Source organism: Eptesicus fuscus, chromosome 8, assembly GCF_027574615.1.
Source record: "Eptesicus fuscus isolate TK198812 chromosome 8, DD_ASM_mEF_20220401, whole genome shotgun sequence".
NCBI classification, from domain to species: Eukaryota; Metazoa; Chordata; class Mammalia; order Chiroptera; family Vespertilionidae; genus Eptesicus; species Eptesicus fuscus.
In genome coordinates this window covers 81,652,777-81,769,524 of record NC_072480.1, presented here as the reverse complement: position 1 = coordinate 81,769,524, position 116,748 = coordinate 81,652,777, and the positions used below count along the sequence as shown (strand labels likewise).

The window sequence follows — 116,748 nt, the reverse complement described above, 5'->3', positions numbered from 1 at the left end:
CCCACACCCCAGCAATCCCTGCTTTTCCTCTTCTTGGGCTCCCTCATTCCCACTGCCCTCTCCTCCCCTCCCCCCCCCCCCCCACACACATAAGCACTTGGTGGTAAGAGGCAAGATCTAGCCCTTCTGCCTTGGCCTTTGCCCCCTCTTTGGCCAAGTGACATGCACGCCCGCTGGGCAAGGTCACAGCAGAGGAGGAGGGTCTGAGCCTCCTTAGGCTGCGGCTGTGTCCTGCAGGGGCTGGGGTAGGGCTGTGAGAGTGGTGAGAGCCTGTTTCCAGGCTGACCCATCTGGTCAGGGGCCAAGGGAAGCCAAGTCTCATACCCCAGAGAGATGAACCAAGTTCAATCCAAAACATGGAGCGCCAGACACCTCTGGTCCAGCCCAGCCGGCAGGTCACTGAAAGCCCCAGAAGCTAGGGGTGCAGGCTGGATGAGCGGGAGGGAGGGAGGTTTTTTGGGGGAAAGTGATGATGGTGGGCTTGAAGGTCTGAGATGGGTTGTGGAGAGGGACGGGGGCGAGAAGGAGTCTAGGTTCTGGGCAGGTGCAGGGGACACGCGGGGCCTGAAGCCGGCTTGCCCACTCTCGCGCCCAGGAGGGCACCGGCCTGGCTGCGTATCGGGAGGCGCTAGGGCCTCGCGGACGAGCTGGCGAGGGGAGGGCGCCCCCTCGGGAAGGCGGGCGGGGTCTGGCGACGGCGGGAGCAGCGCCGCGCAGAGTTGCCTCCATCCATGGCACGAAGCGGCGGCGGCGGCGGCGGCGGCAGCAGGATCCCGGCGCGATCCGTTAGGTCCCAGCCCAGCGCTGAGAGAGCAGGCGACGCGGAGGGGCCCGGGAGCCCCGCGCTGAGACTCCGGCCGCGCCGCGCAGGGCCGCCCGCTCTGCGCTGACAGCCGCGCCCGCGTCCACCCCGCCGGGGCGCGCGCCGGACATGCCCCCGGGGTGCGGCGGCGGGGACCCCCGGGCTTGCCTCCGCCCAGGGCCCCCTGCCCCGCCCTTGGGCGCCCCGGGCCCCTGCTGAACACGCCTCCCGTACGCCCGGGTCCCTCCGGCCCGCGCGCAGCCCGGCCCCAGTGCTGTCGGTCCCCGCGGGGCTATGGGCTGATGGGCGCCGTGGGATGCAGGATGCGGAGGGCGCCCGCGCGCCTGCTGCTGCCGCTGCTGCCGTGGCTGCTGCTCCTGGCACCCGAGACCCGGGGTGCGCCCGGCTGCCCCGTCCCCATCCGCAGCTGCAAGTGCTCCGGGGAGCGGCCCAAGGGGCTAAGCGGCGGCGCCCCCAACCCGGCGCGCAGGAGGGTGGTGTGCGGCGGCGGGGACCTCCCGGAGCCTCCCGAGCCCGGCCTCCTGCCTAACGGCACCGTTACCCTGTGAGTACCCTACTCGGCCGGCCCGCCCGAGCCGACGGCAGGACGAATGGGGACTTGACGGGAGGGACGGGAAGAGGGGGCCTGGGGCGCCACCGCCACTTCAGACCTCTGGGACCGGCGGCGTGCAGGCGCCGAGAAGGCAGACTCGGAGAACTGGAGGAGAGGTTAGGGCTCCAGAGGTGTGGACGGGAGGGGGGCCTCCAGGGGCCGGCGCGACCCAGAGAGAGGGACCGCGGGCGCCCGCTCACCTGCACAGGTGAAGGGCAGTGCACGCTGGCGGGACGCCCACGCCCCTCGAGTTTCCAGCCTGGGCTTGTGTTGCGAACTTCGGGGGCCTGAGGTGGGTGGGAAGGCGGGGGGGGGGGGGGGGGAGGGACGGAGAAATCTCTGGAAAGGTCGACGCCCGCGGCGCAGTAGGTGGCTGTGGTCGTTACCACCGTGGACGCGTCCCTGGTCGGACGGGAGGAGACTCCCGGGTTGACCCGGCGGGCCAGGCTCCTCCAGTGGGGGGCGCTCCATACGCTCCCCGAGTCTGGCAGCCCGGCTTCCAGCCGGTTGATCTCCTTAGGGCCGGCGGGAGGGTAGCTCGGAAAAGTCTGTCCTTGGGGTGCAGGCGCCTGTGGTCTGAACGAGACCCCGGCGTCCCGATTCCTCTGGGACCCCTCTCCCGCCGCGCGCATCTGGGAAACGAGTTCTGCGCTGCGTCCTGCCTCCCTCTCTCTCCCATCCCTCCCCTGAATAGGATACCGCCTCAGGCTCTTTCTCGATGGACTTTTTAGAGCAAAGATTTCTAAGAAAGAAACCTGGCCGAGGAGGTTCCTTCCTCCCCAGCCTCCTTCCGTCATCCCGGTTCCCTTCCCAGGCAGAGACTTATTAAGCCCTCACGTTGCTGGCCACCCGACCCCAACCCTACCCGACGGGGCGTCCGAAGTCCCCGCCACCGCAGGAGAGTTAGCGACCCCTCCCCACCCCAGCGATTTCCTGCGCGGACCACGTGCTCGGAGCTCCACGCACGCCCTGTGGGGTGGAGGGTCGGGCCCTCGCGGCGGCCCTTTCCTTTCCCTTTCCTGTCCTGGATCCAGCCTGCGAGCCGCTTCCCCTTCCCTGTCCTCCTGACCCCAGTGGCGACCGTTTCCCCTACGCCCCTTGCCCGAGTCGGGGCTGGCTCACAATCCACCCGATTGTGTCCAGAACAATACAGTAACGCCTCTGGTTGGGTGAGTTCAGAGGCTGCCCGCTTCCTGACAGAACAGGACTGGTCAGCCTCTGACGTTGGCTGCCTGGCCTGCATTTTCTCCCGCTGGGGCGTGTGTGTGTGTGTGTGTGTGTGTGTGTACACGCGCATTGGGGAGGTGGAGGCAGTATGCCTGTTCTCTCCCACGTCCCAGCAGCTCAGAGATGTGGCCTTGGCCTGAGAAGGCAGCCGTGGCTGCTCCTTCCAGGTCCTGCTGCGTGTCCACCAGTGTTGAAGGGTCCAGACAGGCCTGACATTCCCCAGCCCACTCAGTTCTGGAGGAGAAAAAATGCTTGCTGTGTGGAGTAGCTGGGCCATGACAATTCAGTTCCGAGAGGGGTACGTGTGTCTACACCGGGTCTTGTGGCTGTGCTCACACACCGGGGAAGGAGGCTGTCTGTTGGGATTAGGGAACCCGAAGGTACTGAAGGCAGAACGAAGGGGGAGAACATGAAAAGGTGGCTTGGCAGTACACATCTTAGAATGATTTGGCAGCTAATCCTTTCCAGCCGTGGCTGATTCCCACCGACGCCACTCCAAGGTGAGCGCAGGGCCAGCTCTGGGTGAGAATATATTGTGACAGGGTGGCAGCAGACACAACTGCCAGCTCATCTTCCCAAACCACCCCCACAGGAAGGGCCCCTTTCATCCTAGGCCACTGACCTCGCTGGTTTAAGATACCTTCCAAAGGAATCGCCCCCTGAGCCTGGCTGGACATCCCCACAGGGAGAACAGACGGGGCAGGCCAGAGAAGACCCTGAGCGCCCCCGGCCCATCCGCCTGGAGTGGGACCGAACCACAGCCGGGGACATATTTCTTAGGTTCTTCCTCCCACCCCCCACATAATCCTGATCCTGACTGCTGCCCACCTCCCACCCACCCACCCCCACTCTCCGCCCCACCATGCCGGCTCCTAAAGGAAAAAGAAGCCACGTTCTTCAGTAGAAGCGGGGCGGGATTCTCTTCCCTTGGCTCAGTCCCTCCAGCACCCCCATCCCTACCCCAGCATGCATCTTGAGGGAAGAAGGAAGAGAGGCCTGAAAAGGGGCTGCCGCCTCAGCCTGGCAGCAACAGCAAGAGGCTAAGAACACGAAAACCTCCTCCACGCCCTCCCAAACTCCTCCTCCCTGCTCTTTTTCATTTTCCACACCAATTTCCCCTTTCACCTTTTTGCCTGTCACCTGGTGCAAACAACAGGACTTGAGCCAATCGTTTTTTGCAGTGGCTTTATCCTCCCTCCTCCTCCCCTGCTTTCGTCCCGAGTGGCCACCAGATCCCAGACCCTCCACACACCACCCTGCTGAAAGGTCCTCAGGGGAAGTGGGACGCCACCTTGGGAAGCCCAGCAGGCACTGGGTGCTGGGGCCGTTCAGGCCCAGAAAGTGCTAGAGAAGGTGTCTGTGGGCAAAGACCCTCCCTCAGAGAAGGCCTGAGAGCAGCTCAAAGGCTATTTCCCTCACGAAAACCCTTCCACCTCCACCCTATTATCTCAGCTTCTGCCTTCTGTTTTCATAGACTACATGCCCCCTCCTCCCCCTTCACTTCCCCTCCCCCCTCTAATGGATTTTCATTCGCAGTTTTCCAGGCAAGCACAACTCTTGGCTTCCTTCCTGATCCATCTGTCCCACCCCATCCCACCCCCAGTCTCGAGGCCCAGCCCGCAGGACAGCTGTGGGCACTTATGCTCCTGTCCTTTATGGGGGACTGTCCCAAAGGGGTGGCTTATTCAGGGAGGACGTGGGTGTGGGAGGGAGATGCAGACCACCGTGAGCCTCCCACCCACCCCTGGGCAGCAGCTGATGGGCCTGTTCTCTGGTTCTCAGCTCTGGCAGTTAGAGTGAGGGGGAGGGGGCATTCCAAGGAATTCCAGGGAAGGACTGATAACAGAGAACTGCCCAAGGAAATCTCCTAGGAGGACATCCCAGGACATCGGAGCAGCGCCACAGAGGATACCAGCCCGTGTCATAAATTCCTAGACCGTTTGCACTGAAAAGGGCCTTGGAGATCAGCGAGTCCAGGCCTCGCTAACAGTCACCCGCTGGCTCTCAGCAGCTTCAGGACTGGTCACGTTCTCCTAGCGGTCTTCTCGGTCAGGGACTCCCTGTTCACCTGGCTAGACTTGAGACCCAACAGACACAAAAGCTGCTTTAAAAAACCCTGTTCCTTCCCAGCAGGACCCAGGCCCTTTTGACCTGGGAGCATTCCAAGGCTGGGTGGGGAGGGAGCCAGACATGGGACAGGTCACTCAAATTCTCCCAGAGCCAACAAACCCTCATCCATTCAGCCTCCCAGGTTAGGGGAATGTGTGTGTGTGTGGGGGGGGGGTGCCCACCACATAGGGGAGGGGGCATTTGTCACACAGATGTGCCTAGCCATGTCTGGGTCCCTTTGCTCTGAGTTTGGTGGTCTTCAGAAGCACCATGGGGGGAGGGGCGGCCCCTTCACTTCGCTCCAGCCTCAGGGAAGTGGTTCTTGAGCACCAGTCTCCCTCTGGACCTCCAGCTCTGGACTAGGCTTCCCCTCAGTGCCCCTCACCCCAGCCACCAGGATCCAGTTAGGATAGTTTGGGGCAAAGTGTGCCAACTGCCATGCAACATAGCCTGAGGGGAGTGGAATGATGCTGGCTGGAGGGGCGGGCCCAGACCAGCTTCCCCACCCCCTTCTCCTCCAGCCTCTTTCCCCCATATGGTTCTCATAAGGTCTGGGCTCAGAGACAGCAGCCAGAGGAAGTGGCTGTGTACAGAGAGCTTTTGTGAGGGGAGGAGGGGGGGAGGGGGAGAGAGTGAAGAGAAAGAAGGAAAGAAAAGAGGGAGAAGCAGAAGTGGGAGGAGGCCAGGACACTCCAACACACTCCCTTACCCTCCAGTGGTGCAAGGTCTCAGCTGCAACACCCCATGTGGGGTTTGGGACCCAGCCCATCTGAAATGAGGGCCCCAGAGGAAGTCTTAAGTCCCTGACTCTTCCCACCCTCCTGCTAGAGGAGCTGGAAGTCTTGGGATCCCTTGCCCTTAGGGTTCCCCCACCCGTGCAGGATGTCAGGGTCCATGGTCCCATCTCAGGGCGAGCACTGGGCAGAGAACAGAGCCCTCTGGGGTTCACTGGTTGAGTCCTCGTGGCACCAAAGAGACTAGGAAGCCATGAGCTGAGCTCCAAAGACAACACGTATAATTCAGCCCCCAGTGGGTCCAGGACCCAGAATGGATTATTTGGCCTGAATTATTCAGAACCAGGGCACGAACCCAGCCATTCCTGATCCCCTAGGAATCCCTTTCTGCTGGCTACCATGGATCATCCCTCAGTGTTGGGGTGGGGGCAGCAATCCCTCGCTTTAGGGGTGAGTCTGAGAATTTCCCCAAAGACAAAGGCAAACCAATGTAATTTGAACCTAACCAGAAATTGACCCTTAAATTTGGGGTCATGTTTTTAATGGGAGAGAGTGTTTCTAAGTTTATGCCACATGGGAGTCATTGGGATAAGAACCCTTTCCTGGAGGAGAAAACGTTCCAGCCACCTCTGAGTCGATCCCTGGCCTTCCAGTCAATGGGCTTTCCTCACCAAAGCCCAGAGAGGGGAGGGGAGTTCCCCAATGCCACACAGCCTCGACCTTGGACCCTTCATTCCCTCATCATCCTGAGGTAGAGACTGACTGCCCTGTGCCTCCTTGGGATCTGACTGAGAGCAGGGGAGGAGAGAGGAGGGAAATGGCCCTGGGCTGAGGAGCCAGAAGGAAAATCCGGTATCTGCAAGGAAGGGGCTGCTCAGAGGGGCTGTTTATTTTCATTCCCCCAGCCCAGCCGCTCTGTTCTATTTAGAGCTCAGACACTGACAGGACAAGGCTGCCTCCTCCCCTTCCTCCCTCCTTGGGCGGCGGGGGGGGGGGGGGGGGGGGGGGGCCGGGGGGGCATCCTTCCCAAACTCCAGAACATTCCTTTGTTTTTAGGACTGGGTGACAGGGGTGGGAGAGCAGAGAAACTGGAGTTAGCTAACCTGGGCAGCCTCCCAGGACCCATCTTTCCAGGCCCTGGGAGTGGGGAGAGGCAGATGGGGGAGCAAAGGGTGTGTAAGATGGATGGGGCCAGGTGAGGGGCAGGGGAGCCAATCTGTCACAGAGGAGCCAGGAATGGGGGAGAGGGAGCAGCCTGAGGAGGGAGTTCCAGCCTGAACTTGAGGGGCCAGACATCTCCCAGCTGGGAAGGGAAGGCTGAGCGCCCCCTCCCCCCAGGGCCCTATGCCTGCTGGGAACTGTGTAGTGAGGCAGAAACCCTAGACTTCAGGCTCCCAGAGTCGCCATGTCCAGGACGGGAAAGGCCATCAAACACTAGAAGGGGTGCGAGTCTTCAGTAGAGACCCATCTTTTGCAGAGAAGAAAGCCCCAAGAGAGGGGCTAGCCTGCCCAACGTCACAAAGCTCCTAGCCAGACCCCAGGGCTCCTGGCCCAGTCAGCCTTTCCCCACACTGACCAATGAGATGGCATCCCTGGGGACAGCAGGGGCGATATGCTAAGGATTTGGGAGCCAGGAAAAGGGGGCTCCCACCCCCAAGGATAGCCTAACAAGTAACAGTGTACTTAGGAGACCACTGTCATCACTCGGAGTGTTTGAAATCAGACTCACCCAGGAAAAGTGGGACCAGGTTCTCTAAAGCATTCCTCCCAGTGTTTGCTCTCCCTCTCCCCCTCAGCTTCTGGACTATTCACCCGCTATGGTGGTCCAGAAGAGCTGTACTTGGAGCCGGGTTAGCTCCTAGCTCCGAAGTGAGTGCTGGCAAGACTGACCTGGGATGGGAGTCAGGGGAAAGGTAGGAGGAAATTGCCTCCTGACTTGGGGAAAACCAGGGTTCAGCATGAACTGTCTATTGACTACCCCACCTTCCCTGGACCCCTGTCCCTCCAGACACCCATCCATTCACTCAGCCAGTGCCTGCGGTGTGCCCAGCCCCAGGCCAGGAGGTGAGACACCTGCTCTCTGCCCTCAGGGCCTTGAGTCTTGTTGTGGAGACTGGATACAGACACTCAAAGCAAGACAAAATCAGGGCCTCAGGGCTCCCAAGGAAAACTTCTGGGGTGGAAAGACGAGAGATGATTTATACTTATGTATAAACAACTGATAACAGATTGATCCTTTCAAGTTTACTTACATTTAAAAAGAAACTCACTTTCTTTACTCAAAATCTTGGCTCCCTGGTGGTGAGATTTTGGGCCATGTTTGGAGGAAGTGTTGAAGATGGATTGGAGTAATTTCCCAGCTTCCTCAAATCAGATGCACACAAACATTCCAGACACATCTCCTGTCTGACACATCCCCCTTCACCTTCCCTGCATGGAAGAGTGTAGACACCCTGTCTCATTTATGCTCTTCATTCACTGAAGTTCTAGTGTGTTGCACAGGGCTGAGCACACAGTTGGTGTTAGTGTAAGTTTGAAGAACACATGAATGAATGCCTAGGTGTGAATGATCACAGCTAGGGTGCTGGGGTCCCCAAAATCCCCATCAAAGCACACTGGCCACCTACCACAAACACCTGCTCACCAAGACAGGGTGCCTTGTAGAGAGGAGGGGTTAGAGAAAAGGAGACAAGAAAGCCCCATTCATAGAAGCCATTTCCAGACTGTTTTCTCTCTTGACCTTGACCTCAGGCCCTGCCTGGACAGCCCAGCTTCAAAGCAGAAGCCAGAGGCTGTCTCAGGACATGACCCCGTAAACCTTGGGGAAGGAAGGCCCTACCTGACTCTCCTGCTAACAAGTAGGGGTTCAGGGCTGACTGGACAGACTTCCAGCCAAGGGACAGGATCGTGGAAAGGAGAGGCGTGTTGATGTCCTCTCCAGCATTTATGTCCCCTGCAGTCAGGCTGAGTGGACACGAAAGGCCGCCTTTAGCCTGAGGGTGGGCGCCAAAGCAGAGCCTGTGGGCCAGAGGCAGTCTCACTTTTGGAGAACCTACTGTCCTATCACCCACATCCATGTGCTCCCCCATCCTTCATGACACATAACCATTACTGCTAATTGACAGAGTGTGATATTTGGTAGTCATTTAGTTAATTAAGCATTTATTAATTTCAATTTTGTAGCATTTATATTTCAGAGGCAGTGATTTTTTTTTTTTAAGGTTTTAGACATCTCTGTGAGCCCTGGAATTGCTCGAAGGCCCTGGGCACTGTACCTGCAGGAGAGGCTGAGAGTGTAGCATCACTTTGATGCTCAGGGTAGATTATGGGCCTCAGGCCATGTTGGTGTCAGCAAGCGGACCACCTTCCTTCCCTCGCTGTGGTCTCCCTAAGACACTGCCAAGGTGCCAGCGGCAGGTGTGGGAGATGGGGCCTTCACAGCCCAGAAGGCCTTGGTGATGGCCTAAATTCCAGGCTCAGACTCTAGAGAGCATAGACCCAGTGTCCAGACCTGCGGTCCTTGCATCTCTGTGTTGGGTGGGGTGTCTTACATGTATGACTAGTCCCTGCACATGGGAGAACCATTTGGTTCAGGCAACTGCTGGCCCCACGCTCTACAGAGTAGTGCCCACATGACCTCTACAGGGTCATCTTTGATGTCAGGCCGGGATCTGGTGAGTTCCTGTGGCTTCCCAGAGGCCACAGGGCCTCCCTGTAGACGCCAGCCACTCGCTCTCTTGGCCTCTAGCCTCATTAGTGGTAACTCTGCTTGCTTCTGTTCCCTAAAATAGGACCCTAGCTGGGAGACAGCTCTGAAATGGACTCGGCATGCCCCCTCTCCTTGGCCAGATTTCAGACTCTGGGGTAGAGAACAGGGGACTCCAGGGACTGGCTGCCTCCCTGTGAAAATTTGATGTTGATTGGTAGATGGGGGGAGGGAAGGTAGGAAGGAAGAAGCTGAAGATGCTGGGCGTGCCCTAGGCCTGTGAGGTGGGGCTAGTGGTTGGGAGGGAAATCCACCTGGCTGGCTCCCAGTGCTGTTGCAGGGCCAGCGGCTGGTGCAGGCCCAGGAAATGTCTGTCTGGTAGTTGGGGGAAGGGGGTTGTTAAATGGGGCCAAGTCTGGCACTGTGTCTGCAACACTAGAAAGAACCGTGGGACTGAGGCTCCCCCTTCCCTGCCCGATGGTTGGGACCACCCTGCCTGTCTTCCTCCCATGAGACAGCCTAGTGTGGTAGGAACATTTCTCTCCCCATTGGGCGAGGCTGTGTGTGTGTGTGTGTTTTCATCTACCCCACTAACAGCCCTGTAACTGCCAGTTTCCTACCTGCCCACAGCAACGCCAGACCCAAATCACTGGCCTCTCCTCCCTCACCAGACTCCCATGGGCACCTCCGGAGAAATAAACCGACAAGCATAATTGAGGCCATTCTCCGGAGAATCTGGGTCTAAAGTAAAATTTCCTCAGCCCTGTCTAGGTTGTTAAGGCCAGAAGATCCAATTCTGGGTGTTTGGGGACTTGAATCATGCAGATGTCTGCCTGAAGTCTGTCCAAGGGCTGGAAATGCGGCAGGAGGGGCCCATTGGAGAAGGATGAAGTGCTGTGTGCTGGTGGCCCTGCTTCTGTGAGTGGCTTAGAGAGTGGGAGGTCAGGAACATGTTCTCTGCAATGGGGAAAAAACACCTCATTTCAAGAGGTTGGACTTTGCACCCGGCTAGCCACGCTGGAAGCATGGCTGCAGCTGACCCCTACCCCATTCTGCCCTCTCCTCCCCAGCACAACAGAGGCTGCCTCAGAGAGTATGCAGGGCCCTGGCCTGCAGGGGCTCTTGATTCAGGGTGGAGAGGGTTGGAATGCAAGAGATGAGCTGTTCTGGACAAGAGGCTGGTCCTCACCTGCCTCAGGGGCTGGTCCCTGACCCTTTGCTCTGCTCCCATGCCACCCAGACATGCACACACCACCCCAGTTGCCTCAGTATCTCATGCAATCCAGACTTCCTCCTGGGGAGGTGCTGGCCACAGGGAGACTAGATAAGGGTTAAAGCCACTAGTCACAGGTGGCCCCTGAGCACTTGTGATGTGGCTGATCTTAATTGAGATGTGTTGGAGGAGGAGCATACATACCAGATTCTGAAGACTTATTACCAAAAAAAAAAAAAAGGAAAATATCTCAGTAACTTTGTATATTAATTACATGTTGAAATGATAACATATGAGTTAGGTGAATATGAAAATTTAATATTTTTATTTAATTTTTAAACTTTAAAAAATGTGGCTAGAAAAACATTTGAAATTACATATGCTGCTTGCATTGTACTTCTATTGGTGAGCTCTAAGTTAAAGAATTTGGAGTTCAATGTTGAAAACCAAAAAGTCTGGAGAATGTGGGATATTTTCCCCTCAACACCATCTCTAGATGTGTCTCTAGACCAGTTCTCAAATTAGGATCCCAGGTTTTAATCTCAGGGATCTGGGAGTTGGAGAATTTTTAAATATAGTAATGTGTTTTCAATTCAATGATCTTTTAAAAATGCTTTTGCAGATGATTTTCAATTAGAAGGCATTTTCATAGGATAAGGTTTTCATGTCTAAAGTCAGTGTTCCTCAAATTGGAATCCTCAGACATTTCACAGGAAATAAGATACTTTTCCCTCCCTTTGACAGGTCCATACTCAACCCAAGTTTGGGAAATCATGTTCTCAGGCCTCCGGATTCGTAGATGGCACTGTGATCATCTGGCAGCTCTGTTCCTCTATCTTTTCCTACTTCCCACCTCTCCTCTTTGCCCCCCACCCCCATCAGCATCCCCATCCTCTTCCTTTCCCAGGAACCCAGGGAAGGGGCAGTCCCTGGGAGAGACCCCTGGCGTTGAGGGGAGGCTAAAGGGGATGCCCTTTTTCCACCTTCTTCCTGACATTTCAGGACCCCTCCCTGATTTTCCTAAGGATACTGTGGGGCCTTCTTGCCTTCTCTAACTTTTGATGCAACCTCTGAAGCTCACACTTGGGGTGTATGAAGGGAATGAGGTGGGGAAGAGGCAGGCTTTTACTCTCATTCATTCATTGGTGGATTCTTGTATATGCCCTGACCAGGGATTGAATCGAAACCTTGGCGTATCAGGATTAACACTCTAATCAACTGAGCTACCCAACCAGATTCAAGGCAAGCTTTAATTTAAAAGTCACACCATCAAGAACCAGTCACTCACCCTAGCCCCATTAGGGCCTGAATGAGACCATTAGAGGCACTAAGAACTGACAAGACTATTTATGTTTTATGAGCACCACCTGTAATGTGAAAAAAAAAGCTATCTATCTTAATCCATAAAATGAGAAGAAAAGGGTTCATGAAAGTTCTAATTGCTCATATAGTGACTACTGTGATGTACTTTTGGAAATATCAAGATAACGTTATATGTGTGTGTGAAGCAGTTTGGAAACCCAGCATCACACACGCCCCTTTCTCCCCGCACCCCTCCCCCCTCCCCCGCCCGCCTCTCCCCCGCCCCACGCCAAACTCCTCCCCACAGTCACCCTTCAGGCCCTACTGAGAAATGCCACTGTTGGAGGGACCGTTAGGTGTTAGGTGGTTAGGTGTTAGGTGGGGCCTAGAAGGACAGGAAGGATCTATTTGGAGAGGGATGGAGGGAGAAAGGAGATGAGGGCTCCACCCCTTCCCACTGACCCAGAACCCTTCCACTCTTGCCTCCATGCTGGCCATTGTCTGTTCTCCAGAGCCTCTTGGAGTAGGTGGGATGTCAGATGTCTGGGGTCCTCTCACTGCCCTGTTGATATAGTCACCCACCCGCTCCCAGTGAGCTTTGGGGCAGAACTCTTTGACAGCCCCTCTCATGCCTGGACCCAGCCCCTGCCCGCTCCCTTACTATCCAGCTCCGAGGCTGCCCACTCAAGAGAAGTCCCGAGGCCTCTACCTCTGGCCTTCCCAGGTCCAGACGGAGCAAAGAAGGCAAACCCTTTGCCTCAGCCCAAGGCAGGCAAGAGTTGAGGTTGAGAGGCTCATTAAAGCGTTTAATAAGCAATTAACTCAAGGGATGAGCCCTTTGGCTGGTCTGGAACTCCCTCCTCCCAGCGGGGTGCCTGGCAGAGAAAGGCTGAGTGGGTGGGCGGAGTGGGTTCACACAGTTGGCCGGGCCTCTTTCCCCCTCCCCTAAGTACAAATGAATAAATAAACAGAGCTGGGGCGGGCAGAAAGGCTGAGGCCTCGGGGGAGCCCAGGGCTCTATCCGTTTTCTGTTAAGGCTGCAGACAGGTTTAGGGAGGCAAGGGCACTCAGGTCCTCCAAGTTGGGGCCTTTTCAGGGCTGGTAGCGTCCCCTTCAGGTGAGATCCTCAGCTCACAGAGAAAGTGCTGGAGACCCCAAGAAGGGGCAGCTCTTCCCATCTGCCTCCACTCCACCTGCAGGAGCCCTGACCCAATCCAGGTCATTCCCTCACCTCTGTCCTCAGGATATTGGGCTTAGGGCTTGGGCTAGACAGAGCTGTGGAGGGCTGGAAGGGGGCGCTATGGGCTGAACGCGGAGGTTCCAAGATATAAAGGAGCATTGCAACTTCACATCTATTCACCTACCCATGTGCATACAGAGCCCTAAGTCAGACCCAGGCCGTAGGGGGACCCAGGGCAGGTGAAATGCCTGGTTTGGGGCTCGCTGTTGAGCAGTCTGCCTGAACCATTTGCTGGCTCCTCCCTATGGTCTCCTGGAGCTGGTGGTGGTCTGCTGCCTTGCACAACTTTAGGTGGTGCCATTTACACAGAATGCAATGTGGCTGTAATTGTGAAATGGGCTCCCCACTCCATCCACACTTTCCAGCTTATAACAGCACATTCTCCTATCTGTGTTCTCCCTCTGCCTTCAGGCTCTTGAGCAACAACAAGATCACTGGGCTCCGGAATGGATCCTTCCTGGGACTGTCCCTGCTGGAGAAGTTGTAAGTGCTGGGGCGAGGTGGGGTGGAAGTGGGGCATTATGGTCATGGGCAAGAGCTTAGTTCAGGAAGGATGAGGAATGCTGGTTGCTAAGGGACCCCACAACCTAGGACCTGCTGGCCAAGAGTCAGACCCACTGGGGCCCTGCCCAGGACTTGACTCCCAGGTGAAAGGCAGAGAGGGTTGGTCTGAGAGAGAGACCAGCTCCTTCACCCGTGACAGCAGAAAGTAGAGAAACCTCGCTGGTCTAGGCAGGGAGGAGCTATGGGAAGCTCATTAATGCTCTTTAATAAACAATCAGCTACGAGGGCTGAGCTTCTTAGTTGTCCAGAAGCCTCTGCCCCCTCCCAGCTGGGGGCCCAGCATAAAGAAAGGGCTGAGGCAGGATTTAGTGTGACTGGGACCTCTTTCCCCCTTCCCTAAAAACAAATCAACAAACAAAGCCCTGAGGGGCCAGATCCCTGGGCCCAGGGTGGGGATAGCGGTCACATCCAAATCTCCATGTACCCACACCCCTCCTCCCTAGTTTAGAGCTGCAGCCTCCATCTGTCCATCCACCCTACAGACCCAGGCGAGCTGGGGTTGGACTCAGGAGGGCCCTGCTAGCCCACAAGAAACTTCTTTCCAGAGTTGGGGACTTGACCTCATCATGGGCAAGTCACTTAACCCACCAAATGAGGGGATTGAACCAACCCCTCTGTCAGCTTCCTGTTGAGTTGGCATGCTCCAGGATCTGGGTCCTGTCTCCACAAAAGACCTGGCCTCCCATCCTACTTGGAGACTGAGTCCTCCTTCCATCTGCCCCTCCTCAAACCCCCTCTCTCCCATCTCTGCTCCCTCCCTTCTGGGCATTTCCAAGTCCTCCAACAGAGCCCCTGCCCCCTCTAGTACCATTTTGCCTAAAAGGCTTGGATCAATGCCATGGAGGATACAAAAGAATAAGGCAGCAAAGACCCAAAGAGATGACAATCTAGTGGAGACCACAGACAATGCCACACATGTATTAGAATTAAGTAGGATGGGGTTTGTGTACGTCAAGTCCAAAAGAAGGATCAGTGAAGTTCAAGGGGAATAGAGGTGCAGTATCTACGTGACAAGGAGTTTAGATCTTTAACCAGGACAACAACCTTATGAGGTTGTCTCTATTACCCCCACCTCACAGGGGAAGGGAAAGCCTCTCCTCCAAACCCCCTCCCCACGCAGTGAGGAAAGCTTGATTAGTGGTTTGGTTAGTGGGGGTGGGGAGGCAGAGCATGTTCTGTCTGATCTGGGCCATTCTAGGCGTGGGAGGGGGTCTTGGGATGTTGACCTTAGCGTCAACACAGCTCTGTGACCATCTGATCATCTGCTCTGCAGCTCACAGACAGGGTGGTCCAGGCAAGGAGAAAGAGCTGCCACCATCTGTTATTTAATGTCTCCTTGGGCACCAACAAACAGGGCAGGTTTTATCTTCCCTGCGCAGTTAGCATTTGGGAGTCCGATTCCACCGCTCAGCCCAGGCACAGTCTTAGAGGGCTGACTGGCAGGAAACCAGACTCTCCTTCCAGGATCTTTGGGAGGAAGACAAACCGCAGCTGCCTCTCCAGCCCTTTGCTTCGCTCCACCAGGGCCAGTCCCCGCCCGGAGACGTTCTCCCTTCTCTTAGCACAAGCAAGCACCGCTCTGAGCCTTTCATGCCTCACTGACATCTTCCCATCTTTACCCTTTCGGTTTATCAATCAGACCCACTGGGTCTGCCCCCTCCTCATCCTTCAATCTCATGAGGATAGAGCTTCTGATGAAGATGAAAAGATGGCCTTTTTCTTCCCACCCATGTCAGCATACTGGATCAGATGCCTCTCCTCAGCACTGTGACTCTGGTCACCACACAGCAGGTGCATGCAAAGCACGGGAGGCAATCAGAGAAAAGTGGGAGAATAGTCCAGGAACAATGACTAAATCCGGAGTCATCTGAGGTGGAAGGGCTGCTGGGCATGAGGAAGGGCCCACAGGGCCCGAGTTTGAGCCCCTGCTCTGTTAGGAATCATTCTAGTCATTCACTCTAGAGAACTTTATTGAGCCCCTTTTATTTATTTTCCTAGGGGCCCAGTGCACAAATTTGTGCGCTTTGAAAGGAACTGTGGGCTGCAAGGCTGTGGTAGGCACAGGGGCGGGTCTCAGCCCATCCTCTGCGCCCCCCCCCCGCCCGGCCCCTCCCACCACCTCTTCCTCCCCCCTATCCCCTGTGTGCCCGCACTCCACTCCCGCTCGCACCTGCCGACAGCACGGAGCAATTGGGGTCAGCACCAACAGTGAGTGCAAGCGAGCCTGGTACCATCAGCGGGTGTGAGTGGTGGCTCTGGCGCCAGCTGCAGGTGCAAGCGGGGTCAGCACTGACAGAGGATGTGAGCAATGGCTCCAGCACTGGCAGTGGGTGTGAAAGGCAGTTGCTGGCCCTGATCGCCCCTCAGGAGCAGGGGGATGTAGAGAAGCCCTGAGGGGTGATTGGGGCCAGCAGTTGCAGCTTGCACCCATTGACAGTGCAGAGTGATCAGGGCCAGCGCCGGAAACCTGCAGCGGATGCAAGTGGGGCGGCGCTGAGAGCAGGTGCAAGCACTGGGTGGGACTGTGGCACATGGGAGCAAAGAATTTTCAGTAACCACCAGAGGCTCGCCCCAATGACAGCGACTGGCGCCCCACCTTGGTCTGATGCCCCCGCTCACCTGCTCCACCATCCCGCTGTGGCCACCTGCCATGTTTTGCGCATGCCCCCTGGTGGTCAGCCCACATCATAGGGACCGGTTGTTGGGTTGTTCCAGTTGTCCCGCCATTCGGTCTATTTGCATATTAGCCTTTTATTATATAAGATTGTTCATTTATATATCACAAATCTCCCTTATGTTTGTGCAAAGCTCTGTTCTAGGCATTGGGAGTGAACACAATAGGCCAAGTGCCTGCCCTCATTGAATTTACCCCCTCTTGATGGGACCCAGAAAATAGCAAATAAATGTATATTATGTCAGGAGACAATAAGTGCTACAAAGAAAAATGAATCAGGGTAAGGAGGATAGAAAGCAATGGGGGGGGGGGGAATGCTGTTTTATGTAGTGAGGTCAAGAAAGGCCTTGCTGACTGAGCCTGAGACTCAAGGGATGGGGGAATCAGAAAAATCAGAAGGCTAGAGAGAGCAGCAGTTGGCAAGGCCCTCGGGTCCAGAATATGCCTGGTGAGTCTGAGGAACAGAAGGGCATTGTGACTGGGAATTGGTCAGAGATGAGGTCAGAGAGATGCAGGGGTGGGCGCCAGGTTTGGGGCCTCAGTTTCATCATCTCTGAAAAGGGGGGCGGTGGAGATAGGGTGATTTGTAAGGTGCATTATGGATTTAAAATTCTATGATCCTGCGTGTGTGTGTGTGTGTGTGTGTGTGTGTGTGTGAGAGAGAGAGAGAGAGAGAGAGGGATCCACAAGTGAAGGAAAAGATCACAGAGCAAAGTGATGTGGCCGGTTATTCCAAAGGAGGGGAGACTCTGTGCCGAAGGATGGAGAGGCAGTGCAGGGGCTGGAGGACCCAGGGTCTCCATCCTGGTTGATCTTGACTGTATCCGTCGGGATTCTCCAGAGAAACAGAATCAGTCGGAGATGCGTATATGTGTGTGTGTATATCTTTATAAAACCTATAAAGAAATTTTAAGGAAATGGCTCACATGATATGAGGGCTGGCAAGTCCAAAACCTGTAGGGCAAACCCACAGGCTGGTAAGTCAGGCAGGAGTTGATGGTATAGTCTTGAGACAGAATTTCTTTCCAGCTTTTGCTATTAAGGCCTTCCACTGATTGGATGAGGCCCACCACATTATCAAAGGTAATCTCCTTTATTTAAAGCCAGCCGATGTGGTTACCATCTACAAAATGCCTACACAACACCTTCAGATTAGTGTTTTGATTAAGTTACCGGGTCCTGCAGCCTGGCCTCGTGGACACATATTAGTAAAACTAATCATCGCAAACACTATCCCACTATCTCAGAGATGGGAGAGGGCCTGGGCCCCCGCTGCTAGAGACGCTAATTCATCAGGTTGGAAGGGGCCTGGGAATTTCTTACAAGGTACGCAGGCGATTCTCATGCTCTTCTGGGGTTGGGAACCAGTGGGCCAGATGACCCGTAGACTGTGGGCCTATTCATCACAAACGAGACGCCGTGGCCTGGCGTGCAGTTGGTGCCAGGAAACACTGATCTCTCTGTCCTGTCAGGCTGAGACGTCCAGGCTTGGGCAGCCGAGCCCGTGGCAGCCTCACATCCCACAGCCCATAGCAGCAAGTCCTGTAGGAGGGTCGGGGCCTCGACTAATAACTGAAGTGGTAGGTCTGGGCTGCTCCAGAAAATGCTGGCAGTGCCTCCCTGTGCGAGGGCTCCTCTGCCTCTGAGAATGGGTCCAGTGTAAGCGTGTGGGGGGAATAGGCCAGCCTGGTCCCTGTTTCTCAATGCAGGACCCTGAGGCGGGGGAGGGGACAGAAAGGGCGAGGAGTGGGAATGTGCCAGCGTTGATCCCATGGGAGTACCCATGCTCCAGAGAAGTTGGGGGCGAGGGTGAGGGTGAGGATGCAGGGGACACACCTTTATCAGCCAGGCAGGACAGACAAGAAAACCTGGAAGAGGGACCAGCAGAGGCAGTTCATGGTCAGCCCAAGGAGTGTATAGAAGGGCCCAGACATGGGTGAGGCCCCCCTCTCTGGATTGGGGGGCATGGGCCAGCCTGTTTGTTGCCCAGAGGAAGGATTTCTGGCATGGGGGTGGGCAGGCTATGAAAGGGCCCAGAGCTTTCCTCTGGGATTGAATCATGCCTTTGCCATTCACCGTTTGGGTGCCTCGGGTTCCTCACCTGGAAAATGGGGCAATGCATGTTCCCCTGACAGGGATGTCATGGGAATGCGTTCCTCTAGGGAGAGAGCCGGGGACAGCAGGGACTTTCAGGCAGTAAATGGCAGTTCCCTTCTCCTCGGAAGGGTTCCAAGTTATGAGATGTTATACGCCCCCTCATTGCGTGGGATTGTCCAGAGCTCCCAGCCTGCCGCAGGCAGTCACGTAGATGAAATGGAGGTGCTGAAAGGACTAGGGCTGGCCCATTCCTCCGGAGCCTCGCCTCTCTGCCCAGAACCCCCACCCTGCGCAGTCAAAGGGGAGCAAGCCACTGCGCGGCTTCCAGGGCTCCGAGGGCGCCCCAATCACAGTGAGAGCCCGGGACCAAGTGGGCCACAGGGCACACAGCCCCGGAAGAGGCCGCGAGAGCGAGGCTGGCGTGCCAGCGAGTGGCTGCGTGGACACCGCCCCCAGAGGCTGTGCGCTCGGAGGGAGGGCCCGGGGCGGGGAGCCCGCGCAGCCCCAGGATGATTTGTCATTGCCTAATGAGATTAATAAGCCCGGGGGGCTGGTATGCAGGGGGATGGGGTTCTCATTAGAAGCAGATGGTCATGGGAATGGTGGCAAGTGGGGTCTGGGGGTGGAGCGCCGCTCACCCGCCAGGTGGTTTCCATTAATCTGTAGGCGGGGCCGGGGGGCGCGGTCCCTCCTCCCCTTCCCACCCCCCTGACTTGGGGAGGAATGCGGCGGAGAGCTGCTCTAGGCTCAGGCTAACGGGTTCAGGGACAGCCCTCCCCGCTTGCTGTTGTAGCTCCATGTCTGGCACAGGGTATGTGCTCAATAAATACCTGTTGGATGATATCAGAGATGAGAGGGGCCTGGGGCTTGGGGGTAGGAGGGAGGCTAGGACCACCTTGGCTTTCCTCCCGGCCACCAGAACCTCTCCCTCTCCCCCGCCCCCCCAAACAGCCCCTATACCTACGGGGCTGTTTTAACCCCCGTCTCGGCCAGGCCCCGCTTTCTAGTGAACCCTGGAAGTCCTGGAGGGCTCGGGGAAAGCTGCTCTGCAGCCTCCGAACCAATAATTTGGTTTTCAAACCCACAAGCAGGGAGGTCTGCAGGGGCCAGAGGGAGCCAACTTTGCCGCCCCACCCTGTCCAAACGTGGTGCGCGCACGCACGCACGCACACACGTACACAAACATACAAACATACACACGCACACTGTTATACAAATTCACGCTCAATCTCTTTTGACAGTTTTAGTGAGATATAATTTACATACCATAAAGTTTGTCCCGTTAGAGCATTCAATCCAATGGTTTTTAGTGTATTTACACAGTTGTGCAATCATCATCATAATCTAATTTTAGAACATTTTCATCATCCCCAAACCTTGAATCATTAGCAGTCACTCCCTATTTTCCTAGCCCTAAGCAACCACTAATCTACTTTCTGTCTCTCTAGATTTGCCTATTCTGGACATTTCATATAAATGGGATTGTGTGGTCTTTTGTAACTGGATTTTTTTCACTTAGCATAATGTTTTCAAGGCTCATTCATACGATAGCATGTATCAGCACTTCATTCCTTTTTATGATCAAATAATATTTCTTGTGTGCCTATAGCACATTTTTGTTTATTCATTTATCAGTTGATGGACATTTGAGGTTTTTCCACTTCTGGGCTTATTGTGAATAATGCTACTATGAACATTCCTGTCCAGGTTTTGTGTGTGGATGTATGTTCACTTCTCTGGAATATCCACCTAGGAGTGGAATTGCTGGGTCACATGGTTACTCTAACTGTCCTACCGTTTTCCAAAGTGGCTGCACCATTTACACTCCTAGCAATAATGTACAAGCGCTCCAATCTTTCCACATTTTCATCACCACTTGCAGTTGTCTGTCTTTTTTAAAATATATTTTTATTTATTTCGGAGAGGAAGGGAGAAGGAGAGAAAGAAACATCAGTGATGAGAATCATTGATCAGCTGCCGCCTGCATGCTCCCTACTGGGGATCGAGCCCATAACCCAGGCATGTGCCCTGATAGGGAATTGAACCATGACCTCCTAGTTCATAGTTTGACACTCAACCACTGAGACACTCTGGCCAGGCTTGTCTGTCTTTTTTATTGGATGTGAAGTGGCATCTCATTGTGGTTTTGATTTGCATTTTCCTAATGACTAACAGTGTTGAGCACCTTTTCATGCATTAATTGGTCATTTGTAAATCATCTTTGAAGAAATGTCTATTCAAATCCTTTGCCCATTTTTTCATCTGGGTTGTCTTTATAACTGAGCTGTAAGAGTTCTTTATAAATTCTGGATAGAAGTCCCTTATCAAGCATATGATTTATGGAAATATTTTCTCTCATTCCATAGGTCATCTTTCACTTTATTTTTAAAAATATATTTTTATTGATTTCAGAGAGGAAGAGAGAGGGAGAGAGAACTAGAAACATCAATGATGAGAGAGCATCATTGATCAGCTGCCTCCTGCATGCCCCCTACTGGGGATCGAGCCCGCAACCCAGACATGTGCCCTTCAGAATAGAACCTGGGGCCCTTCAGTCCACAGGTTGGCACTCTATCCACTGAGCCAAACCAGCTAGGGCACCTTTTACTTTCTTAATTGTGTCCTTTAAGAGCAAAAGTTTTAATTTTTTATTAAATCCAACTTCTCCATCTGCTGTTTTGTTGCTTGTGCTCACACGTTCACTCTTACACACTCAGCTCCCTGAGTTTCTATCTCCCCCAGAAGGGTATAGGATATGATTTGCTCCCAGAACCACCCCCTTCACACACACACACACGCACACACTTTTGCCATGGGTGGGGTGTCCTACTACTCCATATTGACATAGATACAGTGAGAGGCGTGTGCTGAGTCAAGGGAGCCTGGTCTGGGTTGGGCAAGTGGTTTGGGGGAGGGGAGGCTCCATCCGTACCCTGCACCTCCTCCAGGTTCCAAGACCACAGCTCTGTGGAAGCAGAGGGCAGAGAGGGACAGGAGATGCCACATCACAGAAACATCTGTGCATCCTCATGACCTCATCGAAGAAATGAAGGGATCAGATTAGACAACCCAGAGCAGGGGTTCCTCACAGCCCCTGAAATCATATGCACAATGTTGGGTGTATGCATTTTTCTGGGGCGGGAGTCCATAGCCATCATCACATTTTCAAAAGGATGTGCTTAGCAATTACGGTGCAGAACCACCGACCTACGAGGGCCTCATAGGTCTGAAGAAATTACCCAAGTTCTATCGTAGTGTCCCTTCCTGCTGCTGGGGAGGGCACCGCCCCGGAGCTGCTTAGGGACCAGGGACCAGATCCCCTGGGGCAGTCAGAGCTCAGCCCAAGCCTGTGCCCTTCAGGAGAGGACCCAGGACTACTGGTCTGGGCGAGCAGGCCAGCTCCCAAGGGGCTGCCTTGGTCGCCCAGGAAGCCACTCTTCGGGTGGGAGGCAAGCGGGAAGGAGTGCCAACCCTTGGTGGAAGCGCCCCTTTCGGTAGCCCCGGCCTGGCCGGGCTGCAGGAAGTCCAGGGCAGGAAAGCGCTGGGGCCAGCGGCCGCCTTGCTCCCATCTGCAGAGCATCAGTGGGGCAGGCGGGTGGAGGTTCTGGAGGAGAGGAGGGCCGGGCCGGAGGAAATGAGAATAAACACAAGCGAGCTGGAGGGAAGGAGCGGGGGGCTGCAGCCTCAGCCCCTTGGCAGCCCATGAAGGGAAGTGACACAATGAGGAATGTGTTTCCCTCTGCCGTCCCCCGCACGGGGGTGGGATACGGAGCCCTGAGAATGGCCAGACCCCAACGGGGGCCAGGGGGCACACGCTGGACTAGCATCGGAGGGGGGCGGGGTGAGGGCGAGGGTCTGGGCAGCAAAAGGGGGCTGACAGGCAGGAAGGACAACCCTGGGTCCTCTCCAGTCTCCACGCCGCAGGGTGTTCCAGGGTCTGCGTGCTTGCACGTTCCCTGCGAGTGCCCGGCCTGGGGCACCTCCCAGCACGCCTGCGTATGGAAGCCATCCCTCTGGGAAGCTGACCCCTTCTGGTGGCTTTCCCCTCTCTCCCAAGGGACTCAGGGTTAGGGAGGCTGGCTGAGCCCTTGGTATGAGAGGAAGCTGGGGTATGAGGACCCCTGGCCATGATGTTTCATTTCTCTGTGTGTGTGTGTGTGTGTGTGTGTGTGTGTGTGTGTGTGTGTGTGTTTACGTCCCCAACTCAGACTGTCAGTGCGAAAACAGGCCCCCTGGTGGGAGGGCACCTCCCCATCCTGGACACCCATTTCCTCTCCTCCCAGCAGGGAGCTGGCTCAGTTAACCCCCTCCTGCCCGCGGTCCAGAGCTGTCCCTGAGGCTTTGGCAGGAGCGTCTGTCCCACATTCTGGGCTGGAGAGTGGCAGGGGCTCCACTATCTTCCATGCCGGCTGTGCCCTGCTGGAGCTCAGCCCTGAGTGGTACTTCCCTTGCCACCTTCCCTCAGTTCCTCAGAGACCCTGGGGGGAGGCGGGCACAGGACTGAGCAAACCTCCGCTCTGAGGGGCCAGGCCAGGTGATTTATAGCCTTGCCTTGGAGTCCGGGACCCTGAGACCAGGTCAGCATCCATGCAGTCATCAATCCGCTGCCTGACCTATTTCCTCACTTGTCAGCTGGAGAGATTCGCAGGATAGCCATAAAATACCTCCCGACAGCCAGGCAGAGGGAGATTTCATCTTTGTAGAGCAATTTGTAACACCCATTTTCAAATGATTCTCACAGCCGCCCCATGAGATACTCAGGGCAGCTCAGAGGTGGAACCAGGGCCTCCCAACTCCGAGCCCAGTGCCCGCACTTCTTGTTCACATGCTCCGCTTCCTGCTTCCTCCTCTGAGGCCCTGGCATCCCTCTCCTGGCATCTACATCCTCTCTCGTCTTCCTGACCAAGTACCCCTTGTGCCGGGCAGGAGGCCGCAGAGGCCTGTTTGAGGGGCAGGGGCCTTCATCCAGCTTCCCCGCCAGTGCTAAGGAGTGCCGGGATTTAGGAGGAAACTGAGTCCCAGCACTTCCTGTGACAGTGAGGCTACCAGGCCCCAGGGGAGCGAGGAGGGGGGGGGCGCGTTGGGCAGAGCCGGAGAGGTATGAGGGCCTCCCCACTTTCCTCCCACAGGGACCTGAGGAATAATGTCATCAGCACCGTGCAGCCCGGTGCCTTCCTGGGCCTGGGGGAGCTGAAGCGCTTGTAAGTGGCATGTCCTGCCCCCACACCACCCAGCCCTCCCGTTATCCCTGCAGAGAAGGTCCATGGATCCCATGAGCCACACCCCTCCTACTCACCCACCATCCCTTCTTCTCACCCACCCCTAGCGGCCCCCTCCCCACACAGCATACTGGCTGGGGGCAAACATTTGAACCCCCAACCTCATCTCCTTCTTCACTCTGTTCCCACACAAGCCACACTTGTGTGTCCCTCACAAGCGGCTCTGTGTGCAGCCATGTGGCCTGCTGAGGTCGTGTGTGTATCTTTCTAGAGATCTCTCCAACAACCGGATTGGCTGTCTCACCTCTGAGACTTTCCAAGGCCTCCCCAGGCTTCTCCGACTGTGAGTGAGGGGCGAGGGGAGAGGGAAGGCTCGCCCCAAAGGACGGTTTGGGAGGAGGAAGGTAGCTCCAAACCTTACAGGTCCCTGCATGCGCTTCACTCCCTCCCCCTCCTCCCTCTGGCGCCAGGAGACCCTAAGATCGCCTCACTGTTCCCTGTCCCCTGCAGAAACATATCTGGAAACATCTTCTCCAGTCTGCAACCTGGGGTCTTTGATGAGCTGCCAGCCCTTAAGCTTGTGTGAGTATCTTTTCCCAGCCCAAGGACTCAGACCCCGCTTTGTTCCTCTGCCCTGGAGGGAGACACCTAGGCATCTGACCACAGTGGCCAGCCTCATGAGTAGGCGGGACAGACAGTGGCCTTGCCATGATTGCTGGGATGGAGCACACGTACCCACGTTTGCCCCCTCCAGCTCAGTCCCTTCCCGGGGCTCCATCCCCACTCCGGGAGCCCACACTCCTCTGCTCCACTCCCCACTCTGCAGGGACTTCGGCACCGAGTTCCTGACTTGCGACTGCCGCCTGCGCTGGCTGCCGTCCTGGGCCCGCAATCGCTCCCTGCAGCTGTCCGAGCGCACGCTCTGTGCCTACCCCAGTGCCCTCCACGCCCAGGCCCTGGGTGGCCTCCAGGAGGCCCAGCTGCGCTGCGGTGAGCAAACCCTCACCCTGCACACCTGCCTGGGACCCTGCCCACCCCTCGGGCCCGGGGTCCCTCCTGAAGGGCCTGGCCGCCTCCAGCCCCTCAGCATGAAGTGTTCCTGGGTGGTGGGCAGGCTCTCCCCGGCATCCTCTCCCTCCGATCCCACTGGGGGTCGCCTTCCATCAGCTTTTCTCAACTTCCCTCGGGCCTGCTGCTCTATGTTTTCTTCTGGGGTGACGTGTGCTGTGGAAACGAGCACTTTTACTAGTTTGTTCTAAACCTTCCTGCCCCTCGCCTGTGCTCCTGCCCCTGGAGGCCTCCTCCTGCCCCCTCCTCCTCCCCCAGGGCCCAGACAGAGGAGGCCCGGCCCGGCCCCTCCTGGACTCTCCCACACTGTGCACTCAGGCCCCACCGCTCTCTCCTCCCACAGAGGGGGCCCTGGAGCTACACACGCACTACCTCATCCCATCCCGACGCCAAGTGGTGTTCCAGGGTGACCGCCTGCCCTTCCAGTGCTCCGCCAGCTACCTGGGCAACGACACCCGCATCCGCTGGTACCACAACCGGGCCCCCGTGGACAGCGATGAGCAGGCGGGCATCCTCCTGGCCGAGAGCCTCATCCACGACTGCACCATCATCACCAGGTACAGGCCCCGCTGCCCCTTCCCAGCCACAGCACCCATGCCCCACCCCCCAGAGAGCCGTGCCCACAACGTTCCTGGGAGTGTGCCGCCTGTGTCAGAGTGCGTGCGTGTGCGTGTTCACGGAAGGCCAGGGCTAAGTCAATGGTCCAGATAAGGGATAGAAAGTAATTGCCTAATAGAGAAAATGATTATATCTGACCTTTCTTTAGAGCTTTTACGGAGTATGCTGTAATGGCTCTCACCTGTGTTATCAGACTCAGTCTCTCCAATCGCCTTGTAAGACAGCTATTAACTCCACGATAAAGATGGGGAAAGTGAAGCTCAGAAAAGCATTGTCACAAGGCCAATCAGAATGAAGGGAGTATGTCCTTGTATCCCTCACTCAGTTGAAGAATAAACAACTTGAAGCTCATCCTACACACCCTGGGGCAGGGCGCCTGTGGGTGGCCAGGCCAGGGGCGTTTAGGGGGGTGGCGTGGCCCCTGAGCACCTCACCAAGCCGGCCCTGCCCCCCTGCTTGCAGTGAGCTGACCCTGTCTCACATCGGCGTGGGCGCCTCAGGCGAATGGGAGTGCACCGTGTCCACGGTCCAGGGCAACGCCAGCAAGAAGGTGGAGATTGTGGTGCTGGAGATCTCTGCCTCCTACTGCCCAGCCGAGCGTGTCGCCAACAACCGAGGGGACTTCAGGTTCGGTGTGCTCAGCTGCCCCAGAGACCCAATGGCTTCCGACCCAGCCCCCCACCCCACCCCAACTCCTGCATCTAAGACCACAGGTCTCCCTTCCACTCTACGTTGGAGAACACACTCCCTTTAGTCATTCAGCGCCTAGTCCTGCTGCTATATTCAGAGACCTCATCTTTTGACTATAACCATCTGAAATGTGTGGTGCAGAACAGAAAGGTTTTTATTTGCTTCTTTACATTAATAGTTTACAAAGCTCGCCCACTTGAATATCACATTTAATATCCCAATGGGTCTCTCAGTTAGGAAGGAGGTATGATTCTCCCCATTGTACAGCTGAGAATACTGAGGCCCAGAAAGGGTCAGTGACTTGAACTTGGAACTCAAGTCCAGCCTCCATAGCACCAATCACAGCACTAGCAGTACAAATACAGTTAGAAAGTGGAGCTTGGGAACCCCTTGAAGGCCAGCCCCAAACCTCTCTTCTGGATCCTTTCCTCAAAGGGTCTGGCATCACAGTTCTAAGGGGAGGGGAGGAGCCCTTGCCTTGAGGGGCCTGGGTCATTGGCAATTCCTGCCTCTGCCCCCAGGTGGCCTCGAACTCTAGCTGGCATCACAGCCTACCAATCCTGCCTGCAGTATCCCTTCACCTCGGTGCCTCTGAGCGGGGGCACTCCGGGTACCCAGGCCTCCCGCCTGTGTGACCGAGCTGGCCGCTGGGAGCCAGGGGACTACTCCCACTGTCTGTACACCAACGACATTACGCGGGTGCTCTACACCTTCGTGCTGGTGAGGCCAGGACAGGGGGTGGTGGGCACCCCATCCGCTCTGGTTTCAGGGACTGGGCGGGGAGAGGCCTCACAACTGCTCCTCTGCTCCCTGGGTGTGCACCGTGAGGGGCTCTTGCTCTTCTCCAGCTCTCTTTCTTCCAGGGGATTCAGACCCCCAAGGCCACACTCAGAAAGTGCAAGCCACCCCAGCATCTTCATCCCCCAACACAGCAAGGGCAGCCTTAAGGGGGGCAGAAAGGACAGCATGAGTCAGCCACTGTGCTTCAGCCAGTGGCCTAGAAGTGGGTTGCCTGCTGTCTTGATTAGACCCAGCCGGTGGGCCAGACCCTCTCCCCAGGCACTGCCCTAAGCATTAGCACAGAGGAGGGGTCCCTAGGGGCAATTCTGGAGAAGAAGGAGAAAGAGTGGACTATCCACTATCTTCCCCTAACACTCCTAGATGCCCATCAATGCCTCCAACGCGCTGACCCTGGCCCACCAGCTGCGAGTGTACACAGCCGAGGCTGCCAGCTTCTCAGACATGATGGATGTAGTCTATGTGGCTCAGATGATCCAGAAATTTTTGGGTTATGTGGACCAGATCAAAGAGGTGAGATTCAACCAGGCCTCTGGGGCCCCTACAAACTTCCTGCTCCCCATTTGAGGCTCAAGCCTCTCACTCCCCAGCCCCTGGGTACCAAGCCCCACCCGTGTCTCAGTGACCCCCCCCCCCCCCACAGCTGGTGGAGGTCATGGTGGACATGGCCAGCAACCTGATGCTGGTAGATGAGCACCTGCTGTGGCTGGCCCAGCGAGAGGACAAGGCCTGCAGCGGCATCGTGGGTGCCCTGGAGCGCATTGGGGGGGCCGTCTTGAGCCCCCATGCCCAGCACATCTCTGTGGTAATGTGGGTCAGCCAGGCGGGGGGTCCTGGGGGCCTGGAGGGAACTTAGAGTCACCCAGAAGGGAAAGGCTTCTCTCGGGCAGCAAGCCCTCCAACTTGTGCACCTGCCGTGAGCACTGAGCTTGACTAGATTCCCAGTCGTGTGGCCTCAGATCCCGAGTAGTCAGGGGCAGTGAAAGAGAGGGAGGCCAGTGACACCGAGGAAGTTATGCTTGGTGTTATGGTGGGGAACCAAGTTGCCGGGGGATAGCACTGTGGTGGAGTGTAGAGTAATGGAGACTTCTGTCCCCTGAGGCCAGGGTGACATTTCTGATGGTGGGTCGTGAGCCGATTAGCAACCACGGCAGAGCACCTACTACTTGAGAGATATTGTGCTGGTCCCTTGGGAGATGCAGGAGGTCAAACAGGCCGCTCTGCAGCTTAGTTAGGGAGGCAGAACAAGCCCGAGTTAAGAGGGGAGCAAGATACAAGGTGGGGTGTGAATGAGTGGGAGGAAGAAGGCACCATGCCAGGGCCTGGGGAAGATCCATGGCGACGTAAGACTGGCCAAGCCTGGAGAAGACAGTGAGGAGTAAAGGTAGAGGGGCAGGGCCTGAGCAGACAGGGACTGTGCAGTCTCAGGCAAGAGAAGGCCAAAGCATATCTCAAAGGGCTGGGTGACACGTTCCCTGTCCCTAGAACTCGAGGAACGTGGCATTGGAGGCCTACCTCATCAAGCCGCACAGCTATGTGGGCCTGACCTGCACGGCCTTCCAGAGGAGGGAGGCCGGTGTGCCCGGCACCCGGCCCGCAGGCCTTGGCCAGAACCCCTCTCCCGAGCTGGAGCCCCTGGCTGATCAGCAGCTCCGCTTCCGCTGTACCACCGGGAGGCCCAACATTTCTCTGTCATCCTTCCACATCAAGGTGGGCGCCGGGGCAGGGAGGATACTAAAAGGGGAGGTGCCCAGATGTGGGTGCCCGGTGAGGGTAGAAGATCTGAGAGGAGACAGGACCCAGAAAAGGGGGTAGGGGAGGCAGAAGGAGGGGTTGGAAGACATCAGAGTCCCAGGGGATCTTGTGTCTCTGAGGAATTCCTGTGTCCCCCCCAGAACAGCGTTGCCCTGGCCTCCATCCAGCTGCCGCCCAGTCTCTTCTCATCCCTTCCCGCCTCCCTGGCGCCCCCAGTCTCCCCAGACTGCACCCTGCAACTGCTCGTCTTCCGAAATGGCCGCCTCTTCCGCAGCCATGGCAACACCTCCCGCCCTGGAGCTGTGGGACCCGGCAAGAGGCGTGGCGTGGCCACCCCTGTCATCTTTGCAGGAACAAGTAAGGGGATGAACTCTGGGTACCAGGTACCGAATGGGATCCCTCCTAAATGTCTGTCCTGTGCCCCTTCATCCTGCTCTTCCTCACCTTCCAGCGCCCCCTCACATCCTGGTGGAGGTGGCCGAGAATGGTGGCCCCTCACCATCTCCAAGGAGGATGGGGGACACAGACATCCCATAAAGAAAGGGGTTGGTGGGGAAAAGGTTCAGGAAGACACTGGACTTTATATCCCAGATGTGTCAAATTTCAAAAGGGCTATAAGTACAAACCCTTGACCCACCCAGACCTCCCTCCGTCCCGCCTTCCTAACCTGGCGCCAACTCTCCCAATCAGGGTGGCCCTCCTAAGTCTCCTCTTTGCCTGGGCTTTCCCTCCCTCAGCATGACCTCCTGACCCCAGCCCTGGACTCTTCTCTTTTAGAGTATGTCACCACCGCACTTTTGGCCCTTAGAGTGGGCCACATCCCAGTGCTTTTATTTTTATTTATTTATTTTTAATCCTCACCCAAGGATATGTTGTTGTTTTTTTTATTGATTTTAGAGGAAGGGACACACACACACACACACACACACACACACACACACATCTTGATTGGGTGCCTCCTGCAGGCCACTCTGCAGCTTAGTTATGGAACTTGAAATCTGGGTGTGTGCCCTGACTGGGAATCGAACCCCCCCCCCCCCCCCCTCCTTTTGGTGTACAGGACAACACCCAACCGACTGAGCCACACTGGCCAGGGCCCAGTGCTTTCATTTGATTCATCCCGGTGTCTCCCCAGTGAGACCGAGGACCCGGAAGGAGGCCCACATCTCACTGTACCCACCAAGCCCAGCGCACACCCAGCCCAAGGGTGTTCTGCTGCTGCTTGGTCCCACCCAGCCAGCCCCACCCCCACCCCCACCCCCACTCCCGTGGCCTTGTGTGTGCCGGTGTGGACTTCCTTCCCCCTGTAGGTGGCTGTGGCGTGGGAAACCTGACGGAGCCAGTGGCCATTTCCTTGCGGCACTGGGCTGAGGGGGCTGAACCTGTGGCAGCTTGGTGGAGCCAGGAAGGGCCCGGCGGCGCTGGGGGCTGGAGCTCCGAAGGCTGCCAGCTCCGCTCCAGCCAGCCCAACGTCAGCGCCCTGCACTGCCAGCACCTGGGCAATGTGGCCGTGCTCATGGTGAGTCAAGTAGAACTGGGGGGTGAGGGCCAGGGAACAAGGGAGGTGTGTGAGGTGGAGGTGGGGCTCTCTGATCACCCAAGGCCACAGAGAAACCAAGGACAGCAGCCTTGTCAGGCCTCAAAACTGTCAGGACTCAGGGAAATGTCCGTCTGGTCTCCCCCCACACACACTTTTCATCTTCAGGAGACAGGGAGGTCCTGCTTCCACTCCCAGAATGAGAGAGGGGGACCTGGCACTACCCAGCCTGGTCTTCTGAGACCCAGCCTGCACTCCCCGAGATCCAGGTTATTAAAGTGGCGGGGAAATCTGGGACCATGTCTCCTTTCTGATCACCCTCCTCACTCACCCCCATTCGTTCCCCCTTCCTCACCACATTTCACACCCTGCGCAGGCATGCAGCTGTATTATAGACAGACTTTCCCCTCTCTCCTCATCTCCGGTTTCCAGGCTGGGCACCTGGAAAGTTCCTAGAAAGGCAGGCAGTAGATTATTAATGCTACATAGGCCAACTTTCTAAGAGTGGATATCACGGTACCTACACCTTTGTCTACGCAGATGGACTAAGCTGAGGATCAAACCGGGCTTGGGAAGAGGAAAACTGGCCTGGGGACTGGTCAGGACTCCACGAGACAGCCCTTACCCCCAGCTTCCTAGTACACACATCCTCTTTCCTACTCTTTCCAGGAGCTGAGTGCCTTTCCCAGGGAGGTGGGGGCCTCCGGGGCAGGGCTGCATCCAGTCGTGTACCCCTGCACAGCCCTGCTGCTGCTCTGCCTCTTCTCCACCATCATCACCTACATCCTCAACCACAGGTGGGAGCTGTTGCAGGGAAGGAGGGTGTGGGGGGAAGGTTTGGGGGTGGGGGGTGTTTCACTAAGTACTGGCAAGTGTTCCTTTTTCTAGGCTCTTGCCTAGCATTGCATTTGAAGGCTCTGGGGTTGGAAAACACATTTTGTGGGTTAAGACCTGCCTTCCCTGGCGCCTCTGTCACATTCACACACATGCATGCACACAGATATCTGCCACCCCCTCTGTGGCCCTCCCCATGGCCTTGAGACCCCATGGGCCTGACCTTGGGCTGGGCGGCCCATTAATTGCTGTTTCTGGGGCAGCTCCATCCATGTGTCCCGGAAGGGCTGGCACATGCTGCTGAACCTGTGCTTCCACATGGCCATGACCTCCGCCGTCTTTGCAGGAGGCATCACACTCACCAACTACCAGATGGTCTGCCAGGCGGTAAGAGGAGAAGGGGCTGAGGTGGGGGGTGGGGGGCTCCAAGATCAGTCATGGCAGCCTAGGCAGTAGGGAGGGGCGGGGGAAGAAAAAGGGGGCTCGGGCTAATGGGCCCCAGCTCCATTGTCTTCTCTGTGTCCAGTCTTACTTGTCAGGGGAGAGGAGCATGAGAGTAGAAGGTAAGGAGTAAGAAGCAGGAAAACTAGGAGGTGGGACCTCAAAGTGGAGAGCGGGAACCTGCAGTGGAGGAGAGGACAGGGACGAAGCAGATAGCCATAACTAAGCCATGGAGTCACCAGAGTGGGGGGAAAGCCTGGATGGAAGCAGAGAGGGAAATAGCAGAGACAGACCTGGGGGAAGGTGGGGGCTGGGAACACGGGAGGAGTGGGAGCACACTGTGGGGCTGAGGCTCTGGCATGGCCCCAGTGGAAGCAGCCCGGTCCCCGGATGTGGTAGCAGTCCCAGCCTCAGCACCTTGATCCCGCAGGTGGGCATCACTCTGCACTACTCTTCACTGTCCACACTGCTCTGGATGGGTGTGAAGGCCCGCGTCCTCCACAAGGAGCTCACCTGGAGGGCGCCCCCTCCACAGGAAGGGGACTCTGCCCCACCTGCTCCCCGTCCCATGCTCCGGTACATGCTTCCAGATATCAGCTTTGCAGCGGGGAAGGGCTCAGAGGTGGCGGGGGGGGGGGGGGGGCAGGCTAGGACACCAAATCAACTCTCCCCGGGTGGATGCAGGGTGGGTCCAAGGTCCTGGGAGACCACTGTCCAACGACAGAAGAGGCAAGCCTCTAGGTGGTGCCCGGTTGCTGAAGGTCATGTAGTGGGCACTGAGCAGGGAACCTGGAAACCCTCAAATTCTGCACCTAGGGTGAGAGAGAGGTCTGGCCTCTGTCCCTTAGAACAGTCTTGGGCAAGTCCCCTAGGGATCTACCAAGCCTGCCTTGTAAGCGCCTTGCATCCATGGCAAAAAATTCTGACAGAATTTAAAAGGGAAAGAAGATGGGACGGAGACCCCGAGTCTAGGGCTCTGAGCACCTGGTTCCTCTCCCTTGTTCCTCATCTCTCTGACTCCCCAAACCCATTCCTTTCCAGGTTCTATTTGATCGCTGGAGGGATCCCTCTCATTATCTGTGGCATCACAGCTGCTGTCAACATCCACAACTACCGGGACCACAGCCCCTAGTGAGCACACTGCCTGCCTGCCTGCCCCAAACCTACCCACCCCAGCACCAGATGCCTTCTACTCCACGGCAGGGGCACCTGCCGGCTCACCCAGCCAGGGACCCCACCCGAGCCCGTGCATGTTGACTAAGCCAGTCTCTGCCTGTCAGCTCACTGCATCCTCTGTCCCCAACCACCCAGCCTCTGGACCCCGCCTCAGACTTGCTCCCCTCCTCATCCACTGCCTGTGTCTCCCCTCAGCTGCTGGCTGGTGTGGCGTCCAAGCTTAGGAGCCTTCTACATCCCGGTGGCTTTGATTCTGCTCATCACCTGGATCTATTTCCTGTGTGCAGGGCTGCATCTGAGGGGTCCTCTGGCACAGAGCCCCAAGGGGGTCACGAGCAGGGTCTCCCTGGACCAAGGGGAGGAGCTGAGGGGTTCCGCCAGGCTCAGGAGCAGCGGCCCCCTCCTGAGTGACTCGGGTTCCCTTCTGGCCACTGGGAGCGCAGGGGTGGTGACGCCTGGACCCCCCGAGGATGGTGATGGCCTCTATTCTCCAGGAGTCCAGCTGGGCGCGCTGGTGACCACGCACTTCCTGTACCTGGCCATGTGGGCCTGCGGGGCTCTGGCCGTGTCCCAGCGCTGGCTGCCCCGGGTGGTGTGCAGCTGCCTGTACGGGGTGGCGGCCTCGGCCCTGGGCCTCTTCGTCTTCACCCACCACTGCGCCAGGCGCAGGGACGTCAGGGCCTCCTGGCGCGCCTGCTGCCCCCCTGCCTCGGCCTCGCGCGCCTCACCCCAAGCTGTGTCCGCAGCCCCCGAGGACGGTTCCCCAGTGTTCGGAGAGGGGCCCCCTTCCCTTAAGTCATCCCCGAGCGGTAGCAGCGGCCACGCGCCGCCCCCGGGCCCCTGCAAGCTCACCAACCTGCAGCTGGCCCAGAGTCAGGCTTGCGAGGCGGGGGCGGCGGCCCGGGGGGAAGGGGAGCCAGAGCCCGTGGGCTCCCGCGGCAGTCTGGCCTCCCGTCACCCCAACAACCTGCCCCACGGGCGCCGCGTGCACAAGAGCCGGGCCAAGGGGCACCGGGCCGGGGAGGCGGGCAGCAAGAACCGGCTCAAGGCGCTGCGCGGGGGCGCGGCGGCCGGGGCGCCCGAGCTGTTGTCCAGCGAGAGCGGCAGCCTGCACAACAGCCCGTCCGACAGCTACCCGGGCAGCAGCCGCAACAGCCCGGGCGCCGGCCTCCCGCTGGAGGGCGAGCCCGCGCTCACGCTGTCCGAGGGCAGCGACACGAGCGCCGCCGCGCCGCCCCCGGAGGCGGGCCGGCCGGGCCAGCGCCGCAGCGCCAGCCGCGACAACCTCAAGGGCGCGCTGGAGAAGGAGAGCAAGCGCCGCTCGTACCCGCTCAACACGGCCAGCCTGAACGGCGCCCCCAAGGGCGGCAAGTACGAGGACGTCACCCTGACGGGCGCCGAGGCGGCGGGGGGCGGCTGCATGAAGACAGGCCTCTGGAAGAGCGAGACCACCGTCTAGGTGGGCGGGTGGCACTTTAGGGCAGGCTGGCCGCACGGACTTGTTTTCCTGGCTTCGCGGGGGCCCCTCAGGACGTCTAGGGGTACCCCAATGGGTGAAGTGCCGAGGGCTGCGCCTGGGCTCGCTAGCCTCAGCCCTGAGGCTGGGGAAAAGGACAGCGGACGCCTGCGCTGCTAAGAGGGCCTCCCGCGGGGGTAGCGACAGACAATCCCAGGGCCGCTGGCGGGATACATTCTGCCCCAGCCCAGGCTGGTTTGTGCCATCCGGGGTCGGGAAGGCCCTGTCAGTCTGTGGATTGATGAGTCCTGGACGGGCCAGCAAGCCCAGGTGGGCTCTTCCTATGGTGCCCGCATCTTGCCCACCCGCCTCTCTGGTGGTGTCAGCCCTTCCCGGAAAACACAGATGGGGGCTTGGGAGCAATGTTCCCTCACCGCCCTCCTCTGAAGGCGGCCTCTGTGCCTAGCTCCTAGGGCCTCTCCCCACCCAGTGTTTGGCTAACTGGGGAGCCAGCCCAGGAGATATGCCAGGTGACCAGGACCCATTGGAGGTGACAAGGTGCTACTTTTCAGACTATGCAAGAGGCGAAGGAGGGGCAGTGTGGAAGTCAGCTTGGGAGGTCAAGCAGGAGGGCAGGGGCACCATTAGGGAGCGACACCATCCCCACGAGTGTACACACACCACGCAGCAGGCCTCCCGGGTGGCACTTGAAGACAAAGCTGACCCCGCCTGGGGATAATCTGAGGGAAGTAGAGAGTGCTTAGATTTGGGGCTGAAGTTAGCCATGCCTTAAACCTAGTCCTACAAACAATACCCTGAAGAGGGGCTCCACCACAGGGCTGCAAGGGGTGCTGAAGACGTACTTACCAGTCAATCACAGGACCTGGGTCTCAGCCTCCCAACCTGGGGGCTAAGGAAGATACTTCCCGGCCTCCTTGAGGCTACATGGAGGAACCGTTCCAATCATTCGACCTCTAGCCCCCTATTAGGGAGAAACTTCCAAAACATCTTCCTGCCACACAGAAGCCCAGGCCAAATCCTTTGGGGCGGTGGGCAGGGTCCCTACAGCCCCGGGGCCTTCACCCCCACGTTTAAACACCAGCACTCCTATTCCCCCGCCCCCCCCCCCAACCCTAAAAAGCAACCACCAGCCTTTTACTACAGGACCCAGTGAAAGTGGAGGCAACCTGAGGCCTTGTGAAGAGCATCGTGAAAATGAGGCCTGGTCCAGGGCCCCTCCTAGTCCCCATGTCACCCCAGCCTGATCACCAAGGTGAAAGAAGACATGGGGAGGAAAGGAAACCCACATTCCTTGGGATGGATCCTGTTATTTATGCTTGCTGCACAGACAATATTAGACAGGAAAAAAAAAGCTTTGTATTATTCTTCCACATATGCTGGCTGCTGTTTACATACCCTGCCAATGCCTTAGCACTGGAGAGCTTTTTGCAATACGCTGGGGAAAGGGGAGGGAGGGGATAAAAAGTGCCAAAGAAAACATGTTTTTAAAAGCTCGGGTTTTATACAATAGAATGTTTTCTAGCAGATGCCTCTTGTTTTAATATATTAAAATTTTGCAAAGCCCTTTGAGCTCTAACCTCAGTCCACCCACAGTCCTTTTGTTATGAGGTAGAACTCATGAACCATACACATTAACCCACCAATACCTAGGACACAGGGCCAAGAGTTGCCCAGTTCCTGCCCTCTGAGGGCTGGTACCATTGGGAATGCCAACAGGTACTGAGAGAAGACGGGTGAGTTTTCTGCTTGTGAGGTGAAGGACAGGAGAATGCAGAAGGGAGCTAACATGTCAGCCTTTATTCTGAGTGCTTTACAAGTGTTCTTTTACCTTCTCTACACCTCGTTATGTGCATTTATAGTTGCAAAACTCGTCCCCAGTATCCAGCTAGGAAGTAACCAAACTGCAAACCCAAAACTATTTGACACTGATAGCCTTTGCTTTCTACTATATTTCTCAGGAGAGAAAATAACACAGCTACTTGAAAAAAAAAAAGAAAGAAAAAGAAGAATTAGCTTCTATCTATAGCTCTACTGTCTCCTAATATTCCTTCAGCTCCACATCAGTAGGGAGGCCCCATGAGCCCTTTTAGTTTATCCAGTTCAGACCAGGAGCAGAAGGAAGCCCAACATCTAAGAGGAAAGCCATCCCACAGAATGTGAACATATGCAACCTGCTCTCTGGCACTAAAGGATGGGGCCCTCTCCAACCCAGGGGTTCCTACAGTCTTTCTCATTTCTACTCCAGGACCTGGGCTCTGATTAACTGCAGAGACAATACCTAAGGACTTGTACACATTTATTTCTCTGGATATGACAGGCCTATTACCAAGCTGCTGTCAGAATGAAGTGACCCCTGCTCCACCAAACCCGAAGTGCATCATGGGGGGTTAGGACTACTTGTGGCAGCTCGTTTAGCAGCTTGGGCTCTCTGAAAGTCCCTCACTTCCTGAGGGGTACGCAAATACTGCTCTAGTTCACTATCAGAGATGTCCTCATCTCCGGTGACCGTGGAGGCAGGGGGAGTGGGGCAGACCCGCTTTGGGGGCTTCAACATGCAGGGTGGGAGGAGAAGGGCAGGACTAGCTGGCCGCTTACCCTCAGGTAAATCAGAGGAGCTATTCCCCACTTCCTCTTTTCCCTGTCCTTGTCCTTGTCCCTGTCCCCATCCCTGCAGCTCCTTCTCCGGGGCCTCCACCTCTAACGTCCCTTCTCGAAAGGCTTTGCGGATCAAAGTGTGGCGGTGCTGCAGCAGATCACTGATGTGCTTCACCACAGACCGTTTGTCAAGTTTCAGAACCTGCAGCCAGGCCAGCTGCTCGGCCATCCGCAGCAGCACAGCCAGCAGTTCCTGTAGTCGGGAGGAAGCGGGGTAGGGCAGGTCCACATTTGCCAATTTACAAAATCGGGCCAGGGAGCATGTCAGACGAGCTGAGGGCTGCAGCGACTGCCAAGCCAGGAAAGCAGCAGCAGTGATGACAGGCAAGGGATGCCGCCCGGTCACCAGCCACGTCTCATCCGCCAGCTCCACCAACTGCAGTGTTCGTGACAGCATCTTCTCTTTGTCTTCCATGTATTTGGCTGGCACCGATGGGGAGGCTTGGAAAAGTTTGAAGCTGAAATAACCAAAATGAGGGTCGTGTCTCAATGCCTATGGGGAAGAGCAGTCTGCTCAGGATGGGCAAGCTGTTCTAGCTTCTTGGGAACACTCAAGCTTGCTGGCAGCAAGTTTCATACGGGTACCGAGAGACCGGTGAGTTTTCTGCTTGTGAGGTGAAGGGCAGGAGAATGCAGAAGGGAGCTAACATGTGTTGAGCTACTCCCGTCAGCCTTTATTCTGAGTGCTTTACAAGTGTTCTTTTACCTTCTCTACACCTCATTATGTGCATTTATAGTTGCAAAACTCATCCCCAGTATCCAGCTAGGAAGTAACCAAGCTGCAAACCCAAAACTATTTGACACTGATAGCCTTTGCTTTCTACTATATTTCTCAGGAGAGAAAATAACACAGCTACTTAAAAAAAAAAAAAAAAGAATTAGCTTCTATCTACAGCTCTGTTGTCTCCTAATATTCCTTCAGCTCCATTCCCAGTTGATCCACACAGGCCACACATGTGAGTGGTGCAACTCAGGAGCCCTGTGCCAAGGCTAATACCTACTTTTCTACATCAGTAGGTTGCTGTGCGGGCAAAAAGATTTGAAATTACAGCATTCTAGAAATATAAAATGGGATTAGTACTAGGCACAGGAGAGGGAGAACAGATTTTTCTCCCACATCTTTTTAGATGGGCTTTGGTCAAAAAGAGACAGCCAAAGGTAAAAGGATTCAGGTCTAAGGACCCATCCCCTCCCATCCCCACAACTCCCACTAGGCAGGTACCTGCTACAGTAGGTCTTCACCAGGTCTGCCAAGCACAGAGATGGCACATCCAGCCCCAGGAGCTTCACTATCTGCATGTAGGTGCCAGAAAACATATCCAAATCTGCATACAACAGGGTGCAGATGGTCCCCATGGTCAGGGGCCAGTTATGCTGCCTACAGGTGATTAAGACACAGCACCCAACCAACACCTCCTTCTTTTGTAGCCTGGCAGCACGAATGCCAGGGTGCTGGTATGCCTTTTGGTAGTAGGCAACTGCTGTGTCCTCAAATGTTGATGGCAACTGCAGAACTCGACAGAGATCTCTCACTCGGCGGAGACCTAGGAAAACCCACAAGAGTTAGAGAGGTCAAAGGAGTTACTGTGTAGCTCCTAGCAATTTCTGCTAAACTTGCCTCTGATACAAGATGCAGTACTAGCCCTGGATAGTGTTGTTCAGTTGGTTGGAGCATCATCCTGTAAACCACAAGGTCATGGGTTTGATTCCCACCAGGGCACGTGCAGAGGCAACCAGTCAATCTTTCTCTCTCTCTCTCATATATAATCTTTTTACAATGACAGGAGCGACATCTGGCGAAGCTTCCAAAGGCACAAAGCAATTCGTGGAAAGAAGTCACATTTTAGCCCACCATTTTTTGGAGGCTGGTTTGATTCAGGGCCAAGCCCAAGTTTGATCTGGAATCCTTGCGTCTACCTCAAACATATCCCTGAGCAAATCCCAAACTTACACGGATTTGCTACCTCTCCTAGAACCACCCCCATCCTTTATTTCTAATCACCATTTTCTTCTCCTCTGCCTTACACGATAAAGCTGAAATCAGGAAAAGCAAGCACATGGGCTGGACCATCGGGAGAATTTTCTTGAAAGCCACTGTGTCATGAAAGGTTTGTTCTCACCTCGTTGCTGACTGCGACTAACTTGTTCATTTTCCCCTGTGCTTCGGGAATATGCTACTTCTGTAAAAACAAAAACAAAACAAAACAAAACAGGGTTAGCCTTTATTCACCAGACCCTGCCCTCCTACCACACAAAGCCCGGGAGAGGAATTCCAATCATTAGGCATCTGCTCCCTGCCTCACAGAAGGTGCCCATCTATGCATATTAAAGGCCCATCTGGTTTTCTATGTCCACAGGCTCTATCACATACTCAGAGATTGAGGAAGATCGGGACTACACTAAAGCAGTTCCAAGTGTTCCAAGTTTTCAGAAATTTCAGTCCAAGTTTGTACCCTCCCATACATCCAATCCAGACCATTTTCCTGGCTGCAGATTTTGAGGGCTGCCCTGCCCAGGAACTTGGAAAGCAAAGGAAGAAAAAGACGTTTTACCAGTTAGTACTAAAAACGACTTCTGGTGCTGTATTCGTCAAGAGTTGACCCACAATATTCCCACCACGACCAGACTGGGTAAATTGAGTAGCAGCTTGTTTCTCTTTGTTTCATTTGTTGAACGTTTATACCTGTCAGACATTGTACTAGATAATTACAGGCTGTTGTTGTTCCTTGTGATTAAGCCTCGATGCTAGAAAAACACAGGTGAAAGGCAGTCCCTAACATTTCGCAGCTCATTCCTACACTTTAGGTCGTTTTCTCTCGTATTTAAATGCGTACGAGAAAAAGAGTGGACGGGAGATAAGAGGAATCGGGTTTCAGTCCTTCCGCTGCCCCAGGCTGCACCCACAGCTCTGCACCCACAGCTCTGCCAGGTACCTCGGAGGTTGCCCTCGTCGCTGAAGGTGGTAGTGAGAACTCCCTCGGTGACCACACAGCCGCAGTCAGAGCACACCAGCTGGCTCTGCGAATAATGCGCGTCTTCCACCAGCTCAGTGGAGCCGCAGTCGGGGCAGCGGCCTCCGCCCGGCATCTCACACTCGGCCCAGCGCCGCGGAAGCTCTCGGATCTCCAACCGAAGGTCTGCAACAGCAACCGTGCGGAAGCGGGAATTAAGAGGGGAACTTCCTAAGGAACGCACCTTCCTTTTCCGGTCAGCGCGGCGGCAGTTGGAGTAGCTCTCTTGGCTCTGCCACTGCAGGGAACTTCCGGTCCGTTCCTTTGTGGAGTCGGGTGAAAACGTAAGCAAGGAGAGGAGGTTCCTGGTGTGGACTGTGTCGTTGGGCTCCCAGCTATCAATAGCTGGTTTGAGGCAAGTCAGACGGGGGGTTGAATTTGGGTGAACATTCTGCCTACATGAACATACATAACAAACAAGAAATTGTTGCTATCCTCAAACAACTCTCCTTTCTAAAGTGCCAGGGGAATCTTGGATTCTCCATTTCTCTCTCTCTCTCTCTCTCTCTCTCTCTCTCTCTCTCTCTCTCTCTCTTTTTGTAATCCTCACCTGAGGATATTTTTCTATTGATTTTGAGAGAGAGTTGAAGAGAGAGGGAAAGAACGTGAGAAACATCAATGTGAGAGAAACACATCAATTGGTTGCCTCCTGCATGCACCCTGACCAGGGCCTGGGCCAGGGAGGAGCCTGCAACCCAACCAAGGTACGTGCCCTTGACTGGAATTGAACCCGGGACCCTTCCATCTACAGGACGACACTCTATCCAGTGAGCCAAACTGGCTAGGGTTCCATTTCTCTTTGGTAACAAATGTTGATTCTGGCCATAGAACAATGTGCCTAAAAGGGAGAGTAGTTTAGTGAGAGAGTAGGAAATTGTGTTCTATGTTCTAGAGCAGCTTTCCCAAGCAAGTTGTTGTTCCTCTTTGCAGTCAGTTTGTCTCAACTGTAGAATGAGGGAGTAGAATTAAAATCCAGAGTGGCAAACTCAAATACTTTCAAAGGCTAGGCAAGGAATGTCTCAGGGAGTTGGAGTGAAAGAATATGGAGTAGTGTGGACTTTGACGAACTGGGGAGTTCAAGAAAATTCAGATGTTTTTAAAAGTTTGAGCTTTAAGCCCAGCCAGTATTGCTCAGTGGTTGGAGGTTCTATGCACCAAAGGGTCACTGATTCCATTCCCAGTCAGGGCAGTCAGGACACATACCAGGTTATGGATTTGATTCCAGTCAGGGCACATGTAGGAGGCAACCAATCAATTTTTTCTCTCTCCCTCTCTTTTCCTCTCTCTCTGGAATCAATGAAGAGAAGAGGAAAGGAACATACCCTCAGGTAAGGGTTTGTGGGTTTTTTTAAAGCTTGAGCTTTAAGATTCTTCAAGATTCTGGCTCCAAAATTCTTAGCTTGGTATAGTATAGATCAGCAATTTCCGACCTTTTTTTTTTTTTTATCTCATGGCACACAAAGTAATTACTAAAATTCTGCAGCACACCCAAAAGTATATTGTAATTTTGCCAATCTGGCAAAAAAATAAATGTAATTTTGATTAATTCACTCTGGACAGCTATTGTGTTGGCTGTTGCCATTTTTTAATTTGACAATCTAAAGGCAAAGAGGTCAGTGCCCCTGACTAAAAAGTCAGGTATTGTTCACAACTGGCACACAGGTTGAAAAATTGCTGGTATAGATAAAAGAATCTTGAACAAAATTTTCTTATGAGTAAATCTTAATTGCACTCTAAGAATAACTATTTTAATGCTTGGAAGTTTTAGAACCAGTTGTGTCTGAAAAATAAGAAAGTTGAATCAAATGACAAGTACAGCCAGGGCCTGTCTTAATGACTCCAAAAAAAGTAGATGGGTGTCACCATAACAAGTGTGGAGAATTTCTTTTTCTCAGGCTGACAATGCAGAGTTTCAGGGAGGCCAGAGTTTCAGGGAGGACTCTGTACATTTTAGAAGCTGTTGTGGGCTCAATTTCAACCTTGCAGAATGAACTCATCCCTTCCCACTGAGAACAGAAATCATTGAATAGCTCCTGTGCAGAATAAATTAAAAGGTAAGGGTGTCGCCGAAACCAGTTTGGCTCAGTGGATGGAGCGTCTGCCTGTGGACTCAGGGGTCCCGGGTTCGATTCCGGTCGGGGGCGTGTACCTTGGTTGCGGGCACATCCCCAGTAGAGGGTGTGCAAGAGGCAGCTGATCGATGTTTCTCTCTCATCGATGTTTCTAACTCTCTATCCCTCTCTCTTCCTCTCTGTGAAAAATCAATAAAATAATTAAAAGGTAAGGGTGTCTTGTCAGCCCCTTAACAAATAAGGGATATTCCCTTGAGGAATGAGATACAGATTACTGCAGCCTTCTTTAGAAGATTAGTAAATTATTATGCATCCTAGAGCTGAAATTTTTTTTTAAAAAATGGTGCCTATTTGTCTGAAGAGTCAAATCTACACAATGACATGTATCCAGTGAGTCCTCATACAGAGCATTTGAGCCTCAAAAATAAAGGGATCTCATCGGACATAACTATAGGTTTTTTTGAAAAAGCTATAATCAGTGGTCAGATATAGAAAGCTTCCTCTATGCCCAATGAAACTGTGAGTTCCCTGGACTGCAATGCAGAGCAAGGGCATTTATGACAAAAAAGACTGCATGTTGTCTGTCATCCAAGCATCAGCCTTGGGCTTTCCAAATCCCCTCTCTCCTAGACTTGCCCACTAGTGTGATGTATGTAATGAGGACTTATTTCTGGTTGTCCAGCAGATAGATATTGAGACACGCTTGCATGCTCATGTGCACACACACATCTCAGAATTTCTGAATCAGTTTTAGACAGTACAGTCGACATTCTTACTGAGGAGGGAAACATGTCCCTAAAAATATAATTGGCATTGAAAGTAGCTCTTTACATTATCATACAAGACCAGCATAAGACTCCTCTCATCCCTAATTCTGTGCAGATCTTGAACATAAACTGCATTTTTAGGAGTGGGGTTTTATTACAGTCGTGTACCCATGACAGAAGTTTTAAAATTCTACTTTCCCCCACATGACACATAGTAAAGTGGAAGAGCTGTTTTATGATCCTCCAACCAAACTGTAAGGGGTGGAGGGGTGATTCTCTTTCCAGTCACAAGTGTGTGCTAGCATAGAAGAGTCTGGGCCTCAGACACTAACAGGCTGGGAGGTGGGCGGGACCAGGCCAGAAGATGGCGCACTCTACTAAGACGTATAAGTCTGGGATTCTGCACTTTCCCAAGAAATAGATTTATTTAGGAAATGTATTTGCCTTCCTCTGGGAAATCAGATACGTCACCCTTGGTGCCCTTCCCACTGCTACAAATACGTCTAAGAGTTACCATCATTAAATGAGAGTAAGTATCTGTTTAACAGATGTTCCTCAAACCCTTCTCCCCTACCCCCCATCTGTGTAACTGGAGCCATGTTTCTTATCACATAGTACCTGACACACAGGCTTTTAGAATGCTGAATGCCCAGAATGGGCTGGATTCGAGCAGAAAGCTACTGTGGAGGGGAGGCTGTTGGAAAGGCCAACCCAGCCATGGTTCAGATGGGAAATATTGACCTTAAGGCCAGAGCTCTTTCTAGAGAGGAGACCAAAGAGGAAGGCACTGATGGTGTGGGACCCGGAGGAAGCTCTCCACCAGCCCTCCCTCGGTGAGAGGTGTGCATTCTAGTTAGTTGTTTACCTGTCAGACTTCCCTTTTGATTGCAAGTCTCTGAAGAAATGATCTGGCTTTTTCATCCCTGTGTCCTGGGAACACCTCCTAAAGTGAGGGCTGGCACTCAGTTATAAGAGCTGTTCAACTCCAGTCAGGAGCAACACACAGACTTTCTCAGAGGCAGGATCGTTCCAATCCAGAGCAAGTAACCAGGGGGAGTTGGGCAGCCTCACCCCTGGGCTCCTCCCAGCTCAGTTGACTGAAATGTCACTCTACACCAGTTTCACTCTGAGCCCGGAGGACGCTCTCTTCTCCCTCCCACTAAGCCTGGCAGTGGCTCAGGCCTGCGATCCTTTCTGGCAGGGTTTCCTTTCCACCACCTCGGCTCTGCAGTGGACACTCCCTCTTCTCCAGCACTCACAGGGACAGCCACAGCACACAGCGTGGCCGGGACTTCCTAGATCCTGGTGCCAACTAACTTTCCTCACTCACATTCACTTTTCCCTTTTGCATTATTTATTCTGTGACCCCAACACACTTCCCTTTCCTGGGATGGAGATTAATGTTTTCAATTTCTCAAACTCCTAAGAACACAGGCATCTGATAACTCTAAGGAGGTGGACACAGGCCCACATCACTGCACAGACCGAGAGCACGGACACCAGTCACCTTACCTGGAACTGCCCTCCTCAGGGAGCCCGTGTGTGGCCTCACCTTGAGGTATATGGTCTCCATTATCCCTGCCTGATCCAACCCTCCAGGATTCAAGTGAATCCAAACATTATCTGCTTGGCTCCCAAGTGATCCTGGACGAGGGGTCAGGAAGCTTTTTCTATAAAGGGCCAACTAGCAAATATTTAGGTTTGGCAGACATTAAAGTCTTTGTTGCAACGACTCTAGGCTGTTGTTGTAACATGAAATGGTCATAGACAAGGACGTAAACAAATGAGCATGACTGTATTCCAATAAAACTGTGGACACTGAAATTTGAATTCCATGTAATTTTCATGTAGCTTCATTTTAATTTTTTAAAATCATTAAAAAATATAAAAATAACCAGTATTCAGCATTGTGTTGTTGACTGTGGTTATGACTCTGTGCATTAGACCTCTAATAATTATTTAAGTTGAAAAAAAAAAAAAGTAAAAATCATTCTTGGCTTGATGGCTGCACAAAAACAGGAAATAGGCCATATTTGCTGCCCCCTGTTCCACACCTCCAGGTCAGACACAGGCGTCCCAGTTCTTTCTGAACCACTCACTGTCTGACCCGTGGCAAACAAAGTTCTGATGCCTCTCTAGGACTCATCTGCATAATGCAGATCTTATCTTCCTCGATGAGAATTAGAGACAGCAGCGTCCGTGCCTAGGGAACAGAAGGAACTCAGTACACGGGCCTTCCTTTTGCAGTCGAGTTTCAGCCTGAAGTGAGCACTTGATATGCAAGGACAGAGCAGCTTTCTCTCCACCCTGAGAGAGCCTATCACTGTCAGCTAGGTGCCTGTTTCCAGGGCTCGGGATACACGTGTCCGTGTGAAACAGCTGGACGTAAAAAGGCTAAGTGAGGGCATTCTCCCTCAGGAGACTTTGGAATATGCTGGCCCCACCGAGCTCAAGGAAGCCAGTTTTGAATGTGGAGTGACAGCTGCTGTCCTCCCAGCAGGGGGAAGACTGCTGATTGCAAACGATGTTAACTGATGAGAAGCCTCAGGCATGGGATCCATTTGCTTAGAGACTAGGTTCCAGGGCTAAGGGAGCCCATGCTGCTGGCACCTTGGCTATAGTTAAAGAGTGGTAACAACACCCTGTAAGTGACAGTTTTCCATGAGGGTGGGGGACAGGATGCCCCCTCGCCCCAGCAAATCCTCATTCTGGTTCACAGGTGGCTGTGGTGATGACCTGAGCAGGAAGTGATCCGGAAGTGACCTACATCATCTTTGCAGTTGCCACAGCTCTTCTGTGGGGAGGGTGGTTAGCTGGGCCGATTCTCCCTCGGAATCACTATCGGTCCTTGTTGCAGATTCTCTAAAGGCATGCAGAAATGTTCTCAACAGTCTGTGCTGCGTGTTCTCATCTTCATTTAAAAATGTATCTATTTGTATGAGGGGAAAATGCTGGGACAACAAGTCAAAATAACAGTGTTACCTCTTGGTAGGTAATTTAGGATTTCTCTCTACCCGCTCCAACTCCCCAAGAATGAGCATGAATAGCATTTACTTAGAGAAATCTACAGGCCAAGTGGGTGGCTGGGGGGTGGATGTGCTTAGTGATCAGTGGGGACTCAGTAAATGGGCCTTCCTTTTGCAGTCAAGTGAGCTCTTGATAGGCAAGGACAGAAGCAGCTTTCTCTCCCTCTGTCAGAGCCTAAGGTCCCTGCAGCAGGCCAAGGTGAGGGGTGTGTCATAGAGAAGGGATCAAAGATGTCCCATTCTCTGGAGTAGAAAGGGCATTGGGACCCCCTGGGCACCAGGCAAGGTGGCAGCAGTAGGAATTCAGGTGAGAGATTCTCAGAGGGTGAGAAACACTGGTCACCCCCAAGGGAAGTTGCCCAGGAAGACAGAAGAAATTTTTATTGTACCCCTATTAAACCACAGACACAAATCTTTGAAAGGTAGTACCATTTTATTTAGTGTTGTAGGAAATTTTAGGTTACTTCTTACCAACAAAATCAGAAAAATTCAAAATTCCCAAAGTAACAAAGCAGGAAATAACTCTATAATCCAAAAACACTGGACGATCCTTCAAGAGTCGGAGGGAGGAAGAGGTCAGGTTTGTATCTCACATAATAGATACCGAGAAACCGCAGGGTTGAGGTTGGCGAGGATACTAGGAGATTATGTTCTCCACCTAAGACAATTAATCTTTCAGCCTTGAGGGATTATTTATTTGTAGTTCTAAAAAAATAAAAATAAAAAGTCAACTGGGAGAAGGACCCAGTGAGGAAAGATCCTGCATAATTTAACATTAAATTGCCTCTGGCCTTCAATACAGTATGTGGCTGAGTGTCATGGACCTTTCTCCTTGATGCCCTTTTGAGCTCCCGCTGTTAGCAAAGCCGGAACCACACACATGTGTCACACTGGTTCATGCATACGTGCACACACCCTTCCACTCAGGTCAACAGCTGTTCCACATGGCGAAGGGCAGACTTGCTTGCTTCTCCAGGCTGCTACCCTGATGAGGTTAACACGCAGGAATAAAAGAGAAGGGCAGGACACCTGTCAAAGTCCAAGGAATGAGATGATATGAAACAACCAAGCAAAGAATTAACATCTTACGCCTGGAGCTGACCTCCAGTTGAAATTCATTGCAAGGTGTTTGCTTTTAATCGGACGCTTCCCTAAAGTACTGACTGTTCTTTCCGGAGGCAGCTAGGCAAGGCCAAGAAGGCAGCTGCCCCTGCTTCTCCAGAGCACAGCTTCCTCCCAGGGCCCGTCAGGTAGGTTAGCATTCACAGCAGCTAGAGGCAGGTGCCATTCCTGTATAGATGGGCACAGGCCTTCAGACATGTGCCAGGTATAGGAGTCCAGCGCTCCCACTCCCCACTGCCCTGCTAATGGCTCAGAGCAGGCTAAAGCTTTTCTTAGATAAATTCTCCCTCAAAGTAGAGTCCTCAAGGACAGTCATTAACTAGTGACCTTCAGGCTATCTACTTTTGAGAGGCACCGGAATGCTATCAATTGAATTTTTCCCCCCCAGCAGTGGTAGAAACCAGACACCCTTGAAGTAAGTTGTCCTTCATTCTCCAGAGTTCCCAAGTGGCATATCAGAGCACAGGAATTCACTCCTCCACCCAGTGTCCCTCTCCAACACTGACCAAGATACATACTGAGGTCCTAGCAGCAACCTCCAAACCAACCCCTCCTGAACAGTGCAGGTCTCCACACCAGCCCTTCAGAGGAGAAACCATTCAGAACTCACCTGCCCCCCAGGGCACTTGGGCTATCACAGTCAAAACACATTTATATCAAGTAAAAAACATGTCGTGGAACAAATATATACATGTACATTTTCAGAGTTCAAGTGAATATACAGTTCTCTTTGTAGGTATGTACATAAATGTCATAGCACTACAAAAATACAAGGCATCTGAGAAGTTTACCGTGGTCCCCAGTACTGTAGGAGAGTATTAAATAAAATAGATATAGGTAGTTAAAAACTAATCGGGTAAATCAAGTTACAGTATCATCCTTCAGATTAAAGTGCTCCAAAAGAACTAAGGCTGCAGCAGACATGATCCTGAAAAGGAATTCTGCTGCCAGCAATCTTGCCTCTTAACCTCAATATAATAAGAACATACGAAGAAGAGATTTCCAATTTAATACCGGCTAGTATTGCCACCCCTGCCCACCCCATTGGCCGGCGATATTCCTCCCCCAGGAGAGAGGTCAAGATCTGGTGAGATTCTGTCACAACCAGGAGAAAAAAACATGAGTAATACAGAAACCTTCTAATTGCAATATTAGGTTACTAACAATGATATTACCTGAAGAATTTGAATTGGTACTATTAATTAAGATTAAGAGCCCTAGGCGGTTTGGCTCAGTGGCTAGAGCAACAGCCTGAAGACTGAAGGGTCCCGGGTTCGATTCCAGTCAAGGGCACGTACCTCAGTTGCAGGTTCCCCTGCCCTGGTCGGGGTGTGTGCAGGAGGCAACCAATCCATGTATCTCTCTCACCTCTCCCTCTCTCTCCCCCACTCTGTCTAAAAAAAAAAAAAAATCAATGGAAAAATATCCTCAGATGAGGATTAACAACAAAAAAAAGATTAATAATACCAGGCAAGTGTCCTAATTTTTAAAAACATGTGTGTTAATCTAGTTTTAAAAATAAGCAACTCCAAAAAGAGCATTTTCTTGCTCTTTACCATTTTTTAACAAGGGGGCAAATGACAGGAAGAATTGCCAGGGAAAGCAAGGCACAGGGGGAAAAGGCCACAGGAATCCTACTAAAACCATCCCATATCTGGTGAAACTGTTTTAATAAGGCCTGGGTCACCCAATCCCTTATCAAGGCCCCGACTAGGCCAATCTAGCCAGCAGGAACCCTGCTATTATGGGGGGAGAGACTTGGACCAACTCCCCCGGAATTGAGTGCCAAGTGACTCTCTCAGTCCCCTGTTCTACTTCTCAAGAGCACATTTTAAGGCTAGAGAGTAGTGGAAGTGATGTTTAGAAAAGGCAACTTGTTAAAAATCTAAAAGGCACACTCAGAGGCTTTCCCTAAACCCCTCTGCTCTGGTCAGAGCAGGACCAAGTCTAAGAAGCCCAGGAGGTTGATGTCGTATCAAAACTTAACCTCTGCAGCCAAACAGACACCTGAGCTATTCAAAAGCCTCGAAAGTATGTGTAACGCAGCACCTTCTCATTTCACCCCGAGCGTTAATGACTGGGGGATACGTACTTTAGTCTCAGTATCAAAGAAAGGAAACCCCAATGTTAAAATACGTTAATACCCCTGGCGCCACTTGACTCTCTGGGCCAGGATCAGATCTTATGACCATGTCTTTCAGGGCATAAATTATTCACAACATAAGGCACAGTGGCATTTAAAAATAAGACCCTGGGAACGTACAGTAAAGGACTCATTGTAATAAGTAACCTGGCTTCAATTGGCAGAACTGACTCTTGCCAGATACCACGCAAGGGAGATAGATGGTGACTTGGAGCCTTAGGCTGGTTATCAGGCACACGGAGTCCTTGACCTCAGGAGGAAGTGGAAACAAACTCACAAAAAAGTCTCAGTGTTGTACGCTGGCCATTCACATCTTCCCTGCCTTCTTGCCGACCTGACCCGGAACTCGGAGGATGTTGGGGGTTTCTTCCATGACCCTGACGAGCAGGTTGTCGATGTAGTCCTCCAGCTCTCGAACCTGGAACTCCTTCTTGCTTATTGTTTCCTTCTGTTTGAGGACCAGCTGGATCAGCTCATCGTGGGTGAGCTGTGCATAAGCAAAAGCGGGGTCCGAGGGGGTGTATTTCTTTGGAGAGGAAATAAGAGGGAAAAAGACATAAAGTCATCAAAGAAGTCTAAATAGCTAAAAGAAATACAAAAGAGGGGCTCAGTGACCGTAACCTGAGGCTCCGGAGGTCGGCATTCAGAGGGTACGGGTACAATGTGCTCTAGGACCTGGACAAACAGGAAACCACTGCTATGCAGGTGATTGGACACATTTCAAAGATGGAGTGACATCTGAACCAGACCTTGGAGATGAATTATCATTAACTTCCTCCCCCAAGTGACAGGATTTTGTTTTTAATTATAAAAGGAATATCTGTTCATCATGGAGTGGGGGAAAAATATTACCTATAACTCCAATGCATAACATTTGGGTCTCTTTCTTATTTTTCTTTTCTTTTTTTCCCCCCAAATATATTTTTATTGATTTCAGAGAGGAAGGGAGAGGGAGATAGAAACATCAATGATGAGAGAGAATCATGAATCAGCTGCCCCCTGTACACCCCTACTGGGGACCAAGCACCCAACCCAGGCATGTGCCCTAACCAGGAATTGAACCATGACCTCCTGGTTCAAAGGTCGATGCTCAACCACTGAGCCACGCTGGCCGGGCCCTAGTCCTTTTGATGAAGTGGAAAAGAACCAAATTCTAACTCTGTATTAGCTTACTTTTGATCTTTAAATTTATTTCCTTAATTAAATTTATTATTCAGGAAAGTGCATGCTGGGCCTTAATTCTGAGGGGTTTTTAAGACTGGGCATTTTCAGGATGTCTTAGGGGAGGATCACAATAGAATTCTCTTTCTTATTTTTCCTTGGTTTCTTTATGGTGTACTTTACAACTTTAACATCATACAGGATATAGTGTTTTGGGTTTTTTTAATATATTTTTATTTTCAGAGAGGAAGAGAGAGGGAGAGAGAGAGCCCACAACCTGGGCATGTGCCCTTGACAGGAATCGAACCCGGGACTCTTCAGTCCCCAGGCCAATGCTCTAACCATTGAGCAAAACCAGCTAGGGTCAGGATATAGTTTTATAGCTTCTTTAAATTGTTATTTTGTGAGCCTTTTCCCATCACTAGATTTTAGCAAAAATTGCTTTTTTAATGGATGCTTAAAATTCCATCATATTTTAACCATCTCTCTCCCTGAGTACTTAGGTTGTTTTCAATTTTCACAATTATATAGTAACATTTTAATTAAAATGTATTAACATAAATCTTCGGTTACACCTCCAAATATTTCCTTAATAAAAATGCGTGGAATTAAAAAGGCATACACACTTAAGGTATTTCATACAAACTGTCAAACAGTTATTCAATTTAAGTTCTGTATTCCAAAGGGATACAGGACTTTGAAATCATTAGAAGATTCTAGGATTGCGATGACTTAAAAAAATTATAGAACAATTCAGCATTTCAGAAGGTGAGCATCGGCCATGAAGAGGAAGAGGTGCAAAGAAAATATCCATTAATTCAAGAAACAACAGTGCCCATTGTCACACATTTCCTCTCAGGATCTTACACTGGATTTTTCCCCCACACAGTTGCAATAATAATGATGTATATTCAAATTGTGTCCAACTTTTTCCATATAACAGGACAGATGATTTCTGAGTGTAGTTGGCTATATTATTTTAAAATGGAAGTGTCAAAGCCACCTGAGTAAATAATACACGCCTAGGCATAAATCATCTATAAAGGATGGAGGCCCAAGAAAAATACCTTCCCCCCAATCCATTCTAGTAAGGATTCAGCAAGCCTTTCATAACTTTAGCTATGCAATTTCTTTCTCTAACCTCTCTCTTACTCTGCAACATTCCAAAGAGTAGTTCTTTTTATAAGCATTGTTTATGCTTTAGCACAAAGCATCCATTATATGGCCAGCCAACAGCAGTCTCCAGGAAACTTTCCATATTTACTCGACTATTTACTAGGTATGGTCCAGGACGAAGAGCTTTGCTGCCGGCAGGCAGAGGGACAGCAGTGGGGCTTACAAATCAAGAGCAAGCCAAGCAGCAGTTGCCTTTAAGGCACGTTATTCTCTCTGTCAGGGCCAGGAGATAAGCCCCTGGTTAAACAAGCTTTGAAGAGTAAATAAAATGAGAGCCAAGGGTCTTTCTTGCTAACTTCCTGAAAGCGAGGTGTTGTTTCTCTTCGGAGCCAAGCTGCATTCCACAGTAAAAGGAAGAGGGGATGGGTGGCCACTACATGACTAGTTCTCATGTCCCTTTTATGCTGCTCTTTTGCCCAATTTCCTGGTAAATATTGTTAACTCCAGGAAGACAAGCGCTGCCTCTTCTACACAAGCACAGAACCCAGCCAAGCTGAGCTGCTCAAGTTTATGGTACATTTTTAGGCTAGGGCTAAAACATTGTAGGTAGGTACACAGTTCTGGCTGCAGCTGGTAATTTCAGGAGACGGCAAGATGGCTAGAAGATGCTGACTTGTTTTCAGCCACAATTCATTATTACTACTCAGCCTCTTGACCTGAAACTCAGCTCTCCAGCTTCAGTGAGCCTTTAGCCCAGCTCCTGGTGGCATGGGTACAGTGCGGTCAGAGGCGACAACCACCACCCAGCACTTTAAAAATGTTTGCAGGAGGGAAGGAGTCGTGAGCAAAAACGTTTTACTTTAAAAAACACAAAAACTGCACTGGACAGTTTTGCTTAGTGGTCCGTGTTGGCCCGTGGATGGGATTCAGGGTTCCATTCCCAGTCAGGAGCACATATCTCAGCTGCAAGTCAATCCCCGGCCTCAGTTGGGGTGAGAGTGGGAGGCAACCAATCGATGTGCCTCTCTCACATCGATGTTTCTTTCTCTGTCTCCCTCCCTCCCTCTCACCTTTTCTCTCTCCCTTCCTCTCTTTCACTTTCTCTAAAAATCAATGGAGAAAATATCCTTGGGTGAGGATGAACAAAAAAAATAAAATAAATAAACTTTATTTTTACCAACTACAGTCCCCAGGAGTCATTTAGGAAATTCCTCTCCACATATTTGAAACACATCCTTGCCCACTAATGGTCATCAATCACTCAGTATATCACTCTCCTCCAGTCCAGTGATAATGAGTCAAAGACCAGAGGGCTGCAACAAGGCCGGATTCTAAATCATTCTGACTTTAGAACCAGGAAGGGCAGGATGAGGACATGCAAAACAGAAATCAACTGGGAGGTTGATTTTGTTTTTGTAGGGAGTTTATTTTTTGTTGTGTGGTGGTTGTTGCTGAATGTTAGCCTAAGCTTTTCAAAGAGAAGAAACCCTCTAATCCAGCAATATTCTTCATGGAAATTGAGATTAAGGAAATAATCTAACGGGAGGGAAAAAGTCCTATGCAAGTAATTGTTGACTAGAGTGTTATTCATCTTGCAAAACAGAAAACATTATAATGTTGTACACTTGAAATTTATGTAATGTTACTAACTAATGTCACTTCAATAAATTTATTTTTTTAAAAAGAAAAACAGAAAACAGCCTGAGTATCCAAAAATAGGAAATGGTTAAGTGAATAATGGTATAACCATTTCAAGAATAATTAAGTAGCAACATGCAAAAAAGGTTATGATATATTATAAAGGGAAAAAGAATTCAAGTGTTTCTATGCAGGTGATGGGGCTGGAAATATCATTACTTTGCAACTGCCATATTCATCAATGGATACTAAAGCCTGTGAATCAAAAGTTGATGAGGAGCCGAAACCGGTTTGGCTCAGTGGATAGAGCGTCGGCTTGTGGACTCAAGGGTCCCGGGTTTGATTCCGGTCAAGGGCATGTACCTTGGTTGCGGGCACATCCCCCGTGGGGGGGGTGCAGGAGGCAGCTGATCGATGTTTCTCTCTCATCGATGTTTCTGGCTCTCTATCCCTCTCCCTTCCTCTCTGTAAAAAAATCAATAAAATATATTTAAAAAAAAAAAAAAGTTGATGAGGAACAGGATGTTTACATAGCCTGAAATTAATTCCCCACAAATTTCTAGTTAATTATAAAGGGACAAATAGCAACTTTATACTGGAGAACCTGGGGGGACACCACCAAACAAAGTCATCAGAGTTAACACTTCCTCTCCTGGTACAAACTGATATAATGCGCCTCTTCATACAATGCACTGAGAAGGACACGGTATTTGTATAGTTAATTTCGGCCAAGAATGTATAACCTCAACCAAACCATGAGGAAATCCCAGGCATATATAAACTAAGGCAAATTCTACATAATGAGCGATCCTGGATTGGATCCTGGACTAGAGGAAAAATTACCCTAAAAAGGACATTAATGGGACAATTGGTGAAATTGAAATATAGACAATAAATGAAAAAAAAAATCACATCAATGTTAAATTTCTTGATTCTGATAAATGTCCTTATTTTCAGGAATTCCACACTTAAGTATTTAGGGTAAGAGAGGTGTGATATAAGCAACTTAATCTCAAATGATTTGGGGGAAAAAATGAGTATACAAACAGAGAACAAAGAGGGGGTGGGGAAAACGAAAAAGCAAATCTGGTAAAATGCTAACAATGGGTTAATTGGGATGAAAGGTGTACAGGAGTTCTTTGTCCTATTTGTAACTTTTTAAAAATTTGAAATGATTTCAGAATAAAGTTATAAAAAAGTATATCTGTGCAATGATTACAACTACAAGAATGTTATATCCTTGCCAAAAGGTAGGAAAGGATGCCTGACAATGAAAATACCTCATTTGAATGGGCCAGATGGTGGGTGACACTTTCTCCTCATTAAAGACGAGTGCCGATATCAATTATGCTACTTGATTCACACAAAAATTCAACAATAACCAAATAACCATACGGGAAAAGTAATTATTCGGTGGCAAGTGGAGGGGTTTCCAGAGATTATCCAAAGACATGAGACATATGGTTAAGTTACTCCTGGAGTTACCTGCTGCCCAAGGAGATGTATACAATGGTGACTCTAGAAATGGGTGGGGTTTTTTAGATTCCTATCATGCCCATTTCTGGGCAAAGACATACCTTCATAATAGCTTCGTTGATCAAGTTCTCGCTGATGATAGTGGCAGTTCCCGAGCTGGAGTTAGCAATCTTGGTGGCTGTCGTGTTCATTGGCTTCACAAGATGAGGTCTAAAGAGAAGGGAGAAAGGATCCTTAGAGCTTTCTGTAACGGGAACGCTGAGAAACTGCCCATCTCAAAGATGGCAGCCAGCCAGAGAGACGAGGGCGGAGAGTGGTGACTCGCTGTTCACATCTCCGCTCTAACACACGCCAATGTTCCTGTAGAAATGAAAGCAGTCAGGAGAAACCAAGATGGCGGCATAGGTGAAACACCTAACCTGCAGCCGGGCACAACAATTTCAAAGGCACAACTAGAGGTCAGAACGGACATCGTCCAGAACCACAGGAGAGCTGGCGGACTGAAATGCCCACAGATGGGGGGAAGGAGAAGGCCACGGGGACAATCGGGGGAGCCGTAAAAGCCTGAGGTATGGAGAAACTGGCGGAGACACGAGCGCGCGCCTGCGGGGAGGATGGAGCCGGAGAGGAGGGGGCGGCTGACGGCCTGGCCGGCGTTCACTGGCAGGAAGGAGATAAAGGCTCCGGAGTGCGCTAAGCGCCGGCTCCGACTGCACTGAGCGCCAGTTCCGGGCGAAACCCTGGGAAGCCAGGCGCAGGCTGGGGGAATGAATCTGGGCTGTGGGGCGCAGGCACAGAGGAGCGGGGGAAGGCAGAGCTCCAGAGGCACGCACGGGAAGGGGCGCAAAGGACGGACTGTTGCCTGCGCCACTGAACTGCCCTAGCGGGAAGGAGACATAAGCTCAGGACCGTGCTGAACCCCAGTTCCGACTGCACTGAACCCCAGTTCCGGGCGAATCCCTGGGAAGCCAGGCGCACGCTGGGGGAATGAATTTGGGCTGTGGTGGCGGAGGCATAGAGAAGCGGCGGCTCCAGACGCGCGCACTGGAAGGTGCGCAGAGGACGAACTTTTGCCTGCGCCACTGGGTGGCCCTGCTGGGAAGGAGACAGGGACGCCAGACTGCGCTGAGACCCAGTTCCAACTGCACTGAAGCCCAGTTCCAGGCGAGAATCTGGGAGTCCAGATTCATTAGGGGAGGGACTGGACTGTTTGGCAGTGGGCGAAACTCCAGGGCGCGTTTCTCTCAGAGGTGTTTGCAAGGAATACAGAGGGACACAGACACAGGAGCCTCATAGGGCGGGGCTGACAGGAAGCCAAGGTTGTAGGCTCCACCCTGTAGCTCCGCCCCAGCCAAGCTGAGCAGAAGCTTTTTCCTGCTGAGTGCCTCAGGTAGTGGCTGACCCACACTGCATTGGAGACCCAGAAACGAGGGCATCTAGTGGTTGGTGGGAGATGACACCAGATTTCAATCACTTGCATAAGGGAGGCATTCTAGAGGCAGACTCAGTGAGCGCCAAGGCATTGCTGCATCAAGACCCGGCCCACAAACATGTCTCCTGCACAGCAACTCTTCCTATATAGACAAAGAGGGTCCTCACGGCCAATTGGCCTGGAGGACAATTCCTCCCAGTGACACCAACAACAATCAAGACTTAACTGTACAAAGGAGGACCAAGATGGAGACATAGGGCGGCAGCCTGATCGTTGCCTACCACAACAATATTGAGACTACGACGGGAGAGCAGAGCAGACACCAGCCAGAAAGACCGGGGGGCTGGCTGAGCAGATGCTCTACAACTAGAATAAAAGAGAGGGGTACGCAGGATGATGCTGATGCCGGTGACCCAAAGTCCACACTTTAAGAACTATGGCTCAGGCGACACAATGGTGGCCAGGAACGTGCTCGGCGCAGTTCCCCCGGCGGTCTCCGGCTGAGGGGACGGCTCCACTCGCTGCCGAGCACGGACAGACGAGCCCCTGGGAGACATGGGGTGGGAGACTCCGTGCTTGCTGACCTCCGAGTCCTTCAAGAATCTCAATGCCCCGAAGTGGCCAGGTGCGCACGCTCAGCGACTGGCCACCGTTGCAGACCCAGGGGCCGACGCAGCGACACCGGACCAGCCCACCGCCGGGTACCGGGCACACCGGAGCCTTGCCGAGCCCGCCGCCCAACGAGTTCTGCGGCAGCCGCCCTGGAGCTCTGAGAAAATGACCGAAGGAATTGCTGAGAGGGAATTGACCAACAGGAATTGGGATCAAGAAGACGAAACCCCGCTGAGACCCGAGTCCAGGCGAGCCTGCGAGCCTCTGGGCTCAGATGTGGTCACACGCCTCTGGGTCTAGGTGAGGCCTCACGCCCCTGGGTTTGGGTGAGGCCACGCGCCCCTGGGGCCAGGTGAAGCTGGATTCCGGGTTCGGGTGAGGCCATGTGCCCCTGGGTCCGGGTGAATCTGAACCCTGGGTCCGGGTGAGGCCGTGGGCCCCTGGATCCGGGTAAGGCTGGGTCCCGAGTACGGGTGAGGCCGTGAGCCCCTGGATCCGGGTGAGACCACGCGACCAGGGGTCTGAGAGAGGTAACGCGCCCCTGGGTCCGGGTGGCTTCGTGCACCTAGGTCCAGGTGAGGCCACGTGCCCCTGGGTCTGAGAGAGGCCACGCACCCCTAGGTCCGGGCGAGACCATGTGTCCCTGGATCCGGGTGGGGCCTCGTACACCTAGGTCCAGGTGGGGCCGCGTGCCCCTGGGTCTGGGGGAGGCCAGGCGTCCCTGGGTCCGGGTGAGACCGTGTGTCCCTGGATCCGGGTGAGACCTAGTGCACCTAGGCATGGGTGAGGTCACGTGCCCCGGGGTCTGAGAGGCCAAGCGTCCCTGGGTCTAGGTGAGACCGTGTGTCCCTGGATCCGGGTGAGGCCGCGTGCACCTAGGCCCGGGTGAGCCCAAGTGGCCCTGGGTCTGGGAGAGGCCAAGCGTCCCTGGGTCCGGGTGAGACCATGTGTCCCAGGATCCGGGTGAGGCCTCGTGCACCTAGGCCCGGGTGAGCCCACGTGGCCCTGGGGCTGGGAGAGGCCAGGCGTCCCTCGGTCCGGGTGAGACCATGTGTCCCTGGATCCGGGTGAGGCCTCGTGCACCTAGGCCCGGGTGAGCCCAAGTGGCCCTGGGTCTGGGAGAGGCCAAGCGTCCCTGGGTCCGGGTGAGACCATGTGTCCCTGGATCCGGGTGAGGCCGCGTGCACCTAGGCCCGGGTGAGCCCAAGTGGCCCTGGGTCTGGGAGAGGCCAAGCGTCCCTGGGTCCGGGTGCGACCATGTGTCCCTGGATCCGGATGAGGCCTCGTGCACCTAGGCCCGGGTGAGCCCAAGTGGCCCTGGGTCTGGGAGAGGCCAAGCGTCCCTGGGTCCGGGTGCGACCATGTGTCCCTGGATCCGGGTGAGGCCGCGTGCACCTAGGCCCGGGTGAGCCCAAGTGGCCCTGGGTCTGGGAGAGGCCAAGCGTCCCTGGGTCCGGGTGAGACCATGTGTCCCTGGATCCGGGTGAGGCCGCGTGCACCTAGGCCCGGGTGAGCCCAAGTGGCCCTGGGTCTGGGAGAGGCCAAGCGTCCCTGGGTCCGGGTGCGACCATGTGTCCCTGGATCCGGATGAGGCCTCGTGCACCTAGGCCCGGGTGAGCCCAAGTGGCCCTGGGTCTGGGAGAGGCCAAGCGTCCCTCGGTCCGGGTGAGACCATGTGTCCCTGGATCCGGGTGAGGCCTCGTGCACCTAGGCCCGGGTGAGCCCAAGTGGCCCTGGGTCTGGGAGAGGCCAAGCATCCCTGGGTCCGGGTGAGACCATGTGTCCCTGGATCCGGGTGAGGCCACGTGCACCTAGGCCCGGGTGAGCCCAAGTGGCCCTGGGTCTGGGAGAGGCCAAGCGTCCCTGGGTCCGGGTGCGACCATGTGTCCCTGGATCCGGGTGAGGCCTCGTGCACCTAGGCCCGGGTGAGCCCAAGTGGCCCTGGGTCTGGGAGAGGCCAAGCGTCCCTGGGTCCGGGTGAGACCATGTGTCCCTGGATCCGGGTGAGGCCGCGTGCACCTAGGCCCGGGTGAGCCCAAGTGGCCCTGGGTCTGGGAGAGGCCAAGCGTCCCTGGGTCCGGGTGCGACCATGTGTCCCTGGATCCGGATGAGGCCTCGTGCACCTAGGCCCGGGTGAGCCCAAGTGGCCCTGGGTCTGGGAGAGGCCAAGCGTCCCTGGGTCCGGGTGAGACCATGTGTCCCTGGATCCGGGTGAGGCCTCGTGCACCTAGGCCCGGGTGAGCCCAAGTGGCCCTGGGTCTGGGAGAGGCCAAGCATCCCTGGGTCCGGGTGAGACCATGTGTCCCTGGATCCGGGTGAGGCCGCATGCACCTAGGCCCGGGTGAGCCCAAGTGGCCCTGGGTCTGGGAGAGGCCAAGCGTCCCTGGGTCCGGGTGCGACCATGTGTCCCTGGATCCAGATGAGGCCTCGTGCACCTAGGCCCGGGTGAGCCCAAGTGGCCCTGGGTCTGGGAGAGGCCAAGCGTCCCTGGGTCCGGGTGAGACCATGTGTCCCTGGATCCGGGTGAGGCCTCGTACACCTAGGCCCGGGTGAGCCCAAGTGGCCCTGGGTCTGGGAGAGGCCAAGCGTCCCTGGGTCCGGGTGCGACCATGTGTCCCTGGATCTGGATGAGGCCTCGTGCACCTAGGCCCGGGTGAGGCCACGTGCCCCTGGGTCTGGGAGAGGCCAAGCGTCCCTGGGTACGGGTGAAGCTAGATCCTGGGTCCGGGTGAGGCCGTGCGCCCCTGGATCCATCCGGGTGAGGCTGGGTCCCAGGCCCGGGTGTGACCACGCGCCCCTTGGGTAAGGGTGAGGCCACGTGCCCCTTAGTCTGGGTGACGCCGTGCCCCTGGGTTCGGCCGAGACCAAACCAGAGGGAGTCGGACCTCCATTACCACCATTTGTCCACCATCCAGAGCTGAGGGGTCAGTGCTGACATGTACACATAAGGAACTACTGGACATTGAAATTGGGTCTCAAAAGAACTGTTGGTCCAGGGGGAAGCTCGCTACAGATTGATTCATTTGCCTGTCAGCATAACTATTATTGCTCGTCTCACATTGAGTTCTTATTAGTATATATCTAGTGACATATGATCTCGCTCATCTAGGGGAAATGATGAACAACATAGACTGAGGAACAAGAACAGAACCAGAAGCAAGGAGGCATCGATCGGACTATCGGGCCTCAGAGGGAGGATAGGGGAGGGTAGGGGGAGGGTGGGGGGAGGGGGAGAGTTCAACCAAAGGACCTGTATGCATGCATATAAGCCTATCCAACGGTTAAGTTCAACAGGGGATTGGGGCATGCGTGGGGAGAGGGGTGGGATGGGAATGGGGGGATGAGGACAAATATGTGACACCTTAATCAATAAAGAAATTAAAAAAAAAAAAAAAAGAAAAAAAAAAAAAAAGAAATGAAAGCAGTCAGCTCTAGGCAGCCAAATGCAAGCCAACAACGCACACCCTTAGAGCCAGGTGTCCTGACATCCTCACAAGCCCCTTGTCCTCGTTCTCAATGTCAGGAGAACACTAAAGGCGGCCTCTTATTTTTTGGATGCAACTACAGCCTAGGACTCCACTGTGGGAGCCCTTGCAAAGCCTTCTGTTCTCCGGCAGTAAAGAAAGAGTTCAGAACAAACATGCCAGCTTCACACTGGGCGGTGAAAATTTAAAACACTGCTTGGTTCTACCGCTCAATCTCAGTTGGTTTCTGAGACCATTAAGATACTCATCACAGTGCATCTCAGCTATTTTAGAGCTCCAAATCTGTGCAGAATAATTCCTAAACTATTTTGGAAGACTACTACTACATTCTCGCTACAAACACAGGAGTGTCTTCAGGTGTTCCCACCACAGGAGACAGCCCTTATAAAATAGGCCCTACCAGCAAAATAGGTGGGTTGCACCATCAGAACATCTGTGCGGTTAGAAAGCCATAATAACCTCTGCAGGAAAAAGCAAAGGGGACATTGCTCAAGTTTATGAAGACACTCTTCCCCGACTCTCACCTGTGCTTGGCTGACCCAGTTCCAGCTGAGACTGGATGTGTCTCCGAGGGTGAGACCCAGGCCTGAAGAAGCGGCTTCCTCTTGCCAGAATTTTCCACTTTACCAGGGAGGCCCTCTGCTGTTGCTTTTTTTTGAGATTCTGCTGTACTGGTGTGGTGAGTGTCGGACAGTGGGTAGCTAGGGGAAGAGTGTGTGGCAGGAGAGGGCTCAGAAAAGGAGGGGCTGGAGATAGGAGAATCCAGGGCCGAGTCAGCAGGCTGCCTTTGCCTCCCATTTCCCATCAGCTTTGCCTCCTCGCCATCGCCAGGGCCTGGCAGCCGGGTGTCCAAGCGTGAGCTCTTGCCGAGATTTGGCTTATGAATTTCTAAAGTTGTAGTGTGCTCTGAAGAACCCCTAACAGATGCTTCCGGTGCTTTCGACCTGAGCTCATGCAGGCTGTCTGCGGGCACTGCCAACCCACCTGCCTCGCCACTCGGCGCCTTCTCAGAATGGGCAGGTAACCTGCTCCAGGAAGAAGCTCCTCCTTCCAGAGCTGCTACCTCTGCTGCCTCACTGTCATCTTCCACCTCGTCCACTCTTTCATCATCCGATGTCACTTCAGGAATGGAAGGAAGGGTTAAGTCCAGATCAGCCGTGGCTGGAGATTTAACATCGGAGGCAGACTGAAGGTCCCCCAGGGGATCAGACAGCAGACCTTCGTGATCACTGGCTTTGCTCTGATTTTGAGCCAGGAGGGTATCGTCTTCCTCCATGCCTTTCCCCAAGCTTGCTTCACTCACTGGGCCTTCTGAGACACGCTCCTCATGGGAAGGGAGCAGCAGGTGACTGGCCATGGCAGCTGGCACACCGGAATTCAGTGGCCGGGGCTCAATCACAACCTCCCCCTCGGAGTCTTCTGCGTGGGGACACTCAGCAGGCTCTCTGTCACACACGTCGCCGGCAGCAGCCCCTTCACGCCCCAGCTCCTGGGGATTACTTTCGTCCTCTCCGACCAGTCCAGGGGACTTCTCCACCTCCTCTTCCGTAAAGAGCTGCTCAGAAAATGACACATGCTTCCTGATTCTCTTTGGGCCCTCACTGCCATTCAGACCCATCTCTTCCTGTCTTCCCATTGTGGAGTTAAGTGAGAGGACCGGTTCTCCCATTCGAAGAGGGGGTACCGCCTGTTTGATTGTGGAAGTCATTTCCCCACCCCTAACTCTGTCCTCCTCAAAAAGCCCCGACGGACTCTCCCCATCTGTCTTTACCCCCATTGGAGGCTTCCCAGCCGGGCCTTCCGTCCTGCCGCTTCTCACTGAAAGGGCCAATGTTACTTCTCGGGCCCCTTCTGATGAAGGGGTATAGTCTTGTTGTTTTTTGGGGGGAAACCTTGGAGGTTCTTCCTGCTGCCCCGTTTCAGGCTGCTTCAGGAGACACTTTGCTGAGTCATCACCACTGGTATCCTTCTCTGTGTCCGCCTCACTCGTCTTCCCCGCTGGAGCCTCTTCCGTCCCTTTCCACACTGCAGGGGGTGGCTGTTTGGAAAGTGATCCCAGGGCACAAGAAACAGCATTTGGAACTTGTGTTAAACTCTCCTTTTGCACCTCTGTGTCAGGGAGCAACCAGGGCTCCTCAGCACCAGCCTGGCCCTGGTCGGTGGAAGGCCAGCTTCTGATAGGCGTGGATGTGGAAATGGGAGCTGCAAGGGGAGGGGAGGAAGCGGAGAAGACAGAAGGAGATTCTGAGGACTGTGTCTCGGCCTCATGCCCCGACTGAGGAGGGACAGGTGTCTGAGCAGGACTGGAAGGGAGAGCAGAAAAAAAGGGAAGAGAGACAGGGGGAGGAGGAAGCCTGGCTGTGGGTTGAACCTCTGGAGACACTTCCAGTCTGCAAAAAGGACAAAATAAAATCTGCTGGTCAGTTGCAGATGCTGCTTGAGAGGCGAAAAAAACATGTAAAAGTAAACTCGTTCAAAGGGGAGAACTTATTGCTATAAAGGAGCACACCAATACTTAATATACAAAAGGGACACTTTTTATCACTGAGCACACCTGCCACACAAAGGGCTTTGCAACAGAAACAGAAAGATCCAGGTAAAGTGACAGCCCACAGTTGTTGTTTTTATATTTTTATTGATTTCAGAGAGGATGGGAGAGGGAGAGAGAGATAGAAACATCAACGATGAGAGAGAATCATTGATCAGCTGCCTCTTCCATGCCCGCTACTGAGGATCGAGCCCGCAACCCCGGTATGTGCCCTTGACCGGAATCGAACCTGGGACCCTTCAGTCCGCAGGCCGACACTCTATCCACCGAGCCAAACCGGGTAGGGCAGCCCACAGTTCCTTTTAGTGATACACAGAAAGCACCCAGAAAGCTCAAAGCAGTAAAGATCCACCACAGGGCAACACGCACACATTTTGAAGAGCAACAGTCTATGCATGTCTGTGTGAGTCTGTGTGTGTGTGTGTGAAATCACAGTGAGCAGAATCTCAAATACAAGCCTCTCCCAACCCAGACCACAGGAACACTGCGAGTGGATGTGAGTCATGCTGACAAGCAGAAACCCCCAGGCTCTCTCAGGCTCTCGAAACAAGATGCAGAGTAAACACACAGAGAACTGTCACAGGAGTGTGACCAAGGGTCTCGCATGACAGCAAACCAGTGCCAACGTGCAAGGAGGAGAGGTGACATCGGACTCAAAGGGAGATGTGTGAAGAACTCACACCCAGTCCTGCACCTACCACAACCGAAACCTGGTATCCACAACGTGCAGCACTCAGAACCTGCTACACCCACGGCATTCCCCTGGGTCTGAATATCACACATGAAGGGCCAAGACTCACCGAGGTTTCACGGCTTTGGTCTGGGGCGCCCTGGCAGAGGGAACAGGTGGTGTCGGTTCAGACTTGGGCTCTGGGTCAGCCTCCGGTTCTGTGCCCTGCACTTCTTCAAAGGGGTTCAGGGATTTTCCCCGTCCGGAGACAACAGCCAGAGTCTCCTTCTCAGATCTCTTCACAAGGCCTTCAGCAGGCCCCGGCCCGTCCGCCCTCAGCGGGCCCTCCTGCTCCTTCCCAGGGGTGGTAGCGGGGCTTTCGCCTTCACTGCCCTTGGCCACATCCTTCTTTCCTGTCACCAGAGAAAGCAAAGAGGACTTCCTGTTCTCGTGCTTCTTACTCTCTTTGGATTCTTTCACGGCCTCCAATTTCGCCGGAGCTGTGTTTTCCCGAATGTCCCCGCTGCCCGGCGGCCAGGAGGGCGGCAGGGTCATGGATTTCGGAGAGTTCTTTGTGGAAGACTCAGAGAGCCACTTGTCAGAGGACACGGCGCCCCCGTCCCCGGGTTCCTTCCAGGCCCGAGGAGACAGGTTTTCTGTGGAGGAGAACAAATGCTTCTTCCTGAAGCCCTGAGGGGACGGGGAAGAAGAGGTGCTGTCCTTGGTCTCAGTCTTGCCTTCTGGCTGCTCCACGTAAACATGGTTCCCGTTGATACAGACGTTAGAGCGGGAAAGCGAGTCGTTCTTGGACCGAAGGCCGCCAAGAAAAGAGAGCCCTTCCTTCTTGGGAAGGGTGAGGTTGACCTGGTTCAGTTGCTTAGGATCCGCGCTTGCTGTTCTCTTGTGAGACATGACTGTGGGAAGGAAAACAAGGGAAAAAGGGAATAAGAAGTTTAACGACGGGCCCACAACTGGAGGGAGGGGGGATTTTGTCCGTGCCTGAATACGTTCTCGGTTGTCACAGGTAGAGGCCCGGGATGCTCCCAAAGATCATACAATGCATGGGACAGCCCCCCACAACAAAGAATTACCTGGCCCAAGCTATGAGCAGTGCGAAGGTTGAGAAACCCTGCATTTAATCAATGAAAAGGGCAGCACTTTTGGTAGAGTAACAGAATCTGGCCAACAGTAGGGATTTGATCATTGAAATTGCAGTTCAAAATACACAGTTAATTCAGAGTAAAGGGAACTGGATTCCTCAGCTTCCATTATGGATTTATCCCATGAGGTTTAGTACCATAATAGGAGTTCAATAAATACCTGATGAATTAATGAAATATCACTAATGTTCCATGGTTTAACTTTTAATTAAAAAAATAAAACCTGCCCGACTGGTGTGGCTCAGTAGTTGAGCATTGACATATGAACCAAGAGGTCACAGTTCAATTCCCAGTCAGGGCACATGCCCAGGTTGTGGGCTCGATCCCCAGTAGGGGGCGTGCAGGAGGCAGACGATCAATGATTCTCATCACTGATGTTTCTCTCTCCCTCTCCCTTCCTCTCTGAAAGCAATAAAAATATATATTTTTTAAAACCACAAAAACAAACCTGGATGCACTCATTTTGTTTGATCTAGACGCTTGTACTAATGTACATCAGTTATAGAACCAGACGTTTTGGAAAAGGAATTTATAAATTCTTAGAAACCAGAGGGCTTAGAAATAGTGAAGACTTCCTAACCAAGATAAACCATCATCACCACCACCACCACCACCATCATTTTAGTAACTGAGAATCTGAATTAAAATCTTTCTCTTAAGATTTGTGTGTGTTTTCTCTCTCAAAGCAAAGTAAGTTAAGCTGAGGGCAAGAGGCCAAGCAAGAAGGAGGAGGGAACTCACTGTCCGAGGCAGAGGAGGACTCGTCCTCATTGTCATCGTCCTCCCACCGGGACTGAAAGTCTCCCGGACGCAGCAGCACTCTGTCTGACTTTGGAGTGGGCAGGACAGACATGGACTGGGAAAGTGGTGTTTTCTGCAGGTTAGACTTGGAAAACAAGGTCTTAATCTTCGACTTCTTTTTCTTGTCTTTCGAAGGTGACTCATCCTCGCTGTCGACAGAGGGTGATGTGCTGGGGAGGATGGCTGAAGCGGTGTCTGACGCACTATCCTTATTCTTCCCCCTGATCTTGTCCTTCAGTTTCCCAAATGGATTCCGAGACTTGTCTTTCACGGAAAGGTCAAACATGCTGGCAGTCATGTTGTTTCTCATAAACTGGATGTCAACCTCAATTTCTCCTCGCTCTTTATCCTTCTTTCCTGGTTTGGATTTCAAGGTGTACCACCTACAAGGAGAAGGCCGAGAGGTCACCTTTGAACTGAAGAGCCTAAAACAACGTTCACAATCCCTACTAACTGGCCCCTCCTCTCCGCTGTTACAGCCTCTTATACAAACCTCTTATCTTCTTTGGGGAGTAAAGGGAGGGGTAGGGGGATAAGGACAGAACTTGTAGTTTTATTTTTGAGAAGCCACCCACTAGGCAAAGATAGGATTTGATTCTGTACTCAGTGTAGCATCACCTAAAATCTTGAGTCAATAAAGTGCTATGTTTAAAAATAAAATAAATAAAAACTCCAACAAATCATTTCCTATGACCAGTATTTTCCTGCAAAAGGGTAAAAATGCAAAGATCATACACACATAGTTAAGAAGGTAGAATGCAAATTTACAAGTACCAGTAAATCTCAGAGAAAAGCAAGAGTTTATAGAACAGTCCCTGGTAGGGAGTAACTGAAAATATAAGACAGTAAAAATGTATATAGATTCCACTTATATGAGGCATGTGGAGTAGTAAAATTCATAGAGGCAGAAAGGAGAATGCTGGTCACCAAGATTTGGGAGAAGGAGTGAATGAAGAGTTAGTGTTTAATGGGGACATAGTTTGCCCTGACCAGTGTGGCTCAGTGATAGAGCATTGGCATGTGCACCGAAGGATTGTGGGTTTGATTCCTGGTCAAGGGCACATATCTGGGTTGTAGGTTCGGCATGTGCGGGAGGCAACCAATTGATGTGTCTCTCTCACATCAATCTCTCTCTCGCGCTCTCTCTCTCTCTCTCTCTCCCCCCTACCTTCCTTCCACTTTCTCTAAAAATGAATGGGAAAAATATACTCAAGTGAGGATTAACAAAAAAATGTCTTTAAAGTTTTGGTTTGAATGGTGGTGATGGTTTCACAACAATGTGAATGTGCTCAATACCACAGAACTGTATACCTAAAAATGGTTAAAGTGGTAAATTTTGTTATGTATGTATAATTGTTTACCACTATTTTTTTTTCTTTTGCTAATCCTCACCCAAAGATACTTTTCCATTGATTTTTAGGGAGAGTGGAAGAGCGAGAGGCAGAGAGAAACATCGATGTGAGAGAAACACATCAATTGGTTGCCTCCTGCACAAGCACAGACGAGGGCCCAGGCCGGGGAGGAGCTTGCAACCAAGGAACATGCCCTTGACCAGAATCAAACCTGGGACCCTATGGTCCACAGGCCAATGCTCTATCCACTGAGCCAAACTGGCTAGGGCCCACAATTTTTTTTAAAGGAGTATTTCAAACATTATTCAAGTATTTCTCCTGGTCATTTGCAAACTACTTCAAGACTTTGGCAAATGACATATCAGTTCCACTCCACTGAAAGACGAACTTCAGAAAAAGTAGCTCTCCCCTTGGCGTTTTCCAGCTGGTTAACTGCAAGAATGTGAGCGGTGTGACCACTACAGGCCAAACAGCTCCAAGTACACGGTCTCCTGACAGCCAGCCCCAGCGTCACCCTCACAAACAGAACCCACATTCTGGCTTCATTTTAGTGACCTATTTAAGAGCTGAGGGCCATGGGGCTTTAAGGAAATGATGGTTTTGCCCAAACAACCACAATTTCCTCTTTCACCTTCAGCCTGTCTTGCTCACAGGGCAGATCACTGCTCTCACTATTTTCGCTCAGCCTACACTGAAAGGAAGGGAGCAGAGGGAGGCAGAAGCCTAACACTGAAATAGCACCTCCAGCATACTTGGCATGGCACACACTGAGAAACATCCTCAGTTAAGTCTCACAAGAATGACATTTCTTTATCTCAAAAATGGGATCTTTTACCCATTTTACAGATAAAAGAGATTGAGGCTTGCAAGGGAGGTAATTGGTGCAAGGTCTTAGGACTCTTAAGAGGCACGACTGGGTTCTGAATCCCGAACCTGGGACCCTTTGGTCGCAGGCCAAACCAGCTAGGGCTCAACTCTTTTTGAGGAAAGTTTGAGCTTCTAATTTAAATGTTCTAAGATAAAAGAAAGGGGGAAAAGCCACCATAGCTTGCCATCAGTCATTAATCATAAGCTTTCATAAAGTCCAGGGTACAAAGTGATCACGAAGAACTTAACCTGCATTATCAAAAGACAGCCAAGATCTGAGAAAATGATGTCAGCTATGATTTTGGACCTTGAGGAGAAATCTCATCATGGCTTTTAAAACCACAATCCACAGCTGGAGAGGGCGGGGAGATGCGAGGTCCTGACAGACAGCCTCGCCTCTGCCAGCCTGTTGTCTTTCCAGTACATTTCCCAGGACCTGGCCGGGAATAGTTTGCATATTTGTCACTTAGATGTTGAGAGGATTATTTGTATTTTTCTCTTCTGACAGTCATGTGCTAAATGGTAGCCTTGGTGAAGAAGGTGGTTGGTTACCTTTTGTAAATACCAACTTGAAAAGGGGAAGTTGCTGAAAGCTGAATCCCAGGGCTCAGAGGACCACACCAGCCACAAGCAGAGAGCTGCCCCTCTCCACCCAGGGGATGCGAAGACAGGACAGACTTTTAAAGAATATGTACTTGCCAGTTCTTGGGACCAGACCTGCCCTTCCAAAAATATCAGTGCCAACGTCTGTTTATTTTGAGCAAAGCTCCAACCAACTCTAGAATCCTCCCTGCGGGCCTATTATTACCTGCTGCACAGGCTCAATCCCCAGGCGCTAAAGTGGGATTTGTTTTGGAAGCCCAACACCACTAGGAGGTGCGAAGAGACACTTCACCAACTGGTCCTGTCTGCTTACTTTCCCAAACACCCCAAACACCAAGTAACCCCAGAACAGCCCTATTTAAGGAGGTGAAAGGCAGACTGAATCACAGGCGGGTAAGCATCTCATGCATATGTTCAGAATTTTTAAAAACCTGTGCTGGGTTTATTAAAGCTAGAAAGGAAGACAGAAGTGGTTTCTTCTATTATCAACATTATCCAAGGGATATTTGACACAAGCATAATTTATAACAAGAGTTATAAATCATCCTAAGGAATCCCCAACCAGAACATATAATGGGGTTTTAATCTTTAAACATCAATTCAATTTTTAAGCATTTCTGTTCGTTTGCTTTTAAGTTCACTTAATTCCAGCACCTTACGGAAGTAGTTCATAAATAATAAAGCATGGCCACACAGCACATGATGTCAGCGTGGGCGTGTCCAGCGCTACCTTTCAGGTAGCCCAGACGGCTTACGTTATCTTAGAAATCAGGGCCGGGTTCATTTTCCTAGTCCAAAGGGCAGAGAACAGAAGAAAGCCATAATCCCAATGTAGCAAGTTTATTTTTAAACCCATGTCTGACAAAACCCTGCAACCTATCAAAAATGATCCCTTCTATAAGCAAATAATGAATTTTACTTACAATTAAAGTTCAGTTGTTCAAAATGTAATAGGATTTCTGAATACATAGGAAGTGACAGGAAACTTATGTAAACTATATTTTTAAGTAATAACAGGCATAGGATTAAAATTAAAAACATACAAAATGGTATAGAGCCCTAACCAGAGGTACCTGTTGGATTCCTGGTCAGGGCATATGCCCCGGTTGTGTACTCGTTCACCAGTAGGGGGTGTGCAGGAGCAGCTGATGGATGTTTCTCCCTCTCCCTTCCTCTCTCTCGAAAATCAATAAAAACATATATTTTTTAAAATGGTACACAATGAAAACTTCAGTCTTCCTACCCCTCCATGCTCCTCAGGCAAGTGATAGTCTTGGGCATATACAAGAAAAAATGTGTAGCATCCACACAGCTGCCCTCCTTTTGGGGGATTAGGGTTGGGTTCTTTTGTCAAACAACAGCTTTAAAAAAGAAAAATTCTTTTAAGTCTTCTAGATGTAAGATTAGGTCTAGGACCTAAGAGCAGTAGGGAATGTAAAAAAAAAAAGAAAGAACTAGGTACAGGAAGGAAAAGAGGTGGGAGGCAGAACTCAGGACCCCCCTCCACCCTTACCCCCACCCCCAGGGCTGGGTTGGGGAGCTACTGCCTAGATCTGCATTGTCAAATCTCCTGGGCTTTGAAACAGTCACTTTGAGAACAGTTCATGCCATCCAACCATGCCCAATTCTCAGGGTTGATTTGCCTCAGAATGCAGTTTCTCAAACACACGGAGAGCGGATCCCAGGGGGCCTTCCATCGGAATGCGGCAGGGTGAGGGCAGGTGGCTCCTGCTCTTGGGAGATGAGAAGTGCAGACATTGGGGATTACAATTGTAAAATACGGACTGGTATGTCTCAAAACTAATCTTCCTGCAGATGAAGCAAGCCTGTTTTTCCTTCAAAACATTCCTGAGGGCAGGCACGTGCAGAGAAATGGTGGCTCCAAAGATTCGGCTCAAATACTGTTTACATGCCAGGCACTGAACATGCAACACAAAGAGGCCAGATTCTGCCCTAAAAAACTTACCCTCTGGGGGTGGGGGGTGGGGAGTGGGGGGACAGAGAGTGAGCTTAGGAACATCGTCACCAAGTGTTGGTGACATCGGCACAACTGCTGCCTTTTCTTTCTAACTTTGGAGCACGACAAAATCATCAGACATGAAGAGAAACTATAGTTTCAACCACAGATGAGGTCTCGCACACATGAATACAGTTCTCGGCTCATTTAAACCCCAAGGGGCTACTAGAACCGCCTCCTTAGGGATCCCGCAAAATGAATGAATACTGTGTCCTCCAATTGGACACAGAAAGGCAAGGCAAAGGGGAGACCACAGCTCTACGAGTCACTTCAACGTTTTACAGTATTTGTTTAATTTCAAGGGAGCCTTGTCTGTGGGCCCAGTTTGGACTCAACGGTCAGTGGTGGACTGCCTGTTTCCCTTCCCCTGCGAAATCGCAGCGGTGACTTGTAGTGTGAGTCATCTCCACCATGACCCAGCATCGTGACCCAGGGGAGTATGGCCCCACATCAGGAAAGAAGCAGGAAGGACAGAACAGCACCTGATGTGGTGTTTCGAGACAGGGGACACACTCGACCTTTCTTAGGTGAAGAAATGTTCATTGACTCCCCCGGGAAATAAAAAGAAAGCTGAAAATCCTGTGGGGCTAGCAGCTGAGAAAGAACATCTACAAGGGTTCTGAAAAGGAGTGATGGGTAAAACGTCCAGACTCTTCTCTTAGTAGCCGAGAGGCGATGCATAGCAAACAGGGACAGAAGTGTTTATGACCTATAAAACATTGGCAGTGTGTACCTTGCAGAAGCTAAGTAGTTTAACCAGTTTTGTTATTGACCAAGGTGGCTGGTCATCATTGCCTAACTCTGAATACAGAATCACCAATCAGCCAACCTCGCCGCCCCAGGTGGCCCTTCCCCTCTGCCCACTATCCACTGCTTGGAAGGACTCCTGATAAATCATGACAGAGGCAAATGGATCACTTTTTTGCCCTAATTTTGTTATTCTAATGGCACCAAAAGGCTATCTGTGGCCACCAAACTCAATCCTAAAAGCTGGTAAGTGACATGGTATAGGAGAGAGAACAGAAAAAGCCGGCTGAAAATGCTTTTGGACCTTCCTATATTATTTGCTCTACAGAAATTCTGTTAGAAAGTCATCAAAGTGAGTTATAGAAAAATGTTCAATTTTCTCATGCTAATCCAACCGTTACCTTTTTATGTATTTTCTTGAAGTCTTTTCCCTGTACATTTAAACAATCACTAGCTGAGAGACTTCAGGCAAGTTACATAACCTCTCTGTGGCTCGGATTCCTCCTCTGAAACAGGGTTCAAAGCACCTACCTCATAAGGATGTTATGAAGATTAAATGGCTTCATATATGTACAATACTTAGAATTAGAACAGTGCCTGGTATTAATAAGCACTTGACAAGTGTTAGCTATAATTATTGCTTAGTTGTAACCAAAGTACACATGCAATTTTATTTGTAGTAGTTATATACATAATTGTCTTACAGTTTCCATACCCATCAATTCTAGTGACTATATGACATACTGTGAAATATATATACATATATGTGTGTGTGTATATATATATATATATACATATATATATATACACATATACATATATATGTATCATAGTTTACCCATTCAGATGGTTTTCAAAAAGGAATTTAAGAAATCTATAATTCTGACTGACTAGGCATCCAAATATCATCAAATACAAATAATAATGATTTGCATTTGAAGGGGGTAGGAAAAGACTCAATTACAAAATCAGTTTGTATTACACAATTTCCAAAATTAAAACGTACATACGAATTTTTGAAATACAATGATCAGTGTATATTTTCTGTAACCTATGAGAGATATTTAACCAATGGTCTTCAGGGTTTCTACGTAGGCAGGAGAGTCATGAAGCAGAGGGCTTCCAAACTACGTCAGAGATGTGCCAAGATGGCATAATTGACTGAAGGATAAGGTTCAAGGCATTTTTTTAAAGTTGAAAGCAATATTAAACTTCCTGTAGGCAAAGATTAAAGGGAATAACAAGCACCAGTATTTCAAGATTCTGAGAATTAGAAAAATTGACGCACTTTTAACCATGTAAATCCCCCCTGCAATCATTTACTGACCCATTCTTTTCCTTGATCGGATCTCAAAAAGCCACAAATGTTAATATTCTACCTTCAGATCAGGTATCTAGCCTCTAGCCCACATGTAAATGCCGCTGATGCATTCTATTTGGTCTGCTGAAGAACATTCTCATGGCAACCGTGGGGATCCTTTATCACTCATGCAAAGAGATTTTAAGGATGGAAAAAGAAAATGCAACGCTTTGGTTCACCGTCTTTTGATCAGGACAAAAGAAACAAACAAACTTCAGCATGACAGACATCAAAAAACATCCAGCCCTACCCGGTTTGGGCTCAGTGGGTAGCGCGTCGGCCTGCGGACTGAAGAGTCCCGGGTTCAATTCTGGCCAAGGGCACATGCCCAGGTTGCGAGCTCGATCCCCAGTGTGGGGTGAGCAGGAGGCAGCCAATCAATGATTCTCTCTCATCGTTGATGTTTCTATCTCTCTCTCCCTCTCACTTCCTCTCTGAAATCAATAAAAATATATCTTAAAAAACAAAACATCCAGCCTACGCTCCGCCCACAAACGGACTCACTCCTTTCTAAGAGAGTTCTGCAGAGTATCTATGGTTTATCTTATAATCAAGGTAAGTCCCAAGGGGGAGGGGAAGAAAAACCCCACGCCAAGAGCATTTAAAATCCTGCTTTAACAACGGATGATTAGTGAAAATGAAAAGTTCCATTGGTGTAAACGGAAAACCCCACAGGACTGGCGCTGTAGGAGGCGACACCCTTGAAGCAGTATCCCAGGACCCAGCCTACCACTGGTTCCCTGCACACAGGACACTCATTCTTTATGATCACAAGAGGCCTTTTCAGACCAGGCTTTCTGGAAGCCTTAATTGTTCTACCTAGGTTAGCCATGTCCGTGTTAATAAAAGAGTATTTATATTAAAAGTGAAGTGTGCAGCAACCATACCTTTAGAAACATTTTTCTGGGGTTTCTTACAAATGCCTTCCCTCTCACTCCCATTCAGAGGCCAACATTCAGGAAAAGACACTTAATTACCACCGCCTTTTCTCTCCCCGCAGGCACATTCCTAAATGTGTCCCTCGGGGACACCCTGGAGACTAAAGCCCTGATTTTTTTTTTTTCCTAACAGATTATCTACAGACTTCTCCCTACAGGAAAGGAATTTCTTGTCTCATTAGTGACTAAAAGCAACCCCTTTGCCAAAAGCATCATTAACCACCAAGCTGCAGAGACAACCTGCTTCTTTAATGTTCAGAAAGGGCACAGACAAGCAAGCCATAACCCAAACTGGGAAACTGAATGGGCAGAGCTCTGACCTCACACTTCGGACACCCCTAGTCTTTAATCCGCTGGATTAAATGTAAGATTAAAGAGTTCTCCACGTCCACACAGGCAAACGACCGCCTGCCTGTGCCTAAGGGACTGCAAGAGTGAGTGTGTGTGTGTGTGTGTGTGTGTGTGTGTGTGTGTGCGCGCGTGTCGCGTGCGTGCGCTCATTCACTCTCAGAGACTGTGTATGGGCCCTGCGTTGGGTCACACAGCAAAAATAAGACCAGTGATCTCTGGCCAAGGGAGAAGCAGGTAATCATCAGCTTGGTCTCTTCCTGAGCCAGCTGGGGCACAAGATGTGACCCAGGACACCACCTCCTTAAAGTAAGCAGAACCCTCTTGTCAAGTTTTTTTCCAAGACAAAAATCCTGGCAGCAGGCTGTCGCTTTTGTTGGAATTCAAAGGCCTGAGAATTTAGAGATCCACCCCAGACCCAGACCCAAAGGCCACCCAGGGGACTGCTCTGAAGTGAAGATAAAGCCTAAAATGACTCCCGTTCACTCTCTTCACTTGGGCTAGGGCTTCCTAATTTGAGAAGCAGTGTTCTAGGACAGATGGCAATTAAAACTGAAGTATTTTAATATATACCTAAGATTATTGTTAAAGGAAGGGACAGGGATATCAGCAAATACATGTTTGAGTTCTTGACATTTTAATCAGCCCATGTATTGCTTTTAATGTAATTATAACATTTTTTAGTTAATAACTACAATTAAAACGACCTACTATTTATAAAAACCTCCCCCTAATGGTAGTTAGCGAAGTACAATAGAAGTTTTGTAACCAAAAGGAAGTTTAAGCAAAAGGAAAAAGGCACAGGACTTTCACACGCATACTTTCCCTAATGTGAAAAATAGTTAACTTACTTGCCCCAGAGTTTTATTTCCCATTTCTGGGTTTATTGTTCCTAATGTTACATATTTTTTTTCCCTTTTCTTAGTCCTATGTTCCTTGAAGCAGTGACTTCATCAGCCTTGTTGGAACACACCAGTAAGACTGCATCAGCGATGCTATTACAAAACAAAGACGAGGCCTGTATTAAAACTGTAAATACTTGAAGACACACATATCCACACCCTGGTTTCAGTGATGTTTCCTACTCACAGGTGTCACTGCCCAAAACTGTTTTTGCAATGGTGACCTCACCCTGTCATAGTGACTGTTGGGGAAAGAAAGCAGCCACCACTTCCTGGTTCATTTTCAACAGCAAGCTCTCCTTGTTTTATTTGTTCATTCTTATCACTTCCTCTCATTCACCCTCACCCACATCCAATCCATCACAAGCCAAGCCAATTGAGCCTCCAAAATATTTCTGAAATCGACCCACCTGTGTCCATCTCCACAGCCATCACCCTAACCCAGTGGCCGGCAAACTCAGTCAACAGAGCCAAATATCAACAGTACAACGATTGAAATTTCTTTTGAGAGCCACATTTTTTAAACTTAAACTTCTTCTAACGCCACTTTTTCAAAATAGACTCGCCCAGGCCGTGGTATTTTGTGGAAGAGCCACACTCAAGGGGCCAAAGAGCCTCATGTGGCTCGCGCGCCGCAGTTTGCTGACCACGGCCCTAACCCAAGCCACCACCATTGGTCACCTGGATTACATCAGTGTCCTCCCATTTTGTTTGTCTGATTCCAGGCTAGGCTTGTTTCAAATCCTTTCTTCACCTAACAGCCACAGCGATTTTTAATACAATGGATTACACCGCCTCATTGGCTTCCCAGGGTTCTTAAATAAAGCCCTGCCTTCCTCTTCAGCCTCAATCTACACAATCTCTCTGGCCACCTGAGGGCCTTTTCACAGGCTGCCCACCCCATCAGGCCTTCCTTCCTCCTCTACTTTTCACTAGAAAAAATTCCTGCTTATTCTCAGGTCTCTGCCTCAGATGGGCTATCTGCAATATTCTTCTTTAAATCATGTCTTCTGTGGTCTTTTCTCTTATGATACCCTGTTCTCTTCCTCCACAGTACTTATCACAATACATGATTATTTATTTATGTGTTCATTTGTTTAATGTCTTTATACCCCACATAAGGCTCTGAGCTTCCTGAAAGCAGGGATCACGTCTGTTTTGGTCACCACTGTTTATACTTGTATACCCAGTACCGGGCACATAGTAGGTGTTAAAAAATATTTATGAAAAGTATGCATAAACTTTAAAGACAAGGGGGAGAAAAGCCGTTGGAGCTTTCTCCATGCTAACTGAATGTCTTACAAATAAAATTATAATCAAATAATACCATGAAAAACACAACGGAACACCTTTAATACAGTAACTTTGAGGTACCTTCCCCCTTCTTAGTCATTTCACTCCACTGCCATAAGCAGATTAGGGTTTATCCAGAGGAGACAGAGAACTGTCTTGGGCATTGAGCTATCCGTTTCCTGCACTGGAGTGGGAGGGGACTGTGGCTAGGTGAGAGGTAGGAGGGTTTCCAGTAAGGCCCAAGGGGAATTATATTTAAGGGGAATCCCAAGAAAGGAAAAACTTAACAATGTTGCTCAAATTTTCCAATCGGTTACGAAAATCTTAAGAGTATGCTTAGGAAACCTAAAGGCATAAGCACAAACGCTGACTGCTTATAATTTGTGAATTACACATCTCTGTGGTCTTCGAAGTTATTTCCCTGCATCCAGCTCTCCCAGAAAAACGGCTCTCTGGCCTTTATTTCTTTTTAATAACCCAAATTTCCTTTGGCAACTTATTATAGTATTCTTCTACACTTACAGCTCTTCAAAATAGTTAGCCTTCATTAATATCCAAATCCTTTCAGATACAACCAAATTCCCCCTTAAATATTAAAGACATATAGGAAAATGACTCTCCACCACTCACACTCTCTCTTCATTATCTGGAAGACTATTCCAGTATTAAGTTGCATGATATTTAGTTACACAATGGCCTTCCAGTCACCATCCTTAATGAATATTTATTTTAATCTGTTAACTGATAATTTCCCCAAATTTTGTTGCTCTTACCATGCTAAAAAAAAAATGGTTTTAATCGATCTAGAATCCCTCACTACATGAGACTAGAGAGCTGAGCAGAGAACCCTACATGTTAGTCACCTGATTCGGCCTCTCCGATTCAGGTCTGTTTTATGACCATGAGACTTAACTGATTCCCATTTAACCGAGGCCCAACTGAGACCTGAGAGGTCTTTAATAGGTACGCGTAAGTGCAAAACCAATTCATTCTATTTATTCTTAAGTAAAGGGACTATGTATGCACTCTTCCCTATTAAATGTATCCTATCCTACGTCAGCCTCTGTTTGGTGCTTCAAAGATGTGTGTCATCACACTAAAGTCAAGGTCTGTGAAATCTGAGTCATTATAAAAAGTATATTCTCTTGACTCCAAAGATACGACCGATGGAGGCTTATCAAAAGAACAAGTGGAAATATTAGCACAGTTAGCTCTTAATGCCTTGAGTTTCAGCTTCTAGACTCAAACTGAAAGTCATACTCTAGAACAGCAACCTTATTTGCTAGAGACGAACACACACACACACACACACACACACACACACACACACAAACTACAGACCAAGATTTGAGCTTCTGGCCCTGGCCAGTGTTGCCAAGTGGTTAGAGTGTCCGCCTGGGCACCAAAGGGTCACAGGTTCAATTTCCAGTCAAGGGCAAATACCTCAGTTTAGGGTTCACTCCCTCCCACTCCCCCCGACCCCCACCCCGTTGGGATGAGAGTGGGAGGCAACCAGTCAATGTGTCTCTCACACCTCTCTCTCTCTCTCTCTCTCTCTCTCTCGATCTCTCTCCCCCCTCCCCCCTTCCACTCTCTGAAAATCAATGGGAAAAATATCTTCAGGTGAGGATTAACAACAATTTTTTTTTTAATTTTGAGCTTTCGTTTTGTTTCTGGTTTTTAATGTCTAAAGTGGAGTCAAGCCATTAATGACTAGTTCAAATGACTTCCTAGCCCAACCAGTTTCTGTTAAAATTCCGTCTCTCGTGTATATCTCATTTTCCAAATCCCAGCTATCTTGAGGGCCCAAGTGATGTACCCTGGCATCAGACAGAGTTTGTTTAACTGGGTTCCCCCAGCACCTTGGAAAGTCCCAGGAAGTGATACATGGAATGCTTGTAGTTTCACCTACTGCTGGAGGAGCAAATAAAAGAAGCCTTCCTTAGCAGTTATAAAAAATAAAAATTAAAAAAACATCAACTAAGTGCTATTTTCCTACAAGCTGATACTGCGACTAAGGGGTAATCGGTTCATATTAACAGTGGCAGGAGTAACCAATCTGGGCTTAGGATTACAATGGAGAGGATGTGAAAATGACGAGGCAAAGCCTAAACCAGTGATGGCGAACCTATGACACACGTGTCAGCACTGACACGCGTAGCCATTTCTGATGACACGCGGCCGCTGAGGCGGCCACATGCCGAGGATGAAACATTTGCTGCTCCTGAGGATGAAACATTTGCGAAATAATGTTTTTTCCTCAAAGTGACACACTACCCGAGTTATGCTCAGTTTTTTGGCGAAGTTTGACACACCAACCTCAAAAGGTTGCCCATCACTGGCCTAAACACTTCCTGAAATAGGGAACTTAAGGAGGTTTTCACTCCTCACAAAGCAGTAACAGAACTTTTTGAACCTATCTATGGGCCCCCTTAACCCAGGAACCCAGAAACCTCTGACAAACATTAATTAAGTCAGGCAACAAGCTCCATTCATAAATAGGGAAACGGGTTTTGAGAGACGGAGCAGCCTGAGGCCCAATCATGACTCAGGGCCAGACCCAGGGTCGGGAACCCCCATCTCTGGCAGGGAGATGCACTCTTTCTTTCAAGGGAATAAAATGCTCCCACAAGAAACAGATGGCAGAGACAGATGATAATATCCACACATCTTGGGTTGGGACCAAACAAAGGACTGCCAATGGCTCCCCGCTGAAGCCGGAAAGGAAACCAACCCAAGGCCCCAAATGTCATTTACACAAATGAAAAATGAGCATAGCTTCAGCCCCTCCTTAGCAAAGACACTGCTCACCTGATGGCTGGTAAGTTGATGCCATGAAGATACCCCATCCATCCTCACCTAGGGCTCTCCATTTTTATCTGATTTGAGTTCAGAAATGCCTATTCATCTTTGGCCAGATAAGCGAATCAGGTATTATATTTGCAAGCATGCATGCTGAAATTGGACCCACCCTACAGAAAAAGGAGTCCGGTAACTTCAAACAAACCCTCTGGCTTTTCCTGTCTCCTTCACAAGAGAAAGTTAAAAACCTGTTGGTATCTAAAACACAAAATGTGAATCATAAACTGTAGGGGCTAGGTGGTAACATGACTGACTTGCATATTTAAGGTCCAGCAAGTAGCCAATTAAGCGAAGCAAGGCTAGGTTTGGGTATACTAGATGAACACAAATGCTCCATTCCAAACACGCGTGAATGACAACAGATAACTGGGTAACATCTCGAGTGAACTGAGTTTTGCCCAGTTTTCCCTGTAGGAGTGAGATGCCCGAACACCGCGGTCGGCAAACTGCAGCTTGCGAGCCACATGCGGCTCTTTGGCCCCTTGAGTGTGGCTCTTCCACAAAATACCACGGCCTGGGCGAGTCTATTTTGAAGAAGTGGCGTTAGAAGAAGTTTAAGTTTTAAAAATGTGGCTCTCAAAAGAAATGTCAATCGTTGTACTGTTGATATTTGGCTCTGTTGACTAATGAGTTTGCCGACCGCTGCTCTAACACATAACTCTTGACTGGGAGGTACAGGTGAGCAGCCATCTGTGGGGAGTAGGGCCAGAGAGAACTTGGCAAAGAAACACAATGCCTACCTCCCAGTTGAGCTGGGCCAAGGGCAGACCCTGGCTCCAGCCATCGCTGAGAAATCCTTACTAATTTGGGGCCCAGGCAAACAGGGTTAAATATTTTTCAGTCTGAAGGTGGTGCATTCTTTGGGGAGGCGGGAGGGGAAGGGAGGGGTAAATTCTCTTCAACTAATGGGGCCCGGGGCGGAGGTGGGGGGGGGGGGGCGATAGCCATCACCTGGCAACCTGCGCACCCCATTCCTGGCCCCCACCTCCACCCACTCCTCACTGTAACGCCCCGTTCCGTCCATGGGTGAGCCTCCAGAGCCAGGGAGTGTCAGTGGGTTTCATTCCTCCAGTTAATCCTCCTCTCGGCGCCACGGCCCGGCCATTCTCAGCTCAGCCAGTGCCCAGGGCAGTAACATACCTAGGAGGCTTTACATAATTAATGCGAATATCAAATATACACTCTACCCACACTAATAACAGGAATTCGTCAGGCCACATATATTTTCAGTTCATCAAAAATGCATTAAGTGCTTGCTTACTACGTTTCAGGCGCTGAAGCGACGTCAGGCAGATTCAAAATCGCCCCACGTACCCCTCCCTCCCTGCGTTCAGAGCCCACACGCAGGGAGAGCTGGCGCGGGGCGGCCGGGGGGTGGGGGGGGGGGAGCTGGGAGAGAATGCTAGTGCTGGTCCAGGGGTCCCTCCCGAAAGGTCTCTCTCTGTCCGTCCCCCCCGAGACACAGCAGCGCCCGCACTGAGCGTCCTCTCTAAGAGGATCTCGGCGCCCCGGCCACCTGCACGGCCCGCGCCGGGCTCCCGGTCCTCCCCCGGCTCCCGGCCCTCCCGCTGGCCGCACTCACTGGGTCTTCCTGCGGCCCTGGTCCCGGTGCAGCTCCCGCAGGTCCACCTCGACGCGCCCCAGGAACTTGTCGAGGCCGAGCAGCGCGCGGTGCAGCACGGTGAGCTGCAGGGTGGCGGCGGCCGCGGGCGCGGCCCCGGCGGACAGCAGCGGCGGCAGCTCGAAGGTGGCCTCCTCGCGCCACACGGGCGCGCCCAGGCTGCGCTCCGACACCGAGGTGGCGTACTTCTCCTTGCCCACCTGGATCACGGCGTACGCGTCGCTCGTGCCCCCGGGACCCTTGGCCCGCAGGCCCCGCGCCTGCAGCACCGTCACCTGCACGTGTGTTGGGGACCACACGGCCCCCGGGCCCCGGCCCGCCGCAGCCGCCAGGGACATGGTGACAGCGCCGGAACAGTGCACAGAGGGACGAGCTGACCGCCGCGACCCGCGGCCTCTCAGCCCGCCCCGCCGCCCCGGCCTCTTTAAGGCTTCCGGCCACGCCCCCTCCCGGGCCCGCCTCCCGCGCCAGCCCCGCCCACCTGCCGCGGAGCAGCCCCGCGGGGCCCCCGCACCGGGGCGGGGCTGGCGCGGGAGGGCGGGGCGGGGCTGGAGAATTCCGGGCTGGGAGGCGGTAGGTAGGTGAGGGATGGAATCCACCACCGACCCAGGTCGCACGGCCCCGCCGGAACTGGCGGAAGCCCTGGCTCGGGAGTCAGACCTCATTTCCAGTCGGGCATTGCCCACGTGTGGCACCTTCCTTGCACACATTACTGAACATCTTTTGGTCTCAGTTTCTCCACCGACAAAAGGAGAGAGAACAGTCTAGATCTGCTGTAAAATATAATGGAGCCTGGCACGTGGTGAGTTCTCAACGAGGGGTGGCTATCAGAGTGATAAAGACCGTGATCCCAAATTCCGCCCTCTTTCTCCTTCGGCCTCCGGGGATGATGACTGCGGAGGGCGGTGGGTTCTGGGGTGGTGCCAGGTGGGTGGGGAAGGAGGAGGTTCATTTCAAAGCCTGAAAAGGGGAAGGTAGAATGGGGGGGCGGGACATGAGGTGGGGGTATCCTATGCTGCCCTGCTCTCACCAAATAAGGTGAGGCTAAGAGTAAATTAGGGAAGGGGAAGAAAGGGGAAACTGAAGACGGGTTGCCAAACGTAGGCGTCAGGAGCAGAGGCTCCGCCCACCCCCAGTTCCCCATTTCTCCCCGGCTGGATGGACCCTCTTCGGTTTCCCCATTCTTTATCTCTTGACTCCAGTTAGCCATTCCCTTGCTCCAAACGTCCACTAGATTGGCCTATTCCCTCCATTCCCAATATCCTACTTCAAAGGCTTAGCTGGACCATCAGAGTGGAAAGGTCACTTTGAAAGTTTTTAGGTTTTACAGTTAAGGAAAGGCCGGAGCAGAGAAGTGATGGGTTCAAGGCCCCACAACAGATCCAGGACTAGAGCCCAGGTGTCCTGACTCCCATCCAGGGTTTTTACTGCATCCCTTGCTTCTTCCAGATCCTCAGAACCCCAATCTTGGATTGCCACTAGTATCCCCCTGACCTCGAGGCTCCCTTCAGTCCACACTGCACACTGCTGCACTAACCTGCTTGAAATCCTACAATGTTGCCTCACCTGCATCAACTTCAAACTTAGAGATTTAAAGGCATTCCTATCCGAAACCGGTTTGGCTCAGTGGATAGAGTGTTGGCCTGCTGACTAGAAGGTCCCAGGTTCGATTCCAGTCAAGGGCATGTACCTTGGTTGCGGGCACATCCCTGGTATGGGGTGTGCAGGAGGCAGCTGGTTGATGTTTCTCTCTCATCGACGTTTCTAGCTCTCTATCCCGCTCCCTTCCTCTCTGTAAAAAATCAATAAAAAAATATTTTAAAGGCATTCCTATTTGATCCCACCCTGACTCATTCTCCTCTATCTCCTGAACAAATGGTAGCCCAGAGAATCTCCCCATCTCCAGGCCTTTCGCTCTTGGCTGCCTTGCCAACCTCTTTGACTACATGAGTCCTACCCACCGCAAGGCTTCACTCAGATTTCTCCAAGATTTGGCTTCTGATAGCCCTCTTCAGGGTAGGGACCAGGGGGTGACTTCTTTAACCTGTCTCCTCCACAGCCCCTAGCAGAAACCTGAGTACACAGTAGGTCCTTGAGAAGCGCTATGGAATTGAAGAGTTGGAGGTTATTCCAGCCAATCATGAGTACACAGTGTTCTCTTTTGCCATGTAGGGAATTACAACACAGACATTATGCCTCAGGTTTGCAACTGAGGGCGGCTGCAGTGTGGGAAAAGCCTATTTAGCACGTTGTAAATATTTAATGTGATGAGAAGGGAAAAGGAAAGGAGGCACCAGACACGTAAAAGTCAGGAAAGCTTAACAGAACTCTGTTGTTTTCGTGCTGTTTCCCCTTCCTGGCCATTTATTAACCTCATTCAACCTCACGGCTCCATTCATTACTATAAAGATTTATTGAGGACTTGCTTTGAGCTAGGTATTACCTCTAAATGAGACCCAGTTCCAAGGAACACTATGACAAATGCTATAAAAGAAGTCCTGGATTAATACAATGCTTTGGGTGATTTGAGGAGAAAGTGATTTCTCTATGCAAGTGGATTTTCATGAAGGATGTCGTATTGAGGTGGGTCTTAAAGGGTATAGCAGATTTGATGGGTAGAGAAGATGATGGGGGAAGAGCATTTCAGAAGGAGAGAACGGACCAGCCTAAGCAAAGGCATGGGGTCCAGAAAGTTCATGGCATGTTTAGGGGTTACAAGTACCCCATTGGGGCTAGGATGTGGGATATTTTAGGAAGTCACTGGGGACAGATGGTGGTGATAAGATGGCCAAGGAAGTTGGGCCCAGATCATGCAGATCACCAGCTCCAGACTAAGTAGTTTATACTACAGTGTTAAACCAGGTGAGCCAGCCTTCAGAGGACTTTGAGCAGGGGTTGGATCCAGCTGTGCTTCAGGTTGTAAGGCAGGTATGAGCAGAAGTAGCTCAGCAGCCAATAGCACAGCAGGTCACAGCCAGATACCTTCCTTCATTTTCACCTGGGGACATCTGCCTGCAGCCCCATTCTGTCCCAGCCCTTTCCCATTCTTGGTGTCTATTCTGTACTGGCACTGTATCAAATAAGGCATATTCTTCCCTCTTGGTTGTCCTACCCGTCTGCTGTCCCACTAGTGAGTTGGAGTCAAAACTGACCCTGGGAGGAAAGTTTTTCAGCTCCGGCCTCCCCTCCTCCCTCACATTCACACTGTTAGTACAGCCCCCGAAATACAGAGAGCCAGGAATGAAACCCAGCTGGAAGCCTCACAGGCTGAGTATGACAGGACGCATTCCTTCCATTCATGGAAAGGATTAGAGGACAAAGTGGAGGGGAGGGGCAACAGTGGTGAGGGGAGGGGAAATGGTGAGCACCTGTGACCTCACGCGTTTGGGTTTCTGTCCCACACAAATAGGCTCTGTGCTAAAAGGAGAGGTGGTAGGTTGGCGGAGGGCAAGGCTGCCTGGCCGACTCCAAGAAATCAAGATCAAGAACCTTCTCTCTAGACACTGGACACTAGCAGAGTTAAAACTCAGAGGAGTGGGGCTCCCTGGAGGCAGCAATTGGACTTCCGTCAGAGAAGAGAGTCTCGAGGGGATCCAGAATAGGGCGTGCTTGGGAATCGGCTTACTGGTTCCTAGATGCCTTGATGGTCCTTCTCTCCCCTCCTTCGGTCAGGAGACTCACTCACTGACCGCCCTGGAGTGAGAATCTGTCTTCTCCCCACTTTACAGACTCAGTCTGCGGTCCTGGGACCCTGGGACGGTGGACCCTGCAGGTTCACTGAATTCCGGGTGTTTGCAAACACCTCCCACAGCCAGGGTGTGCCTGATGACTGCTCTTTCCTCTCACCCTGCCCCGCCTCTAGCTCTGACTGAAAGAGGAGTTTCAGTCAGCCCAGAGCACATGGACAAGGCGCCGGGCAGGTTAGACTGGACAAGTTAGCCACCTGTCCTCTCCCAAAGCAGCAGAGCAGAGAGAGCGCCGACTCCAGTAGACCAGCCTGACCCGGGGCCTCTCCGCAGGCAGCACCCACCGGTGCAGATAGATCAGGAACAGATTGTCTTGTATGTAGGTGCAGCTGGAAAGAATTCCCCTCTAGGACATTGTGTGGGGCCATGCTAGGGGCGGTGAGGTTGGACATGCCTAGGGAGGGACTTTTGCTACCCTGCTACTGCCAATCACTCCTGCCCACAGCTCTTCAGTGTCCCCCAACTGCAAGAACGCCAACTCAAAATCATCTCTGGGGACTCTGGACGGGCCAATGTGCTGTCCTAAGGGAGGAGCACAAAGGGGCTGGGAATGGCTGCTTGTCTTTCTCCTTTGTCTCAGACTCTGAGGTGTGGTGACAAAAGTCCACACACATGACTCATTCACTGTGGACCTTGGTAAACAGCCCTCTGGTTTCCCTAGGTTCTTGGCTATTCTGGGACCTCTCAGCTGACCCAGGAGACTGCCTTTCAGGTGTTAGCTAAGGGGCTTCCAGCTTCACAGACAGGGCTCCCCATTTCCCATTCAGTCTTGTTAATGGGCTTCTCTGTTTAACAAAGCTTTCCTCACAGGCAACACAAAGGTATGATCTTTCCAATGTGTCAAGTCCCTTCCCAAAGGCCTTTAAATCTCCCAACTGAAAGGCTATAGGGAGTGTGTACCCCTTACCCTCCCACTCTCGGCACAAAGCCTTTCCTCCGTCTCTCCCTTCAGAATCTTTCTTATTTCCCAGCTCCGTGGTCGGCAAACTGCGGCTCAAGAGCCACATGCGGCTCTTGGGCCCCTTGAGTGTGGCTCTTCCACAAAATACCACGGCCTGGGCGAGTCTATTTTGAAGAAGTAGCGTTAGAAGAAGTTTTAAGTTTTAAAAATGTGGCTCTCGGGGCGGGGGAAAAAAAAAAAAAAAAAAAAAAAAAAAAAAAAAATGTGGCTCTCAAAAGAAATTTCAATCGTTGTACTGTTGATATTTGGCTCTGTTGACTAATGAGTTTGCCGACCACTGTCCTAGCTTATTTCTTGTTCTCTGGTTAAGTGATTGTTTTATTCGCTTGTAAACATCTCAAAGGCTGGAAGTGTGGTCCAATGCCTTGCAAATAAAAGGCAGTTCAAGTTAAGTAGAAGAGATATAAATGGCTTTTAAGCCATCAGCATTAATCCAGCCATTCCTGCTATCACCACCTTTAGCCTTAAACTATATAACCATCTTTTTAAAATTAAGGTTTATTTTGTCTGGATACTATATATAGATATATATTCATTGTATACAAGCCATGCTCACCTTTCCAAAGTAAGTTTCATAGCATGCAGGGGCAAAGCAGACATTTTGAGTATCTATCCCACCTTGAGTTGTCCCATTAGAAGCTATCTCTCAGGCTCTTGTTCTCAGCCTCTCCCATCCATGCCATGAGCTTCCTCCCACATTCTCAACTGCTGGGACTTCTGGACACAGAACCCCCTGCAGTAGAGCTGGCCAAGAGGTGGGTGTGAGTGGACCCACCATCCCTTTTCTCCTCTTCCCTTTTGATGCCACAATACATGGCACAGGGCTGATGGGTATGTTGACTTTTTTTAAAAAGTACAGTTGGCATACAATCTTACATTAGTTTCAGGTGTCCAACACAGTGATTGAACATCATATACCTACGATGTGATCGCCACAATAAGTCTGGTAAACATCTACCATATCACTATACTGCATTACATCCCCATGTCTTACGTATTTTATAACTGGGAGTTTATACCTCTTAGTCCCCTTCACCTTTTTCATCCATCTCTCCCCCACCTCTCCCCTCTGGCAACCAGTTTGTTCACTATATCTATGAGTCTGTTTCTGTTTTGTTTGGTTTGGTGTGTTGACTTTGGACCCTAAGGAATTACAATGTAGGCCTGGAAGCTTAAAGCCGAGCCCAATATGACATTTCACCAAGTCCACAGGGGAGCCCCAGAATAAAGCTCTTTACCTAGGGGTCTTCTCTAGGAGGCAAAACCAGGTTCTCTCCATAAGTGCCCTCTTCTTACCTGCCCCTATAGTCCCTCTTATGACTCTCTGCCCATCTTCAGGAAATCCTACCCCTTACCTATCTTAGGACCCATAACACCTTTCCCAAATCTGAATCAGTCATTCCAACCACCCACACTCTGAGTTTCAGTAAGGAAAGTCAGTGACGCCAAAGTCTTATGGAACAGTTAAGAAACAAATTACAACAGTCTGTTCCATGCCATGATTGGGCCCTCCAATTCGACTTTTCTTCAAAACCTGTTAGACTGAAAATATATGCACATGTCCCAAAAACAAAAATTCCTGAGGAGATGGTACCACCTAAACCCATGAGAAAGAAAATGCTGTTGTAGTCATTCATAATTTTTAATAAATATATATATATATTGAAATCTAATGTGTTCAGGAAATAGAATAACAATGCTTATATAACATAGGAACGGATTTTTTAAAATCCTCATGCAATGTCACACTTCCATTGATTTTAGAGAGAGGGGAAGGGAGAGGGAGAGAGAAAGAGAGAGAGAGAGAGAAACATTGATGTGAGAAAAAAAAATCCATTGGTTGCCTCCCACACAGCACACTAGTAAGGGAGGAGTTTCAATACTGCCTTCTTGTGGAAATTTGAAAAAAGCACCCTAATAATGAATTCTGCCAGTCTGAAAAGAAAGCATTATTGAGAGACCTAGAGGGCAATTCAATGGTTTTTAGTATCTTCCCTATGTTGTTCAACCATCACCACTAGGTCATTCGAGAACATTTCCATCAGAAAAACAAACTCCATACCTACCAGCAATCAGTCCCAATTCCTTCTCCCCCATCCCTCAGCTACTACTAATCTGATTTCTCTCTTTATAGATTTGCCCATTGTGGATATTTCATATGAATGGAATCATGCTGTATGTGACCTTTTGTGTCTGGCTTCTTTTACTTAGCCAGGTTGTAGCATGTGACTTCATTCATTTTTATGGCATTGCCTCAGTTTTTATCTAGGAAAGGAGTGAGAATTAGTTCATAGGAAACCTGGAAAATAAGAAAAGTAGAAAAAAGTTTTTAAAAATCACTTATATTCTGCCTTGGAAAAATAACAACGGTTACTGTTTCATTGTATTTTTCCAGTATTTTTTCTATATACATATTAAATGTAGTTATACTGTGTACACAATATATATATAATTTTGTATCCTATTTTCCCATATTTTCTCATTTTATTAGACAATTTCATATAGTTAATTCCCAATGGTTGCTTAATTTCATTATGTGAATGTAAACTAGAATTTTAACCATCTCCCTATTATCGAACATAACACTATAACACTCACATGAAGATCTTTGTGCATAAAACACTGTCCATATTTAGATTTATTTCTTTAACATATTTCCTTAGGATATATTTTGGAAAATGGGTCTAAAGCTGTGAGCATTCTTAATGTTCATTATCCATAATGACAAATATCACTCCCCTAATAACATATTAGAAAAGCTATTTTACCCAACCTTTACCAATATTGGGTATTTTACACTTTCTTTTTATTGAATTCAGAGAGAAAAGGAGAGGGAGAGAGAGATAAAGACATCAATGATGATAGAGGACCATTGATTGGCTGTCTCCTGTACACCACCCACTGGGGATCAAGCAACCTGAGCATGTGCCCCAACCTGGAATGGAACCACTAAGCCATGCCAGGCCAGAATATACACTTTTTATATGTGTTAATTTGATAGATTAAAATGGCAATTGCTGCATTTATGCAACTACAAAGTAGTGCAATTTGCATTTCTTTGATTTCTAGCGAGAATGAATATTTTTCATATGTGTCAATCAACTATTTTATTTTACATGTGAACTGTCCATTTATATCCTTTGCCTAACTTCTCTGTTGGGGTCTTAGTGCTTGTTTACTAACTTATAAACATGTACCCTTATGTGGACATTGACCCTTTGTGTAGTTTCTGATACTGTAGTTTATTTTTCCCCTCCATTTTTGTCATTTATATTTTTTAAAATAAATTTATTTATTTACTTTTAGAGAGAGGGGAAGGGGGAGGGGGAGAGAGAGAGAAACATCGATTTGTTGTTCCACTTATTTATGCATTCATTGGTTGTGCCCTGATCAAGGATCGAACCCTCAACCTTGGGGTATCAGCAGCATACTCTAACCAACTTAGCTCCCTGGCCAGGACCTCATTTCATTCTAACAAGTTCCATGGGGAATTCTGTTTCTCATCTAGATGGAACAGCTAATGCAGACTCGTTGGGGTTGATGGAGTACAGTGTGGCTGCAGCTGAGGGGCTGAGGGGCAGGGTAGTAGAAGTGAAGGTCTGTCATTTACCTTTTAATTTGGTCATTCATGTTTTATTTTTGTACAGACAGAAAGCTTCTTTTTTTTTTTTTCAAAAAGATTCTTTATGGGGGAAGAGGGTAATGTTTTCCATTGCTCTTAAGCTTAGAAGGTAAATATTCACTTATATTTTTCACATAGCCTTTTTGGCTGGAATTTTTACTATTTTATGTGTTAATCTCTCTGGAATTGATATCAATATATGATGTGGTATAAAGATAAATTTTACTTTTTTTTTCCCACGAAGTCCTAATTAAGTATTAAGACATAACTTATTGAATAATCCTACCCTTCCCTTATTGGATTTATGATCCTTCTTTCTTGTATAATAAATTCTTATATGGTACAGGATCTGTTTGAAACATCTAGTGTACTTGAGTGATTCTAACTATCTGATTATGTTGGATGGTTGGGTCAACTTACACACTTCTGAGCCTTTTAAGGAAAGAGAAGATATATATCTCCTATATAATAAAAGGCTAATATGCTAAGTGTCATCCAGTCGTCTGTTCAACCAGTCAAAGTGTAATAAGCTAATGATATACTAAGGCCACTCAATCACTCACTATGATGTGCACTGACCACCAGGGGGCAGACAATTAACCAGTCGACCAGTCGTTATGATGTACACTGACCACTAGGGGGCAGACGCTCTGACCGGTAAGTTAGCTTGCTACTGGGGTCTGGCTGATCAGGACTGAGCAAGACAGGCCAGACATACCCTGGAGCCCTCCCGTGGTCCCTCCCCGGCTGGCCAACCTCTCACGTCCCTCCCCAGCCCCAATCATGCACTGGTGGGGTCCCTGGGCCTGGCCTGCGCCCTCACACAATCCGGGACCCTTCGGGGGATGTCGGAGAGCCGGTTTTGGCCCGATCCCGCAGGCCAGGCCGAGGGACCCCACTGGTGCACGAATTTATCTTTATTCATGCACCAGGCCTCTAATATATACATATATTAGAGGCCCGGTGCACGAATATATATATGAGGCCCGGTGCACGAATTCGTGCACCAGTGGGGTCCCTCAACCTGGCCTGCAGGATCGGGCCAAAACCGGCTCTCCGACATTCCCCGAAGGGTCCCGGATTGCGTGAGGGCGCAGGCCAGGCCCAGGGACCCCACCAGTGCATGATTGGGGCCGGGGAGGGACGTGGGAAGTTGGCCAGACGGGGAGGGACCATTGATTTTATATATATATCTCAGTAGTTAACCTAGGAAGGCTCCTCTTTACTCCATTTTACTGGATCCTGATATCAGAAGTTAAGAAAAGATTTCAAAATGTCGGTAGACAAGGGCACTCCCTATTTCTGTCCAGGCCTTGCTCTCTTACCTCTAGACTTGGAAGAAGGGTATGAGTGTATCCTAAGACGGCAGCACTATCTTGAAGCAAGCTAGAGACGAGGGAAGGGAAGGGGGGGGGGGGCTCCTCTGATGGAAAATAATATTAAAAATCCCATGCTATCACTTGAATGACCTAGTTTCGTGTTTTCTGCGTACATTCTTCTTATCTCATAGTCTTTTTAGAAGTCATTTCAAATGTTCCAGCTTTATGAGTTGAAAGCTGTAGAAGCTCTCCAGGAACTATTAAGGGAAAGGTCATGAATCCACAATGGCAAAATGGTTAAAGGGACACAGCCTCCCAGCCCTACCCCATCCTAAAGCTTGGAGGTAACAGCAGATGCCCAGGGGCGACATCGGGAATGCCAGGGGTCAAAAGTGAAAGCTATGTGGTTCTGTCCCTTTTCCCCGTAGGAGACCTTCTTTCTACCACCAGTCTCGGGAGATTCTGATGTTATGGTCACTAAGGGATGTGGTCATTTTCTTACACTGACGCAAGGTTCAGCCACTATCAAAATACCTAACCTTTTAGAGCCATGTTTTTCTTTCTATTTACTTGTCTCCAGTCCTGTTTCGAAAAGAATGCAGTGCTGTTTACAGAACCACATAAATGAAGTTAGACGGCATCAATTAGAAAACACCACCAGAAAGGGGAGGCAGAAGTGAAACAGGGCAGGGACAGGAAAGCGTGCTGAGTGGGACTGTGTGCTGTAAAGTTCCAAAGGCACACTGGGCTTGGCCTGCTGGGCTTTCTAAAACTTGCTGAAGCTGTCAAGCCAGTGTTGTGTTTTCATTCCCCAGAATCCAATCATTGTTGGGGACAAAGCCCAGTGGAACAATCAAATCCAGATTCACAGGCTAGAAGGAGACCTCTAACCTAATTCAGTGCCCTAACCCACGTGGCAAGCACCACAGCCCACCAACTGGTCTTCATGCATGCTTTCCAGAACCTGAGCTCACGGGACAAAAGCCCGCAATTTAGTGATATATTGAAGGAGATGTTTGGTCTGTTTTGCTGTGGGGTCCTAGACTCCTAAGAGCAGTTTTCTAAGGAAAGGGGGGATCCTAGGAGCAGTAGGAGCAGGCAAAGCCATTGCAGCCCCCGCTACCCCCACCGCAGCTGGGTGGGAGGTGACTCAGCCTGGCTGAAGTTGGAGTGTGTGCGAACGCCTCTGAATTTCTTTACCCCTCCCAGACAAGCTATTGGTGGCCACCACCCAGAACTTCACCTGAGCCACATTCCAAAGACACTTGGGATACCAACACGCGTGGGAAACACACACAAGACCAGATCCCAGCCCTCCCTCCTCCTCTGCTCTGGCCCAGGCAAAGGGAGGGAGTTACCAGGGTGGAGATGCTCAAGAAAAGGTCAGGTTTCCTCTCGGCTCCCAAGTTTGCTAAACAGCACCACCTGCTGTCTCAGAAGTCAGGAAGTCGGAGAAAGACCATGTATGTGTCAGCCTTACAGATTCACTGGAGCCTCAGAAGAGGCAGAGGCAGGGCAGGACATCCTACTGACCGGCTTTAAGCCATCTCCTCCATTAATCCCACCAATTATCCACAGCTTTATGCTAATTCCACCATAACCGATCCCTCCAAAACCAGCTTACCACTGATAAGACAGGTCCTAAACCCAAATTCTGCCATTCGCCTCTGCACATCCTGGTAGGAAGGGGTCTGGTCTGCTCAGGGTCCGGTAGGGTAAACCTCTAAACGTTCTCATAGAGGACATGTTGCTCAGTCAATTTTTTTTTAATTGCAGTAAAACACACATAACATAGAATTTATATTTGGTGTCCAATTCAGTGCTGTTAAGTAATTCACATTCTTGTACAACCAGGCTCCCAAAACTCTTCTCATCTGAACCCCTGTAACATTTTCAACACCATTCTCCCCCCATTTCTGACCATTTCCCCACTCACATCTCAAATTCTTCTTGATTGCCATACATTTTTTTCACAGACACTGTGAATCCTGGTGGAGCTCACAAAATATGCCCCATTAGTTCAGCCATTTCTCATTTCCCCACAGGCTGTGGATAAACAACGGGTTGTTTTAGTTTTTGTCTTTCCCAACTCCTTAAAGCAGTTTTTATTTCCTGGTTTTGGCACCTCCTGACGAAGGGGAGGCTGAAAAATGGACACCACTTGAGGTTTGCTTTGTTTTCCTGCTGCTGCAGCTCTGTGAGACACTGCCCTGGGAAGGACTGAAGAACGGTCATCTGAGCTGCCTGGATCTCAAGGACACTTAGGGGGCACTGGATGGGCTTCACCGAGCCGCAAAGCCCCCGACATTGTATGCAAATTTCATGTGCGTGTGGGAATACACATTTTTCTAGAGCAGGCGTCCTCAAACTACGGCCCGCGGGCCACATGCGGGTGTTTTTGCCGTTTTGTTTTACTTCAAAATAAGATATGTGCAGTGTGCATAGGAATTTGTTCATAGTTTTTTTTTTAAACTATAGTCCGGCCCTCCAATGGTCTGAGGGACAGTGTACTGGCCCCCTGTTTAAAAAGTTTGAGGACCCCTGTACTAGAGGGACATTCTCTACCTTCCCTCAGATTCTGAAGGGAGTCCCTGACCCAGAAAAGGTTAAGAGCCACCAGCAAGCACCCTTGGAGATTAGGCTCTGGGGTTTTCACTTATCCAGATCCTTTCTTGAACAATAAAGGGCTGTGAACCACCCGATGTTCCTGCCTTTTGTGTGGCCACAGATGTGAACTGGGTGAGGACAACAGATTGTCAAGGACATCACAGAAGGAAAATTGGAGCAAAGAGCCAGGAAGAAAGATTGAAGTGGAATCATGAGGGAAGGGTTCTAAATATGCAGACATTCTTGGGAAGCCAGACATGAGGAGGCTACACAGAGGCCTTTCATAACTCACTGTGGCCTTGGGTGACTTCTTGAGTTCTCTCCTGGGGACTTGGGTGACCACAGAAGCTTCCAGAAGACTTCTAGTAATAACACTTATTATGTTCTTTACCACAACCCATAAAAGTGGGTATTTTAATCCCCTTTTTACAGAGAAAAAAACCAGAACCTTAAGAATAATAGGTAATTTTCCCAAGGTCAGATAAATACAGTGCACAGCCCTAGCCAGTTTGGCTCAGTGGATAGAGCATCAGCCCACAGACTGAAGAGTCCCGGGTTCAATTCCAGTCAAGGGCATGTGCCTTAGTTGCAGGCTCCATCACTGGGGCGCATGCAGGAGGCAACCAATCTCTCTCTCTCTCTCCTCTCTCTCTCTCTCTCTCCCTTACCCACTCTCTCTAAAAATCAATGGAAATAAATAAAAATCGGTGGAAAAATATCCTCAGGTGATTATTAAAAAAAAAAAAAAAAAGACAGAGCACAGATGTGAACTCAGGTCTGCCTCACTCCAAAGCACATTCTCCTAACCATGAAACTATCCTTATTTTTTTTATTGTAATAAAATGGAGAAAAGCTATTTTCTTAAGAACAGAACGCACTCTCCTTCTTTCCCACCCCATCCAAGGAAATCCATTTTCTTTGGGGAAATACTAAATAAGCTGCTCAGATACCTGAAGGGGGAGGCGACAGCCCCGGCCGGTGTGTTCCAGTGACAAGAGGTGCTCTCCAAACTGCCTTCTAAGGGCTGGACAGTGCTGAGTGAAGGGTATAAGCTTGGGGTCTTACCTGAGTCACTCGGGGCCATTAAGAGACGTGAAAGGTTGTAAACATGGAAGAGGAAGGGGAGGGAAATGAGGTAGCTGGGAGCCAGCCAAGGATAAATTCACTTCTCCGTGTCCCCAGGACAGCTCCAGCTTGGTGGTGCGAGGTCAGGGTTGCAGAAATGCAGTGATGTGCTGAGTTTGCCTCAAAGAAGAGACGAGGGGCAGTTGGGAGGCCCACCTTCACTCAGCACCCCACATTTACTGAGCTCCTGAGTACCAGACCCTGTGGAGGGTCCAGGAGCACTGCCCCACAGAGGCAGCTGACTCAGTCTCTAAGGAGGATTCGGTGAATGAAGACTATGCTGAGGTGCCAACCCTACGCGATGACATTGGGGAGCTGCGGCAAACAGCAGATTCCCACAGAGCTGGGTAGACCGCCCTACCCCAGAGGCATTTTCTGACTCTAACGTTCTATGTAGCAAGGAGTCAATGAATAAAAGTACTATCACAAAAACTTGAGAACCTATTATATGAGAGTCACAGCCCTGACATGGCAATGTGTCCCCTGCCCTATTTTACATTACCTTGTCAAGGTCAGAGAATAACAGAATAAATACAACGTGTGGCAAGAAGTGTCAAGGAAACCAGAAAGACAGGAAATAAATATGTTTGTGAGGACCGGGAGACCTTACTTTGTAGGGGGGCTAGATGAAAGCCTTCCTGAGGGGGAGATATCTAAGCTAAGAGCTGAGACCCACACAATGAGACAGGGCTGACCTTCCAAAAAGCAGAGAAAGTGTTACTGGCGGAAGAGACAGCATGTGCAAAGGCCTGACAGGAAGACCTGCTTAGATTCGAGGAACTGGAAGAAGACCCGTGCGTCTGAAGTGTGGTGAGCAAGCAAGAGAACCGCACTTAAATCACGGAGTAGGGCGAGGGTCCCTGTTGAATGCGCCTGGAAGAGTAGGCAGGCGCACATGACTTGGCTGCCCAGCAAGCATGTCAAGCTCGCGGCCCACAATGAATATTTTTGTGGCCCAGCCAATATAATGGTATGTAAGAAACGTTTGAATAAAAGTTTCGTAACTTAATTTTTACAATATCCTGTTATACATAATCCTATATAATAAAGAGGTAATATGTAAATTGACCATCACACCCTCACACAAAATGGCCACCCCCATGTGGTCACAAGATGGCCACCACAAGATGGCCAGCATGGGAGGGCATTTGGGGGCAACCGGGCCTGTAGGGGAGGGAGGGCAGTTAGGGGCAACCAGGCAGGCAGGCGAGGGCAGTTAGGGGCAACCAGGCCTGCAGGGGAGGGTAGTTGGGGGCGATCAGGCTGGTAGGGGAGTGGTTAGGGGGTGATCTGGCTGGCAGGCAGAAACAGTTAGGGGCAATCAGGCAGGCAGGCGAGCGGTTGGGAGCCAGCAGTCCCCGATTGTGGGATCAGGCCTAAACTGGCAGTCGGACATCGCCCAAGGGGTCCCAGATTGGAGAGGGTGCAGGCTGGGCTGAGGGACCCACCCCCCCCCAGTGCACGAATTTCGTGCACCAGGCCTCTAGTTATTAATAACTATAATGTTCACTAATGACTGATTACTATAATCGTGTTGCACCCCACTCTCCCTTCCTGCACACACCCGGGATTTGAGGCTGATCCTGAAGCTATCCTTGCCTGTGAAGAGCAGGGAAAGGGGTGTCCTGGAAGAAGCACCCTGGTGCCGGAGCTTACTGTGCATGCCCAGCCACTTGCCAACCAGGGCAGGCCTATCTAACCCCCATTTCCTGTTCATTTATCATCAGGTCCTGTGGGACCTACAGCCGATGGAAAGGGGGAGAATGCGCCCAAGAAATGCACAGCAAAGCGCGCACCCATACACTGCAGCCCTGAGGATGCACGTCCCTGGGATCCTCTGGAAGCCTTTGGAATCTCAGCGCGCCCTCGTGTGGAGAACTTCGGAGTTCACAGGCACCTTCAGAGGCAGATGCAACTCAACGACCGAGATCCCAGGCGGCAGGTCGCGGCGGGCCACGGGGCATCCGTTACTGCATTTTGGAATACTTGCTCCTCGGCGTCCTCCTCCCCAGTGCACAGACAGCAGACACTTGAAGAAGCCTGGGCCAGCCGGTCCGAGTCGGCGGCCGTCAGCAATGACTGGGAGGAACCTGACTGCCACCCGCAAAAGTTGAGACTCAGGGTCAGGGCTGGAGCCCGGGCTGCACCACCTGGCCATCTGCAGCCACGCAGCCCGGAGACCACTCTTGCGCAGCTGGTGGCGCCGCGCTTCCTTTCACAGGGCTTCCCCAGTCATCAGAAAGGCTGTCAACCAGCCCCTTCATCCAACCCGTTTCTCCATCTCCGTGTGGTACCAGCCCCACTGTGGGCAGGTTTTCTCCCCCGCAAAGGACAGTATCTGCTCCGCGGGGACGCAGTTCTGCACCTCTCCATTCGCGAGGCGCAGGGGGCACAGTTGGCTGGGGCTTGCCCAAAGCCTGGAGGCTCCATTGGGCTGGAGCAGCCTCCCTCGGGCCCTGCTCTGGGTGCGTATTACCCCTGTGGGATTAAGTTCAAGAACCCCTGTGGGGAGAGAATGAAGGGGCGATGGGAGCAGCCTGGATGGAGGAAAGCAGCACCTAGCAGGAGTCAGGGCACCAAGCACTTCCACCCCCGGCACCGCATGGTTGGGCAGATTACTGATGCTCCTAAGTCTGTAAATGAGGATGATAATATTAATAACCTATCTCTTTGAGCTGTTATGAGGATTGAATGAGATGATGGACGCAAAGCTCTCAGAACAGTAAAGCTCTGGATAAGCACTCAACAGCCATTAGCTGCAATAGTAATGACCGACCGGACTCCTTGGAAGAGCGGGAGGCATTTACCGACAATTTACCCAGCCTCAGCCCCCAGGTCTCCAGTGTCCTAGGCTGGTGTGCAAAGGAAGGCAGGCACTCAGTATATTTTATCTTACGGAAAAGAGTTGGAAATAATGACCAATCCAGTACTTACATCTCCTAAAAGTGATTAGAGCTCCTTTGAGAAATGACTGACTCTAGGTCTGGGGCAGAAAATGTTCAAAAATTTTTGGAACTTTTTGTCATGCCAGAAAGTAAAGAAGCTATCAAAGAGGACTAGGGTTGTATCAAAAGATCTCACAAACTGGTTCCTCCTTCTGAAAATAAAAACCCACAGCCCTTTCAGGTTATCCAAAAACAAAGAAAGAAACAACTCCCAAACTAATTTTATCTGGCTCCGGCAGCTCAAAGTTCAGACATTTAAAATGTCAATAAGGATGATGTTTGCAAGAGAATGAAACATCATAAAGGTTTTTTTTAATCTGGTAAATTAGGGGAAAGACCCAAGCATTAATTATGCCTTTCTATATAAAATCTACCTCAAATTAAGCAAATCACAGTGAGGGAAAATTTCTATTTATAAAAGCATTCCACTTAATGAGTGAATAAATGATGTTAGAATTAGAATATCTGCCAGTCTGCCACACAAATGAATTAATGGAGTTCAGCATAATCATCAATGGTTGCTGACATCACAGTAAAGAACCAGCATCCCGCTCTGGCCCGTGGTGCCTAATGGTCACAGCGGCGGCCTGTGGACCAAAGATTGGTCCATGGGTTTGATTCCCGGTCAAGGGCACATACCTGGGTTGCAGGTTCGATCCCCGTCCTGGTCCAGGTCAGAGTGCATGTGGGAGGCAACCAACAGATGTGTCTCTCTCACATCGATGTTTCTCTCTCTCATCTTCTCCCTCCCTCCCTTCCACTCTCTCTAAAAAAATATCAATGAAAAAATATCCTCAGGGGGGATTTACAAAATAAAACAACAACAAAATTAGCATCCCATGCTTCCTGATGAAACACAACATCACCATCTATGATGTGGCCTTACCAAAATTGAACTTGAATCTGACCAAGCCTCTAATTTAGTTCCTTATTTTCCAAAAAATGCAGGAAGACAGAGGAACATGTTAAATGATTACCGTGGGGATGAAATTAGCAATATTCAGTCTGTGAGAAACCTTATAGGACAACAACAACAAAAAAAAACAAAAAACCCAGTTCTTCAATTTTAAAAAATTGCAAGAAAAACAATGGAGGAGGAAACTACCAATTAAAAGAGTCATAAAAGACAAAATAATTGTTCCAGCTATCTAAACTTATGTAAAAAATCACTCCCAAACTCAGTGTCTTAAAACAGTAACAATATTAAATTTGCTCATCCACCTGTAACTTGGAAAGGGATCTTCAGGATAATTCATCTTTGCTCCACTCAATTAGCTGGGATGACAGGGAGGTTCCGAACTGTAATAATCACATCTATGTAAATCTGTTGTGAATTTTTATTGCATTCAGCCTTGAAATGTTACTTAACTGTTTCATGTGACTAAGGTTGTCTCCCAACTAAGCTCTGGAGGAAAAGGACTGGATTGTACATGTTTTTTACGTTCTCTTTGATGCCCAGATGCTATGGTCTGAATGTTTGTGTCCCCCCCCCCCCAAATTCATATGTTGAAACCTCATCACCAATGTGATGGTGTTTGGACAGGGTTAGGTCATGAAGGCAGAGCCCTCATGAATGGGAGGAATTAGTGCTCTGATAAAAGGAGCCCCAGTAGAGGAGCTACTGCCATGTGAGTTTACATTAGAATATGCTGTTTAAGAACCAGGCACTGAATCTGTGGCTCCTTGATCTTGGACTGCTCAGCCTTCAGTAATGTGAGAAAGACATTTTTGTTGTTTATAAGCCACCCAATCTATAGTAGCTTGTTATGGCAGCTCGAATGAACTAAGACAGCAGATCAAGGCCTTCACATAGTAGGTGTTCAATAAATATGAGATGGTACATGAAGGTAGACATTTCCTTTTTCTCTGGGCTTTTCCCCCTCTTTGCTGAGGCCAGACCAATGCTTTGTAAGTAGATAGATAGAGTCAGAATACTTAGCAGAGAAATAAATTGTAGCAGTGAATAAGCAGACACACAGGAATTTTGCAAGACTCAAGCTTTTATTCTAACTAGAAGCTGTTGACTTTCTGGAGACTTTTTTTTTCCCAGAGCCCTTTGTGAAGCAGATAGCCTCGTTGATGCTCTGAGTGATGTAATCTATGTTGCAGGCATTGATACAGGTGAAGTTAATCCGACCATTCTTGGGGATGTAGATATGTTTCTTCTTGACCAAGTATTCTATCTGTTGGACTTGTGATAATCACAGGATCTCAGATCCTGGGGTGACCACCTCTAAGTCCCCTCTAGCCCAGTGTAGATTATGGGGGATAGGGAGCATCAGCATTTGTGGGAGGCCATAGGGGTCTTCAAAGCAGCTCCACTTTCCTCAAGGAAGATTCAAAATCTGGTGTGAAGCTAGGGACTGATCACCTAATCAGTGAAGCTGAATATTCAAATACAAGCCCAAGGTCAGAAAGAGGCGAGCTTTCTCCTCCTAGACACTTACAGTTGAGTCCAAGATAGCCATGGGTCCCATTCTGATTAGTGATGTGATCCCAGGAGCCAGGCGTTCCCAGGAGCCGGAGCTTCTCTTTAACCTTTTCTTTGATGAGCATAATGCTTTCTGCGACCTCTTTCAGACTCAGCTTCCTGCCAAAGGAAGGACAGCAAGAAATTAGAGTGTGAGGATTCCTCCTGCTCCCAATCTCCTCATTGTCATTCCACTTCTCTTCCCTTCAAAAGCCCCCAACCAAAGTGCCCAAGGGCACACCAGTGGAGTCAGGGATCTCAGATGGTTATGAATGGGAGAAAAGTTTCAGCTTGTATTAATTTAAGCATGCCAAGCAGACTCTTATGCAGATTTTGGTAGAGTAGTGAGCTCTTGGGGCTTCCTAATCTCCTGCAATCTGGGAGAATTCAAATAATTCATCAGTCTGTGTCCCGTTCTATTACCCATTTCCCCATAGAAGGGCAAGAGTTGGCATAGCCGTTGCCACTGGAACACAGTGGATCCTCAGTAAACGTTTATGATCTTTTTTTTTTTTAATATATTTTATTGGTTTTTTACAGAGAGGAAGCGAGAGGGATAGAGAGTCAGAAACATCGATGAGAGAGAAACATCGATCAGCTGCCTCCTGCACGCCCCCCACTGGGGATGTGCCCGCAACCAAGGTACATGCCCTTGACCGGAATCGAACCTGGGACCTTTCAGTTCGCAGGCCGATGCTCTATCCACTGAGCCAAACCGGTTAGGGCATTAAACGTTTATGAATGAATGGAGTAAAGAGGCAAGAAGAGAAGCACCCAGTTGAATCCTGTGAATCAGGAAGTATGTAGGTATCTAGAGGCTCTGCCCATCTATCCCTGCCCCCACCCGTCTCCCTTACCATGCTTCATGCAGAGCAGGGTTACAGAGGATGGAGGTGATAATGCGAGCACCCGAGGTGGGAGGGTTTAGCCACAGGGCCAGGGCGAAGTTCATCAGCTGGGAGAGGACACACAGCAGGAGCTGGTTGTTGAGTGCCACCACGGCTAGGATCCCCACTCCTTCATCTGCAGCACGGAGACAGACAGCCTCGTTCTCAGTCTCCTCGACCGGGGCCTTCCCCTGTAACTCTGCCTCCAACCTTGCCAAAGAGAGGGGTAACCTCTAGGGCCCTCATCCCCAGCCTAGTCAAGCTGGTGTCCAGGCCCTCGGAAGTTGCCAGAGGCTCTTCTTCCAGGAAGAGTAACTGTAAGAGTCTCAAAGGTGGAAGGGACTAGAAAGATAACTAATTCTTAACCCCTCCTCTTATATATGATGAAAGGAGGTCTAAGTGGGGAAACAGTGCAACCGGAGCCAGTTTTAATAACTGAGCTGAGATGATGGCACGGAACCAGATGTCTAGCTCCTCTCTTGTGCCCCCATGCTGCCCTCTCGGGAGGCCTTGGCTCTCTCCACACGGTAGAGTGTGGAGTGTGTCTTGGGTGTGGCAGCACTTTACCACCAGACCCTCCGTTCTCCTCCTGCCCATACCATACCATAAATGCCAAAACTCTTGGACAGAGACTGGCTGCAGAAGAATTCAAAGCCTTCGGACACGAAGTATTGTAAGAATTTAGTATCTTCTTCCAGGTCACCGGTAGATAAACCTTGATAGGGAATGTCAAAAAATAGGAATATCCGCTTTCTCTATAGGAGAAAGGAAAATGAAAAAAGGGTGAGACTGATGAAAGTGATGGTAGATGGTGAAAGGGAGGAAGTCAAGTGAGACACTGGGCTCACCTTCATGGTGGCCATCAACTTTGTCCACTGATATTGTGTCAACTTGCAGTAGTCAATGTTCCCGATCACAAAGATACAGCCATATGGGGCCTGCTATAGGTAGAGACTGTCTCATCAGGCACTGCCCCTACCAGGCGGTAGAGGCACCAGGGCGTTGGAGGAGAAGTGATCCTCCAAGTTGGTTCCTACCAAAGCACTAGACAAATCCAAGCCTAGAAAAGGCCTCGGATAATTAGACGGGTGGGGAGGAAAGGAAAATAAAACTGGAGGTCAGGTCTGGGGAAAAGTTTCTGAGGGTGGCCTCTCTACCTTCACCACACTGAAGAGCATATTGGGGTCCATGCACAGCTGCTCAGAGTCCCAGAAGGAGAATTCAAAAACTGTAAAGCCCATGTCCTGGAAGATGAGTCCATGATGTTCTGTGGAAACACAGGCCCCCACCAGCTGTTACATGGGAAATGGAGAGATGGACGCAGACACACCAGAGAATGGCCCTGAGGGTCAGGGTTGAAAATGGAGCAATGACAAGAAAAGGGCAAGCACCCCGTGGCTTGTCCACCATTTGTCATGACAGAGAGTGAGGAGGACAACAGTGAAGAATGTGAATGGGGTGGGAATCAGGAACGGGAGAGGGATCTTCCGTCACCCTCACCTTGCAGAACACTCACCTATTTGAGAAGAAATGACGTAGACTATTTGAGAATCCCGACGCCAAGTTTTGAGGAACTGGGCCCCAAGTTGGAAGGCACCACTGTCACCAACAGTGTGCACACCCCCTGCCTGACAGCAAAAGAAATAAACAGAAATAAGACTTGAAAAGAGTGACGGTGACACTAGTACCACCTCAGATTCAGATCATTCCTTTCTTGAGAGAGTTTGCACGCTAGCAGTGCGGGCTGGTGCCAAGAGCATGGGCTTGGGGTTCTGATGCTGGCCCTGCCCTTCAATGACAAGCTTTGGACTCTATGAGCCTCACAAGTCTCCTTTGTCAATGCCGGGGGGGGGGGGGGGGCTCCAAAGTCCCTTTCAGGTTTGAGATTGTGCAAACTCCGATTTCCACACCCTGTGTCTGGGTGAGTAAAGAGGGGCCCTTCTTCTCACCCTGTTCTCCACAATGACTTGGCTGTGCTTTCCGAAGAGAAGTCCCAACGAGGCCTGGATGAATGATTTCATGCCCATCACCGGTAGATACTCATAGTTCAGGGAGGGATCCTGTGCGATCTGCAGCCGGATTTTGTGCACCACGAAAGAAACCCAGGGTTGTCCTTCCTGGGTCATGCAGACTGTGAGAAGAACCGCAGAGGGCGCTCTCGAGGCCTCTGGGCTCTGCAGACAGCCCACAAACAATTCATCTGTCCTGGCTTTCCTGAAGCTTTGGAAAGTTGCCTAGGAAAGGACAACTTTCCTTCCCACCCCTCCCTTTTATAAAAGCAATGTGCTATTAGTAAATATTTATAATTTTTAAAAATTTCTTTATTGATTAAGGTGTCACATATTTGTCCTCATCCCCCCATTCCCATCCCACACCCCTCCCCACGGATGCCCCAACCCCCTGTTGAACTTAACCGTTGGATAGGCTCATATGCATGCACACAAGTCCTTTGGTTGATCTCTCCCCCCTCCTCCCAACCTCCCCTATCCTCCCTCTGAGGCCCGATAGTCCGATCGATGCCTCCTTGTTTCTGGTTCTGTTCTTGTTCCTCAGTCTATGTTGTTCATCATTTCCCCTAGATGAGCGAGATCATATGTCACTAGATATATACTTATAAGAACTGAATGTGAGACAAGCAATAATAGTTATGCTGACAGGCAAATGAATCAGTCTGTAGTGAGTTTCTTTCTGGACCAACAGTTCTTTTGAGACCCAATTTCAATGTCCACCAGTTTCTTATGTGTACATGTCAGCACTGACCCCTCAGCTCTGGATGGTGGACAAATGGTGGTAACGGAGGTCCGACTCCCTCTGGTTTGGTCTCGGCCGGACCCAGGGGCACGGCTTCACCCGGACTAAGGGGCACGTGGCCTCACCCAGACCCAAGAAATATTTATAATTTTTAAAAAATTGTTTTTCTTTTAAAATGTTTTTATTGATTTTAGAGAGAGAGAGAGGAAGGGGGAGAGAAACACTGATCAGAGCTGCCTCCTGCGTCAGGGATCAAATTCACAACCTGGGATCATGGTCAAAAATGGAGCAATGACAGGAAAAAGACAAGAAAACCGTGGTCAGGAATAGAACCAGCGACCTTTTGGTGCACAGGATGACACTCAACCAACTGAGCCACACTGGCCAGGACCATTTTTGTGGGTTTTTTAGTTTTGTTAATCCTCATCTGAGGATATTTTTCCATTGATTTTTAGGGAGAGTGGAAAGGAGGGAGAGAGACAGAGAGAAACATCAATGTGTGAGAGACACATTACCAATTTGTTGCCTCCTGCACTTGCCCCATCCGGGCCGGAGATCAAGCCTACAAATGAGGTACATGCCCTTGACTGGAATCAAACTCAGGACCCTTCAGTCCTCAGGCTGAAGCTCTATCCACTGAGCCAATTTTTGTCTTTTTAAAGAAGACAACTGAAACCTATGTGCCATTTTAAAAGTCAAAAATTATATACAGCCTGGGAGTTATAAATACCTGAGATTAAACCAAGGTAACACTGACTTTCACAGTGGCAAGGGCTCTCTGTATATCAGAAGAGTCAATTTAGGGAACCATTCTTGGTTCAGGAACAGAAGCGGGTGGAGGAAGAGGCAGAAAAATGTGCTGTGCTCATGCAGGCCCCACATACAGCTGGGGAAGAGGATATACCAGAGCTTGTATCAAACCTCTGGAAGGCCCCAGAGAAAGGCAGAGGGCATGGAATGAATGACCCAGGATGTTTTCTGCTCTTTTGCCCACTGGGAGAAGCTTGCGCAATATTCCTGATTCCTCTGTACCAATGAAATACTACCCCCTAGAGGCGATTATGATATACTAAGCCTTAGGCATCTACCTTTATAGGCCAGGAACATCTTCTTAGAGCAGTCGTCTTGTTTGTAGGTCTTTAACAAGCTGCCTTCTAGCTTCTGAGCTGCGGGCACATCCAAGAACACCGAAAGGGTGGACATCACTGAGATGAAAGTAGAACCAAGACTATGACTCCACTCCTATGCTCTCTCCTGCTTTTGCCCCAAGGCTTCCTCTAAGCCTGAGCTTCCCAGGCCTGCCTCTTCCCAGAACCCTGGCAGTTCCAATACAGAGGCCCCGCACAATTGGTCACCAGAGCAACAGAACCCAACTCCCAGTCTCCATGGTGGCGATCCTCAAGGACTATGGGAATATTCCGTGGCTCTTGAGAAGAATCCCCTGAGAGATGGCTAGGGGAGGAGGTAGGGAAGACCTGGAATTCTCAGGCACTTCTCCCTAACTCATTGCCTTCTCCTCTCTAACCCCAATTCGCCAAAACCAAAATAACAAGTCAGCCCTTTAGAAGATAGGGCAATACCTAGAAAGAAATAAAAATGAACACACAACAACCCAAAATCTATGGGATACAGTGAAAGCCGTTCTGAGAGAGAAGTTTGTAGCATTACAGGCCTGCTCAAGAAGAAAGAAAAATCTCAAATGAACAATCTAACCCTACACCTAAAAGAACTAGAAAGAGAGCAATAAGAAAAGCCCAGAGTAAGCAGAAAGAAGGAAATAATAAAGGCTACAGTAGAAATAAATGACATGGAGTCTAAAAGAACAATACAAAAGATCAGTGAAGACTTGGTTCTTTGAAAAGATAAACAAAATTGGTGATACTAGTACCACCTCAGATTCAGAACATTTAGCCAGACTCACCAGGAAACAAAGAGAGAGGATCCATATAAGCAAAATCAAAAATGAAAGAGGCGAAGTAACGACTGACATCACAGAAATACAATCTGGAAGCAGAGCTGGAGAGAGAGCTGAAGATAAGTCAGAGCCCACCCACCACCTCTGCTTCCATATCTCACCTTGGAGTCCTTCAGGTATTAGTAGACTCTGCTTCACTTCTGCCTCTCAAATCTTGAGCAAGATCCTCTTTTGGAGAGGATCTAACAAGGATTCTGAGAAACAGGATGCCAGATTGATCAAAATAACAATAGGATCATCAATCACACCACATTTCTCTGGTCCTCTTCAGAGCAATAGTTATTGAGAGAATGTTTGATTCTATCTCCACTTCTTCATCTCCCAAGTTCTGTTGAATCCCTCTGATCAGCATTTCATCCCTTCACACCATCAAGCTGCTCTCATCAAGGTAACAAATGACAGACCTTCATCCTGTCAAATCCAAAGGTTCTCTTATTTGATGTTTCAACAGCTTGTGACAAAACTGACCACTTCCTCCTTAAAACACTTTCTTCCCATGGCATTCAGGATGCTACTTGCTTTTGCTTCTCCTTTCACCTCATTACTGCTGCTTCTCAGTGACTTTCTTGGTTCCTTCTATTTTTGACCTCTAAATGTTAGAATGCTCCAGGGCTCAGTCCTCTGAATTATTTTATTTATGCCTGGAGAAATTTTGTTTTATTTTTCCAAGCTTTTTGAAATATAATTGACAAATAACATAATATAAGTTTAAGGTGTACAGTACGTTGACTTGAATTCTCTATCTATGGTCACCATGCAAGTGAGCTCATCCATTTCCATGAGCTTAAATACACTTCTGTCAAATTTATAAATCCATTTCTGACTTCGCTTTTAATCTACAGATTTGGAAATCCAAATGCCTACTTGATATTCTAAGACATAACTAATAGACTTTTCAAATATACTATGTCCAAAAACTAAATCATAGTTTCATATCCTCCTCATTTCCCCCCCATTTTAGTAAGAGGCAAGTCCATTCTGCCAAATGGTCAGGCCAAAAATCCCTTGGTCTCATTCCTGTCTTCTCCCTTTTCTCTTATAGCCTACATCCAATCATTGGCAAGCTTTGTCAGTTCTACCTTGCAGCATATCTGGAGTCTGTTCTCTTGATAAAAGCTATCCAGTGGGATGAACAAATGGGTAGATGAGCAGAGTGTACAATCCATGTTTGGATGCATGACAGAGGGTAGTCTGTGTGAAGGTATAGAGATAACAAAAATAAAATGAGTTCTTTAGTGAATTTAAGCCTGGTTGGAATAAATGTGGATGGAGAGGAGAGTAGTGAGAAATTGGGTTAGGAAGGTAGGCACTGTCCATCTAATGCCAGGCCTTTATGTTAAGGGGTCTGAATTTTACCCCAAATGCTTTAGGAAGCCATTGAATTATGTTAAGAAAGGGAATGACATTGTCAAATTTATATTTTGTAAAAAAAAAACAAAAAAACCCTGGGCGCCTTGTGGAGGATGAATTCGAAGGAAGCCAGAGCTAGGCAGGAAGGCCCAGTGGAGACTATTTTAGTTAATTCAGTTAAGAAGTGATGAAGACCTTGGATTATGACAGTGGCTATTGAGTATTCTTGCCAGTTGTCCTCCTTAAAAGTACTAGGCACCAGAGCAGGCCTGGAGGGACTTTCTGGTGGGTAGGGAGGATTTTGAAAAATATCTAATTTAAACTATATTCTATGTGTCAAAAATAATTACTTTTGTACCATTTGTATACCTCCTTTTTGTTTTTTAAAGAAACAGGCATGCAGCGGCTGGTTTGGCTCAGTGGATAGAGGGTGAGCCTGGGGACTGAAGGGTCCTGGGTTCAATTCCAGACAAGGGCTCACGCTTGGGTTGTGGGCTTGGTCCCCAGTGGGGGGCATGCGGGAGGCAGCCCACCAATGATTCTCATCGTTGATGTTTCCATCTCTCGCTCCCTCTTCCTTCCTCTCTGAAATCAATAAAAATATATTTAAAAAGAAAGAAAGAAAAGAAGGAAGGAAGAGTCATTCTTCATTGCAACAACTTGCAAGAAAAGCAAGGTTGGGAGTCCAATACAGACTAACCAGGTCAATGCCAGTGAGCCAGCAACCCTACCGAGAAGATGGGCATGAGAGTGGGTCAGGGGTAAGAACTAGATTGCCCTTAAGATGAGTTCTTCCTCCAGTAAACTAGTGGAAGCCATCACACAGCTAGCTTCTGAGTCTTGAGGTTGCTGATGTAGTGAAATTCACCATCAGCCCCAAATGTTTCTCCTTCCCCAGAAATGGTAGGAATTTCTTCATTGGAGAAGCAGCTGCCCATGTTACCCTCTTTCTCCAAGCCCGTCTCCCTGAGGTTCTGGGAGAGTGTTCCCACATCAATCAGATTCCGACGTGGGCCCAAGGAGAGGTCTTAGAGCAAGCAGGTCAAACTCAAAGGCTAACACGGGCCAAATAAACAAGGTTTAAGTTTATGGGGGCCGCAAAAAAACAAAAGCTTCAATTTTCATAGAAACGTAGGTTTATTTCGATAGAAACATGCTGAATACAAAGGGCTGAAATAAATGAGTAATTGTTAACATAAAATAATAGAACATTTTAATGAAAATTGGTATTTTTTCTTGAACATTAACTTACTAGACACTAAATAACTACACAAATTAATAAGCGTAACACAAATAAACCTATTTTTCTTGTTCTCTGAAAGCGAAGTATTTCCTATTGTGCACATGAAACAAGCCAGTCCAAGATTAATGATGTGGCAATTGGCTGCTAAAATATTCGCTGCTAGTATTAGTGGAGAGAAATGGTGTGCCTGCACGTAAGGCACCTAAGGGAAATGAATGCAACATGATTGTAGTAATCAGTCATTAGCGAACATTGTAGTTCATTATTGATAACTAGAGGCCCAGTGCATGAAGTTTGTGCATGGGTAGGGTCTCTAGCGGCTGCTGGCTGCCGGCTGGGGCCTCCCTTCTCCTGGCTGTCTGCTGCAGCTGGCCAGGTTGGGGCGGCTGGGGGGAGGTGCCTTGGGCGGTTGGCCGGCCAACCCCGCCCCCTGGTCAATCTCCAGGTTGAACTCACAATCAAGGGGACAATTTGCCTATTAGGCTCTTATTATACAGGGTTATGTATAATAGGATAGTGTAAAAATTAAGTTATGAAATTTTTATTAAAACGTTTCTTACATACCATTATATTAGCTGGGCTGCAAAAATATTCATTGTGGGTGGCATGCAAGTTTGACATGCTTGTCTTAGAGCAGTGGTTCTCAACCTTTCTAATGCCGCGACCCTTTAATACAGTTCCTCATGTTGTGGTGACCCCCAACCATAAAATTATTTTTGTTGCTACTTCATAACTGTAATTTTGCTACTGTTATGAATCGTAATGTAAATATCTGTGTTTTCTGATGGTCTTAGGCTCTACAGCAGCAGTTCTCAACCTGTGGGTTGTGACCCACAGGTTAAGAACCACTAGCAGGGTCACCTAAGACCATTGGAAAACACAGATATTTACATTACGATTCAGAACAGTAGCAAAATTACAGTTATGAAGTAGCAACGAAAATAATTTTATGGTTGGGGGTCACCACAACATGAGGAACTGTATTAAAGGGTCTCGGCATTAGAAAGGTTGAGAACCACTGTCTTAGAGGAAGGGCTCACTCACCCAATCTAGTGACTGGAAGGAAAACCAGAGATACTGTGGGTGGTGCTGAGCTGAGGTAAAGCTCTCCGTTCTCACTCTCTCCTCTGGGAAGAAGTGACCCATCCCTTTCCCCTCTTGAAATGCCAACAGTGGAAGCAATAATATTTCATCTTGCTTCTTTTAAAATATATATATATTTTATTGATTTTTACAGAGAGAAGGGAGAGTGATAGAGTTAGAAACATCAATGAGAGAGAAACATCGATCAGCTGCCTCCTGCACACCTCCCTCCTGGGGATGTGCCCGCAACCAAGGTACATGACTTTGACCGGAATCGAACCTGGGACCCTTCAATCCGCAGGTCGACGCTCTATCCACTGGACCAAACCGGTTAGGGCTCATCTTGCTTCTTGCTAAAGAGATTTTGAGAACTACGTTTGTGTGCCATTATGTTATACAGTGTGGCACCTCACTGGCAATTTAGAAAAGAAAACTGTAGTAAATGGGTTCTGAACCTTTAGCTCCTAATTTTCTTAAAAGGTGTGTGGGGGTCAGGGGATCATAGAAACTGGTCATTCCCTCAGAAGTGAAGAAAGAAGGCTGAGACACCCTGTTCCTGGGACACCCAATCAAAAGTCCCCAAGAGGCCTTTCAAGAGAATAGTAGGCCATGACAGATCATGGGATCTTCCTGAGCTCATGGTCCCATTGTACTTTTGATTCTGATGAAAAGCCTTTAAAAACACCAGAGAAGGGCTGTTATGAAGAATAACCTTAGGCAGAATTGTGCAGCGAGTCTATATTCATTTTCTACTGCCGTGTAACAAATTACCACAAATTTAGCAGCTTAGAACAATACACATTTATTATCTCACAAGTTTCATGTGTTAGGGATCTGGGTATGGGTTAGCTGGGTCTTCTGTTCAGGGTCTCACCAGGATGAAAGGAAGACATCAGCCAGGGCCACAGTCCCATTTGAGGTTCAGGGTCCTCTTTTCGCTCACACAGTTGTTGGCAGAATCCACTCCTTGCAGTTGTAGAACTCATGGTGGCTAGCTTCCTGACGCACAGCAGGATTGTCCCTCTGACTTCCTCTGTCTCAGACCTCTGACCTTCTTTTAAAGGGCTCACCTCATTAGGTCAGGTCCCCCCCAGCATTATCTCCCTTTTTATTAATTTAAGTCAACTGATAGGAACCTTAATTACATCTTAGAAATCCCTTTGCCTCTGCCATATAACATAATCACAGAAGTAACATCCCATCACCGTTGCTATATCGTGTTTGTTGGAATCAAATTACAGGTTCCACCCACATTCAAGGTTAGGGGATTATCTAAGGACATGGTTTACTGGGGGTCATCTCAGAATTCTGCCTACTACACAATTCAAGAGAACAGTCTTTCCATGAGGGGGTGACTGGTGTGGATGATAATCTAATGAGACCAGAACTCTTAATTAAGGAATTCATAAGTGTCTCTCACTGAAGTGGGTTGAATAATGTCTTCCCCAAAATGTGTCCACCTGGACCCTCAGAATGTGACCTTGTTTGGAATAAGGGTCTTTGAAGATATAATCTAAGATAAGGATCTTGAGATGAGAGCATCCTGGATTAGGGTAGGCCCCCAATTCAAAGATGCATGTCCTGTAAGAGACAGAAGAGGAAAAGACACACAGGAGCACGGGGGTGGGGTGGGGGTGGGGAGTGAAGACCGAGGTACGTGATGTATATAAGTCAAGGAAAGCCAAGAATTGCCAGTGCCACCAGAAGCTAGGAAAGAGGCAGGCAAAGGTGCTCCTTTAGAGTCTCCAGAAGGATCCAGCCTTGTTGACACCTTGATTTCAGACTCTAGCCTCCGAAACTAGGAGAGAATAAATTTCTGTTGTTTGAAGCTACCAAAGTTGTGGTAATTTTACGGCAGTCTTGGGAAACTAACACACTTACTGATCATTGCTTAGATACAAATCAATGTCAATGAGATGGACTTGGTGGTCTCAGGTGCAGCACAAACTCAGATGCTACAGAGATGCCATTCCCAGAGAATAGAGGTACCTAAGAGGAACCACAGCAAGGCAGCCTTGTAGCCCAACCTAATTCATCACAGAATGTAAGCAGATGCCCATTTATTCATACCCTCTTTTATCATATCCTCATTGATGAATTTGTTTAATGCAGCTGTTGTGTTGTTATTTTTTTTAAAAGGCTTAAATTACTGTGACTTAAACAAGGTAAAAGTCTATTTTTCTTTCATTTAAGAATCTTAAAAACAAGCAGTCCAGGGTTATAATGCTGTCTCTACACTGTTGGACACCCAGGCTCTCTGGTTTTTCTGCCATTTGATGGCAGATGATTGCCATCTTATGACCCAAGGTGACTACTTCCATTCTTACCATCACACCTGCATTCCAGTTATCAGGAAGGGACGTGGGGAACTGCACACTTCAACTGGCTAGAACTTAGCCACATAGTCACACCCAGCTGCAAGCAAGGCTGCAGTGTATCTATGGCAAGGCCATGTGCCCAACTAAAACTTAGGTGACCTATTACTAAAGAATGAAGGGAAGAATGGAGAATAGGTAGCAACTTCTGCCCACAGGAGACAACAAACACTGGTCTGATTTATCAGTGGTCTCTCCAATCTGGGGCCCAGGGATATGAAAGAAAAGGCCTAGAAATGGAAATTCAGGAATGGGAGCACTCCCACCACCCTTCTGACTGAGAATAGGATCAAACAGAGTTTTGGAAATGTGGAAAACATCAGGCATAAAATGAGCATGAAAAGGCTACGCATTAGAGTGTTCCTCCTTCCTCCCACCCCCTGTTGTGGGTTGAATTGTGTCCCCATAAGATATTTTGAAGTCCTAACACCCAGAACTAGTGAATGTAACCTTATTTGGAAACTAGAGGTCTGATGCACGAAATTTGTGTTGGGGGGAAGGGTCCCTCAGCCCGGCCTGCACCCTCTCGCAATCTGGGACCCCTCGGGAGATGTTGGACTGCTGGTTTAGGCCCGATCCCTGCAGAGATCGGGCCTAAACTGACAGTCAGACATCCCTCTCACAATCCGGGACCGCTGGCTCCTAACTGCTTGCCTGCCTGCCTGCCTGATCACCCCTAACCACTCTTCCTGCCTGCCTCATCACCCCTAATCACTCGCTTGCCTGCCTGATTGCCCCTAACCACTCACCTGCCTGTCTGATCACCCCTAACCACTTGTCTGCCTGCCTGATCGCCCCTAACAGCCTCTGCCTCAGCCCCCACCACCGCAGCTTCATCTGGAAGGACATCCGGAATGACGTCTGGAAGGTCATTTGGCTATCCGGTCTAATTAGCATATTAGCCTTTTATTATTATAGATAAGGTTTTTATAGATGCAATCATGTTAAAATTAAGTCTTACTGAGTTAAGTTGGGCCCTGTTCTAATATCTGGTGTTCTTCGAAGAAGTGGTAAATTTGGACACTGACACATAGGGGAAGAAGGCCATGTGAAGATGGGGGCAGAAGTTGGAATGATGCAGCTACAAGTCAAGCAACCAAGGATGGTCCCAAGAGGCAAAGAGAGATTCCTCCCCTAGAGCCTTCAGAAAGCATGACCCAACCAACACTTTGACTTTGGACTTCTAGCTTCTTGAACTGTGAGAGAATGCATTCCTGTTTGTGGTAATTGTTTATGGCAGTCCTAGCAAATGAATACACTATCTTCCTTTTTCTGGTTCCTTAGGGCCCCCTTCTCATGAACCCTGACTATGTCCCATAAAGCACTGACATCTGGAAGTGCCCTCTGTCTCTAAGCCTTCTGCCCATCCTTTAAAAGTTAGCTCATTATAAGTGCTGCAAGGGCAATGATAGGGTGAACCAAACCAGGACCAAAATGTCAGGCACAAGCCAGACCAGGGTCTGAACGTGAAAAGAGGGCCAGAGGGGGAGATGTTCAGTGACGTGGATATGAAGCCAGTGGAATTGGTCTCAGGTGGGGAGAAGAAAGATAAAGTAGGGTGTGCCCACAGTGACCAAGGACAAGTGCGTCCAAGATCCAGGCTGTCGATAGAAGCAGGACCATACAAGGATCAAAACCAGGACACCTGGAACTAGTCCCAGCTTCATACTCTAATGACACCACTTACACTGGAGAAGCCCTTTCGGTTTCCAAACCATTTTTGCATACAGTCATTTGTTCTTCAAAACCAGTCTGCATGAGCTGAGTAGAGCACTAATAAAATCTCCACTTGATTCACTGGCAAACAAGATGTCAGATGCTAAGTAACTTGCTCAGTGTCACATAACTGATTATAGCATTGTGTGTAGAGAAAAGAAAATAAACTTTGGAGTCTGGTAGACTGCATTAGAATCAATACAACCAAGCTATTTGATTTTTATGAAGCTCTGTGGTTTTTTTGAGACTATTTTTTATTTGTGTCACTAATATAACATTTGTAGTGACACCAAATAAAACAGTCATATTTATTTGTGCTCAATAAATTATGTCTTTCCTCCTCCCCTTTTTTCCCCCACGTGTTTTTTTTTTAAATAATTCTTTATTGTTTCCTCCTCCCTTTCTTACTTGTTTTCCAGCTCTGAATTCTGTGCTCTCTATACTACCAACCACAGTGTTGCATTTAAACCTTGGTTTCTCACAATTCACCTCTCTAGAAGTCAGTTTCTTCATCCATTTTATCAAAAGATTGGTCTAAATTATTTCTGTGTCCTCTTCCAGTTGGGATAGGCAGGGGCCTTATGTTTTCAACAGACCAATATTTCCAAGTCCACACCGGTTGTACCTCACATCGCCATCAGGGGGCACCTAGCACTGCTTATGCCTTGGGTGGAGCAGATACTGCAGGTGCTAAGTAAGCTCTGCCTAGGACTTCACAGAACTTTAGGAGAGCCAACCATCCCAGAAACGCTCATTCCCCTTCTGAAGACAAGAGAGGAGAGAAAGGGTCATTCTCCATTTATTTTACAGATAAGGGAAGTATTTTTATTTTCCTTAATCTCCTAACAGGATGAGCTGATGAAAGGTCAGATGCCTTATGGAGTTTCTGCTAATCAAACTGAGTTGTGCATTATGCTTCAACCACTCACTAATTAGCCTAAAGCTGACTATATCCAGGGCTTTTTGCCTGGAGTGGGGGAGAGCATTAGCAATACTCTCCACTGGAGGCATCCACTTCCCCTCTGGACACAAACACAGACACAGTCCACCAAGAGGCCTGAGAGGAAGCCTGGATCTTTGGTTTTCGGGAGGGAAACATGAAGAAGCACTATTTCCATGGCCTTCGCCTGTGCCCCCAGGGCAAGAGGAAGAAGCTGCTCCCACTCTATAAAGGGTTGAGGGATGAAGTTGGTGTGGAATTGTAGCCCGCTGACTGCTCACGAGGACCACAGTCTAAACTTGCCTTCGTTCCCCAGAAGAATTTACCATGGGGAGAGCCTGAGAAAAGTCTATCAGCTTCCCCCATGCTCTAATTCTGCCTGCTCCTTAGCAGTTCCTCTGGAAAATCCAGTCACTCCTCACTCCCTCTCTTCCAACGCAGCCCCCTTCTCCCTGTCATTTCTGCCCCATCCCCAGCTCCTGCTAACAGACTCTGGCAAGACCAGCGATTCCACGGGCTCTTTCATTCTCATTGGTCTGTAAGTCTTCACATCTGTAGGTTCAGAGGATGGCTGTTTGTCTTCCACAGTTCAAGTGCTCAGGCCTCATGCTAACAAAAGCAGCCTGCTCCCCATCCAAGGATGTAAATCTCTCTCAGCCTGACACCTGGTCACAAGTTGCTGGAGAAACAACCGGAGAGGCTGCCTCTCCATCTGTCAGATACACCGGTGACAATTCGCAGATGGAGTCCACAGCTCCAGTGCAAGTCTAAACACTCCAAAGCAGTCTGACAGCTGGCACACGGGTATCTGTCAAGCAAGACTCAAGCAGTATGAGTTCCTGGATAATGTTCAAGAACAATTCTACACACCAGAATCCTTCTCCACTCCCTCCCTTTTCCCCCTCAAATCACCCTTCTCCCCTGCCTAGGACTGACTGGGCAACTTTCCTCAGTGAGGCAGAGAAAATATTCAGAGATGGGAGAGGCGGCCCTCTTCCTTAGCCCCAGGCTAAAGCAAGACTTCCTTCTCCACTAAGGGTTCAAAAGTTGAGTCCTTGCCCAGAAACCTTCCACACCTCAGACAGCAAAGATCTCACACTGGCCTGGGTTGAAAAGGAGAAAGTCATCTTTGGTATGCAAACATCCTAAGAAATAAAAACCTGGACTCCTGGAGAAAAGAGAACAGCCTAGGCCAGGTCCAATTCACAGGGAACACCCATATGTGGAAATCCACCGAGCTTATCCTCAGGGCAGATTGAAGTTTTATAACTCTGGAGCTCCTGAACCTAGCCAGTGCATTGTACGCTGCTGTCATTCAGCACATTAACCTTTTTTTATGATTTACAGGTTATCCTGTATATCAGTCCAGACAATGGCCTCTGTTCGCGGGGTTTAAATAAGAACTCACAAAAAGATCCAGTGATTTCCATAAAAATGTTCTTTCCATAGAAAACTGCCTGATAAGATTCATAAAAATTGGAATAAGGGAAACAATTATCAACTGGCTCAAACTTGTAACTCCAGTTTTACTTCCAGAGGATACTATGGATTTCTGCAGCCCAGGAAAGGGAGTGGGAAGGTAGAGGTTAGGGAAAGAATGGGAAATGTCAGAATATATTTATAGCCCAAAACATATGCCCAACACAAACAATGCTCCGTGCCTCCAGAAATGAACACGTACAGTGCAGAATAAAACTGGTTCCTGCTGGCAATGGGATCTTAGGAAGCCACCACTGGCTTATAGCATGGGAGCTGGTATGTGTCCATATGCCCTGATCCTGAGCCCAGCAAACTCAATCCTATGGACACTTTGCTCAAGTCCTATGGGTAACATGGCTTTGCTACTCACTTGAACTGGATTCCAGGAGTTTTGGAAAGGGTGGGGAGGCAGGAGTATCAGCGGCTCAAGCTTGCTCCCCTTTATCCAAGCAGATGTTTCATTTTTATTTCATGAGGGTTAGGACGAAAGGAACAGGGATTAGTCCTAATTTATTGCCACTGTCAAAAGCCAGCTCTCAGAAGTAAGTGGATTATGGAAAGAAAACAAATGGAGAGAAGAGAAGGCAATGGATGAACTGCATTCAATAATATTTATTGAGTTGATTTTAAAATGTAAAGAAGGGATCCATTCTAATGGTTCACCTTCTGTGAACCCTGGAGTCCCCCCAAACCCTGGAGAAGTCCTTCTGACACTGTTGTGAGGTAGATCAGAGCTATTCTGTGTCTAAAGTGAGGGAGGCTGGTGCTTGGAGAGCCCTGGTGAGGAAGCCAGGGACAAAAATCCCAAACCTTGACCTTTTTTAGCTTCCTGCTCTCAGCCTGGGCTGCCAAGCCTAGAGGACACTGAGTGGTTCATCAGGTCGGGGTTTGGGGGGGGGGGGGGGCAGAAGGAATAGAAGGAGGGGTACTCTCTCTCTCTCTGCCCTAAGCACACGCACACAAGTGAGCAAGGTGCCCAGCCAAAGCCAGCCTGACTGCTCCAAGGGCAGCTGAGCACATGCAGACCAACTCTCCAGCTGCTGAGGTATTGGTGAAGTTCAGGGATGGGATTTAAAAATCCTCTCTCAGAAAGAAAGAGAGACGACGGTAAAAACAAAAACAAAAACACACACCCACTTGGTAAGGATTCTCCTCCCAGTCAGTCCCCACCTCCCCATCTGTGGCCCAGTCATCAGGTTCTGGAGGGCAGAGTTTTCCAGCTGGGAAACTCCGCAGGGCTCGTTCTAAACAGAGGCCAGAGCTTTCCAAAGGTTCTGGATCAATGATCAACGGAGCTCTTGTTTCTTGTCCTTCAAGGCCTAAGAAATTCCCCAGGAAGCCCTGGAAAAAATGAAGATAGCAAATCTTGGGGTGGGTGGGGCACAGGGTGGGGACAGGGGACCCAGGCGGTCAGGGACCCTGGAAAACCCGTAATTATACAAAAGCATCGGCCCCAAGCAGCCACAAAGCTACCCCGACTCCAGCCCAACCCTGTTTCTACCAGCTGGAAGAACTCGCACCCCCGGCTCCCTCACTCCCCTCAGACCCTTCAGACCCTAAGTGGATTCTCACCTTCTTGGCTATCAAACCTTCAAAGAAACCAGAACTGGGGCAAAGGACGTGGGAGGGCCTGCAATCGCCTCTGCACGCCAAAGCCAGCCCGAGCAGTGACAAGAAATCCGGGCGGCCATAGAACGGAGCTAGAAACCCAAAACTTGAGCTGACCTTGCGGGCCAGTGGTCTGGGGGCACAGCAGCGCTTCCCTGGCGCGCACATGGGGCGCTGGGGTGAAGAACAACCCGGCGGCCCCCCTTCGTTTCAATCCTACGGGTCGGGTGGATCGGATGCGGGAAAAGAATGGACTTGGGTTTTCATTTTGGTTCCCTAGTCCACGTCTTCCCTTCGTTCAATGCAGAGTCCCTCCCCAGCCCCACCTTCTCCTATCGAACCCCAAACTCAAAACATTGACCAGAGGAGACACCGAATGTTTCCTGCTCCCGAGCTGTCAGCCCCTTTGCCTCGTTACCTACTCGTCGAGCGGGGGGCACTGCCTGGACTCGGAGGGGCGGGCCAGGGCCGCAGGGGTCCAGGAACGGGAGCCGGCGGCGCGGCGCTCCTCCCGCGGGCAGCGGCGCAGCAGGCGGCGGAAGACGCAGCGAAAGTCGGGGCTGCGGCAGTAGATGAGCGGGTTGAAGGCAGAGTTGGCATAGCCCAGCCAGTTAAGGACCAGGAAAGCCTGATCGGGAACCAGGGAGGGGCCCCCCAGGGCGCGCACCACGTTGGCCACGAAGAAGGGCAACCAGCAAAGAGTGAAGGTACCCATGATGAGGCCCAAGGTGCGCAGGGCCCGGTGTTCCGTGAGAGGCAGGAGGCGTGCAGGCCGGCGGCTGCCGGAGGGCACCGCTGCGGGCGGAGCGCACGGCCCCGCCGGGGCTGGGGACGGAGAGCGCGAGGC

The 116,748-nt window shown here is 50.3% G+C and overlaps 5 protein-coding genes across 9 annotated transcripts in view; 1 reads left to right on the top strand and 4 right to left on the bottom strand.

Annotated features, from left to right (window-relative positions):
• Positions 1-1,033: 1,033 nt before the first annotated feature.
• On the top strand, positions 1,034-35,469 carry ADGRA2 (adhesion G protein-coupled receptor A2). Its single transcript, XM_008146178.3, has 19 exons — positions 1,034-1,367; positions 13,358-13,429; positions 23,411-23,482; positions 23,772-23,843; positions 24,011-24,082; positions 24,327-24,490; positions 24,912-25,125; positions 25,649-25,813; positions 26,398-26,596; positions 27,038-27,187; positions 27,318-27,479; positions 28,160-28,384; positions 28,570-28,786; positions 29,740-29,948; positions 30,636-30,763; positions 31,064-31,187; positions 31,672-31,817; positions 32,283-32,372; positions 32,613-35,469. The coding sequence occupies exons 1-19, from the start codon at positions 1,105-1,107 to the stop codon at positions 33,874-33,876; spliced, it is 4,008 nt and encodes a 1,335-aa protein (XP_008144400.2). The 5' UTR covers positions 1,034-1,104; the 3' UTR covers positions 33,877-35,469.
• A 202-nt stretch (positions 35,470-35,671) lies between these two features.
• Positions 35,672-39,748, bottom strand: BRF2 (BRF2 RNA polymerase III transcription initiation factor subunit). Its single transcript, XM_054720051.1, has 4 exons — positions 39,483-39,748; positions 38,670-38,729; positions 37,772-38,093; positions 35,672-37,007 (listed from the first exon to the last, which is right to left on the bottom strand). The coding sequence occupies exons 1-4, from the start codon at positions 39,634-39,636 to the stop codon at positions 36,272-36,274; spliced, it is 1,272 nt and encodes a 423-aa protein (XP_054576026.1). The 5' UTR covers positions 39,637-39,748; the 3' UTR covers positions 35,672-36,271.
• Positions 39,749-45,839: 6,091 nt separating this feature from the next.
• Positions 45,840-80,110, bottom strand: RAB11FIP1 (RAB11 family interacting protein 1). 4 transcript variants are annotated; one of them, XM_054720048.1, is made up of 6 exons: positions 79,661-80,110; positions 64,730-65,172; positions 62,959-63,742; positions 54,183-54,291; positions 48,968-49,216; positions 45,840-46,454 (listed from the first exon to the last, which is right to left on the bottom strand). In XM_054720048.1, exons 1-5 carry the CDS (start codon positions 80,035-80,037, stop codon positions 48,998-49,000), a joined length of 1,932 nt encoding a protein of 643 aa, XP_054576023.1. In that variant the 5' UTR covers positions 80,038-80,110; the 3' UTR covers positions 45,840-46,454; positions 48,968-48,997. The 4 variants fall into 4 exon arrangements, with proteins under 4 accessions (XP_054576023.1, XP_054576024.1, XP_054576025.1 ...); XM_054720049.1 differs by having other exon boundaries at positions 45,840-46,410; XM_054720050.1 differs by lacking the exons at positions 48,968-49,216; positions 54,183-54,291.
• Positions 80,111-98,012: 17,902 nt separating this feature from the next.
• Positions 98,013-104,177, bottom strand: GOT1L1 (glutamic-oxaloacetic transaminase 1 like 1). Of its 2 annotated transcripts, XM_054720320.1 has the most exons (10): positions 104,054-104,177; positions 103,221-103,298; positions 101,331-101,512; positions 100,898-101,009; positions 100,539-100,648; positions 100,230-100,322; positions 99,986-100,136; positions 99,352-99,517; positions 98,472-98,614; positions 98,013-98,215 (listed from the first exon to the last, which is right to left on the bottom strand). In XM_054720320.1, exons 1-10 carry the CDS (start codon positions 104,076-104,078, stop codon positions 98,031-98,033), a joined length of 1,245 nt encoding a protein of 414 aa, XP_054576295.1. In that variant the 5' UTR covers positions 104,079-104,177; the 3' UTR covers positions 98,013-98,030. The 2 variants fall into 2 exon arrangements, with proteins under 2 accessions (XP_054576295.1, XP_028008319.1); XM_028152518.2 differs by lacking the exon at positions 104,054-104,177 and having other exon boundaries at positions 103,221-103,434.
• An 11,435-nt stretch (positions 104,178-115,612) lies between these two features.
• Positions 115,613-116,748, bottom strand: part of ADRB3 (adrenoceptor beta 3) — a 1,904-nt gene continuing 768 nt past the window's right edge. Inside the window, exons 1-2 of the mRNA XM_008146175.3 lie at positions 116,324-116,748; positions 115,613-115,634 (exon numbers count right to left, since the gene is read on the bottom strand). The exon at positions 116,324-116,748 is cut by the window's right edge and continues 768 nt beyond it. Of these exons, the coding sequence (XP_008144397.2) occupies positions 115,613-115,634; positions 116,324-116,748 (447 nt within the window). The remainder of the gene's footprint in view (positions 115,635-116,323) is intronic.

What these genes read in the sequence shown, in the direction of transcription:
- ADGRA2 (XM_008146178.3), top strand. Translation starts at nt 1,105, where the DNA reads ATGGGCGCCGTGGGATGCAGGATGCGGAGGGCGCCCGCGCGCCTGCTG. An exon ending in TGCTCTACACCTTCGTGCTG is followed by an intron (nt 26,597 to 27,037) that starts GTGAGGCCAGGA and finishes TAACACTCCTAG; the next exon opens with ATGCCCATCAATGCCTCCAA. An exon ending in TACCGGGACCACAGCCCCTA is followed by an intron (nt 32,373 to 32,612) that starts GTGAGCACACTG and finishes GTCTCCCCTCAG; the next exon opens with CTGCTGGCTGGTGTGGCGTC.
- BRF2 (XM_054720051.1), bottom strand. Translation starts at nt 39,636, where the DNA reads ATGCCGGGCGGAGGCCGCTGCCCCGACTGCGGCTCCACTGAGCTGGTG. An exon ending in CGACGAGGGCAACCTCCGAG is followed by an intron (nt 38,730 to 39,482) that starts GTACCTGGCAGA and finishes TTGTTTTTACAG; the next exon opens with AAGTAGCATATTCCCGAAGC. An exon ending in TAGTCGCAGTCAGCAACGAG is followed by an intron (nt 38,094 to 38,669) that starts GTGAGAACAAAC and finishes GGGTTTTCCTAG; the next exon opens with GTCTCCGCCGAGTGAGAGAT.
- RAB11FIP1 (XM_054720048.1), bottom strand. Translation starts at nt 80,037, where the DNA reads ATGTCCCTGGCGGCTGCGGCGGGCCGGGGCCCGGGGGCCGTGTGGTCC. An exon ending in CAGGGCCGCAGGAAGACCCA is followed by an intron (nt 65,173 to 79,660) that starts GTGAGTGCGGCC and finishes TTCTCCTTGTAG; the next exon opens with GTGGTACACCTTGAAATCCA. An exon ending in ACCAAAGCCGTGAAACCTCG is followed by an intron (nt 54,292 to 62,958) that starts GTGAGTCTTGGC and finishes CCTTCTCTTTAG; the next exon opens with ACCTCATCTTGTGAAGCCAA.
- GOT1L1 (XM_028152518.2), bottom strand. Translation starts at nt 103,335, where the DNA reads ATGTCCACCCTTTCGGTGTTCTTGGATGTGCCCGCAGCTCAGAAGCTA. An exon ending in GATGTTCCTGGCCTATAAAG is followed by an intron (nt 101,513 to 103,220) that starts GTAGATGCCTAA and finishes TTCTTCTCACAG; the next exon opens with TCTGCATGACCCAGGAAGGA. An exon ending in AGTTGATGGCCACCATGAAG is followed by an intron (nt 100,137 to 100,229) that starts GTGAGCCCAGTG and finishes TTTCTCCTATAG; the next exon opens with AGAAAGCGGATATTCCTATT.